We start from the raw sequence: 113,612 nt of genomic DNA on the forward strand, positions 1-113,612 counted from the left end.
GTGAGAGTTGGACTGTGAAGAAGGCTGACCGCCAAAGAATTGATGCTTTTGAACTGTTGGTGTTGGAGAAGACTCTTGAGAGTTCCTTGGACTGCAAGGAGATCCAACCAGTCCATTCTGAATGAGATCAGCCCTGGGGTTTCTTTGGAAGAAATGATGCTAAAGCTGAAACTCCAGTACTTTGGCCACCTCATGCGAAGAGTTGACTCATTGGAAAAGACTCTGATGCTGGGAGGGATTGGGGGCAGGAGGAGAAGGGGACGACAGAGCATGAGATGGCTGGATGGCATCACTGGCTCGATGGACCTGAGTCTGAGTGAACTCTGGGAGTTGGTGATGGACAGGGAGGCCTGGCGTGCTGCGATTCGTGGGGTCACAAGGAGTCGGACATGACTGAGCAACTGATCTGATCTGACTCTGCATATAAGTGACAAAATAAGCAGGGTGACCCACTCCACTATTCTGGGTTGGTCAAAAGGTTCATTCAGGTTTTTCTGCACAATGTTATGGAAAACCCCAATGAACTTTTGGCCAACCCAATGCTTTGTTACAGCAGTTGAACTGACTAATACCTCACCCTCGCAGCCTGAGTCTCCTCCTCTATGTAATGGCAATACTCACAAAATCCCTCTCACAGAAGTGTTGTGGGGGTTTTGGATAAAGCCATACACAGATGGAAGCAGTTATTCTCTGAGACAGTAAAAACCGCTTCTCACCCAGAATCTTGAAAAACAGTTTTCGGTTTGGAACATCCATTTGCCTTTCCTCCCTCCAAAAAAATCTCTGCTATTTTGGAGCTGCCACCAGACGTGATCCTGACGGTGGGAGATAAGTCTGCAATCCTTCTACACAGTTCTTTGAAGTAAAGCATCATCTGACCTGACTTCCAAATCACAAAGTTCATTCCTAAGCAATGAGCATGGGCTGGAAGAACAACTGAGAGAATCCAGAGCTTTGGGAAGATCTTGGGCTGTTGGCAAGGGTTGTGCCAGCAAGGGTCATCTGTGGTGCAGCATGCCCACCGCAGTCACCATCAAGCCGTCTTCTCTGGGGACACCTTTTCCTCTTTTTCTGGGAGGCAGCAGACCTGATGCTGGTGGACTGTTTCCTTGATCTCACCATCCAGGATGGCTCTGCTGCTCCAGGAGGGCACAGGGCATCTGCTTTCCCAAAGGCTTCCAACACTTCCTTCCAGTAAAGAAAAACCCAAAGCCCCTCAGTGACCCACTGCCGAGGCACAAGAAATATTCTTGGACTTCTCCACATTTTCCTGGGTTTGCTCTAGAGCCGCTTTGTCATCACAGGCCTGAAGCCATAAAGCTGAGCTGGCGTGTGGGCAGAGGCTCTTTCCAAAGTCTGGACCACACTCGTGTGGCCATTGCTTGAATAGCAGCTCAGAATTTAAGGGCTGGAAAGTTCATCTGTGAGGTATGGAAATCAGGAGTGCAGTCAGGTCTGAACTTACTGCCATGGGACGGAGAAGTGGGGTGGAAAGTAACGCCCAATTCAAGGTGCTAAGATCACAAGAGACACAAGAATCCTGGGTATGGGCTGGGGGGTCATTGCCATCAGCAGAATCTAGTAGGCCTCCACTTCTGGGGACTTCTCCCCCAGCCTTCACCCTGCAGCCCCTCAGAGACCCATCCCCTAGCCCGTCCTCTGGTCAGAAAGGCAGTTGTCTACATGGTCCCAGACCAGCACTCACTGCTCCAGCAAGCCCTGGGGCTTAACCCAGGCCTCACCCATCCTTCTAAGCAGAAAATGAGGCCAAGGCTCCAGCATCTGTGAGTTATGAAGTCCTCCAGAGGGTCCCAATGCCCGTGCTCTGTTAGATGTGTTTGGGTTTATTGCTGTCTATTGCTACTGCCGCAACACACCTGGATGCCAAGGTACTGACAAGTCAGGAGGACCCCCTGCAGACTCCCCAGGATGTTTCATGTTGAGGCAGTCCTGTCTTCTCACTCACTGCTGGGGCTGGGTTCCCCCAGAAGCAACCCCGACAATCATTCCAGTGTGAGCAGAGCCCTGGGGAGGTGATCCCAGGACACATGTGCTGGGCATGGGGAGGAGTCAGCACACGGGGTGTGGTGAGCAGGCCAGCACTGGGGGTGTTGGAGATGGTTCAGGCAGCCTCAGAGATGTCCCTCCCAGGGCTCGGGAGCTGGGCCATCAGTCCTCCAGCCCCCATCTGTTATAGTTGAGGGCAGCTCTGGGGTGTTGACCCCCCAGTGTCCTGCTGTCCCCTGGATGAGGCTGGAGTCTGTGGCCAGAGGACCTGTATCCAGAAAGGACAGCGTGGAAGCCCCCACTGTCAGCTCCACCAAGCTTCCGCAGGCTGCCAGGGAGAAGGAAGGTTCAGAGACTCTGGTTCCTTATTCAGTTTCCCCACGTTGGCTGAGGCGTCTCGAGTCCCCTCTTCCCTGGACACTTTGTCATCTCCCGGTGGGGCACTGCTGCTTCAGACACGCATCTCTGCTGATTCTGGGCCCTGCTGATTCTTGGACCAGAAGGGTCCCTCCACAGGTGACCAGATGCTGTACAGAAACACCTTAGAGGGAGTGAAGTGGGGCCCCAGGGACAGGCAGTTTTACCAGACCACCTCTCCCTGAGGACCTCACACAGATGGTCAGCTCATAGAGGGCGGGAACCAGGAAGCACTCCACTCTTCCCGGGGTGGTCGGCTCAGAGCAGCTATGGCTTAAGGAAGGACCCAGCCAACCTACCCAGCTGGGTATCTAGGAGTGGTAACACTGGCACCAGTCACCTTACAGGCCCACCACCAAGGGGTGGCCTGTGAAGGACATTGAATATGAGGGTCACCACACTCTTACAATGCCTGTCTCCTCAACTCCACTGTCCCCACCACAGCCAGGGGTCCCCCAAGCCAGAGGCTCCAACTAACTTCCAAGTGCCCAAGGGCTTTTCCAGAACTTGGTGCCAGGAAACGACACCCTCCCACAGCCCGGGATCCCCAGAAGTTGGATGCAGATACCCCAGCTCTGTCCCCTCTCTGGCCTCCAAGGTGGGACTGTTGCCTGAAAAACTGGGTCCTCCTCTTTGAGGGTGTCGGGCCAAAAGACACAGTCAAGCCAAAGAGCAGGAGAAGGACAAATGTATTATTTGCAGGAAATAAAGAGAACCCTGGGGATCTTCCCCAAAAGAGTGTTTGCCTGGCAGAGTGTTTGACTGGGTACATGTGTGTTCGTGAAGGGGCTCAGGCAGGAGAATTCAGCACAGCATCAGGGCAAAGGTCGACAGAACCCAAGCTTTAGTCGACTGCAGTCTCAAGAGTCAGAAAAGTCAACATCACCATCCTTGAGGTTCACTGGAGTGGGAGTCTTCACAACTGGTGTCCAACAACTCCACACAATTCTTTCTACCAGGAGATGGTGTCAGGCTAAGGGCTCAGTCAGGCAAAATTCCCCAGATGCCAGACACAAGTCCAGGTGGTCACCTGTGCTTCTGACCAATTGGTTGTAGATTAGAGGTTCCTCCGACCCCACTCCTCCACGCCCTTAGGCTGACTTGCTGGAGTGACTCACAGAAATCAGTCCTTACTAGACCACTGCTTTATGAAAGAATGTAACTGTCCCCACATCCTGAGTTACATTCTTTCATAATACATTGCAGGGGCCAGAAAGGGGACAATGAATTATAAAAGAATGTAACTCAGGAAGTCAGCTGGAAGAGATGTTCAGGGCAGGGTGTGGAGAAACGGTGGAGCTTCCCTGCCCCCTCCAAGCTCACCAGCCTCCTTCTTCTGGGCGTTCATCAACCCAGAAGCTCTCAGGACCCCATCCTTTTAGGTTCTTCAGTTCAGTTCAGTTGCTCACTCGTATCCAACTCTTTGCAACCCCATGGACTGCAGCATGCCAAGCTTCTCTGTCCATCACCAAGTCCCGAAGTTTACTCAAACTCATGTCCATTGAGTCGGTGATGCCATCCAACCATCTCATCCTCTGTTGTCCCCTTCTCCTCCAGCCTTCAATCTTTCCCAGCATCAGGGTCTTTTCTAATGAGTCAGTTCTTTGCATCAGGTGGCCAAAGGATTGAAGCTTCAGCTTCAGCATCAGTCAAAGTTTTCTCAATGTTGAGCTTGAAACCAGCTTTTTCACTTTCACTTTCACTTTCATCAAGAGGCTCTTTAGTTCTTCTTCACTTTCTGCCATAGGGTGGTGTCATCTGCATATCTGAGGTTATTGATATTTCTCCTGGAAATCTTGATTCCAGCTTGTGCTTAGTCCAGTCCAGCATTTCAAATGATGTACTCTGCATATAAGTTAAATAAGCAGGGTGACAATATACAACCTTGATGTACTCCTTTTCCTATTTGGAACCAGTCTGTTATTATGCACATAGGCATGATTGGTTCAATCTTTGGTCATTGGTGATTGAACTCAACCTCCAAGCTTCTCCCCTCCTCAGAGGTCCAGACCTGGGGCTGAAAGTTCTACCTTCTAATCCTCTCATCACTGGGTTGGTTCTTCTGGAAATCAGCTCCACCCTTAGGTCAGTTGGTTCAGTTGCTCAGTTGTGCCCGACTCTTTGTGACCCCATGAATCACAGCACGCCAGGCCTCCCTGTCCATCACCAACTCCCAGAGTTCACTCAAACCCATGTCCATCGAGTTGGTGATGCCATCCAGCCATCTCATCCTCTGTCATCCCCTTCTCCTCCTGCCCCCAATCCCTCCCAGCATCAGAGTCTTTTCCAATGAGTCAACTCTTCGCATGAGGTGGCCAAAGTACTGGAGTTTCAGCTTTAGCATCATTTCTTCCAAAGAAACCCCAGGGCTGATCTCATTCAGAATGGACTGGTTGGATCTCCTTGCAGTCCAAGGGACTCTCAAGAGTCTTCTCCAACACCACAGTTCAAAAGCATCAATTCTTTGGTGCTCAGCTTTCTTCACAGTCCAACTGTCATATCCAGACATGATCACTGGAAAAACCATAGCCTTGACTAGATGGACCTTTGTTGGCAAAGTAATGTCTCTGCTTTTTAATATGTTATCTAGGTTGGTCATAACTTTTCTTCCAAGGAGTAAGTGTCTTTTAATTTCATGGCTGCAGTCACCATCTGCAGTGATTTGGGAGCCCAAAAAAATAAACTCTGACACTGTTTCCCCATCTATTTCCCATGAAGTGATGGGACCAGATGCCATGATCTTCGTTTTCTGAATGTTGAGCTTTAAGCCAACTTTTTCACTCTCCTCTTTCACTTTCATCAAGAGGCTCTTTAGTTCTTCTTCACTTTCTGCCATAAGGGTGGTGTCATCTGCATATCTGAGGTTATTGATATTTCTCCCAGCAATCTTGATTCCAGCTTGTGCTTCTTCCAGCCCAGTGTTTCTCATGATGTACTCTGCATATAAGTTAAATAAGCAGGATGATGTACTCCTTTCCGTCTTTGGAACCAGTCTGTTGTTCCATGTCCAGTTCTAACTGTTGCTTCCTGACCTGCATACAAATTTCTCAAGAGGCAGGTGAGGTGACTTGGTATTCCCATCTCTTTAAGAATTTTCCACCTTGTGATCCACACAGTCAAAGGCTTTGGCATAGTCATAAAGCAGAAATAGATGTTTTTCTGGAACTCTCTTGCTTTTTCAATGATCCAGCAGATGTTGGCAATTTGATCTCTGGTTCCTCTGCCTTTTCTAAAACCAGCTTGAACATCTGGAAGTTCACAGTTCACATACTGTGAAGCCTGGCTTGGAGAATTTTGAGCATTACTTTACTAGCATGTGAGATGAGTGCAATTGTGTGGTAGTTTGAGCATTCTTTGGCATTGCCTTTCTTTGGGATTGGAATGAAAACTGACCTTTTCCAGTCCTGTGGCCACTGCTGAGTTTTCCAAATTTGCTGGCATATTGAGTGCAGCACTTTCACAGCATCATCTTTTAGGATTTGAAATAGCTCAACTGGAATTCCATCACCTCCACTAGCTTTGTTCATAGTGATGCTTCCTAAGCCCACTTGACTTCACATTCCAGGATGTCTGGCTCTAGGTTGGTGATCACACCATCGTGATTATCTGGGCCATGAAGATCTTTTTGTATAGTTCTTCTGTGTATTCTTGCCACTTCTTATTATCTTCTGCTTCTGTGAGGTCCATACCATTTTTATCCTTTCTTGTGCGCATCTTTGTATGAAATGTTCCCTTGGTAGCTCTGATTTTCTTGAAGAGATCTCTAGACTTTCCCTTTCTATTGTTTTCCTCTATTTCTTTGCATGGATCGCTGAGGAAGGCTTTCTTATCTCTCCTTGATATTCTTTCGAACTCTGCATTCAAATGGGTATATCTTTTCTTTTTTTCTTTGCCTTTCACTTCTCTTCTATTCACAGCTATTTGTAAGGCCTCCTCAGATAACCATTTTGCCTTTTTGCATTTCTTTTCCTTGGGGATGGTCTTGATCCCTGCCTCCTGTACAATGTCATCCATAAGAAAAAGGAAGCTCCAGGCCAGTCTGGCTATGATCCAGCAGCCCAGTGGGAGATACCGAAGCAGGTGGAAAGCTTATGGGACAAACATGGGCTGTGCTGCTGGAGGGAGCTGTGCTCAACGGACCATGTCTGGTCCCCTCTAGTGACATTTTCTCTCCTGGGAAAGCAGACCCTTCAGATCACATCATCCACCATCACCCCTGGTCCTGGTCGCGGCCCCATCCATGCTGCCATGGCCTCCACCTCCCCTGCTCCCTCAGACCCCGTGCTGGTCTCACGGGGTGCTCTAGTCCCCAGGACACAGGTTCGGGCTGCAAATGAACAAACTTCCGTCTGGGTGCAATTTCAGAGATGAGGAGGGAGCCAATTCGGACCATGGGCAGCTCTTGAGGCGGTGTCACTCTGGAAGGCCTGGAGGGGCCCTGTCTTCAGGGTCCCTTTAGTGGCAAGTGGCCCACCAGGTCATACAGTTGTGAGGTGCTATTCCGGAGGCTTTCCTTGGGCCTCAGGATGGGGCTTCAGTGAGCCTCCGAGAGTGCTGCATAATGGACCACATGATCCTCGGTGCATCACAGGGGACCAGCCGTTTATTTGTTCAGGAGTCTGCCACCTATCAGGGCAGGGCTTGGCAGGGAGGCACATGTCTGCCCTGAGCCACACCAGCCCAGCAGCCCGACCAGAACTGGAGGGTCCATTTCAAAGGCAGCCCACTCCCAGGACTGCTTCCTCTGTAGTTCTGCTGCTTCCTCTCTGGTGTGTGTGTGTGTGTGTGTGTGTAGATGTGTGCACACACACTTGCTCCCCTTCTCCGTCCCTACCTCTCTCTTGTTCATACGTCCCCTCTGGGCTCCTGGCCACAGCTCAGCTCCTAAACTAATGGACTTCTTTTATCCCTGCCTTCCTAGGACCTCCAGAAAAGACATGTCCCAAGTGACCTTCCAGAAAGGCAGTCTCAGCTCACTCTGGTCCAGCAGCAATTTGGATGATTCCTCCAGTGGTGGGGGTGGGGGGAGGGTGGGAGAAGGGGATAGCTGCCCACTCCAGTATTTTTGCCTGAAGAATTCCATGGACAGAGGAGCCTGGTGGGCTACAGTCCATGGGGTCGCAAAGAGTAAGACATGACTGAACAACTAACATTATGTTTGTTTATGCTCAATTTTTAATAGTTCCTCTAGTGGGGGGTGGTGAGGGGGTAGGGGTGGTAGTAGCAGGGAGAGAACAGCACACAATGGTGCTGGTCATCCTGTTTTGCAGGCCCAACTGCCCAGCCATCGCCATAGACCACCAGGAGATCAGCTCCAAGTCACGCAGCCTTATCAAGCAAATGCCATCAGATACTGCAGCAGAGAACTATGTGGATAAGGGGAGAAGCTCGGTACCAGGTTTACAGACCCAAGGATACCAGCCTGTCTTCAGAGCTGCCAGCAGCTCGGCACATCTGACCAGCTGTGTCCTTCCTCCCTGGACAGACTCCATGAGGCAAATAGGCCACTGGCTCCACGGCTGCTCAAGCCAGGCTCATCTTCCAGAAGGCGCCCATGTGGTTTGGTGACAAATCCCACCAATTTGTTGGTACACTTGTTCCAAGTTTAAAAGCCAGTTGTTGGAAGGATCATTGGCAAATAAGCAAGCTGTTATCAATGCAAAACGTCAAAGCATACCAATGATTCCTGGATGCTTGCTTTGCGCCTGGCCCTGGGCTAAGCACTGATCACACCCTCTTCCAGTCACTCCTGACCCAAGGAAATGAGGGCATTACTGTCCCTCTTCTACACATGAGGCACTGAACCTCAAGAAGGTTAACTTACTTGCACAATCACTCTGCTAGTGCAGGAAGCCACACTAATTAACCTACAAGTAGGTTTGTTTATAGGCTTCTCTGATAGCTTAGTTGCTAAAGAATTCACCTGCAATGCAGGAGACCCAGATTCGATCCCTGGATTGGGAAAATTGCCTGGAGAAGGGAATGGCTACCTACTCCAGTATTCTTGCCTGAAGAATTCCATGGACAGAGGAACCTGGTGGGCTACAGTACATGGGGTTGCAAAGAGTAAGACACGACTGAACAACTAACACTGTTTGTTTATGCCCAATTTTTAGTAGTACTGATAATAAGGGGAATTTACTGACTCTTGAAACTAGAAAGTCTAAACTTCAGGGTTGATTTGGTTCCCAACAGTCATCAAAGTCTGCTTTCTCCCCCTCGTTCCTGTCTGCCTCATGGCACAAGGTGCCCGCCTCAGCATAGCAAGATGGCTGGAGCAGCACCACCACACATCACATGCCCAGAAGGAAAAAGAGAAATAGCATCTTTTCCAAAATCCCCTGGCAAACTCCTTCTCTAGGTTCAGCGGCCCTAATTAGGCAGCCCACCACCCCAGAATTGCTGCCTTAGAGCCAGCAGTGTGTCTAACTTTCTAAACTCAAGGAGCACTGGAAAGTATAAAATAGGCTTGCTTGCAAGCCTATTAGAATGTTGTGAAGCAATGATTTGAACCCTGTCTGCTCATTCAAACAGTATTTGCCGATCCCTTGCTGTGGATCAGGCACACTTTAGATGGTAGAGACTAATCTGAAAGTTCCTGACCTCCCATCTTCCTGTTGCTGGCTGGGCTGCCTCTCAGGGTTAAACTCTTGTTTTCATCAGAACCTAGTGCTGGTTAAATATCCTCCCGACCAGTGTTTCTAGGATTGAAGAGGCTCTGTGACTCCAGACTGTTACTTAATTTCTGTCTCTCGACCTCCTAGTCTATAAAATCGGAAATAATGATGCCTCCCTGAAGTTATGAGAATGAAACGGGTTTACATGGGAAACATACGGAAACTTAAAAGCGACAATCCAACCCAGTGGGCATGCACGAGGTCAACTCTCGTTTTCATGCTAGTGATGCTGGGATTCGGAGTTTTGTAGATTAAATTCCAATTTCACTGGATCGGGCTTTGTAAAGACATTGTCTTGTGCATACGGTTCCAAAGACGCTAGTTCAATTCAAACGTTCTACTCAACCTACAACTTATTTGTTTATAAACCACATTTTTCATGGGGGGCGGGGGGCGGTAGCCTATATTGAAGAGCCCATCATTTTCTAAACTGGTCCTGAACTCTGAGAGCAAGCGTTCCCTTAGGAAAGCAGGCAAAGAACCGCCCTGGCATTGCCAAGGTGAACACACCCAGAACAGGCGGCAGCATCAGTTAACCCTTGCCTGGAGGCTTCCGCTCAGCCGCGAGACGGCACCAAAGCGCCTCCAGAGCCGGGGACCTGCGAGACTTCGTCCAATCAGAGACCTCACCTAACCTCGGGCCGGCGTCTATAGACCAATGAAGACTCGAGCGCGCGGTCTTCTGGGAACATGCCTCTCACGGAAGCTGCCCTACCCCCTGCCACACTTAGGCGGGGCTAGCCTTACGGTTGGCCGCCCCACTGGCTGAAACGGCTGTCCGTCACGGGGCGGGAAGGGGCCGGGCGCTCGAGTCTGCGCGTTGCTCGCTGGCCGCGCGCGGGAACCCGCAGAGGCGCTGGCTGGACCCGGCAGGTCCTCGGAGGTAGCGGTGCGACGGAGGCGGCTCTTCCCGGGCCCCCTTGGGCAGGCGGCCGAGGACCGCGGAGCCTCGGCTGGCCCTGCCTACGGTCACGGGGGGCTCCGCGTAGCCGCGTGAAAAGAGCCGCCCACGCCGACCCGTGCGGTGCTTCCCCTGCACCTGCCCACCCAACTGAGCCCCCCGCTGACCCGGTCATCTCCCGCACTGAGCAGGGCGGTCACTCTCGCGCAGGTAGGTGCCCCTGCGCAGATCTGCGCTCCCCGGTCTGGTAGATGACCCTCGCGTACGTAGGGCCCCCCCCCCCCCCGTCAGTGGCCCCCGCGTGGCGAGGATGCCGCCTGGTCTCGCCGCGAGTATGGGGCGGTCGCAGTCCCGCAGAAACGACCGCTCCCTAAGGACCCTCGGGCGGGCAGCTGGTTGAGCTGCGGAGGCCCAAGATGCCGGTGATCGGCGTGGACGCTAGCTGATGGGGGCTCGGCTGGGTGCGGGGGGTGGTGTCCAGCGAGGGCGACGGGCCCGGAGGGGGAGGTTACAAACTGGCCATCCTGGAACCCTGCGTCCCCAGACTGGACCCAGAGAGGCAGGAGCCGGTGAGACAACCGCGCCGTCCCGGCAGGCAGCGTATTCTAGTAGAGGACAGATCAGGGGCGTGTCCACCCTCGACCTCGTCCACACCTGGGTTTTCTTTCCTCGTTGCGAAGTTGTTACCGTAACGCCTCATCAGTTCGCGGTGACTATTGAAGGACTGGGTGTATATAAAGCGTTGGGAAGTAGAGTTTGGAGCGAGTGTTTGCGCGGCGGGACTTGAGGCCCCACCCCCGCCCCACCCCCGCCCCGAGGGTGTGGCAGGACCCGCGTCGGAGCCTGGCCTTCAGCGCTCTCTTCAAGGCCGGAGCTCTCCCCGCCTACCCCCCCTCCCCCTGGCCAGTTCTCTCCTGGAGGCTCTGACCTCCTCCACCTTCCTCTCCCTGACTCCCTCCTAACCTTGCGTGGGATCTTTTATCTCTTTCAAAAGCTGATTTTTTTTTTTTTTTTTTAAGTTAGACTCTCCCCATGGCTCATCCCCGTAAAGAATCCGCCTGCAGTACAGGAAATAAGAGAGGCGGGTTCGATCTGGACTATCCCCTAGAGAAGGAGATGGCAACCCACTCCAATATTCTTGCCTGGAGAATCCCATGGACAGAGGAGCCTGGCGGGCTACAGTCCATGGGGTCGCAAAGAGTCAAAGGAACACTGCTGAGCATGCATGCACAACGTTGAAATGAAAAAAATACTCAGTATTTAAGTTTGTAAATCTAAATGCATCCAATATTTTAGTAATGTTGTCTTCTGTTGGATTTTTGTGTAGTGAAATATTTTAATCAAGCAAAAAAGAATAGAACTACAGTAGTTATTGTATACCCTGAAAAAAAAAAGCAAATAATTTTTCCTTATACTTTTGGACTTTTTTTTTTTTTTTAAGGAAATGTTTCATTTTGGCTACAGCTAAAATTCTTCCTTGCTGTCACCACCTCCTCACCCCATAGAATTTCTTCTGTCTGGCCTGTCCTTTCTTGGCTCACAGGACTCCCCTGTGCTCCCTGGAGCTCTTGAGTCCTCACTCATTCCAGTCAGCTCCAGCCTTGCTCCTTAAGTAGAGCCCATAGTGAGATCTGTGGCCACCATTATTGGTGCTGTCCTGTTCTCTCGACATTTGTTCTTTTGCTCTCTTAGGAAGCCTGCCTTCTCTTCACCCTCCCAGGCCCAGTAGATGAGCTCATGATAGACGGATCAGCCTTCGTTAGGCCACTATTCCCTTCTCCAGATGTGGTGTCTGCACCAGACAGTCACCAGCAGTTCCATGCTTCCAGGAAAAAGCAGCCTCCCACAGTCCGTTGTACTGCAGCTTATAAAATAAGGTTGTTAAAATTCATAGTAATAGCTGTCATTGCTGACCGTGTGGGTCTCAGGCTTTTTAACTGAGTGTGTGGTGTCCCCTGCTTCCTTTTATCCTTCACTGCAGTCATAGTCATGCACGGGTAGGGATGTTCCTGTCTCAAATGAGCAAACTGGAGCCCAGCCGGACCAGGCGTCAGCAGCAGGGGGCGCCCAGAATTTCGCCTTAGTGGGAGGACTGGTCCTTTGTGGGCCATGACGGTCATCAGCATTCACACAGGGTCTCTTCCACCTTCCAGCCGCCTTGGGTACAGGAGGCACCTGGGCCACGGCCTCCCTTGGCGGGGCCAGTGATGGCTTCCGTGGACTTCAAGACCTATGTGGACCAGGCGTGCCGCGCAGCTGAGGAGTTCGTGAATGTGTACTACAGCACCATGGACAAGCGGCGGCGGCTGCTGTCCCGCCTGTACATGGGCACAGCCACCCTAGTGTGGAACGGCAACGCCGTCTCCGGGCAAGAGTCCCTGAGTGAGTTTTTTGAGATGCTGCCTTCCAGCGAGTTCCAGATCAACGTGGTAGACTGCCAGCCTGTCCATGACGAAGCCACCCCGAGCCAGACCACAGTCCTTGTGGTGATCTGTGGGACAGTGAAGTTTGAGGGCAACAAACAGCGGGACTTCAACCAGAACTTCATCCTGACGGCCCAGGCCTCACCCAGCAACACAGTGTGGAAGATCGCCAGCGACTGCTTCCGGTTCCAGGACTGGGCCTGCTAGTGGGGTGGCGGGACACCCCCAGCCTGAACCCTGGGCTCGCTCAACTCTGAGGGGCCCCTGTCTGGGCATATACTTGTTTGTCACAGCTGCCTTTTTGAAGTAGTAAAATTCTCTATTTTTCTATTTGCCCAGGAGAGACTCTGGTTCTGGAAATTCTGATGAATAAAATGTTGCTTCTTTTCTCCTTGCTGGATGTGTTTGGGCGATACTGGGGAGAGGGGCCCAGGAGAAGGAGGGTTAAAGCTGCAAGGCCAGGAGAAGGCACTGCAGAGACTGAGATCCAGGGCTGAGCACCTGCCCCAGGCACAGGTGTGTGCACAGGTGTACCAGAGCCGGACTCAGCCGCACACACAGAGGACACCCTTGGGACTCTTCAAAAACAGCAGGCACATATCCTGGTCGAACTCCTGAATCTCAGAGGGTGGGCCTGAGCGTTTTTGGCATTTTACAAAAGCCCCCTAGCTGTCTATTAAAACATTTTAGAGAACCCCCTGACTAGGTGGTTAGACCCGCACTGGGACTTTGCACCTGTGCTGGGAGTTACATGGATGAAAACAGGTAAGATACCTGGAGTTAGCTAATAACTGCTTGTAAACAGGAAGCTCTGTTGACTACTCCCTTACAAAGAGGAGACCTGCTTTTAAGAGGAGGGAGTACTGAGGTGGGGCCGGAGGGCATCAGAATTAAATGCTGGTTTTACTGACCCTGAGGACCAACTCACCGCATTTCGCCAAAGTAAAGAAAAAATGAGCTGTTGCCATCATCCTTTGATTAATAGATGAGCTCTTGTGGACACACAGTTTCCCCAGGTAAATCTGTGATCAAAGGTCGGGCTGGGGGGTGTGGGTTAGGATTAGGAATGGGGGACTTGTGTAGGCTGCACAGATGGTAGGGACCTCTAGCCCTGGGCTATGGCGTCCACTGGGGATGGCTAGGCAAGGTGGGTATAAGGATCTCACTCCCCTCTGATAGAGGAAAAGGGGCCTGACCTTGGGGACTGGACTGGGAGCTGGCAGGACAGAGGGACAGGGCAGGAGGCTGGACGGTGGCTGTTGCACAGAAGGTGGGGGGCAGCGGCAGCCTGTACTTCAGGGCAAGCCCTGGTCAGTGTCCCAGGCTGGCATGCAGGCCTGAACACAGAGCCCGGTGTGTGTTGTGGGGCTGGTGGGGTGGGGGGTGGTGGGGGGGTGTCTCAGATGCCGGATCACTGGGCCTCTGGGAGAAGCCAAGCAGAGAGTGGACAGGGTCCTCAGGGCTCAGAGTTGCTAGGGGAGCAAGAACCCCCCACGGCAGGAGGTCTGTTTTCTAAGGCCAGATCTAAGCAGTCTTGGGCTCCCCGGGTGGCGCTAGTGGTAAAGAACCCACCTGCCAATGCAGTAGATGTAGGAAAGGTGGTTTGATTCCTGGGTTGGGAAGATTCCCCGGAGGAGAGCATGACAACCCATTCCAGTATTCTTGCCTGGAGAATCCCATGAAAGAGGAGCCTGGAGGGCTACAACCCATAGGGTCGCAAAGAGTCAGACACGACTGAAGCGACTTAGCACACACGAACTAAGCAGTGCTGAGGCCTCAGAAAACCCACTCCAGTGCCCCAAGAGAAAAAAGATCCAGGTTCAGAGATAGCCAACTCCTCTTACAGAATGCTCCCCTCCAAAAGCTCATGACTGAGAAACTCAGTGATGACAGAGGTTGGTTCAGGGGGCTAGAGGTACACCAGCTTGGCTGAGGAAGAGTCCAGACACAGAGCCTTCTAATCCTCGAGGCTTTGAGGGGCTTTAGGTGAATGCAGGACTGTCTCATCTACAAGTGAGTGCCACATGTCATCAGGGTGCCCCACTGAAGGGCATCAGCTGCTGTCTGACCACTGAGAGTCCACTGAGAGCTAGGTCAGACATCACTTGCTCTGTGGGTCTTCGCTAGTGCAGCTAGCATGCAGGCCTGCACTTCAGAGTAGCAGGGGCTCACAGCCCCTCTGAAGGCGGCTTGAAGACGCAAACCTGTCTGTGATACAAATATGAAAAATCTTTGAGAGTCTCTGAAGTTCAAATACTTGGTAGAATATTAACAACAGTTGTTACAGGCAGCAAGAACAACATCCCCAAAACAGCTCAAGATACTTTGCACCATTTTAAGCCCCGTTTTACAAAATGAGGAAACTTGCTTTGTGTTTAAAAAAAAAAAAAAAATTCCATATAGGCTTGCCCTATATGCACGGACCGCTGGGAGGATTGGCAAAAATGTTAAGTACGGCTGTCCTTAGGGACTGGGTTCTAGCGTTTTAACACGGAGACAAGGCACTTGATGCCGAATGTCCTCGTAGATTTTCATACAGTGTGCGCATCATGTTTTTTAAATTAAAATCTCATTTAATAATCAAGGCTGTTTTCATAGCCAGAAATAGGGGCATTCAAGTTGCTGTGAACACCTCGAAGAGTGGCTTCCCGCCCCAGAGCGTCCCCACCTGAGCCTGACCCTACCAGTGAAGTATCCAAGTAGATAACGCTTTGAAACATCCTGGGTTCGCGGAGGAAAAGAAAAAAAGGGGCGGGAGGGTGTTTTATTAAAGATCACCACCTGGCCCTGTGAGAAGTTAAAGTCTGGAAACGCTGCCCAAATTTAAGGCAGGTGAAGACGTGTCTGATCTCATTGATATAGCCCCAGCTGACCCAATACGGCTTGGCCTGGCCCACTTGAACCGGCTCTCGCAGTGAACCGTACAGCCGGACCGCGCTAGAAAACCCCTGCCCTGCCCCGCCTCCCCGAGGGTGGGACAAAGGGCCGGGTCCCCACCCTGATCCCAAACCGCGAGGCCACCGGCCCCAGGCACAGACGCCCGACCCGCCTCCGCCCACTCAAAGGCCACTAAGCCGCGCATCCCGGCGCACGCAGGGAGGCCAATAGCATCACCGGCGACGTCCGGGGACCCATCGGAAACCGAGGCTCCAGCCCCGCCTCTCGTCAGCGCTCGGTGGGCGGAGGGGGCGGCCTCCGGAGAGGGCGGCCTCCTGTGGACGGGGCGGGCAGCTCCGGCTACCCTCCCTGGGCAGTTTAGAATTTGATGTGGGGAGTTGCTTACGGTCTGGTTCCAAAGATTCGCTTTTAAATCAGATCATTTCCTGGGTACAACAGCATACCTTCTTTATTCATTACAGTATAGTGAAGGTTTCCTCAAACATTTTTCCAGCTTTAAGTATAATTGACAAATTGTCTTTAAAGTGTACATGATGATTTGATAAACATAAACATTGTGGAATGATTACCACGAGTTCCATTTAACACTTTTTAAAACGTTTTAATGACTGCATAATAAACCAGTGCATGGGTATATTCAGTTGTCTCCTTCTGGGCAAGTAGGTTGTTTCCAAATTTTCACTAACATAATTACCTGAAAGCTGTTCACTCCATTTCCTCAGGATGACACAGGGCGTTACATGGAGATAAATATCTATTCCCCTGAGATTGCATTTCCCATGCAACTTCTCCTGCATCACAGGTTATGTTTAACTTCGGGTCAGTTTGTCCTATTCATTGTCATTGCTTTTTATAGTGATGTCTCTGCCATGCGTACATGTATGTGAGTTGTCCATTTGTATTCTTTGTTTTGTATTAGGCTGTTGGTGTTTCTTCATTTTCTAAAGCTTCTTTGAATAGCCTGCTGTAATTTCTACCTTGGAACCTGATCAGGTAGCATTTCTAAAGGGAACTGAATATAAAACTTATAATAATCACATCCAGTTTCTTCACTTTAATCATTAAAACTATAATGACCCTGAATAAAGAAGTCCTTTCAGCACTGAACACTAACCAACTTAGGTAGAACACAGAATTTGGGCTGCTTTTTCCACATATCCTGGTTCTATGTCTACTTGGACTTTTAGCAATTCTAAATACTTAATGTGCTCTTTTAAACACTTAGGCTCTTTGTTAGTGACAAAGTAAGATTGCAGTGGTGTTACATTTTATATGCAATTGTCCTATAAAGAATGGTGGGTCTATTTTGACATCTTGTGTTGAAGCAGATTAAATTGTGTGGCCAGATTAAATTTATCCAAATGTGGTGCTCATGATAAGAGGATATATGTATTTTTAAAACATACATGGCTTAATGGAATCTGAACTCTTTCCACAAATAAGGTGCTATTTGTTCGTATGTTTCCTATCTTCTATCATTAGCATATACACTTTTCTTGGAAACATTTTATTTGGGCACACATCTTGAAGACTGAGGACTATTTTTTGAAACTATTGAGAGTTTTGATAAACAGAACATCATGTTGAAGACACTGTATGTGTAAAAATCCCTTGCTTAAAGTTGTTTCCATCCGTCAGTGAGCATGTGAACTTGGACCCCGGGCACTGCTGGTGGGAATGGAAAATGGTGTGGTTGTCATGGAAAACAAGTTGGGGGTTCCTCAAAAAGTTAAACACAGAATTACCATATGGTCTAGCAATTCTACTTCTAGATACATACCCCAAAGAAATGAAAGCATGGACTCAGATTCTTGTACACCAGTGTTCATAGCAGTCACTGGCAGACCGATACCAGGAGAGTGCAGAGGTGAGAGATGGTAGCCATGTGCCCAGGCAGTAGGGCTGGATTGCTGGACTTTAATGGGCAGCACCCCCCACTATGTCCCCCCAGCACCTTAGAAACCACACTTCTCAGTATTCACTTTTGGATTCACACAAAACAGACATGGAACATCTAGGATGCTATTGATACTGAATCATACCCTCCCTAGTTCCCATTTGATGTTTACCTGATCTGACAAGAGACAGCTCTGTTGTGTAGCGGCAGAGGCGTGTGGCCAGCACAGAGCTGAGTTATGGAGATTCAATCCTAGCTGTCTTGTTCTCCCTGTGTGATCTTGGGTAAGTTGGCCAACCTCCCTCTGCCTCAGTCTCCTCGTTCATATAATAGGGGCAATAATACTATCCCCTCAGAGTTTTGTGAGCAGTGACTAACATCAGTAATGGGGGAATGGTGTAGTAGCGGCCCACCTTCTGTAACCATGAAGCACGCTCTGTTATTATCCTGAGACTTGAGACCAGTTTGGGTGAAGTTGCTGGGAGGAGATCTGTTTGCAGGAGGAAGTCAGGCCCTCCCTGGTGAGGGAGGGAAGGAGACTCCAGTCTGGAGAGAGACTAAACTCTCAGGGCATGCACCTGGGCCTGAGGCCAACCTCCAGAAACTGGGATGACTTCTGGAAATCCTCCTGAGAAGGAGCACTGTGGGATACACTTCCTAGTGCACCTGGAGGGAGGAAGAGCCCACGAGTGTGTAAGGAGGGCAGGAAACCGGCAGAGTCATCATGTTTTTTTAGCTGCAGCAGAAAACAGAGATTGTGCAGTAGCTACAAATCAGAAGCTAGAAAGTAGGGCGGAACAGATGGTGGAACTGCTTATCTTGTTTGGGCTTCACTGTGAATAGCGGCTGACCCATTTCCCCAAGGTCACGGGCTTCTGCCCTGACTGCACCCAGGGAGGGCAGGTGGGCACAGTGCCAGGTGGCAGGGAGGGCGTGTGACATGTGCCCTGTGTGGAGGAAGAGTCGGGCCATGGCAAGCTGAGCTCAGTCTTCTGCCACACGGCCTCCAGGCTCTCTGGTCCTGGGCTTCTTCCACTAGTGACACTGCGATCCTCAGGGCGAGGCCTCCCACTCTGGGATGGACTTGAGCGCTTATAGTCCTAAACATGGAAACTAAAGGATGATAAATAGTTATTTTCAATGGCTTCCATTCCTCCTGCCCTGACAACATGGAAAAGAAGCTGCTGCCTAAGGCGCCGTTGCCTGGACCCTGGCATCCGGGCCCTGCTACCCGGGTCCACACTACGTCCCAGCCGCTTCAGGCAGATGTTTTCCAGACTGGTACAGAGACAGTAAGAGAGGGCTTGTTCTAGACGAGGACCGTGCAGAGGATCTGCCTCGTTTCTGGACGTTGTCTACACTATGCAAACTGAACCAGAAGACACAGGATGAGAGGTCGGCCCAGGATATGCTGGGCCTCTGGGACAAATGAAGACAAAGGGAGGTTCGGAGCGGCGACGTGAAGCCTCCAGAATGGGGCGGGGTTGCGGGGGACTGCCCAGGCTCCGGGATCGCCTGCGGACAGCCGAAGGCGCGCACACCCCGGGGAGCGGTGGCCCGAGCGCGAAGCTCGCGGCTTTCAGAGCACAGGCGGCTCCGGCTCACCTCACGGCCGCCCGCGCGCCTCGCTTGCGGCCCGCGCGCCCACAGCGACCCCAGCCCCGACTCCGCTAGGTGCTGCCGGGCTAGACCTACAGATTCCTGCGGCACGTGGCGGCGCCCCGCCCCCTCCAGGTGCCACGCCCTCCTGGCTCCTCCCACCGCCACGCCCTCTTCCTGCACCACGCCCCCCGGCTCCTCCCACCGCCCCGCCCCTATGACCCCGCCCACCAGACGCTCCGCCCCATCGGGTGCCCCGCCCTCCTACCGTCCCGCCCATCCGGCTGGGGCCCCGGGGGAGAGACCTGTGCGTGAGGCGCGGGTCTCCCCCACGGGTCACGTGACTTTCCCGGCCCTGACCCCTCCCCGCTACCGCGTCGCGAGAAGCTCAGAGCCGCCGGCACAGTGTTCTGCGCAGGCGCAGATCCTACTTCGCGGCGGGTGACGCAATTCTGCGCAGCCTGCGGGGCGTGCGGCGGCAGCGTGCGTCGGATCACGTAACTTTTCCGAACGGCTTCCGCTGCCTCCAGTGCTTGCGCAGGCCCGCCCCTCTACCAGCTGGAGGCGGGGCCGGGCCGGACACGGCCAATCGGTGTCGCCCTCGCCGACGCCCCCTCCCCACGCGCCCCGCCCCCCGTCCGTCCGGCCGCCTGTCTGTCCGTCTGTCCGTCCCCAGGCCTAGTCCTCGGAAGCGTGTCTGCGGCGGCGGCGGCGGCGGGGTGGCGGGTACGCGGCCAGCGGGGCGGTGGGCGGCAGGCCTGGACCCCGCCTCGCGCTCAGTGGCCACCCGCGGGCTGCGAAGCCGCCGAGGAGTCGGGGTCGGTTCAGCGGGCGGCGGGCTAGGGGAAAGGAGGCCACGGCCTCTGCGTCCGGAGGGCGCTGAGGGGCTGGACCGGGACCGGTGAGGCCGACCTAGGGACCCGACCGCACCGGGGGGACGGAGGCCGGGTCTGGGAGGACGGGCCCGACTGGAAGGCGGTGTGCTCTGGGGGAGGCCCAAGTCAGGCCCGGCCGCTCCGTGACCGTGTCAGGGCCCCCCCAACCCCGCGAAGCCTGCCCCGGGGTCGCCGGGCGGCCGGCGTGGCTGCCACCCCCACGGCGGCCTGGCCAGCCTCCAGCCCAGGAGCCGCTGTGGCCGGAGGAGCTGAGGGCCCTGCTCCAGGTAGCGCAGCTGGACCCCAGCGCTGTGCCCCCGATCGCTCCAGTGCAGTAGGACGGGCGTCCGGGGGTGGAAATGCCGTGGATCGTCCGCTACTTTCCAGGAAATTTTCTTCGTAGAAAGTAGATATTTTCTTCAGTCGGTTGTTTACAAAGTCAGACAGGGTTTGCTCTCCTAACGGTGGTGGCCATGTATTTTATCTGGTTTCCAGATCAAAGTGTTTGTGTTTTGGTCGCTAAGTCGTGTGTCCGACTCTTTTGCAACCCCGGGGACTCTAGCCGGCCAGGCTCCCCAGTCCATGAGATTTCCCAGGCGAGAATACTGGAGTGAGTTGCCATTTCCTCCTCCTGATCAAAGCAGCACACCTAATTTATTGTTGCTTTAAATTCTGTTTAGGGGGTCTGGGTCTGCAGGCAAATAACAGAATCACCTCGAGAAGCAAATTGTTGCTTTAACATATTTCATTAATAATAACTTTAGGACAGCCTTAGTCATTTTTCATACAAATGTCTCTGGAGGTACATTGGGACTTCAGAAAAAAATGCTAAGATGTGATGTGTGACTTGAAAGTGTACGGGAGAAAAGTTAGGTTTTTTAGGTCGTTAATCAGTTTATACCCTCTAAAGAACTGATATATAATCCTCACAGTTCTTATTCCTTCTGCTTCGGAGGTTGCTGTGCATAAATAATTCTTGGTTTCTGTTCAAAGGTGTTTCTGGGAAGAAGCAACATGGAGAGTGGTGCGGTCCTGCTGGAATCCAAGTCCTCCCCAATCAACCTCCTGCATGAGATGCACCAGCTCCGCCTGCTGGGTCACCTGTGTGACGTGACCGTCAGCGTGGAATACCAGGGCGTCCGGGAGGAATTCATGGCCCACAAGGCAGTGCTGGCAGCCACCAGCAAGTTTTTTAAGGAAGTGTTCCTTAACGAGAAGACTGTGGATGGTGCCAGGACTAACGTCTACTTAGACGAAGTGCAGGTAGCCGACTTCGCTTCCTTTCTTGAGTTTGTCTACACCGCCAAGGTACAGGTTGAGGAAGACCGGGTACAGCGCATGCTGGAAATGGCAGAAAAGCTGAAGTGTTTGGACTTATCCGAAACTTGTTTTCAGCTGAAGAAGCAGATGTTAGAGTCGGTACTTTTGGAGTTGCAGAATTTCTCAGAGTCTCAGGAGGCAGAAGGGAGCAGCGGCGCCCAGGTTACGGCTGCTGTCGCCCCTGAGGCCTGGGCAGGGATGGCCCCTGATGGCCCTCTGGCCAATGGGGTTGCCAGTTCTTTGGATCCCCCAGCAGAGAGAATCGGCAATGGCCTATTGCCAGATCTGCCCCCGAGGAAGTCCAGGGAGAAGCCAGACAAGAGGAAAGAGGTGGCTAAGCCCCCCTACCCCAAGCTCAGAAGGGCTAGTGGGCGGCTGGCCGGGAGGAAGGTGTTCGTGGAAATCCCTAAAAAGAAGTACACGCGCCGACTCCGGGAGCAGCAGAAGAGTGTTCAGCAGGACATGGGGGGCTGCGGGGGCCCCCGGGAGCCCAGCCCAGAAGCCCTGGAAAACGAGAAAGAAGCAGTCACGAAGGACGAGGAGGACAGCGGGGCTGGGGCAGGGGTAGAGGCCGCGCCGCCCAAAGTGGGACGAGGTGAGGAGGGGGACGAGGAGGAGGAGGAGGGAGAGGAGGGCCCGGGTCGGCGGAGGAGCAACTTCCAGTGCACGCGCTGCGAGAAGGCCTTCCTGTACGAGAAGAGCTTCCTGAAGCACGTGCGGCTCCACCACGGCGTGGCCACCGAGGTGGTGCACCGCTGCGACACCTGCGGCCAGACCTTTGCCAACCGCTGCAACCTGAAGGGCCACCAGCGGCACGTGCACAGCAGCGAGCGCCACTTCCCGTGCGAGCTGTGCGGCAAGAAGTTCAAGAGGAAGAAGGACGTGAAGCGGCACGTGGTGCAGGTGCACGAGGGCGGCGGAGAGCGGCACCAGTGCCAGCAGTGCGGCAAGGGCCTGAGCTCCAAGACGGCGCTGCGGCTGCACGAGCGCACGCACACCGGCCACAAGCCCTACGGCTGCTCCGAGTGCCCGGCCACCTTCTCGCAGCCCTCAGCCCTCAAGACCCACCTGAGGTAGGCCTCGGGTGGGCGTGGAGGCGTGGGCGGCTGGCGTGGTCCCCTCTCCCCGGAGGGGTCACTGTTCGGTTGCTCCTTCTCGAAGTCGGGGGGTGCTTCCATTGTCTGGGTTCTCCCTGGAGACAGATGCGGGGATGGCGCTTTCTGGGTGGGGCCTGGGCTGATGGGGACCCCAGCCTCCCGTTCAGGCTCAGGGGCCTCTCTCCACCCCTTACAGACCCCCATCACCCCTGCTGAGTCGGGCCAGAGACCCCAGACCCCCTTACTTTGGGACCCCGGCCTGAGACCAGCCGGGTGGTGCGGTCTCCCTGGAGACTTCAGCAGAGGGACACTTCTCTGGGCTTGGAGAGTGCCTGCCACCTGTCAGTCTGATAAGCTCCAGGGTTAGGACAGATAGGAATAACGTGTATTGATTCTGAAGTACAGGGAGGTGACATTCAGTTTTTAAACAAATTCCCTTCTGATGCTCAGTACTTATACTAGAAATTCAGACAAAGCAGTTTTCCACTCTCCCCGAGATCTGCCCTCACCCTGGGCCAGTCTGGGGGTGGTAGGTGGGCGTTCATTGTCCTTTCCCTGCCCCAGCCTGGCTCAGGAAACATGGTGATGGTCACTCTGTCCTTGCCCTGACATGCAGGGCTGACGTGTGCGCCCTGGGGACCAGCTGGCTTCACGTGTTAACAGTTCTTTCTAGACTGTTACACTGAACTGGAAAAGGACAGTAAAGGTTTTGACCACGTGGTTCTTTGTCAGTCTAGGTGACTGTTCTTAATGAGGCAGTTTTATAAATACCATGCAGTGCTATTGAGTGTTTTAATCTGTGGAGGTGCAGCCTCTGCCTGCATGTGGGGCAGCACTAACCACACGGCATATTTGGGGGGCTGTGTGTCCAGCGGGACTTGGCGGTCTTGCCTCAGGCAGAGACTGACTTGGGGCTGAGAGTCCTGGGCCTCACTACCTTTCAGTCCTTCACATTCGGGCTCGTGGAGCAAAGGGTTTCTGCAGGTGAGGGAGGAGCTTGGTGATGGAGTGAGCTTTGGAACACAATCTGAATTATTCTGTTATGCTTTCAGAATTCACACAGGGGAAAAACCTTTTGTCTGTGATGAATGTGGTGCAAGATTCACTCAGAACCACATGCTGATTTATCATAAAAGGTGTCACACAGGTAAATATGCTGTTGTGATTGAATATCTTTCCTGGCTGTAGAGGGAAACTGCAGTTTATTAGTTTAGATGCTGCTGTCTGCCTGGGGTTCAGGTTAAAGCCCGGACTTGCTTCCTCATCTAGTAAGTGAGCACAAGTAAATGAATAAAATATGCCCACTGCCTCCATGGCCATGACCTTTGTGTACTGCTGGTCCTGTGTCCTAGGCATCCAGAGGTACCCTGGTGTTTCAGCCCCATGTTCCCTTTCCAGGAATCTTTCTCAAAGAAATTGCTCAGAATGTGGGGAAAGCCATATGCTGTTATCTCCATTCTTGCTGTTTCTAATAACACAGAATCAGGAACAAATGGACTGTCCAGCCCCAAGAAAGTGATTCAATAATCGGGTAAATCCACCCCATTCCACCCAGGACCAAGCGTTTGGGCCTAAGGTCTCTAAATATTATGAAAAATGCCTGTGCTTGGTTGTCAGCTTGAGAGATGCGCAATGAAGCATACAGTGAATCCCAGCTTTACTGAAAACCTGCAGACTTAAGAGTTACGAGGTGTTGAAGTGGTGGAATTATGGGGTTCTCAGAAGTTTTATGGTATAATTTCACTGGGCTAGGGAGAACGTTTAAGCTCACCATTCTGATTCTGTGCAGTGCTCCTGGGGTCAGAGCCCCGGGGAGTCCAGCTGTTGGGTACTGTGCTTATCACACAAGCCCAGTTCTTCCCTGCCTGCATTTAAAAGGTTTACTTCTCTGCACTGTCCTGTGAGCCTCAAGTTCAGATGGTGAGACAGGTGAGCCACTTAATGATGTGAACTCTAGACTGAAAAAGCAGAAGTGGTGTCTGATGAGAGTGGAGGAGGGGAGGTCAGGTCACACTGAAGCATTCAGTTAGAACTGGTCATTTGATGGACTTGCTAATATGTTCAGATTTTATTGAAGCCAGTTTTGGCATTTGAGAAATCAGGGCAAACCTAACAGAGAAGTCTAGGGCGCAGACTGCACAGCATGGAGGGTGGACGCCCTCCTGGTCCTCACCTGCCCAGGTGAGTGGTCGCTGCTCCAGGACAGCCACGTGTGTTCACCACAGACTCTGCTACCTTCCAGAAGGGCTTCTGCTAGAGACCCACCGCAGCCCTGTGGAAAAGTCCAACTTTTCCAGCAGGCTGTTCTTGTTTGGGAATGACTGCATTTCCAAAATGTGAGCTGGCTGGACATGCTCTTTCATCATAATCTACTGGAATCTTTCTGGGGATTTCAGGGGGCAGTTCCACCAACTTTGAGTGGGTAGCAAGTGCTGTACCTGAGTAGATGTTTCTGGGTAGTTTTCACAAGAGAAGGTAGCCCGCAGCCTGTTGGGGCACTTGGGAGGGTGGACCCGGTCCTCCCGCCTGTGTCACATCTAACTCCCTGTCTCCTCTCTCTGTGTAGGTGAGAGGCCTTTCATGTGTGAAACGTGTGGCAAGAGTTTTGCTTCCAAGGAGTATTTAAAACATCACAATAGGATCCATACTGGGTCCAAACCCTTTAAATGTGAAGTTTGTTTCAGGACTTTTGCTCAGCGGAATTCACTTTACCAGCATATCAAAGTCCACACAGGTATGGCTGGAGTGTCGCCAGAGATGGGAGGTCACTGTGCAAGAAAACATCCTGAAGGTTTTATTGAAAAATTATTTGGAATTTAACTTTACATTGTATGTCTTAATAGCATTTCCTGAGTTTCTAGTTTCTCTGACGAACTGGAACGGTCTGAACATGTGTACACAGATGTGGACATGTAACTTTTTCAAACCTTCAGATTAGAACTAGGGGTGACGGTGTGCATGTCCTTTTGGGACACCACACGTGTGCATGGTCAGGTGTGACTAGAAAGTAGGTGAGCTGCCCACAGCCATTGCACCAGCTGTGGGTGAGGCCACGGCCCCCAGGGCCCCTTGTGGCCTGGGCGGGGGGAGCGGGGGGGCACGTGTGCTCCTGCAGCCCTGCTATGGCTGGGGGGGGGGTGTTGGGGGGTGCTACCGTGTGGCCACAGAGCAATAGGCAACCCCTTCCCCTCCTATCCCCCTCCTTCCATCCCTTCCCCTCAGGGGAGCGGCCATACTGCTGTGACCAGTGCGGCAAGCAGTTCACGCAGCTCAACGCCCTCCAGCGCCACCACCGGATCCACACAGGAGAGAAGCCGTTCATGTGCAACGCATGCGGGCGGGCGTTCACCGATAAGTCCACGTTGCGGCGGCACACTTCGGTAAGCCAGGCTGGCCCTGGGGGTGCTGCTTCCAGCTGTGTGGCCCTGGATGGCAGAGTGCCCGTCCTCCTGCCCTGGGGCTTTCCATCCGGGATGGGGGCCTGGTGCTGGCCGAGTCCGTTCTGACGGGGACCATGGTGAAGACAGGGGTCTGATGGGTGGAGAAGGCTGTCGGGCCCAATGACAAGTGGCTGTGAACCGGGGGTCTGCAGACCCTGGACAGGGACATGTGGGTGAGCGCTGTTGTGTACTTACTCCACAGATCCATGACAAGACGACTCCGTGGAAGTCCTTCCTGGTCATCGTGGACGGCTCTCCGAAGAACGGCGACGGCCACAAGACTGAGCAGCCTGACGACGAGTACGCGCCGTCCAAACTTTCCGATAAATTGCTATCTTTTGCAGAAAATGGCCATTTTCACAACCTGGCCACCGTCCAGGGCAGCATGCCTGCCATGCATGAGGACAGCCCCGCAGACCCAGCCTGCAAGTCCGACGGCCCTGTGGGGTCCCAGGACACGCTGCTGGCCACTGCCATCAGTGAGCTTAGCGAGCTGACACCACAGACAGAGCCAGGCCCACATAGCTCCGCTCTCTGACCCACGTGGACTGGAGCGGGGTCACCTGCCTGGAGGGTTCCAGCCTGCACTTGAGCACGGGAGGGCTGGATGTGAGCTTTCGTCAGGGGACAAGAACTGCAGGCAAAGAAGCGGGCAGGGATGGCTTCCACAGTTTCCTGAACTGCTACCTGCACGTCGCTATCAAGTCATTTCTCAAGCTTTCCCTTAGAAATCCTGATCCGCATGACCTCAGCCACACTTCATCAGCAAACAAGGCAGTTAGCGTCGCCTCACTGACCTCTGGTGGCAGCGCCCTGATGCCTGGCAACCCTGATGCTCGCAAGGCCACGGTTACTGCTCAGCTTAATCATGGAGCAGAGCACCAACCCTGCTCTTGGAGCTGTGCACCAGCTTGCTGCCTTAGGCTTTGTGTAGGTTTGTTTCTGACACTTTAAAGCTATTTTTCTAACAAGGTGAAAGAAAACTGGGACCATGTATTTATTTCAGCCGTTTCTTTCCTGTCAAACTGAAGCCCATCAGAGATACTCTGGGCTGAAGAGATGAATGACAGCACTTGCCCCCCCCACCCTGCTTGTAGGCCCCAAACCGAACACTTGTCAGGTAGCTGCTCGTAGCACACATGCAACTAGGAAGCTGGTCATTAAAATGACTTGAAGTGAAATGTGGCCATCAGGTTTCCTTCCTAAAAACCCAATTAGGTAAAAGCTGTCCTACCAAAGACTAGCAGAAAACAGTGGAGTAGTTTTTGCAAGGAGGTGTGAAAAAAGCCAGGGGCTGAGAACACTTGAAACATAGTGTAGTTATTTTATCCATAAGCAGCAATGCAGTGGTTGTGGCAAATCTAAGAACACAAGAGTATTGGTAGTTTTGCTAGACTTTTACTTCATTTCTGTGATTTTTCAGAAACCCAGTGTTTTTCATTACTGCGTGAGGAGCCTAACACAGGCAAGTCACTGACACACGTTCCCCTGGGAGCATGAGCAGATTGGGCGCGCTCCTTCCTCTCTGATTAGCCTTAAAAGTGGACCACGGAATGGCCAGCCTTGTCTTAAATGTGCCTGTCTCACGCTGGCCACTCTTGCTCAAGTGGCATTTGCATCCCGCCCCAGCCTGGTTCCTGACCTGCTGGCAAGGGCGGTTCACTGGGTGCACAGTGCTTTGACTCACAGGTGACCCAGATCAAAAGCAAAGAGTTCCTCTCACTAGTCGCTCTTTTTCTTACATTTTAATTTATTAAACTTGCTGTGAAAACACTCATTTTCTAAGAGAAAGGTACTTTATGTTTAAGTCTAAGATGGAGACAGAGGCGCGTGAAACGCCACAGGAAGACCCTAGGTGCTTTCTTCCCCGTGAGACGCTGACAGTGCTCCGGGGGCTGACACAGGCCACACGCCTGCTCCTGGGGTACTGAGTCCCACGTCTGTCTCCTGCTGTGACAGCAACACCCTCTTGTATTTACAGAACAGAAGTTATTTTCACACACGTTTTCTCTCAACAGAATGAATCTGCGTGCTGATAAACTGTTTTATGGGATAAAGTCATCTTAACGAGAAGGAATAATAGATTATTTTGTTACCTACTGGAATTAATTTTTGTCTTGAATTTGTTTTAGAGATTCTACAAAAGTTTTATGTGTTAATAAATGTTTGTTTTGTAAAAATAGTTTTGTAAGGCTAAGTTCATTTTCATGATTACAATTCACGTTCTGTAGAAATCAGATTCCTGACTGAAACCAGTATTTGCATTTTCTGGTCTGTGGAGAGTCTCGACAACTCTGTCTGCTGCACTCGTTCTGAGATGTGCCCGGCCCGGCCTGGCCCAGTGCACGGGCCTGGCCTCGTCACGGCCATGGTAAGTCTGCTCCACAGAGCCTCCTTGTCTACGGTCACTTTGTCTGCTTCTGGGGAGCGGAGGGGAGGGGAGAGCTGCTCCCTAAACTTTGCTGAAGGTGCATCTCAGGGATTTGGGGACATCTCCCGTTTCTCCCCATCTGGGTGCTGTGTTGCCAAGTCAGTGTCAGCCCCAGACCCTCTGGACATGCTACCCAAGGGGGCCATTTTGCACCTTCTAGCCTTCGTGTGGAAGACACAGTCAGCCCAAACTCCAGAGCTCCCCTGCCTCTGCTTTTACCCAAAATTTGTTGTACAGACTTTGCAAATAAATTTGGGCAGTTGGTAAGGGAAGACCTTTCTTAAAGATGACCTTCACAGAAATGTGGTTTTACCGAAGGCAGTCACCTAAAGTGACCAATTTGAGTGTGAGTTACAATTGAAACTAACCTGCATGTCGCGTGCCTTGCCACAGCAGGGACATCTTTTGAGACCAAAAGAGTGCCTGTCCCCTTAACTTGATGGTGTTCCTGTCGCTTAAGGTGAAAGGTGATTTGTCCACAGGCACCAAGGCAGGCAGGAGGACATAGGCACAGGGCCAGCTGGCACATCAGTCAGACCCAGCTGATGCCTAGGAACTGCCCACTTCCCTCTACCAGCAAGGGACTATGGGACCCTCCCCAAGGCTGGCCAAACCCACCACGAGGGCTTCTGTTAGGAAACAAAGATTCTGAGAGAGGCATCTGAATGAGAAACTAACCTTGAGGATCAACAACGGGGCAGAGCTCCTAAATGGGACCACCTGTTAGACCATGTATTGTGAGTTTGCCTCGAGTGATCTTGGAGGGATGTGAACAAGGCCCTGACAGCACCAAGTCAACGTGGCTCCGCCAAGATAGACCAACCGCTGGCCTCCACCACCAAGGGGCCGCTCCTCCCTGAACCTTGTCGTGAGCTCCCTGACCTGGCAGCAGCAAGCATGGGAATGCGGAGCCTGCAGAGCCCTCAGCAGACCAGCAGTGGCACCAACCGACAGGACTGGTCTTCACAGAGCCCGGATGGTCATGCCCACTGCCCGGGGACACCTTCCAGGATGAGAAGCCAGCCCTGACCTGTGCACATCAGCCAGGAAAGACGCACCACGCTGCTCATAACTGGGACTTTATTTACTGTACAGGTTCACACAAAATACACTGACTCTGCGAAGGTGGATTTATCATCCAGGGTGAATTTTCATAATACACCCTCCCCGACAGCCCTGGGGAAGAGAGGCCCAGAACCCCCACAGAAGCCATGGGGGTTGACTCTGGGCATCTGAAATACATGGTGTCAGAGGAAACAATAAACACACACGCTGTGGTTACAGGGGCACTGTCACACGCGGTCACGACTGCAAGGACACTGCTTCCAAATCATTCAATAAAAAAGAAGTTCACACTAGCTAGAAAAACATTGCCACAAAAAGCAAAGCTTTCCCATAAGAAATTTTAACTCTTGACAATGAACTAAACATGACTCACTAAAATACAAAGACTGCAACACAATCATACTTTGTTCATAAATAACGATTTATAAATACTGGAAGTCACAGCGCTGCCCACTCTGATGAAATGTTTCTAGGGAGGAAGCCTGTAGCTGTTCCTGGGACTTTTTTCTTCTCACTTTTATGTTCTAGTGGTCTGTTCTAGCCATTACAATTACTTTTTACTTTTTCATGTGAAATATTAAAAACAAAAGCATCTTAACTCAGGCACTGGTCCTAGTGTTCATTTCAACACAACAACTCTGATGTGACAAAAGTGAAAGTGAAAGTGGCTCAGTCGTGTCCCAGCTCTTTTGACCCCATGGACGATCCAATCCATGGAATTCTCCAGGCCAGAATACTGGAGTAGGCAGCTGTCCTTTCTCCAGGGGATCTGCCCATCCCAGGGACTGAAAATGGTGCCAATATTCTCAAAAATACAGGTCTTCAGACAGGTCTGTCAGGGGATCAGGATAAAAAGCTAATAAACGTCATTCGATTTTTCCTTTACATGGTCAGACCACAGGTTTCCTTAATAAGTGGAAGCAGACTTTCCAGACCAGCAACAAAAGTGCATGGCTGGCAGGGAGGGTTACTGTCCCCCAGGTAGGCAGGCCTGCAGCCGGAGGACACACGCTCATCTCACCCATGTGCTTCTGACAGGCTGGGCACTGAATCACATAGAGCAACAAAATCCCACTTCTCTAAGTGTTTTTTTCTTAAGAGGTTCCGATAGGAAGTGAAGAAGTACCAAGCAGGCTCTGTTCCAAAATGGACCATAACCAACAGCCAGCTTTCTTTTAAGGATCCCAGACCTTTGAAGGAAAGAAGGAATCCTCACTGGATGCCAGGGTCCAAGGTCAGAGTACCCCATGTCTCCTGGTCCATGACTGCCCCGTGGGCTGGGATAGAGCCACCACTGCCCCCACCTCTCCACCAGCCCAGGCCGCACAGATGACCCCGCAACTACAGCCACCGAATCCTCACGGCTGCCCACAGGGCTGCTCCACGATCAGGCCTCCGCTGGTCCTTCTCAGCCTCCTTTCTGCCACTTTCTGCTCCCTCCTAGTCGGACTTATTCCCCATCCCCAACCTTCCTCCCGACTCAGCCCTCAACCTGGACCCACTCTCTGTTTCTGCCCAACAGCACCTTTGAATCCCAGTTGCTGGCCATCCAAAAATGCAATACCTTTCAAATACCAGTTAACATCTGACAGGACATAGGAAATCCCATTTATCTGTCAATACTGCCATTACCTAGCAATAAATGCACATCAAACAAATCACTTAGAAGAGATTCAGGAAACAAGAGCACGTCTAAAGCACAAGGTTATTAGCACGTAACATAAAGTGCAGGGATTAAGTTCATAGGTCAATAGCGCACATATATAAGTCAAAACAATAGGACAGAATTCAAATACACCAGATAAAACAATCCATCAGCTAAGGGCAGGTCCCCTCAGCAGCTCACTGGGACTCTTTCCCGATGGTACAGTAAACTGTACTGTACTCAGGCCACCAAGCCCATCGTGTCCAATTAACAGATAAAATGAATGACGGACAATTAAAAATGAAAATGAATGACATACAAGCTTTGACTGATATAACCTCCCGGCTCTGGTAAGGATGTACACAAGGGGGCACACGGGGTGCCCTCTCAACGTGGGAAAGTGTGTGAACATGAAAGGGATATGCCAGTTCAAATACCTTTCTGTGAAGGTGAAGCAAGGGTCCTGCCCCAACTAGAAGTGGACACTCCCTCCAGGAAAGGAAGACACCTGTCTCTCCTAGATCTCACGCACAGTGCACTTATGAGCTCAGGTTCAGCTCCACACGGCCACACACGTCAGCGGGCCGTGTCAGGAAGCTCCCTCATCCCCACTGCAAGCAGCCAGCAGGCCCGGCTGACCTGAATTCTCACATGCACATCAGCTACAGAACAATGCACAAGAGCAGGGAAACGGGTCACTGGCACTGTCAAAAGAATCACGAAATAACAAAAAGGATAAATAATTCTAATGAAGAAAGCCATAAATGCATTCCAAACAACCATCCTACACTAAACACACACGTTTAGAGAATCCACCAAGGTGCAAGTTCACAGAGAACATGCAAAGCATCTATTACAACAACTGGGTTGGGCACACAAGTCCAGGAAAAGGGACATAAAAACATGTGTCAAAATGAAACACGAGCTCTGCACATACTGAAATAACAGGAGGAAGATTCTGAAGCAGTTCTTGGAAAACTCTGGGGACTCTGACAAGCGGGAGGCAGCCCATCACACACTCACAATATGCATAGGAGCGGCCCACCCGCCCACAGCACAGTGATACACGCAGTGGCTTAAACACACACACACACACCGTCAGGCTCACGTGCAACGAAATGAAGCCGTTGAATGGGCATCCCACAATGATCACTGGCCCTAACGCGAAATGAACAAGGATTCGGCGGCATGCCGCAGGGACACTGCGCCTCACTTGAGGTCTCCGTCCCCCTCCCCATCCCCCTGGATGGATTTCTTGATGCGCAGCAGCATGGTGGTGAGCCACTGGTCCAGGCGGGAGATGGAGTCAAACTCCTTCACCTGGTGAAGGGAAGAGAAGCAGAAAATGGTCCACGGAAACACAGTCAAACACAGAATTACACTGTACTAACTCTAAAATCATTCATTCTACTTTACAACTTTCTTCATTAAGAGCTTTTTACATTGCTCTTATGCTAACATGCCATGGCAAAAATCCACAGCAGCGTTTGTAACTGGACAAAGAGCACGTTTAACATGACAAAGGACATAAGACTTTGTATAAGGACAAAGGGACGTGGAAAATTAATGTGGCTCCAGGCTCCAATGAACACAAAACACAGCTGCAGAGAGGGAAACTCGCCCTCCCACCATGGCTTCAAAGCCAGGTTGAATGAATTACTGAAGGGCACTAAGAAATTCACTTTGATTCTAAACATAAGATGGAAAAATATGGGAAAACAGGGAATTGGTGAATGTAGAAAATTTTTTTCCATTTTATGCCAAGAATATAACAAACTCTCACTGCTTTATTTTTATGTTTTAAATTTAACTGATTTAACTGATATTACTTCACACTTATTTATGGATCAGATTATTTTCCATAGAAAATATCCAAATAAATCATAACTGTATGTGATATATATTTGCCTTACAGCTAAAGTCAGCAGAGCTCATAGACTGTCTTAATTTTGAAGGTTGGTGGAATCTAAAAACATTTCTTTTGGAAAACAACACAGGTATAAGCACAATGATGTCCAAATAGATGTTTAGCATTTATACAATGAAAAAGAGAAGTTGTATCTACAGTGTAAACTTTCAGAGAACGCATTAAATCCCAAAGGGGAACTTACTGCTTCTGTGTAAGCTTCACTGTTCTGTTCTTCATGAGCTTCTAGAAGTTTCTGGGAAAATAAATACAGAAAAATTATCTTGGTTGGCTTAAAAGTTCCATCTATGAGTGAATACTTTAAATAGAGAAACAGCCTTCTTACTACACTAACTGATGTTGCTAAATGACTTACAAAAATGGGGAAGTTTTCAAATACAAGAGGCACCCAGGTCAGGGATCCAGCCTTGTGCTAACATTTCTGATCCACCCAATTCAGAGCATGGTGTACACCCAACCCTAACGGCATCTGAGGCCTAGCGTGTGAGAGCAGCACTCACGGCTTCACAGGGTTAAAACGTTCCTAGATTTCAATCCCACTTACTCACTTTCAGTAATTTGCATTCTCTAGAGTCAGTGAATGCTGGAAACATTTCCTCGTATTTCTCAAGAGCAAGCTGGGGAAGAAAACCACTTGTTAACATCTGAGTCACTGAACCAGAAAATGAAGCTCTGACGTTCTATTAACCTCAATACAATTTATTTACATCCTGTTTAACTGTTACACTCAACATCAAAAGCAACCTGTACTGATCAAATCTATTTATTTTTAATTTCAATTTCAGTTAAGAATAAACTGCTAAACCAGTTTTTCTGAAAGAGGCTGCTGTGGAGAAAACCACACAAGACAGATGTCATCGTCAAAACTCCCAGGGCAGGCATCTGCTCTCGTGCACTGGACGGATGCTGTGCCCAGACGCCAGGGCCCGAACCCCAACCCTGTCCCCGCCTCTGCCTCCAGCCTTCACTCTGTTTTTCACTTCTCCCAATCCTCACTCCAACTCCAAGTTTTAAAAAAGATGTGATTCTACTTTTCCTGTCTCCTCTCAGCCCCCTGATTTCTTTAAACCAAACTACTGAATGAGGTGTGGCCCCTGGGTTGCTTTAACTTAAGACCCTTGACAGCTGGGATTCCAGTGGCCGCAGGATGGCCAGGATGGGGTCAGGGACTCATCCCTGTCTTGTTTTTCATGGATACAGCGCAGTTTTGCTCTGGACGACGGCTGAGCACCCGCGTTCAGGGTGAATGAAGCACATCAGAAGCTGTGCCTCAGGGCGCCTCACCTTGGCGTTCAGCTCATCCACTATGAAGTGGCAGAGGGCGGCTTTAAAGAAGTAATCCTTTGCACTGTACTTCAACAGAGGGTTATCCATGGTGTTGGCCCCAATCTAGGCAAGAAAGTGGGATCAGAGTAAAAAGGTTGGCTCTCCTACAAAAAGCATGCTGACCCTTACCTGCTCTTTAGCAAGTGCTCTCTCTGCGTCTCATGTTAGAGAATCTATGAAATCCATCCTTTTAACCCAAAGTCATGTACCAGAAATGTTACTGGACAAGAAACAGTATTTGAGACATAAAGTGCTGAACCTGTTAAAAGCGACTCAGAATTCCATGTCCAGGAGGGTAGAACAGACTCGCTGTCTTCCGTCCCTCCCACTAAGTACAACTAAAAGCCTTGATCCTTTTATAGAAAATTAACGTCAGGAGACTAAAACGTAGAGCGAAGAGCAGATCAGCATGGGGAACAGGGCAAATGGCAGGGAGGTGCCTGCTTTTTCTTGCATAAATCCTTGACTTGGAACAGAAAAAGCCAACAACCCATTAATGCCAGTGGGTGTGGCAAAGAAAAAAAATAAAAACAGTGAAGGAACAGACGGAAGTCTGCTTTCTCCAGCCAGAGGACCAGGAGGGGAGCAGTGCACAAGACAGGGAAGGCTCAGATGACACCTGCTCTGGCCCACCCCACCCACAGCAGCAAATGCCAGAGAGAGACGGGATGCCTGTCCTCCTGAGACTGGCCGGAGAGCTCAACTCTTCTGCCAAGGGAGCCAACTAGGAGCCAGCCTGCGCCCACACCACAGAGGCCTTTGGAGCCCATGTGGGGCTTGTTGCACCATTCCTCCTAAAGGGAATGAGGCATCCTTGCCTCCCAGTGCGCCTGGCTTTACCATCATCTGCTAGGAACCAGGAGGCCAGGTGGAGAGCCTGGTCCTACAACTCCACCTGGCAGGAACAAGTCATACCTCTTCAGTGTCAAAGAAGACCAGCAGAGAGAGGAAGTTTAAACAAGACCCTGCCCTATAACACAATGTAGAAATACCCAGTTTTCAGGTAAAACTCACTTGCAATTCCAAGAAAAGGGAACAACTCAGGTTGAATGAAAAAAAGAGTAACTAATAAACAATAGTTCTCACATAGACGAGATGTTAGAATTATCTAACAGGTGTTAAAGGACTCCTCCTAAAATGTTTCCACCGACCATTACTAAAGTGCTTGAGGCCAGAGGGAAAACCGAAGCATCAATGAAGAAAAGAAAAAAAATTCTCAGCAAAAAGCCCTAAAACATATAAAGAAGAAATGAGCAGAAACTTCAGAACTGAAATATGTAATACCTGACATAAAAAATGGATGGGTTCAACAGCAGAACCCATGGAAAAGAGGGAGAACTCAGAGAACTGATGGAAGAACATTAGAAATTACTCGGTCTGAACAGCAGAGAGAAGACAGATGAGAAAAGAGGAACAGAGCTCTGGGATGTGTGTGACGATAAAACAAGGCCTGGCATCTGGGCCGCCTGAGTCCCAGAAGGGGAGAGAAAGGAGTGGCTAAAAATCACTTGAAAATGTAGTAGCTGAAAATTTCCTAAACTTGGCAAGAAACGTAAACCTACAGATTCCGGAAGTTTAGTGACTCCAAACAAAATCAAAGCAAACACCCTTGCTAAGCCGTACAACCTTCTGAAAACTGAAGACAAACGAAAACATTTTGAAAGTGACAGAGAGAAACACCACCACACCTACAGGGAAAACAGCCTGGATGATAGTAAACCGCTCATCAGAAACTAAGCCAGCCATAAGGGCACATTTCTCAAGTGCTGAAAAAGAGCTGTCAACCCAGAATTGTATACCCAGGGAAACTGTATACCCAGCTTCAGGAACGAAGGGGAAATCAAAACATTCATAGGTGAAGAGACACCAGAAGAATGTGTCATCAGCAGACCTACCCTAAAAGAATGGCAAACATTGCCCTCCAAGTAGAACAAAATGCAGGAAGAGATCCTGAAACATCAAGAAGAAAGAACACAGTAAGCAAGATATGGGAAAATATGATGGGCCTTTCCTCTCCTCTTCAGTTTTGTAAATTAAATTGGGTGACTGAAGTAAAAATTGTAATAGTGACTGATGTGTTTCTAAAAGTGTGTAGAGGAAATACTAAAGACAATTATATACTGAATGGGAGAGGATAAAGGAACAGAAAGTAAGGTAAGGTTTCTATATTTCACTGGAACTGAAAAAAAATGACATCATTACCCTGTGATACAGTATGTAAATGTAACACCTAGAGCAAAACACTACAAAGGCTATTTAGAGAGAGATACTCAAAAATACTTTAGATAATCAAGCAACCCCCTATAAGGCAAGAAAAAACAAACAGAAAAACAAAAAACAAAGGATAAACAGAAAACAAACAAATAAAATGGCTGACTTCCGTTGTAATATGTCAATAATTACATTAAATGTGAATGGTCCAAATACACCAATTAAAAGAAACTAGCAGAGTAGACTTAAAAACAAGACCTAACTCTATGCTGTCTACAACAAACTCACTTCAACTGTCACAACATAGGCAGGGTGAAAGAAAAAGAATGCATAAATATATGTCATATACACATTAATCAAAAGAAAGCAGAAGAGTCTACATTTAGTATCAGATAAAGACTTCAAAGCAAAGAGAATTACCAGAGACAGAAGGGGGCATTATAAGATAAAAGGGCCAATGTAGCAAGACACAGCAACCCTAAATAAGCATGCAGCAGACAGAGCTGCAAAATAACGTGAAGCCAAGACTGACAGAAATGCAAGCTAGACAGATCCACAATGATAGAGACCGCAGCACTCCACTCTCAACGACAGAAACAGAAAATCGGCAAGTGTACAGAGGAACCCAACGCCATCAACCACGAGCAGCTTATCAACATTTGTAGAACGTGTCACCCAGCAACAGCAGCACCACAGAACATAAAACAAACTTATAAGGGCTGAGATCACACAGACTGCACTTTCCAGCCACAACAGGATCAAACCAGAAACCAAAAACAAAGATAACAGGGACATCTCCAAACACTTGGAAACTAAACAAAACACTTATTAAAAAACCAGGGAAATGAATAAATTATTTATTGCTGTTATAAAAATGAATAAAGATAAAACAATGTAACAGCATCATACAGACTAAGCAGCACTTAAGAGGGAAATTGAGAGCACTAAAAATCCCCACACAACAAAGAGGAAAATCAGTAAGTTAAGCGTCCACCATCAACGCCCTAAAAAAGAAGAGTAAAATAAATCCAAAGAAAGTAGAGGATAGAAATCAGGATAACAGAAGGAATCAATGAAAATAGAAAAACAGTACAGAAAACCACTGAATTCTACCAAATATCTAAAGAAATAACACCAATACTCTATACTCTTCTAAAAAATAGAAGAGGAGAGAACTCTTTCTAACTCATTCTGAGGCCAGTATTACCTTGCTACCGAAGTCAAAGACATCACAAGACAAAGTTAAAGCTCAACAGCCCATATGAATACATGATGCAAAACCCTGAACAAAATACTAGCATGCGAACTCTGGCAGGCCTTCTGCTCAAAGCTGCACAGACGGCAGCCTCACCTGCTCGAAGATCTCGATGGCCTTCTGGTACTGCTCCAACTGGGCGGCGTACGCGGCCACTTTCAGCAAACACTTGTTAGCCGAGCTGAAACCAAGAACCAGGCAGGGTGACAGTCCCAGAGAAAAACGACAAGCCACCTCAGAGAACCTTCACCAGGTCCAGTGCAAGAGACCCCCAGAGAAAAAGCGGAGGTGTGCCTTTCATCACACGTCACACAACTGTCAGAACCTTTCATCACACGTCACAAAACTATCAGAACCTTTCATCACATATCACAAAATTGTAAGAAAAACAATACTTGCCTGTTAGATTCCTCCCCCTTGTAATAATCGGCTGATTGTTCGTAATGGGCGATAGCCTGAAAACACACATGTTTTATTCAAACTACTTGTTTGAAGAGTTGCATTTACATTTGCACAGGTATTTTTTTCCTATAAAAACCCTTTTCAACAGCACAACTTTCATAATCCGGCTTGCTTTATTTTGGGAACACAAGAAAGCATGTGCTTCCAGAAATCTGGTGGCAGGTGGCTTGCCATCCACCAGACTTTCTTCTTCCTGACCCCCCCACCCAGACAAATGCCCACCACCCCATTTCCCCAGGTCTGTGACAGTAAGGGGCAGCCAGATGACCCATCCTCTCCAAGGGGATGTCAACAGACATGCTGTGGCCCACCTCCAGGCGTGGTCCATACAGCTGACTCTGCAGCCTTCTCCAGGCCTGTCCCCTTCCTATGAGCTGAAGGCAGCGACCACGTCTAGTGATGCTGGAAGCCATAAACTGAAGATGGCAGCCTTTCTGTCAGCCTGGTTCCCAAGTGGTGTCCCCACCACTGCCAAACCCTAAGTGGTGACAGAGTTGAGCTATTCCACTCAGCTCTATGGCTCGCTGCAGCAGCATAGACATTCCTACAAGACCTAGGGATCCTGTAGAATCAGGGTGTTGCCTTCCACCTAGATGGGGATGCTGTGAACTGTCAGGTGGAGAGGAAACAGGCTGCAGTCTGGAGAGCTAGAAGCCCTGCTCATGCTGTGGCATAAGACACAGTGAAATAAAGCACCCGATGACTCAAAGCAGAACCCGTGCTGCTGGAGCAGGAATTCTAAGGGAAGAGACAGACAACAGTGCCTGGTTTTCAGCAAGGCTTCGTAAGAGAGAAGAACTCTGGAAAGATCAGCTAGTTTGTAGGCAATTATACATGGACAGAACCTCATAAGATTGAAAACGCCAACATCTTCTATACCCCAACTGGCAAGAGAAGTCAGATGGTGTTTTCTATGGGGGAGGGCCAAGCGGGTCTGCAGCAGGCCTGAGGACACACACAATGCTTCGTGAGCCATTCCATCCGCTGCCCCCGTGGCTCTCCCACAGCAGCAGAGGCTGCCACCAAGGACACGGGCGTGAACGGGCAGGGCCATGCCTGGAGACCTGCCTGTGGATGGTGGAATTTCAACCCCACACACTTTATGTGCCATGCAATGTTCTTCCCACCAGTGATCACAAAATGTAAGGACTGTCCTTAGTTTGTGGGTGTAAACAGATAGTAGACGTGCACAGTCCTGCCTTAAACATCCAGGTTCACCCAAGGAGTGGAGACGAGGCAAGGCCTGACATGGACTCAGGCCAGCAGCTCAGTGTCTGCAGGGCAGCCCCAAGGATCTGAGACGGGGGTGTGGGGATGCAGGGGAACCCCATCAGAAGAGCCCTTGGACCAGGGTCACTGGGAAGCCCCCAGAGCTGACTGCATGGCCTTGGGCCCTCTCCCGTGGGCGCTGGCGGAATGACCAGGGAGCAGAGCCACCTCTGGAGCCACGTCAACCTCGACTGGACTGCAGGGCACCAGAGCCCATTTGTGAAGCAGACACTTCTGCGTGGAGTCACGATACGTGGGGTCTACGCATCAGCCATGCAGCCCTCCCTCACTAACACGCTCCCATACAAGCTTTCTGAGTATAACTGATAATAGGAGAAAAACTGGGAATAATTTAAGTGATTGAATATAATGGGCTACTGTGCTAAGAAGAAGAATAATGACAGGAAGTTCCAATATGAAAAGTTCTTTATGAAATAGCACATTTAGAAATAGCCATAAAAAAACATATACCTGAAAGATGCAGCTGGCATCGACTCCTTTGGAGCAGGGGCAGAGCCATGGCACACACACTGCCGAGGACTTCCCTCCCCCTCTACCCTGTGAGCGCCGAGGGTGAAGGCCCAGTGCGACGCCTGCCACAGCCAGTGCTCAGCTAACAGGTGCTGAGCGGACAAAGGCAGCTGCACTGCACAGGCAGTCCTGCTTACAATACCACCAGGTTTTCCGTGAATTTCTAACCAATCAAACATCATCTCTGAACTGTCCATATCCTCTAAAGTACTTGGCACTCCTTCCCATTGTAATGATGGGGTAAGTATGGGAAACAAGACCAAGTCACCGTGCAGGGAACCAGGCTGTGTGCCCTCTCTCCAAGGAGGGAGCAAACTACTCACCCTTCTGCTCTCACCACCCAAAATCTGAGGAGCGGGGCTGGCCTGGAGCAGTGGGACTGCTGTTCTGGAGGGTGTGCCTGTGTGTTCAGTCACTTTAGCCATGTCTGACTCTTTGCGACCCCATCGACTGTAGCCCGCCAAGCACTTCAGTCCATGGAATTCCCCAGGCAAGAATACTGGAATGGGTTGCCATGCCCTTCTCTAGGGGATCTTCCCGACTCAGGGATTGAACCCACCATCTCTTTTGTCTCCCGCATTGGAAGGAGGATTCTTTACCACTAGTACCACCTGAGAAGCCCTCAAGGATGACAATAAATATCAAAAGTAGAATACAACTATCAAGAACAACAGCATATGTAACAATGAATCTAGACAAAATTACTACCCTCTAATTTGGATAAAGCAATCACTATACTCCTCCCTGGGGAGCCTGATAAGCCACAGCATGCTGGAGAGCACTGGGCCCTGAAGGCAGAGACGGGGCTCCAGGACCACGGTCACCACCAGGGCCTTACAGACAACACAGTGGTTGAGAGTCAAGCTCTAGAGCCCACTGTGTAGGTAAAACAGCCTTCAGATGGATCATCCTTTTAGAACCTACACCCTGAGAAGCCTACCCTACCCTATAAATACCTACTCTATGCTAACACAGACAAGAGAAACCCCATTCTCCAGGGACCTGAACCAGGGCTCCTCTGGGTCACTGATGATCACAGACTGTTACCATATTAATGTTCTACTTGAAGTCAAAGGAGAAATAAGTTTACGGAACTTCACATACCCCTATTCGCCGGCTAAAATCCGAGTGAACCAGGGACACACTATGGCCACATTGACAGGGAAGAAACTCACTCATGAATGAATAAGACACAAGGTGCCTTAGTGTAACTGATTTTTCAAACAAATGTCACGCGCCACCGACCCAATCTGGAGAGTCCCACCAGGGAGGCGAGGACAAGGATGTTTCTAGATACAGGAGCCCAAAGGAGAGGCGAGCTGCTCCACAAGCCTTCACCCCACACCGTTGACACCCCTGACCCTGACACCCCTCACCCCTTCAGGGTCCGTGAGCAACTGGCAGAACAGCAGGAGCACTGGGAGTGACGTGACGGGCTGCAGAAACTCCCATGACAAACTGTCAACATTGTTTAACAAAAAGAAAACCAGGAATTCACCACAGATCGTTTTAGCCACCCTGAATCTCACAGAGATGCATGTGGTGAAGAGGCTGCCTGAGATCTTGCCCTTCAGACTGAAAACTGAACGCTGAGGTCAGGAGAGGACAGAGCAGCCTCGGCTGGCTGGACACTCTGCCTACCAGCACTCACCCTTCTCAGGACAGCTCAGACTCAGTAAAGACCAAGCCCGCTCCAGACACCCTGACCAGACAAGCGTCCCGGCCCCGCTACTCCTGCTCTGCCATCGACTCTGCAGACTCAGAGTCACAAAGACGGGCTCAGGGCTGGGGTTCAGCACCTGCTCCTGGGTCAGAGAAAACCTCCCCAGGAGACACGGCACACGGCCCTGATGTGGTCAAGGTCTGAGGGTGGCCTCAGAAGAGCAGGGCACAGCACGACAGGGATGGCCCAGAGACCGTCCATGACATAAGCCAGTGAGTTCTGAGCCGCCTGACCACCAGGGGCACCCCCGTGAAGCCAGAGGGGGAAGCCGCCCGTCCCATGGCAGTCCTGAGGGGCTGCCCCACCGGGGATCCCATCTGCTCTGGTGGGGAGGGCACCCTCGGCTCACTCAGCAGAGCCAGGGTCTCAGACACACTGGTATACCAGAGGCAGGCTTTGGCCGGTGTGGGGCACCCACTGCAGTGGAGGGAGAGAGCGAGACAGGGGTGGTGAGCGGGCCGTCAGAGCGCCTGTAAGGGGGCCCTGAGGTGGGGGGCAATGGGTGTGTCCTGGAGAGGGCGGAGGTCCCAGTTTTCGTGAGGCGGCTGGAACAGTTCCCATCACAGTATCAAACAGGCAAAGCTCTGCAGAACTGACGTGTGGTAGAAGAGCTCAGAGCAGAGGAAACAGCAGTCACAGGCCCTGAGGCAGAGCACTCCTGACACGTGAGAGGCTCCGGAGAGGTCAGGGTGGCCACCACATGAGGAACAGGGGAGCACGGCCCGGGGTGGGGGGAGAGGTGCTGGGTGAGGAGACAGGCCCCAAGGCTGTAAGTAGTGGAGAAACCACCTGATTCACTGCTGACGCGGACAAGCTGCTGCCAGACACAGAGCACACATGCCGTGAAGCTGTGTGAGCACCGAGGACCACGGGAGTGAGGGCAGGGAGGGCATGAGAGCCCAGCCCCCAGAGAAGAGGAGGAAGCAGCCACGGGCAGGGGTGAGAGCACCAGGAAGGACATGCTCCAGTGGCCAAGAGAGAGGTGAAACAGGAAGCGAGAGTGACAACAGTCCAGGGCGGAAGCAGGCATGGGATGAAGGTGATCTCTGAGCTCAGCATCCACCACCAACAAAACCAGCCATTCCTCCCTGATGCATGTCTGTTGCCCACAGTGCTCGGTTTTACACAAATGCTGTCCCAAATCTGAGCAAAGGCAGCCTGGGGCCCTGGTAAGGGGTTTTTCCCTCCCGCCACCACCCGAGGTCTCCAGGAGACCCCAACTACACATGCTTCCCTCTGCCCTCGCATCCCCACTGCAGGGGCGCCTGGGGTCCCCGCCCACCAGCTTCCCCCATCTGCGCACCTTCTCAATGTCCACTAGCTCTGTCTCGTAGATCTCTGCGATGGTGATGTGGTGCTTGGCCGCAATCGTGAACCTTCCCTGGGGAGGAAACAGAGCAGTCACATTCCGGTTAACCGTGAGCCGTCTCGAGGGCTCCACCCCACGGCCGCTCAAGCAAGGCAGGTCTTACCATGTCTGTGTAAATGTCGATGGCTGCATTTAAGCAGTTGATAGCCTCTGAAGCGAAGGCATTCAAGAGAAACAATGAAAAATCCATTCAGTCAGAGGGTTTGCTAAGCCTGTCTTCCTGGGGGCTTCTAGACCGCTAAGGGGGCCCCGCTGGGGCGAAGGGGAGGCAGGGTGGTTGGTAAGAAGCAAAAGTGCATCTGCACATGCCCAGCCCCTCCATGAGCCAGTACACAGAGGCTGCAGCATCAGAGAGGAGGGCAGGGTGGGGAGGGGAGGCTGGCTCAGTGACACCTACCCTGACCCTGAGGACCTCATGGGGAAGCCTGCATCAAGAAGACAGGACAATGGAGCCGGAGCCAGCATCAACACCCATCCATCTATCTGCTAAAACCTGAGGGCAGCTCCTTCCTCACTGACATCACGTGTATGCAGTGATTTTGGAAGACAATTACTTTTTGTACAGGGTTAGAAGATGCTAACTTTCGGTGTATTAACAAATATCAACAGGAAGAAAAAGTCTAATAAATGAGCTCATGAATAATACCGATTTCCCAGAACAGTGAGCTCACAGAGCAGAGGCATTTACAACTCGGGCACACGGGGCCAATGAGTGCCCACCTCACAGAGCAGAGACATTTACAACATGGGCACGCAGCTGGCAGCGCCCAGGGCACTGCTTCTGCTCTGGAGAGGCAGCAAAGCAAAAAGACCCAACGGAAGAATCAGGAAAGTAAGTAGATTAGTGACAATGAAAGTGATTTCCCCCAACCTGCATAAGAAACATGGATAGTCGTGCCTTTAAAAATACAGGAAAATTGAAGAGCTACCCACAAAATCCCACTCAATCCCCCAGCTAGGAATTTGATGCCCTTTTCCTCTGTTTTCTGGACGCATTTCCACGAGTACACACTTTTTGTGAACCTGAGATTTCGGCTCCCTGTGGTCCTTCAGTTGCCGTGCAAACGTCCTAGGTCACAGGGCGTCCCGGACGTCAGGGCCTGAGTGCCTGCACCACGTGAGTGTGGCACTACATGCTGATGTGCAATGACTCTACTGTGCACTTGGGCTGTGCCCAGCTTTTCCCTTTGGAAATAAGCTACAGCTAATCCTTATACCACAGCCCTTATTCCAATGTGAGATTGTCAGGAAACTCAGGATTTTTGTGTTAAAATGGGCTGCTGAAACCAGAGGGCAATCCCACAAACACAGTGCATGTGTGGAGAGAGGTCAGGCCTTCAATTGCAGGATGTACGTTTCTCCAGCTCAAAAACAAAGGACATCTGAAAAACTTCACCACTTCAAATAACCAAGATCATTCTTTCCTCAAAACCAACACTTGGAAAAATGCTTTTTAAAATAGTCAGATAGTACTTGCTTTGGCAGCACATATACTAAAAAAGTCAGATGAATGCTGTGTGTATAAACTGTTGTAATTACTGGATTTTACAACCTCCCGTACACTGCACCTCCACATAAACTATTCAGAAGTAAAGGAACGAACCTTTGTTTCCCTTAGTGGGCGAGGTACACATTCATGAAATTAACATTAAAGACTTACATAAAGTTAAAGCTAATTTCAAAAAAACTGTCCACAATGCAGCATAGATGGTGTTTAAGACGATGGTACTGACAACAGGATAAATTTAACAGATTTTCTCCACAGAAACTTCAGATGATCAGAGTTAAAAATCTTCAAATCTCCACCGTCCGGGAGTGCGTCTCCCTTCAGCAGCAGAACTCGTGGGAGGTCTGGGGGGTGCGAGGCTCACCTTGGGGGTCTGCCTTCTTGTAGGCATTCCCGGCGTCCACAAAGCTGGTGGCTGAGTCGTGTTTGCTCTGCAGCTGCATGTGGAGCTTGGCGGCTTGACAGAATGCATTTCCTGCAGCTGAAGACAACACATGAGTGAGTAAACACAGGAGCAGCCACCCCCAGGGCAGCCCCGCTCCAGCCCACGCCTGGGGAAGGCCCCGTCCTGACGGTGGCACACGTGCATGTGACCCAGTCACCTCCGGTGACCACAAAGACACCCGGGACGCCTGGGCCAGCAACAAGTGCTGCTCTCAGCCTCAGGCCTCCTTCCACACTGACTGCGCATTCAGCACTCAGCTCCGTCCCCAGTGCAGGCCCCACACTGATGGGCGTCTCCGAGGAGGCATGAGGCTGGGAGGGTCCATTTCCACTGACTCGGCCAGCATAGCCGGAGAAATGGCAACACAAGAAGAGGCAGCACAAGCCCCCAAATCAAACTGCCCAGCTTCAAGTCTTGCCCTGAATAAGAACAAAGACGAGAGGACTTCCGGGCACTTCTGAAGATATGGACCCACCAGTGCAGCCTAGGCCCTGCCAGTCTGAGCCAACACTGGCCCAAGATTGGAGGTGGGACCGGAGAAGCCTGCCCACCAGGCCTTGACCCCTACCTTTGTGGATCATGAACCTGGCAGCCCAGAGGAGGGTCCAAGCTGCTGCCAAGTGGTAGGCAGGAACCCAGGACCTCAGGGCAGCTGGAAACTTCCCACCATAGTTCATGAATGCGACCGCCGAAGAGCAGCTCTGATGAGTTGGGTCTCAGAAGTGTGTACCATCACTCAGACCTTCTAGGCAAAGTGCTCAGGACAGCGTGGCCCCAGAAACACACTCACGTGCTGGCCATTTTCATAATCACATGTATATCTGCCCTCAGAGCACACCTGTGCTTTGCCAGATTGAAATGTCAGCATTTCTTTTAGAACTTAATCCTCCTCCTCCCACCAGTAATTTCATTTTTTGGCATTTTATCTATGCTGGCCATTCCAGAACCAATGGTGTTCCATCCCTTCCTGACTGGGGGTAACAGCACAGCACACAGGCTCTCCCGGGCTGGCTCCACTTCCCCGGACAGTATTAAAAGCGCTGATTTGACAATTTCACGCTCCCACCTTCCAAAACAAGCTGCTGGCTCACCTTTTCAATCTGAGCACTCACTCCAAACACCACTAACCTCTATCTCTACCAATGTGGAAGTATCTTTAAAGGAGTGTATTATCAAAATAAAGTTACACACCTTCTCAGACCCAGTTTCCTCAACTGTAAACATCTAATTCCTGCCAGGATGATCTCTCAAGAGCACAGTAACAGACAAATCAGACGAATTCTTTTATTCTCATAAAATAACTTCTAAAACTATAAACAGATGAGATGCAGTGGTATCACGATCACCACCACGGCAACATGGCAACGATTTCAAAGAACCTAATTTTCAGTTTATTATTTCCTTTTTTAACCACTTTTAAAATTGAGGTATAGTAGATTCAATGTTGTGTTAGTTTCAGATGTACAGCAAACTGTTTCAGTTATACGTATGTGTGTGTATATATATATATATATATTCATTTTCAGACTCTTTTCCTTCATAGGCTATTACAAAATATCTAGTATAGTTCCTTGTGATATACGGTAGGTCCTTGTTGTTTATTTTATAAACAGTGGTATCTGTTAGTCCATTAGTCCCAAATTCAAGGAACCTAATACTCTGTAAAATACACTCAGCACCTGTCTACTGTGCTGCACATATGGGTCCAGGCCCTGCAGGCAGGGCAGAGAGGAAGCACAGAAACACGCTGGCCTTCCAAGGTTTATGTTCCGAGGAGGGACAGCACATAATAAAAGCACAGACAATACAAACGAACAAATGAACTTCACTTATTTTTGCTAGATGGTGCTAAGGGCATCGGGGAAGAGGAGAAGGGGCTTCCCAGAAGAGTGGACTGCCAGGGATGGCCAGGAGAGACCTCACTAAGAGGATGATGACATTTGTAGAAGGGCCTGGAGGAAAACAGGGACCAGCCACACCCTACTGTGGGGAAGACAGTGTCAGAAGGAGGGCACAGCACAGGCAAAGAGTCAGAGGAGGGTGCTGGGGAAGGAGTGGGCGGGTAGGAGAAGCGTCCAGAGTGAGGAGAGGATGGGAGACCAGCTCGGCTCTGAAGGCCACCTTGAAGGATTATAGCTCTGCTCTGAGATTACATGACCTGACTAGAGATTCAACAGGGCTACTTTGGTTTCTTTAAAACAAACAGGTAAAGTCAAGAAGCAGGGAGGTGTCAGCCCAGGCAAGAGATCACAAGGGTTGGGGTGAGGACACACATATATCCCCTTCAGTTATATAAACAGTAACACTCTGAAAGGAATTTTCAAAGGTTAGAACATCTGGTCCCCAGATAAAGGAAGGAAAAGGTCTTTTTAGATAAGATCACTTTTTACCCTGGTTTTTCCAACAGTCATGTATGGATGTGAAAGTTGGACCATAAAGGCGGCTGAGCCCTGAAGAATGGATGCTTTTGAACTGTGGTGTTGGAGAAGACTCTTGAGAGTCCCTTGGACTGCAAGGAGATCCAACTAGTCCATCGTAAAGGAAATCAAACCTGATTATTCACTGGAAAGACTGATGCTGAACCTGAAGCTTCAATACTTTAGGCGCCTGAAGCGAAGAGCCGACTCATTAGAAAAGACCCTGATGCTGGGAAAGATTGAGGACAGGAGGAGAAGGGGACAACAGAAGATGAGATGGCTGGATGGTATCACTGACTCAGTGGGCATGAGTTTGAGCAGGCTCCGGGAGATGGTGAAGGACAGGGAAGCCTGGTGTGCTGCAGTCCGTGGGGTCACAAGGAGTTAAGACACGACTGAGCAACTGAACAACAACACTAATAGGACCTGAACCAAAAAAAAGAGGTGACCACTAATCCTCTTTTCTCCTCTCTTTTAAAATACATTATAATTCAGGGGCAAAGGCACTTTGGAAACAGAACATGTCTTTCTTATCTAAATGTTTTAAAAAGAGTTTTACAGCCAGAAAGGACCTTTCAGGGCCATCTAAGCCAAAGCATCTACTTCACGGAACTGACTTGGAAGCGTCCACCTTAGAAACAAGTGGAGAGATCGCACACCTTACGTTCACATGACTCAGCGTGGCATGGACATCTCTGTCAAGCTCGGAGAGCCCCTGGGGAAACAAATGCACTTTGGGAGGGAAAGGCCCCCCACCTCAGGTCATCTGCAGGCTCAACGGGGCCAGAGACCCACAGAGACCAGGCAGGCCTGGTCAAAAGCCATGTCCACCTTCACTATAGAAAAACCCCTTCATGTAACCTCTTTTTTTCCAGGGGTAGAGGAAAGATTCTGCTTCTTGAATCAGTTTTGGAAAAGAGCCACCCCCTCTCGAAAAGAATTCTGATTTCATTTTGTGTACCTTCCCTGCGTAAAAGTATTATGTTATTTCTCCAAAGAAGACATACAGAGGGCTAACAAACACATGAAAAGATGCTCAACATCACTCATTATCAGAGAAATGCAAATCAAAACCACTATGAGGTACCATTTCACACCAGTCAGAATGGCTGCGATCCAAAAGTCTACAAATAATAAATGCTGGAGAGGGTGTGGAGAAAAGGGAACCCTCTTACACTGTTAGTGGGAATGCAAACTAGTACAGCCACTATGGAGAACAGTGTGGAGATTCCTTAAAAAACTGGAAATAGAACTGCCTTATGATCCAGCAATCCCACTGCTGGGCATACACACTGAGGAAACCAGAAGGGAAAGAGACACGTGTACCCCAATGTTCATCGCAGCACTGTTTATAATAGCCAGGACATGGAAGCAACTTAGATGTCCATCAGCAGATGAATGGATAAGAAAGCTATGGTACATATACACAATGAAGTATTACTCAGCCATTAAAAAGAATACATTTGAATCAGCTCTAATGAGGTGGATGAAACTGGAGCCTATTATACAGAGTGAAGTAAGCCAGAAGGAAAAAACACCAATACAGTATACTAACGCATATATATGGAATTTAGAAAGATGGTAACAATAACCCTGTGTACGAGACAGCAAAAGAGACACTGATGTATAGAACAGTCTTATGGACTCTGTGGGAGAGGGAGAGGGTGGGAAGATTTGGGAGAAGAGCATTGAAACATGTAAAATATCATGTATGAAACGAGTTGCCAGTCCAGGTTCGATGCACGATACTGGATGCTTGGGGCTGGTGCACTGGGACGACCCAGAGGGATGGTGTGGGGAGGGAGGAGGGAGGAGGGTTCAAGATGGGGAACACATGTATACCTGTGGTGGATTCATTTTGATATTTGGCAAAACTAATACAATTATGTAAAGTTTAAAAAAAAAAAAAGTATTATGTTAGAAAATGAGGAGTCTGTCAGGATTTAGAAGTAACACCCACAACTGCCTCATTTCTCAGGGCACCACAATCAGTTATCAGGGTAAGGTATGGTTAGAAAGTCTCCACCAAGGTTTAGGCAAAGAAAAGCAGGCATTTCTATGTATCTGACATCTTTTTCAGTAACTTTTACTTCAACTTTCACTCCTTGTACTAAATTTATTTAAGCACATGAGTAAACACCAAAGGTTACCCTTCTTAACTCCAAGTAATAGTAAGTCTTTTAAAACCACATGCCCACTGTAGTAAGTGCTTTGCAGACACTAAAGCAGACACGCCTTTATGCCTAAACTTCAATCAGTATTTCAAGCTTTGCTCCCTTGGATCAACAGCCCCTCTCCCCCACCCTGCCCACGCAGCCAGCAGTTTTTCTAAGGGGAAGGCGGAGAGTCATGTCCTCCTTCAAAGTGATTTTAAAGTTATTTGCCTGGAAAGCAAACAAACACCACCTTCATACATACCACTCCAGTTCTTGGCCATCTTGAACATGTTCGCAGCTCTGGTATACATTTCACAAGCCTCTTCTATTCTTGTGTTTCCTCTGAGAAAAATGTAAAGATGAGGTTAAGTTTTACAGTAACAACCATCCATGTCCCTAAATATCCCTCAAGTAATGGACATCTACCAAGCACTTACGACGTGCCAGACCAGTGCTAGAGAACCTTGCCAGCAGCTCGGACGGGACACTCTGATCACCCTTGCTGTCCCAGGTAAGGGAACCGAGGTCTAAGAGAGTAAACGCCACCCTGCGAGGATTCCAGAGCACCGAGACGCAAACACCGCTGTGGCGGGACCCAGGGCCTACACCCTCAAGAGCGTCCTTTCCATGCATGTGAACCGAAGTTTTACTTGTCCCAAGGAATGAGAAGTACGTTTTTCAAAGGAGGCTGAATTTTGAAGGATAAAGACATGCTGATGCTTTTAACGTCCGCTGTTTGTGTTCAGACTTAAAACCCGACGCAGGAGCAGCAATGCACCAGGCTGCTCAAGGGCTGCAATGCCTGGCGTGAAAGGGGCCGGGGGTGGAAATGCACTCTACAACATCCTGTAGGGGAACCCCACTGCTTTCAGAGTTTCCACTCCACCAAGCTGAGGCCTCTACGCCCACTGGTCCTCTGTCTCGTGTGTCTACTCTATAAACAAGAAAGAATGAGAGAGAGAACCAGAACAAGACGGGCTCTCCACAACACACACCACACGCCAAGGGGAACTCCCGGCAGAAAATGGATGTAAGGACTGAGAGAGGGCGAGGCCAAGGCTGACTGCAGTCCAGAGGAGGGGCACCCCATGCCACGAGGGCAGGCACAGATCACGTGTGACTCTACCTGGGTCAGTCACCACTGAGTGTCTGACTCCAGACTAGTACTTTAGTTTCTTTGGGTCTCCAATCTTGCATGTGTAAACTGAGGGTAATACACAGTCTATACCTCTGAGTTATTATGAAGATCAGAAGAAATAATCCATATGGAGTTGTGTAGGGCTGGACCCAGAGTCAGTCAGGATGATCATTGTAACTAGATTTGTGTACTGAAGGCATACAAACTCTGGAATATTTGTATACCTCGTACGTGATCTGTATCTAGAATATATAAAGATCCCTTACAACTCAATAACAAAAAGACTAATGATTCAAGTAAAAATGAGTGAAAGATCTGAATAGACACTTCCCCAAAGCTTAAAAAAAAAGACATAGCCAATAAGCCCTTGAAAAGATACTCAACATCATTAAGCATCAGAGAAATGCAAATCAAAACCACAAATAAGACAGCACTTTATTCCCACCAGGCTGGTTAGACTCAAAAGAGAGGACTAAGGAAATGTAGGGAGGATGCAGGAAACCAGCGCCCTCATTTACTGCCAGTACAAGTGGCAAACTGTATAAGAAGCTACCCTGGACGAGTCTGGCAGCTGCTTAAAAGGTTAAACATGGTTACTAAATGACCCCAAATTCTACATCAAGGCACATACCTAAGAGAGACGAAGACATCGGTCCACACAAAAACTTGTACACAAATGTTCACAGAAGCATAGCTCATGATAGACAGAAGTGGACACAACCAAAATGTCCATCAACTGAAAAATGATAAATGAAGGTGGTATACACACAGTGGAGCAGATCAGACAATAAAAAGGAATGATGTACGGAAGGACTCACTAATTGTGCTACAAAGCAGACGACCTTCACGACATCATGTGGAGTGAAGGGCCAGTCCCAGGGGAGCCCACCATGCACCAGCAAGGGCTGCAACAGGCTGGTCCTGGAGCTGGGAGTGCTGGAGAGAAATGGAGGGGGTGGGCAGAGTTTCTTTCTGGGGTGATGAAAACGTGCTAAAACCACTTGCTGTGGTAACCGCATCGTTTAGCGAATATGCTTAAAAACTACTCAACTGGACACTCTGGATGGGTGAATAGTATGGTATGTGAATTACACCTCAATAAAGCTATCTCCCTCTCCTCTAAAAAACTCCCCTTTGGGTGGGTATGTCATACAACCAGGGACAGGATGGCAACAAACCACACCAACAATAAAGCGGTAGAAGAGCAAAGACTTCTCGCTCACACCTTCACGCTCCTTTTCCTTCACTTCAAAGCTACATTTAAAAAAAGCTAATTATTGTGATGAACATTCCTAACTCAAGAAAGCTTTCAATCTTAGCCACAGCTCCTTGGAGATAACAAAAGGCTTGCCACTTTCTGTGTCTTATTTTTCTAAAGTGTACCAGGAATCTTGAACTGTAATTACAGTGCAATCATTCTTATTAAAGGTTTCTAAATAAAACTAGCTTAATTAAAATGTACTTTATCCTATTATTTTCAGAAGCAGGTTCAGCTAAGAATAATAGAACGCCTACAACATGCTGTCTTATGCTGCATGTTTCCATGTGCTTTCTGCCACCTTCAGAATTAAAACGACCACAAAAGATGACATCTCTGTGTTGTTGTCGTCCAGTCACAAAGTTGTGTCTGACTCTTTGTGACCCTATGGACTGCAGAATGCAGTCTCCATATTACAGAAGGGAAAACACTGTACCTGGAGGTCAATGGCTTGTCATCCAGCCAAAGTCAGTGGTGGAGCGGACACCTGATGTCAGGTTCAGCGATCTTTACAAAACTAATGAATGAACTCTGCGAGACTCAAGACCCTCACCTCTCACTTAACAGAATCACCAGAAAAATGCTGACGTTAACAGCACCAGAGAACTCACTTGTCATAAACAGACACAACTTAAAGAATTCATGAAAAAATTGTCACCCTGCTTATTTAACTTATATGCAGAGTACATCATGAGAAACGCTGGGCTGGAAGAAGCACAAGCTGGAATCAAGATTGCCAGGAGAAATATCAATAACCTCAGATATGCAGATGACATCACCCTTATGGCAGAAAGTGAAGAAGAACTAAAGAGCCTCTTGATGAAAGTGAAAGAGGAGAGTGAAAAAGAGGGCTTAAAGCTCAACATTCAGAAAACTAAGATCATGGCATCTGGCCCCATCACTTCATGGCAAATAGATGGGGAAACAGTGGAAACAGTCAGAGACTTTATTTTTTTTTACTCCATGCAGCCATGAAATTAAAAGACACTTACTCCTTGGAAGGAAAGTTATGACCAACCTAGACAGCATATTAAAAATCAGAGACATTACTTTGCCAACAAAGTTCCGTCTAGTTAAGGCTATCGTTTTTCCAGTAGTCATGTATGGATGTGAGAGTTGGACTCTAAAGAAACCTGAGCACCAAAGATTGATGCTTTTGAACTGTAGTGTTGGAGAAGAGTCTTGAGAGTCCCTTGGACTGCAAGAAGATCCAATCAATCCATCCTAAAGGAGATCAGTCCTGGGTGTTCACTGGAAGGACTGATGTTGAAGCTGAAACTCTAATACTTTGGCCACCTGATGCGAAGAGCTGACTCATTTGAAAAGACCCTGATGCTGGGAAAGATTGAGGGCAGGAGGAGAAGGGGACAGAAGAGGATGAGATGGTTGGATGGCATCAATGACACAATGGACATGAGTTTGGGTAGGCTCCGGGAGTTGGTGTTAGACAGGGAGGCCTGGCATGCTGCAGCTCATGGGGTTGCAAAGAGTCAAACATGACTGAGCAACTGAACTGAACTTGCACTGAAAAAATTTACTTTTAAGTCACTCCAAATGTCTACTGTGTTTTATACCTGTGAAAATTGATTTTTTTGAGTTTTAAAGAAAAATAGTTTTGACTGACTGTTATCCAAAGCCCTTAGAACTGAGGTAGAAGATTCATGAAAACAGAAACAAGTTTCAGTGAGGAGTCTACATTGTAAGTGATACAGTACAGCCCATGGCGGGCTTCCTGGGTGGCTCAGTGGTAAAGAATCTGTCTGCCAGTACAGGAGACACAGAAGATTCAGGTTCGATCTCTGGGTCAGGAAGATCGCCTGGAGAAGAAAATGACAACCCACTCCAGTATTCTTGCCTGGGAAGTCCCGTGGACAAAGGAGCCTAGTGGGCTATAGTTCGTAAGGTCACAGAAGAGGTGGACACGACTTAGCAACTAAACAGCAGCAGCACATGGCACTAACCTGCCAGAAAACACTGAGAAAATAACGTTCTTACCAAGGAGGTCAAAGTGCTGAGAAAAGAATAATTAACTGCAGGCTGGAAAAATCTGATTGCCTGACACCCCCACCCCAGGTTCCACAGAGGAGATGGGGTGAGAGCGACACGCACCCCCACCGCTCCCCAGGAGCCCAAAACAGCAGAGCCAGGTCCAAGCCCCTGACTCTCCTCCCTGCCCCTTCCTGTTTAGGAGGGAAAAACTCAGCCTGGGAAAATCACAGCCTAGTAGTCCAGAGAGCTCAGATGACATCTACACGCAGACAAGACTATTAACCCCTCACTCATTCAGAATCTTGCATTTTCCTTGTGATGAGTGAAAGCTATCTGGAAGCCCAGGAAACTGTAACTGAGCACATGGACAGTGAGGGTGGGGAGATAACAAGGCAAGAGCTGTGGGCACCAATGGCTCACGTGCCTGTAACTGCTTGACTCAAATCCTTTGCTTTTTCACAAACCAGAAACAAGAGGTGTGGCTGCAAGGAGGTAGGCTTTGGAGTCGGACTGCTAACAAACAAATGCAAGGATCCATCAGCTCCTGACCCTTTGCCCCAGATCCACAGCACTCCCAGAGTAACCAGCAGAAGCCGAGCAGGGAGTTCAGCCTCGACCACCATGTGCTCTGCCTTGGACCCTGGGATTCCACCTTCTGAGAACGTCTCACTTTATTTCTATTTAACAAAAAAGAATCACAGATTCTCAAATGCAGGAAACAATCTGAGACGTTTAAGGACTGTCTGACCAAAGTATTTGCATTTAAGCATAACTTCTTGAAATAAAGTTATAAGAATAGGTACAGCACATAAAGCTGGTGGGACTTTTATCTGGTAATAGCTCCAGATGAGGGGTCAAGTGTGACGAGGGGTCACGCCTCCTGTAGAGGGGAGATATGTATAGATTGGATCTTTTAGTAAAACAAACCAAGATACTTAAACATTACAAGGAAGCTAAGAATAGGAATTACTGGATAAACTCAGAAATGACTCACACACAACATGACTTGTCAAGAGAAACTTTGGTATTTAATTTCAATCTTCATAAAACTTTAATTTTTTTAAACAGAAACTTAATCATTGAGACCTGAGATTCCTATAGGACAATGGTAGCTGCCTAAATACAAAAACAGGTCCTTGTATTTTCTGGAACCACACAGATCAACAAGGAGTGGATGTAACCAATGGATTGGATCCACTCAACGAATTGGAGACCACTGAGTCAGAAGTCAACAAGATTTCATTTAAGAAAGCTGGGGCAGTAAAAACCCTGAACCAGCAGAGCTAGGGGCTTCCCAGGTGGCGCTAGTGGTAAAGAACTCCCCTGCTGATGCAGGAGACACAAGAGACATAGGTTCGATCCCTGGGTCAGGAAGATCCCCTGGAAGAGGGCGTGGCAACTCACTCCAGTATTCTTGCCTGAAAAATCTCATGGACAGAGGAGCCTGGCAGGCGAAAGTCCATAGGGTCGCACAGAATCAGACACAACTAAAGTGACTTAGCATGCACACAACAGAGCTAAGGAGAAGACAGCCCCTGCTAGCAATCAGGAGGGGATACCTGGACACAAGATGGGGTGCAGCAGGGTCCCACAAGCGCAGTTCACAGGCAGCAACACCCCTTCAGAGAGGGGCTGCAGTGTGGGGTCCAGGAGACAAGTATGAGACCTGGAGGGCATGGGGGCTTGGAAGGGGGGCCTGGCTAGAGGTGTCAGGCTCCAGAAGATGTGCTTCTGGGGGAGGGAAGGAGAGAGGAGGCTTGGCAGTTAGTGAAAGAAAGCAGAGCTGGAAATAAAACCCAGGGTTTTGGGAAACAGAGGTGGCAGAACTGGAATGGCAGCAAGCCCCAACCCACCCCCAAAATCCTAGTCATCAAGGAAACCACACCAACATGTGAACAGAAGGTGCTGTGAAGGTAATATGAATTTAGGAGAAAGCACACTCCCAATGTTGGCCCTTTCCCAGGTGAGTGGTCTGCAGTGACCCTCTCTCGTGACGGGCCTGGCAAGGGCACCATCTGAGTTCACAGTCAGGCATGTGCTCCTTGACACACTCACAATCATTCTGGACCAGACACCCACTCTGCCTTCATGTTCAGTACTGTATTCAATGAATTATATGAGACAGTCAACACTCTACTATAAAACAGGCTCTGTGCTAGATTGTTTCGCCCAACTGTAGGCTAATGGAAGTGCTCTGGTAGGCCAGGTAGGTGTGTTAAACACATTTTTGACTTACAATGGGTTTATGGGGACATAACCCTACTGTAAGCAGAAAGAGACCTATACAAATACCTGAATCCCCCTGACACACACACACCCTGAATAGAGGGGTAAGTAGAGCACATTCACTGACTGGCATACAGGTAGGTAATGCAGGCTTCCCAGGGCAGACAAAACACTAGATTCCCAAGTAAGGAAATCAGGCAAAGGGTACTAAAGAAGAGTCACGGGGTAATAGCATACTCCTCTGGTGACAGAAGCACAGACAACCCCTGCAGCTTCTGCTCCCACTCCCTCCCTCCAAGTCAGCCCTGGCCACTGTGCCCAGACTCGATGAGGGAGGGGAGCTGCCCTCTCCCTGGGGCCGGGCAGCCCAGGCCACATGGCCACAGGCATCAGATAATCCTCTTGACTAACACAGCCCTGAAACAGGCAATCACAAGTAACAAGAAAGCCAAGACTGCTACCCTGGCATCAGAGGAGGTGGAATTTGGGCTCAAAAGTATCCAATGAAATAGAGAAATTCACTTCATAATACTAAAGATACAATTCAAGTGAAAGTATACTGGTTGTGAACATCTAGGCACCCAAACATGGCGGCCATCTTTATAAAGCAAAAATCACAGGAACCCTGAAAGCCAAAATAATCTTGAAAAAGAACTGGAGGGCTCACACTTCCTGATTTCAAAAGTTACTGCAAAGCTATAGTAATCAAAACAATGTGGTACTGGCAATACAGACAGACATACAGACCAGGGGACTAGAAAGAAAGCCCATGAACAAATCTTTGCTTTTATGGTCAAATGATTTTCAACAAAGGTGTCAAATATTCAACAAGGAATAGACAGTCTTTTCAACAAACTGTGCTGGGAAAATCGAATACTGACTTGCCAAAGGATGAAGCTGGAGCCTTACATACGGTGGTGGTGGTGGATTAGTAGCTAAGTTGTGTCTGACTCTTGCCACCCCATGGACTGTATGCAGCCCACTAGGCACCTCTGTTCATGAGATTTCCCAGGCAAGAGTGCTGGAGTGGGTTACCATTTTTTTTCCCAGGGGAATTCCCCACCCAGGAATCGAACCCAGATCTCCCACTGTGCAGGCAGATTCTTTACTGACTGAGCTATGAGGGCTCCAGCCTTATGCATAGCCTTACACGAAAATTAACTCAAAATGGATCAAGGACCTAAATGTGACATTTAAAACAGCAAAAACTTTTAAAAGAAAACAGAGCAAAAGCTTCATGACACTACATTTGCCAATGGTATCTTGGATATGACACTAAAGGCACAGGTTAAAAAAAAAACAGACAAATTGAACTCCATGAAAATTAAAAAAAAAAAAAAAACTGTGCATCACAGACACTATTCAGAGAGTAGAAAGGCCTCATACAGAATGGGAGAAAATATCCTCAAATCACATACCCAATAAGGGATTAACATCAAGAATATACAGCAAACTCCTAAAACTCAATAACAACAACAAAAAAGTCAATTTAAAAATGGATAGCCAACAGGAATTTGCTGTATAGCTCAGTAAACTCAAACAGGGGCTCTGTATCAACCTAGAGGGGTTGGATGGGAAGGGAGATGGGAGGGAGTTTCAAAAGGGAGGGGTTATATGTATACCTATGGCTGATTCATGTTGAAGTTTGACAGAAAACAGCAAAATTCTATAAAGTAATTATCCTTCAATAAAAAATAAATTAATTAAAAAAAAAGGACAAAGGACTTGAATAGACATTTCTCCAAAGGACATATATGAATGGCCAATAGGCATATGAAAAGATGCTCAACATTATTAATAATTAGGGAAATGCAAATCAAAGCTACAATGAGATATAACCTCAGAACTGTTAGAATGCACATTATTTATAAAATACCAAGTGCTGGAAGGAAGCATGTAAAGAAATTAGAATCTGTGTGCATTGCTGATAGGAATGTAAAATGGTACAACCGCTGTGGGCAACAGTATGGCAGTTCCTCAAAAAATTAAAAATGGGATTACTACATAATCCAGCAATTTCATTTTGGGGCATATACATGAGAGAATGAAAAGCAGGCTCTCGAAGAGATACCTGTACAAGCATATTCATGGGTGAAACGAATGATCTCCTTAAAAATACAATTTACCAAAACTAACCTCAGTAGAGATAGGAAGTTTAAACATTTAAACATTTCCAGGGGAAAAAGAAAAGTATCAAGGAAATTAACACCAAAAAGCCCAACATGACTTCCCTTAAGAGGATTCGATTTAAAAATGCAGAGACCAGAGCATGGAGAAAAATAAAAAATAAAAACTTACAAATTGTTTTTATGAGGCCCCTGTGACATCAGTGCTTCAGCTGAAAAAGACTACACACATACACACACTGCAAATAAAAGAACTTGAAATAATTTAAAACAGTATCCAACGGCCCATTACAAAATTCATACATTATAATTCAGGGGGTTATTCAAGGGATGCCAGGACAGTTCAGTATGAGGATATCCCTTGGTTAATGTACTAATAACTAAAGGAAAAAAGTCATGCTTACCTCACAGTTATTGAAAAGGCCTTAAAATATAAGTCCTTCATTCAATCCATAATGAAAACACCCATTAAAACCAGAATTGGCAGATATCTCCTTACTGTGAAAAACATGTATTTTAATCCAATAAAGTACTGATCTATTAACTTGTTAGATTTTAATTAAATTAACATTCCTAAGATAAGTTCTATTAATATTCAAATACAGGCATGATTAACATTCTGAAATTCTGCTTACAAAATCTCCTTACTGTGAACTCCTACATATCACTTACCAAAAATTCTTAAGATACAAAAGTCTTGCTGATTTTATACAGTGATCAAATGAACTCAAAGTGAAAGCATAAAAATGAATTATAAAGTCTCCTGAGAACACTATATACATGGACATCACCAGATGGTCAACACCGAAATCAGATTGATTATATTCTCTGCAGCCAAAGATGGAGAAGCTCTATACAGTCAGCAAAAACAAGACCAGGAGCTGACTGTGGCTCAGATCATGAACTCCTTATTGCCAAATTCAGACTTAAATTGAAGAAAGTAGGGAAAACCACTAGACCATTCAGGTATGACCTAAATCAAATCCCTTATGATTATACAGTGGAAGTGAGAAATAGATTTAAGGGCCTAGATCTGATAGAGGGCCTGATGAACTATGGAATGAGGTTCGTGACATTGTACAGGAGACAGGAATCAAGACCATCCCCATGGAAAAGAAATGCAAAAAAGCAAAATGGCTGTCTGGGGAGGCCTTACAAATAGCTGTGAAAAGAAGAGAAGCGAAAAGTAAAGGAGAAAAGGAAAGATATAAACATCTGAATGCAGAGTTCCAAAGAATAGCAAGAAGAGATAAGAAAGCCTTCTTCAGTGATCAATGCAAAGAAATAGAGGAAAACAACAGAATGGGAAAGACTAGGGATCTCTTCAAGAAAATCAGAGATACCAAAAGAACATTTCATGCAAAGATGAGCTCGATAAAGGACAGAAATGGTATGGACCTAACAGAAGCAGAAGATATTAAGAAGAGATGGCAAGAATACACAGAAGAACTGTACAAAAAAGATCTTCACGACCCAGATAATCACGATGGTGTGATCACTCACCTAGAGCCAGACATCCTGGAATGTGAAGTCAAGTGGGCCTTAGAAAGCATCATTACGAACAAAGCTAGTGGAGGTGATGGAATTCCAGTTGAGCTATTCCACATCCTAAAAGATGATGCTCTGAAAGTGCTGCACTCAATATGCCAGCAAATTTGGAAAACTCAGCAGTGGCCACAGGCCTGGAAAAGGTCAGTTTTCATTCCAATCCCAAAGAAAGGCAATGCCAAAGAATGCTCAAACTACTGCACAATTGCACTCATCTCACACGCTAGTAAAGTAATCCTCAAAATTCTCCAAGCCAGGCTTCAGCAATATGTGAACTGTGAACTTCCTGATGTTCAAGCTGGTTTTAGAAAAGGCAGAGGAACCAGAGATCAAATTGCCAACATCCGCTGGATCATGGAAAAACCAAGAGAGTTCCAGAAAAACATCTATTTTTGCTTTATTGACTATGCCAAAGCCTTTGACTGTGTGGATCACAATCAACTGTGGAAAATTCTGAAAGAGATGGGAATACCAGACCACCTGATCTGCCTCTTGAGAAGTTTGTATGCAGGTCAGGAAGCAACAGTTAGAACTGGACATGGAACAACAGACTGGTTCCAAATAGGAAAAGGAGTTCGTCAAGGCTGTATATTGTCACCCTGCTTATTTAACTTATATGCAGAGTACATCATGAGAAACGCTGGACTGGAAGAAGCACAAGCTGGAATCAAGATTGCCGGGAGAAATATCAATAACCTCAGATATGCAGATGACACCACCCTTATGGCAGAAAGTGAAGAGGAACTAAAAAGCCTCTTGATGAAAGTGAAAGTGGAGAGTGAAAAAGTTGGCTTAAAGCTCAACATTCAGAAAACGAAGATCATGGCATCCGGTCCCACCACTTCATGGGAAATAGATGGGGAAACAGTGGAAACAGTGTCAGACTTTTTCTGGGCTTCAAAATCACTGCAGATGGTGATTACAGCCATGAAATTAAAAGACGCTTACTCCTTGGAAGGAAAGTTATGACCAACCTAGATAGCATATTCAGAAGCAGAGACGTTACTTTGCCAACAAAGGTTCGTCTAGTCAAGGCTATGGTTTTTCCTGTGGTCATGTATGGATGTGAGAGTTGGACTGTGAAGAAGGCTGAGCGCAGAAGAATTGATGCTTTTGAACTGTGGTGTTGGAGAAGACTCTTGAGAGTCCCCTGGACTGCAAGGATATCCAACCAGTCCATTCTGAAGGAGATCAGCCCTGGGATTTCTTTGGAAGGAATGATGCTAAAGCTGAAACTCCAGTACTTTGGCCATCTCATGTGAAGAGTTGACTCACTGGAAAAGACTCTGATGCTGGGAGGGATTGGGGGCAGGAGGAGAAGGGGATGACAGAGGATGAGACGGCTGGATGGCATCACTGACTCGATGGATGTGAGTCTGAGTGAACTCCGGGAGTTGGTGATGGACAGGGAGGCCTGGCGTGCTGTGATTCATGGGGTCGCAGAGTGGGACACGACTGAGCGACTGATCTGATCTGATAACTAGGATGATCCTCTGTCCTGGTTGCAGGGACACTCCCGGTTTATACCCATCTTCTTGGCATCTCAAAAATATCCCAGTTTGAACACTACCTTCACGGTCACTCTATAACTCAGAGATACAGGGAAATATCTGAAAAAAGTTTAAAGTAGAATTATATAAAGCTTAAATGCTATTTACATATAAAAGATCGTATTTAGAGATTGAGAAATCACAAAAATCAGGAGGTGAAGAAGATGCACTGTCACGTAAGCCATGCTACCTTCTTCATTTTCAGCAGAATCAACAAACATTATCTAAAATTAGTAAGGTAGCAAAAGTATTCTAAAATTATTTAGAATCATGGTAGCAACCATCAGAAGAATCAAAAGGAAAGTTAAAAACAGTTACCTCTGCTGAGTAAGATTGAGGAGCGTGAGGATTCAGGGAAAACTCTACTTTTCAACTAAAACCGTCCTGTACTCCTTGCCGTTTCCTACCATAGGTAGCTGCTATGTTTACAACGAACAAGTATCGAAGGAAACACAGAAGAAAGAAACATGGACTCCCCTTCACTTTGTTACCTTCGCTCTTCAAACTAAACGAAAGAGCACAAGAAAACAAATCAGCATCTGTAAGGCATTCACCGGAGACCCCTGAAGTCCCAGGGAGGTGCTGGGCCACAGCCACCAAACAAGGTAGACCCCCAGGACCTTACACCCTCGAGCCGCAGGGCAGCACAGTCCTGGTCCTCCCTACCACTGGTAAAGGACTCTGCACCTCACAGGGCTCACAGAAATGAGAGAATACGGTGAACACTGCAAAAACGCAAACAGAAAAAGGCCAATCGTGATTATCATTTCATATACGAAATAACTTGACACTGACACTAAAAATCAAAAAACCAAATGATTGTAATACAGCTCTGTGCAGCACCTATTCAATCCTTACAGCTCTGACAAGTAAATTCTTTCCCTCTGCCCATGTGAAAGCTAAAAAAAAAAAAAAAACAGAAGCTCTGAGTACGATTTGCTTGGCCAGGGTCACCAAGCCAGTAAACCAGAATCTGTATTTGGCCTTATATATATACATAAACACACACACACACACAGAGTGTGTGTACATATTACTACGGCTCACATATACATTACATAATACATAACAGGTTATTCTGTTATTACATAAAATTATAAGAAATATAACATACATACTTCTTACACTATACCACCTGTCTCTAAATCTAAGCTTAATAATAAATTTTTTTTTAAAGTTCAATCTGCATCTGAATATCTACTATAACTGAGGTGGACCTAAATGCTTTACAAATGCCATCATATGTCCCATCATAATTTGGCAAAATTTAAACACAGTCTTTGCCAAAATAAAGCTGAGTGAAAAATACTGATAATTAATGGCCCACAATGCTTAAGAAATACTCCCAATTTTCACAAGTAGCTAAGAAATATAGATTCAGTTATTTCTGAGCAAACCTATAAGAGGCTTCCCAGATGGCACAGTGGTAAACAATCTGCCTGCCAATGCATGAGACATGGGTCTGATCCTTGGGTGGGGAAGATCCCCTGGAGTAGGAAATGGCAACTCATTCCCATATTCTTGCCTGGAAAATTCCATGGAGCCTGGTGGGCCACAGTACAGGAGATCACAAAGAGTCAGACATGACTGAGCATGCACACAACCCTATAGGGCCTTTCATTAAATTTACTTTGACACTGCCAGATTTATAGCTCTTTAATGGCACTCCACTCCAGTACTCTTGCCTGGAAAATTCCATGGATGGAGGGGCCTGGTGGGCTGAAGTCCATGGGGTCGCTGAGGGTCGGACACGACTGAGCGACTTCACTTTCACTTTTCACTTTCATGCATTGGAGAAGGAAATGGCAACCCACTCCAGTTTTCTTGCCTGGAAAATCCCAGAGACGGAGGAGCCTGGTAGGAGGCCATCTATGGGGTCACAGAGAGTCGGACACGACTGAAGTGACTTAGCAAGTAGCACACGCTTTGAGCCTGGGGAACATTCAAGAGCATGGGAAGATAGGGTTAACCACCCAGAACCTGCTCCCACAGTCAGTCTTAAGCCACTCTCCTCCACAGGCAGTGTTCCCCACTGTGGTCTCCTATAACAGGATGGCACAGACAGTACAGGCTGTAGAAATGCAAAGCCATCTTGCTGTCAGACCTAGGTCGGCTGACCATCAGTTCATTAAGATGGTAAACTAAAATTTGACGTTAACTACAAAATTCAATAGCTCATCTTTGGAAACAAAATCAAAGCGCAGCCCCTTCAGTGGCAATTTTGCTACACTAAGCTAAGCCAGTGAAGGAGTTAAGTTTTAACTGAATTCCAGGACTCCAAGAACACATCACTGTTGATCTGTCAGTCAAGCAGAAAGACTGACCATCATGACAGTGGTTTCTTGTGATGGCTCAGCAGGTCCTTTCCTGCAGGGTACTGTGGGAAAGACCTGCGAGGAACACGGACATCTCGCAGGGGAGCCTGAACTTGTGCCTTACATACAGAAGAATGCGTGATTGACTTCTTCATATTTTTGGCTAATTTTACTGAAAGCAACAAAAAGGAACAGCCACAGAAGAGCAGTGAGAAGGCGGCATGGCCACAGAACTAGCACAGTGTGTGGATCGACACTGAGCAAAGGGGATCCACTCTTACACAGGTTTTAATCTGCAGTTGGGTTAAGCAGCCCCAGGCGTGAAACATTTGCAGTAAAGTAGGTTGAGCGCCTGTAACGGCCACCAGCACCCCAAACAGCATCACCTGTCCCCAGTAAAGTTCTGTCAGCTCTTACACAGGTGGGCTCAGTGACACCAATATGTGGGTATGTGCTGTTAACTTAGGAGTCTGACATGCAGATGGACTGCACTGTGGTTTAAATAAAGGGAAACAAGTAGAGGGGAAAATTCTCTGGCTAAAGGAGCTAGGGCAGGGAGGATTAACAAAGGTATCCTAGCCCAGAAAGCTGAAGACAGGTGTAAGTTATGCCCAACGTAAGGTAAGATTCTGAACGCCTAAAACTGACACAGAATCTGTCTTCCCATTGTCAGTGACAGAGAAACTAGATCTAGCTGTTGGCTTCAAAGAATTATGTAATGCTATTAAAGCTCAAAGAACTCTGAGTACCCTTCTTCCCCAAGCTTTTCCGGAGACAAGCATTACTACACAGTCCTCCACAGTATAAATAACACTTAGGTGGTGCAAAGCTCTTTCAAATATTGATATTTTACTTCATTAAAAGCCCAAGGATGCAGTCCAAAAAGTCTCTGACTCTGAAATCCTGGCAAAGTCAGCTTCATCTGCTTGGTTCTGTTTCCTTGATAAATAACCGGGCCTGATAATTCTGATGAAGATGCTAATTAATAATCCTCATCTTTAAGACTAAACATTTTACAAGCATATATTCATGGAACCTTCACTCACTTCTCTTACACTCGTCTTACAGCACAGGAAACTGAGGCACGGAGGGGCTAAGGAACTTGCCCCTGGTCCCAGAGCAAGGACAGTGCACCGACATGTTGGATCCGCATCAGTCCTAAGATGCAATGACTTCCGTGCAAACTGAGGCTGAATGCTGAGGATGAAGTCTTCCTACAATGCTCCACAACAAAACAGGTGATCAAGAAGGGAAAAAAAAAAAAAAAAGACGTTTCTCTAAAGACAAAATGCATTTCTAAAATCCTTTTAGGATTACTGGTTCAAGATGTGGTCAAATTTCACAAGAAGCACAACGCAACACCTCTTCATCAAAAGGAGCCAGCAGGAGCATCCCTCTGAGAATCATCAAGTGCTGTCAGGCGCTTTTTTCTCTGCCGATTACAGATTCTCTTCCAGGGATGCGAATCTGGACTGGAAATGCTGTGCCATTAAGATCACCTCCCAGCTCCAGGTGCTATGACATTAAATTTTACTGGAATAAACTGTAATTGTTTTGTGAACCAGAGAAAGGAGTTACCGCTTGGTGTTAAGGTTAGGTATAAGACAGGGTTCCTTATAGTACTGTCATAACTTTTAAAGGAGTACAAATTTGCAATTCATGGCTATACTCTAAACCATACATCACATGATAAATTTAGAAACCACCAGGGATAAATGCCTTGGAGAAGGCAATGGCAACCCACTCCAATACTCCTGCCTGGAAAATCCCCTGGATGGAGGAGCCTGGTAGGCTGCAGTCCATGGGGTCACTAAGAGTCGGGCAGAACTGAGTGACTTCACTTTCACTTTTCACTTTCATGCACTGGAGAAGGAAATGGCAACCCACTCCAGTATTCTTGCCTGGAGAATCCCAGGGATGGGGGAGCCTGGTGGGCTGCCGTCTGTGAGGTCGCTCAGAGTCGGACACGACTGAAACGACTTAGCAGCAGCAGCAGGGATAAACGCCTAGAGAGGTTCTTGAAGGCAGGAACCGTTACCTTTCTGCATCTTTGCGTCGTATATTACGCGCACTGCATGAAACCTGCATTTAAGCGTTTCCTGGAGATTATCAACACTGGTAAAATATCACAACTCAAACAACGAAGGTGGCAAAACAAGGAGATTCCAAGCTGAATTTGCAAATGCTCTGGGTGTTGGCCAAGGGCCTTTCGCTTTCATAAGAAAATACGGAAAACCACCAGGAATTTTCTGCTTCCTTCATCCTAAACAGCTGAATCATTCACCTACTCAACCAGCCAGAATTCTTCCAAGAAATGTCAGTGCAGGCTCTGCTTTTTGGGAAGTCCGAATTTAAGACCTTCCGTAGGAGGGGGCAGAAGAATTACAGGAAATGAACGGGATTTCCAAGAGACCCAGACTTCGAGGAGCTGCGTTATCCCTAAACCAACCGGAGACCCTGGTTATCACATCAATCTCTGGCGAAGCAATGGCACCGGGTTGAGAGCACGTCCTCACTCACCCCACGGCTATTACCGGTGTGCTTGGCGCAAGGCGCAAGGCGCGCAGGCACAGGGCGGCGGACTGCCGGCCTGGAGCCCGAGCAGAGGTCTGGGGCCCGCCTCTCCCCGGAGCCTCACGCCCACGCGGGACTCCCGAGAGGGGCGGGCCGAGTCCAGGCGAAACAGCAAACCGGTGTGGCCGCCGCGGCGTCACGCACACTGGTGCTCGGCCAGTGGGACCCGCCACCCGCGCGGGGTGTAGGTGGACCCCCTCCGAGGGTCATAGAAGATCTCGGAAGGGCATGTGGGGGGCCCTGGGGTCGTCCTGAAGGGTTCTAATGGGCGCGTGGGGCTCCGGAGATTCTAGGGGGTCCCTGGAGGCAAGGTGGGAGGTTCCGGGGATTCTAGGGGGTTCCTGGAAGCAAGGTGGGGGGCTCTGGGGATTCTAGGGGGTCCCTGAAGGCAAGATGGGGGGCTCCGAGGGCCCTCCGAGGGTCCTAGGGCCATCCCTGGAAGGGTGTGGGGGCTTCGGGGATCCTAGAAGATCCCTGGAGGGCGTGGGGGGTGCTCCGGGGATTCTAGGGAGTCCCTGGAGGCAAGGTGGGGGGCTTTTGGTATCCTAGGGGATCCCTGGAGGGCGTGGGGAGCCCTGCAGCGTCCTGGGGACCCCAGGGGGCTCCGGGGAGACTTAGGGGACTTTCTGGAGGGTGTGTAGGGATTAGAGGGCCCCCGGGGCGCTCTGGGGGCCGCCGGGCAGGGACGGAAACCCTCCCCGGGGCACGCGCAGTCCGGCGCTCACCCAAACAGCCCTCGGAGGAAGGAGTGGGAGGCCTTGACTCGCTTCTCGGCCTCGGCCATCAGCTGCACCGCCTCTCTCTCCTTCCCCGCGTTGTCCATGTTGCTGGCCTCACTCCCCGCCACAACCTCCTCAGCAGGCCGGACGCGCCGCCCGCACCTCCAAGTCCTCTCTCAGCGGCTTGGCGCAGAGGCGCGGCGCGCGACCTCTCGGGAGCTGTAGTCCAGGCAGTGCCACGGCCGTCCTCTCGCAGCGCCCGGGCGCAGAGGCGCGGCGCGCAGCCTATCGGGAGTTGTAGTCCGCGCTCGGCCCGCGGGAGCCTGCGAGACGTCCGCTCTCGTTTCCTGAAGGGCGCAGAGCCGGCGGGCAGCTGGATCCTGGAGACGGGTGCCTGAGAGCGTTTGGCCTTTAAAGGTGCGGGAGATGGAAAAGAGCCCGCGGCTTCCAGGGAAGACGGCCTGAAACGGCAGCATCCCGTTGCATCAGGAGTTCCTGCCCAGCACGACCGACCGTGGCCAGGGGTTGGTCCGGGGCGCGGGATAACGGAGCGGGTGAGGACACGGCGGGTGCCCGGGTGCCCGCAGGAAACCTCGACCGCACGCGAACTCCGCTAGCGATGCAGGGCGGCCACGGGAAACGGGCCCTAACCCTGCGAGGGTCACGCGACCACCGCTCAGCTCCAGAGAGGACCCAGTTTATCTGAAGAGCCAGGCAGTTAAGAAGGAAGCATTTGCCCCAAGACAAATTCAAAGTTGGTTTTCGGTCTCCATGTGAATGTCTGTTTTCTTCCTTGGTTACCGAAGACTTCCATATATAGGATCTGTGCATAGTCCTCTATTGACTGAATTCTTTTCAATGGACGCGAGCCATTGAGCTCTCTTATTCTTGACATAATGCTGGCCATAGTGTGAAATGGATTTCTTAGGACACAGTTCTGCCTGCCAGGACGACGTCTATTCTCCTAGGAGAAGTATTCATAGACAGACGCTCTCCTGTGTCAGTGATTTCCCGGCCTGTCCCAGAGGGAGTTATTCTGTAATGCAAAGTCTAGACCATTTATATTTGGGAATACTAAAGCAAAGGTAGTGATGCAATTATGAAAGTCACTACCAAAGGAGAACTTGTGACAGCTTCAAACTATTAATACATACACTGTGGGCTCTGGCACACAAAATACATCTAAGAAAATGAAGCCTGTCTTGACAGAGCAAGGCAAACGGGGTCAAACTCCTAGAAAGAAAGGTCACTAAAGCATACGTCACAGAGTTCCTACAGTGCAGGCACTTCAGAGGCAGAAGGAAGCCTTAGATTCTCAGGTGAAGTTTATTTATTTTCACTACATCCATTATTCTGACTTCAAAAAACTAATTTGGAGCAGAATTGGGAAAGGAGGAGGCAGGAAATTAGAGGCAGTACTCAATGTGGAGTAAAGAGAAAAACTGCAAAAAGTGGGCATGAGCATCTAAGAAGCAGAGCAGCCTCTGTGGATTTGGTGGCGGGACCAACCTAGAAGCTCCAAGGGCAGCATCAGCGTGTTGATTAAAGCAGTTCCCAAAGGATGTTCAAGAAATACCGATCCCTAACCCCCTAGCTCTCTGTGTTGGCATCTCCTGAAGCTGGAGTCTAAGAAGTGTATGTTTAAGAAACACGTAGGAAATGGATTGGAGAGGAGTGGGATGAACTGTGAGATTGGGATTGATGCATGTGCACTGCTGTGTGTAAAACAGATAGCAGGAAGCTGCTGTATAACACAAGGAGCTCAGCTTGGGGCTCTAAGACAGCCTAGATGGATGGGATGCAGAGGGTGGGAGGGAGGCCCAAGAGGGAGGGGATATATGTATACAGCTAGCTCATTCACTTTGTTGTACAGCAGAAACTGACACAACATTGTAGAACAACTGTATGCCTATAAAAAAAGAAAGAACATGACTATTCTAGAGCGTCCAATTCATGCCCCGAATGTAACATAGCAGTTCACCATTGTGGCATATTTGAGTTTTGTCACATTTGGCTGTTACCAAAATACTCAAGTCCATCCCAAGATGCAAGAAAGGCTTTCCCAGAAGCAATCACATGGACCTGGCTGCTCTAGGGTGTGAGGTCTCTTCCCCTCCACGCTCTGCACAGGTGACAGGATCAGGAAATGTGTGATGCTTGTTGCCCACGGATTCCATACTTGCTGCTGTGCCTACTCCCTAACATCTATTTGTAACCAAATCAATACCAGGGTACTTTTGCAGTCATTTGTGGACATGGGTAGAGCAGGAGACCTTGGCATGCCCGATGCTCACGAGGACTAGACCATGCTGCTCTCTTGTTACAAATCAATGTCCTTCTCGTCGTTTATTTAGTGCCATGTTTTCCCCACTTTGTACTTTCTGTTGGTGATTTCACTATTTAAACTGTCCCCCAAGCACCATGCTGAAGTGCTGTCTAATGTCTTCAAGGGAGAAGGCTGGACTGTGCCCTCCAGAGAAAACACGTGTGTTGGATGAGCTTCATTCAGGCATGAGTTGTGGGGCTGTGGGCTGTGAGTCCATGTTAACAAGTCACTAAGATGTCAAATCAAATGAAATATGTTGTGTGAAAGAAGGTTACATGCTGATGGGTGACCAACACGGGAAGCAAATCTGCATTTCCCTGGGGGTTGAAAGGTGGGGCAGGATGATGGTTCAATCTTTGTTAATTCAGGATCTCTACTGACTTTGCAGAACTACCTCTAAGGGTGAGAATCGACCACTTTGGGAGGGTGTCTGGTAGACAATGAAGTCAAATCAGGGAATCTCTCCTCCCATTCCCCAAAACAAATGGACAAAAAAATTTAAAAATCCAGCAACTCTTCCCAAGAATGAAAGTAGGGAAACCTCTCCATGTCAGACCACCTTACCCCCAGCCCCACTCACCAGCCGCCTCGTGGTGCTGTCTGCTCTGTGGTTCTGACCTGTACGGACTACATCCATGGGGCCATGACCTCTGACTTCCTGTTGTGTTTGGCCAAAAGATACCCAACCAGAGGTGGAGGGCAGAAGGTAAGAAACATCATGGCAGTTTTCCTTGGTCTCCTGGTCAGGTGACCATCTGAGGCTCCCTTCAGATCAGATCAAATCAGTCGTTCAGTCGTGTCCGACTCTTTGTGACCCCATGAATCGAAGCACGCCAGGCCTCCCTGTCCATCACCAACTCCCGGATTTCACTCAGACTCATGTCCATTGAGTCAGTGATGCCATCCAGCCATCTCATCCTCTGTCGTCCCCTTCTCCTCCTGCCCCCAATCCCTCCCAGCATCAGAGTCTTTTCCAATGAGTCAGCTCTTCGAATGAGGTGGCCAAAGCACTGGAGTTGGCTCCCTTCATCCTTCAGGAAATAATAGTCCTGTGCCCTGGGTTCCTTCGTCCACAGCATTGCAGGTACCCCCATAAGTAAGCCCTCCTTTTGCTAGTGTGTCCTGCAGGGATCCAGATAGACATGCTCCCCAGGTTGTTGTCTGAAACCTTGAAACCCAGAACAGAAAAGGTCAGTGTGAGAAAGTACAATTTAGAGCCAGTCTCACTTTATGAACATGGATACAAAAATTCTAAACAAACATTAGTAAAGACACCATGCAAAAAAAAAAAAAGAAAATCTTGATAGTTATGGACATAAATGGAGAAGGCAATGGCACCCCACTCCAGCACTCTTGCCTGGAAAATCCCATGGACAGAGGAGCCTGGTGGGCCGCAGTCCATGGCGTCACTAAGAGTCGGACAGGACTGAGCGGCTTCACTTTCACTTTTCACTTTCATGCATTGGAGAAGGAAATGGCAACCCACTCCAGTGTTCTTGCCTGGGGAATCCTAGGGACGGGGGAGCCTGGTGGGCTGCCGTCTATGGGGTCGCACAGAGTCGGACATGACTGAAGTGACTTAGCAGTAGCAGCATCGGCATGGACATAAATATGAAATGCTAAACTTTAAAACTTTAAGAAGTTTTAAGTGAAAATACAGGAAAATAGTTTTATGACCTTAATTTCCTAAATAGACATCAGAACTGCAAAATGTAAGAGAAAAAATTGATACATTCACTCCATTAAGGACTCCTCTATCGCTCAAACAGGAAAGAATCTGGCTGCAATGCAGGAGCCCAGGGTTCCATCCCTGGGTCGGGAAGACCCTCTGGAGAAGGGAATAGCAATCCATTCCAGTATTCTTTACTGGAGAATCCCATGGACAGAGAGAAGCGTGGCTGGCTACATTCCGTGGGGTCACAAAGAGTCGGACAAGACTGAGTGACTAACACACACACACACACACACACACACACATCATTAACAGTAAAGATGTATTTTTACCAACTTAGCATAGCTCAAACAGAAAGAGGAAACCACAACCCAGAAAAGGATATTTGCAGCACACCTACCCACAAATCATTAAGGATACCAAGAAATTCTACAGATCAGTGGAAGACCGACAACCAAATAGAAAACACGGGCAAAGGACTTGAAGACTTGAAGGTTACAGCAGCAAAGTCTGGATCCTCTTCAGCTTCTGCTGCTGTTTGCCTGGGGAGAATGGAGGTATGTTCACAGAAAACCAGGCGACGGCAGCCATTGGCCTTCAGGGCCTGGGTGCCCTTTGTTTTCAGGATGGGTCTTGACCACTATTTAAGTGACATAGCCTGCTTTGTTGGTGGTGTTCAGTCATTAAGTCATGTCCTACTCTTTGTGACCCCGTGAACTGCAGCACGCCAGGCTTCCTTATCCTTCGCTATAGCCTGCTTAGGAGCTGATAAACCAACATCACAGGATTATGGACACCATCTGTGGAAGGGTTGCATGAGGACAATGGCATGTGAAAAACCCACCACCCCAGGCCCACCACCCCAGAAGTCCCATGGAGACCTGGCCCTGTTACCTCTGACCTCCTGAGCCCCGTGGTTTCTTAGGTGTCTTAGTCTGGAAAGAGCAAATGTCCCCTGGGCCTTTTAGGGCGGTGCCTTGTCACGGCTGTCAGTCTGCTGCTGGCCTGCACGTGGGGGACCAGCAAGCCTCTGGCCAGGGTCAGCCACATCCTTCTGCCTCAGCCCAGGGACCAGGGCAGCCGCTGGCGGCCGGCAGTGCCTTCTATAGCCTCCATTGGGAGCGTTCTGGGCAGGCATTCATCCAGCCCGGGCTGCTCCTTGCTGGGCTTGCTTTGAAGGGCTTCTGGCAGGAGGACGAACCGCAAATTGATTGGCTTCCTGCCTGGGTTCTATCCAGGTCAGCAGCCAGGCCAGAGCAGGACTGTTTAGAGGACGAGGAGGAGCTTGTCAAACACAAACACAAACCAAACAAGAAGATGGTGGAAAGCAGAACCCAGAGGGGGCCAGCGTGTTGTTTGGAGGGGCTCATTTGTTCACCCAAAGTGAGGAGGGGAGGCTCGGGAGCAATGCAGGTGGCTAGGAGAGTGGAACACCGTGACCCATGTCCCAGCCCCAGGCCAGTCATTCCAGAGGGATGGAGGGGAGGAATGGCAGGCAGCCCAGGGCCGTTCGACCTGCCTCAGCTCCTTCTTGTGCAAACAGCCCCAGGCACTATGCCCGTACTTCTGTACGTTTTATGATTCAACATCCACAAGCTGTTTTACTATGACACTGACTTTACATACTAAGAAGGTGAAGCTCGGCCAAGCAATAGTGGCGAGGCCTCCCCACCTCGACGCTCGGCTCCTGCTGGGCAGTGTCCCCCTCACAGTGGCCCAGGCCCCACCATGAGACCAGACCAACCGCCGCCCCATGGGATGTCTGCACCCAGCCTGGCCAGGCAGGAGTGCCCTCTACGTGCCTGCCTGCTCCCGAACAGCCTGTCCTGGAACCTGCCGGGCACCCTAGGGCTTCGGCTCTCACCAGCCATGTGACTCCCCCTGCCCCAGGACCCGCTCCACTTCGGGGACCAAAGGCAGCCCCACTTCAGATGTCTAGTCAGACCATAGCGGGATGAGCAGTGGTTTTGCCCAGCGTGGTCTATTCAGGCTGTGTCGCTGGATGTGATCAGGCCCCTTCCTCTGAACTTGTGGACTTGTCCAGGCTTCAGATTCCCCCTTACTCCCCTGCCACGGCCGTATCTGTTTTCACCCAACTGTCCCATGACCACACACAGCAACTGGGCCTCAGGCTTTCCCTTTCTGTGGGTTTTATGAGTCTCTGTTTTTCTTCTAGTTGTACCACGTTTCATGGACACGATGAGCCCCCGTTTCCCCTTATTTTATGGACATTAAATTGTTGCTTTTCCCCACAGCGTGTTCCACCTTTCCCCCACAGCATGTTCCACCTTTCCCCCTATTCCATGGTCTTGACCAAGCCCTGGTTTCCCCTTCTACCATGGACAGGACCACCCCAGCTTCCCACTTATCACATGGACATGACTAAGCCCTCAACTTCTCCCTCAACTGTGGAAACAACCCATCTCAGCCCTCTGATTTGTGGATGGAACACTGCTGCCTGACTCGTCTTGCCCCAGGGATGTCGTCCAGTCCCTGTTCCTCACTTTCCGTGGACAGGACCGGGATGCTGTGTTCCCGTTGGTCCACGATCATGCCCTATCTCATCCTTACTCTTGGAAAGAACTAGAGCGCTGCTACTTCCTCATTTCACAGATGTGACCAAGGCTCTTGTTTTTCCCTTAGGCATAGACTTGATAAGGCCTCCTACTTCATCCCACTTCCTCCTTTTCCTCGGATATGTTCATTCTCCTTTTCCCTTTCCTGGCATTTGACCAGGGCCCCTGTTCTCCCCTTATTCCATGCATATAATCAGCCCACATTTCTTAAGCAGATCTATTTGGTATGTTTGTGGGTTTCCTAACACAGCCGGTGGATATCACCTTCCCCTCCCCAGGTCCACAGACTGGTGGTATATCCAGGGTGGCTGTACATCTAGACGTCCGGGGCGGGCCGAGCTGGTCCAGGCCCAAGCACTCCCACACATCACTCAGAATCCTTCTGTATCTGTTTCATGATTGCACACCTGCCATCCGGGCTCAAGTATTCTAAAGCTGCCGCCTCCCCGAGCTGGACAAATCATGAAGCCATGGGGTCTGGGAGGACACCCTACCAGGTATAGTAAGACTTTCACACTGGAGGGTAGCCTAGATTCCAGGACACTTGGAGTCCAACGGGCCATGGGTGTGTGTGTTCAGAGTAATGGAAGAATCATGGAAGAGGGTGTTCCTGCCTGGCTTGAGAACAGGTTCCTCCCTTCCTTGTCTCCACCCTAATCTGAGATGAGTCTTTTTCCCCGTTTTCATCTTATAGATGAAGAATCTGAAGCTGAGGAGATGAACCAGCTCCCCTAGAACCCAGCAAAGACCCCAGCAGAGCCAATTACAAACATGGGTCTCCCTCACCATATCAAGCTGCTTCTCAATGACTAAGAACCTATGTATTTATTTTCGAACATTTTAATCTTTATTTTGAAGTCAGTTCAGACTTACTAAAGGTTACAGCAATAGCATCAAGTTCTCCCATCCCTGCATGCTAACATCCTGTGTTAAATCTAGGACGACGGTAGAAACCAAAGAGTTAACATTTGTATTCACAGAAGAAATGTTCACATATTGAAGTAGGAGTTAGTCATTCGGGCTTATGTATGAAGTGAAGTGAAGTGAAGTCGCTCAGTCGTATCTGATTCTTTGCGACCCCATGGACTGTAGCCCACCAGGCCCCTCCATCAATGGAATTTTCTAGGCAAGAGTACTGGAATGGTTGCCATTTTCTTCTCCACGGGATCTTCCCAACCCAGGGGATCAAACCCAGGTCTCCCGCATTGTAGGCAGACGCTTTACTGTCTGAGCCACCAGGGAATCCCTAGGCTTATATATGAGTTGTGTTGAATTTTATGCTAATTAAAACAGCCTGTTTGTGACCCATCAGACATACACTGTATATTTGCTTTAATCACTAAAGAAAAGGGCAGACTGTCCAGAAGTTTATAACATCTGAAGATAAGAGATAAATGCCTCCCTTCCTAGGATGCCGATGCTCAGACTCCTTGATGATAAGACTCCTCTCCCAGGGCCACCGGTGAACTGACTCTGTATACTCGCTGATCCAGTTTTTCTGAAACCCTGCAGGCATGTTTCCCTGACTGGTTTGATGTTCTTTGTTCTAAAATGACATAAAACAGCTGACAGCCATGCTTCTTCCCAGAAGTTCCTCAGAGTCGTCTGAGTTATTGTGTCTCTGGCTATACTTCTCGGTTTGTCTCAAATAAAGCCCTTTTCTATCTCTGTTGCTGCTGCTGCTAAGTCACTTCATTCGTGTCTGACTCTGTGCGACCCCAGACGGCAGCCCATCAGGCTCCCCCGTCCCTGGGATTCTCCAGGCAAGGACACTGGAATGGGTTGCCATTTCCTTCTCCAATGCATGAAAGTGAAAAGTGAAAGTGAAGTCGCTATGGGTTATTGGTTATTCGTGTCAACAGTTTTACGCTATTAGTCTACAGACTTTACCCACATTTCATAATTGTCCCACTAGCGTTGTCTGGAGCAGAATGCCATTCAGGATCCCACTTCAATGAGTGTTTTAAGCACAGGGAGCTCTTATGGGCTTATTGGTGCAGGTGATGGGGTTCAGGACAAGCTATCCCCAAATATGGCACCTTGGCCCAAAGACGGTCTTAAGCCAGAGGAGTCTGAAAAAATGGCAGAAGCAGGAAGGTCACTCTGACCTCCCCACTAGTCCTTCCTTCCTGAAGCAGGAGATAAATGTACCAAGTGAAACCATCCCCTCCCTGCACATGAGGACAGAGGTTGTCCTTGTAACCGGAGACGGGAACACAGAGCCAAGGAGGCTACGTAAACTAACCTGTTACCCCTTCACCATGGGGTACCCTGAACTCAACCCCTTCGTCTTGGCTACTTCACAGTTTTACTGTGTGTACAAGTTATGAAAGCTCCCTGCTCCGGTCACTCCTCTGGGTCTTCACTTTCTTGTGGAGGCTCCCAGGTACTCGTGAAAGCCCAGAAAGTTGGTAGCCTTTCTCCTGTTAATCTGGCTTCTGTCAGTTTAATTCTTAGGCCCAGACAGAAACCCAAAGAGTGGAGAGGAAATTTCCCCTCCTGTACAGGTAACACCTAACCTCTGAGGGACTGCAGGATTTAATTTCTAAACAAAGCTCACAGCTCATTGCTCCCTCACAGAAAGGCCAGGGTTACCTCACAAAGCTCTCCTGGGGTCACACCAAGATGGTAAGCATGAGCGCTGGGGCCTGCAGGCACAGTTGGATCCAGCAGCAGAACTCTGTGGTCAGTGGATGGCAGAGAGCCAGTGCCAAAAGGGAAGCACGGGAAATAGTGGATCTCTGGCCTAGACAGCTGGAACCCACTGTAGGTAAATGGAATGTATCAGGCCTTCATCCCTTGGATCCCAGTTCAAGCATCACCTTCTCTGTAACCTTCCCCCAGTCCCACAGACAGCCTCTTTTCCGTCTGATGAAAGAAAGTGAAAGGAGCTGGTCACATCTGAGTCTTTGTGACCCCATGGACTATAGCCTGCCAGGCTCCTCTGTCCATGGAATTCTCTAGGCAAGAATACAGGAGTGAGTATTCCCTTCTCCAGGGGCTCTTCCCAAGCCAGGGATCCAACCCAGGTCTCCTGCATTGCAGGCGCATTCTTTACCATCTGAGCCACCAGGGAAACCCCTTCTCTGTCTGATACACCACCTCTTCTTGCCTGCGGGGTCTGTCCCGGGGGCTTTCCTACTCATAGGGTATGAAGGGGGAAAAAGACATTTAGAAATCATACTTGCCTCAGTTACTGAGAAAAGTGAATGACCCTCTGCAGGTCCGTCGCGGGTCCTCTGGTCAAATCACGGGCAAGCCCCGGAAAGAAGGGGTCAAGGTCTCCGTTCTCAGTTTCACGCAGGCAGGCATCTCCCATGGAAACCTGCATTGGCGAGGGCGGCAGGGAGAGCAAGTGAGCGGACGTGGCTGGCACTTTCCTACCTGGAAAGCCCTGTGAAGAGGAGACCACAGAGATGGGAGCTGGACGCTGGGGGAACCCTCTGCTGCTGCTGGCGGCCCTGGCGCTGGTGCTGGGTCGACATCAACAGTGGCCTGGCTTCCAGGATTCCGAGAGCCCAAGGAATGTGAACGCCACGCTCACCTTCTTATTGGAGAACTACAACAACAAAAGCAATGACTCCTACCTGTTCGGCATAGACAAGCTGCTCCGCAGCCAGGTGCAGGTGAGACAGCGGCACAGGTGTGGCTCCCAGACAGGGCTGGGGTGGGGGCGGCTTCCTGGGAGCTGGCCCCGCAGGGTCCCTCAGACCCCGAGCCCCCCTGAGTATCCCCTGAGCTTCTCAGCTGCTCTTCCAGGGGAAGAATTGCTTTCATTCAGAAATTTGCCAGAGGAACAGCAACCGAGGATAGTTTCATTGCCTTTATTATTCCTCTCTTTTGGCAAAATATAAGCGTTCATGCCCAGGGCTTGAAAATCTGGATCTGGAGATCGTAGCTGTGTCCTTGAGAAACCCAGAATGATACAGAGGGCCTCTAGTTGGGTCCTTTCAGAACCTGGAATTACCCATCCTCTCTCATTTTATTTAACGTATAAAGTTTCTCTGAAATACATCAGTTGAAGGATAATAGAGGAAAGCAAAGCTGTTTAAAAAACACTTTTGTTGCTCCAACCTGCCCTCAAGGTTAGACAGTAAACTCTATGAGTTAGGGCGGTGACAGTAATACACCTTGGTTCAATTTGCTGGATTTGGGAAAATGACTGACTTGGAGATCAAGGCTCTGGTTAGAGAGAGGGGAGGCAGGAATGGAGACCAGGGTGGGGCGGGCCCTCGGGCAGTGCTGGTGTGACCCGAAGGGCCTCACCGGGCGTGGACAGCAGCCGGTCCACCTGAGTCACTCCTGCTGCGTGACGCCAGCACACAGGCCCGAGGACACTGAGGTGACGTGGCCACAAGGTGGCGGCCCCTCACCACACTCTGCCCAAGTTGGCCTTTTCTTCCTGCTGTTGGTCCCTGGGATAGAGCTGGACCTCCAGGAGGCCAGTAACAGAGCTGCTGAAAGTGAAGTGAAAGTGCCAGTTGCTCAGTCATGTCCGACTCTCTGCGACCCCGTGGACTGTTGGTCCTCTATCACTAACAGCTAACTGAAGTAATTGTTCACAAGCGAACTTCTGATATCATTCAGCCAGATTAGTGCACAGAGAGAGTGCCCCTGAGGGGCTGGGTGACCTGGGGCTAGGCCCCTGGGCAGGCCTGTATGCTGCCCATTGACTATTTCCATCCGTACCTCTCAACGGGCAGGGAGGGGACACCATGGCCATCTTTGCTGGGCTCCCGGTGCCGCTTCTGGTTTTGACACCCAGCTCCTCCTAATTGTGGGGAGTTGGTCAAGCGCCATCCAGACTCTCCAGGCCTCAGCTTCCTGACCTTCGAAGTGGGCTGAATAAGAGTGAAGTAGCACCTGTGAAAACATTTATATCATCACAATCATTCCTATCATGATTTAACAAATAAGTCTAACAATGAATGAGAAAACATTGAGCACACTGAAGCTTCCCTGGTGGCCCAGATGGTAAAGAATCTGCTTGCATGCACAAAAAAATCTGCCTGCAATGCAGGAGACCTGGCTTCGATCCTTGGGTCGAGAAGTTTCCCTGGAGAAGGAAATGGCAACCCACTCCAGTATTCTTGCCTGGAGAATCCTGTGGCCAGAGGAGCCTGGGGGGGTTATAGTCCATGGGGTCGCAAAGAGTTGGACACGACTGAGCGACTAAACACGGGGGCACGAGCACACTAAAAGTTTAGTTAACTTTGCAGCTAGCGTTCTAGTTTCTTCACACGTGCAGGGTGTGCTGAGGGTCAGGGAGAAAACTCTTGGCACCAGTCTTGCTAGCTGGTTGGAGACATCCTTAGATGAAGAGCCAGGAGCCCTAAATCCTGATGTCGGACCAGGCCCACATCCTGACATCTTTCCAGGGGACGCCGGGATCAGGTTGGTGGTCCTATCCCAGTCCTCTTCCCCTGCTGCTCTGCCCTGAGGTTTTCTGGGGCCTCTCCTCCCAGGAGCCATCCCACAGAGTGCCCAGCCTTCTCACCGCTTTGACCACTAACTTTGAGACAAGGCAGCAGGGAGGGAAGATGAGGACAGAGGCAGAGCCCAGGAACTAAACTAGCCCAGACGGCTCCGTCCACGCATTCTGAGAACCACGGTGCAGACTTGGGTGCATGATGGGACTGCAGCCAGGTTGCCTCCCTGGTCCCAAGGATGAGAGGGAGACAGGTAAGAAGCCACCTGTGGCTGCAGCAATAGAGCAGGTACAGAGCAAGGACTGGGCATCACACATCCCAGGTGGTAATCAGGGGGCACTGGGCATCCTCCAGCAGGTAGGGAGGAGGCTGAGCCCCAGGAACTGATGAGGGACGGAGGCTCCTGAAGGTCTTCTCCTGTCCCAGCTCCTCCAGGAGAGCGTCAGCCATGCTGGGAGTCAAAGCTAACAGCCTTTGCTTCTTGGTAGCTGACGACGGGCGTGGAGTACCTGATTACCGTGAAGATTAGCAGGACCAAGTGCAAGAGGAACAGCACGAAAAACCGCTCGTGCCCCATTCAGACCAAGAAGAATCTGAAGAAGGTGTGTGCTGGCAAGCAGCTGACAAGGGGCTCCAGTCAAGGGGGCAGCAAACGTTGCACAAGGAAACGTGGATAGGTGTCAGGGGCCCTGTGGCTGGGGCAGAGCCAGGACTCAGCCACGGGGCTGCCTGATGCCATGGGTGGCACCCGGGGTGGGGAGGGGAAAAAGGAAGCACCGTAACTGGGCATCTCTGCACCCTGGGCTGGCACCGCCCCGGCCCCAGGTCTCTGGGCTGCCGGACCCCTTGCCCACCTGGTCCACTTCCTGGACCTCAGGTGGAAGCGGCTTTACTTTCCTTGGGGACCTTGTTCTGTCTTGGTCCGCATCCCTGGGTCCCTCTGGATTGTCCAGTCACCTCCTTGTCTCCCGACCTGTGCCCTCTTCCTGGTCCCTCCTGCAAGTTGGCAGGCCTGAGGGTCTCTCTTTCTGTGCCCGGGAAGGAAATACAGGAGGACCGGGTCGGGGAGCCCAGGATGACATTCCTGTGCTGACTCGGACATCCCCTTTGCCCCCAGCATGTGCCAGCGAGCAAAACCCACCTCGCTCATGTGGTCGGGCCTCAGCCTCAGGGCAGGGTCCAGACTCCCCAAGCAGGGGCGGGGGGCAGGGGCAGAAACTTCTTTTCGTCTTCAAGAACCAATTCCCCGAAAGCTGACTGTTTTCTTTCTTCTCCCACAGAGTTTCATTTGCGACTTTTTGGTGTACACTCTACCCTGGATGAACCATTACCAGCTCTGGAACAACTCGTGCCTGGATGTATAGATGCACGTGTGCAAAGATCCTTGATGGGACCTGGGGCCACTGTGCTGTGTGCTTTGTGCTGTAGAATCCGCCAGGCCCTCATATCCCTCATCGAAATCTCGTCCACACTCACATACACGTGTACACTCATGGCCGCCCAAAACTCTCCCACGTGCACTCACACTCAGGCACGGAGTTGATGGTCTTTAGGTGGCTGATGCCATTTGAGCAGAAGGCTGTTAGTTCTTTGGGGGAACCTCATAACTTAGTTCCCACCCTCAGTCACATCTGAGCTTTTCTTAGTTCAGGTACCTTCAGACTCTGGCCTGAGCTTGGAGGGCCCAGTTTCTGCCCCATGCATGGATAACTCTATGACTGACACCGGTCTCTGTGAGTACATCAGGGGTCCCAGTGCCCACCTCCAGGCTCAGGAATTCACTGGGAGGACTCTCAGGGTGCTCAGGGATGTGATTATTACAGTGATGGATACAGGACAAAATCAGCACAGGGAAGAGGCTCTGGAGGAGACATCACAGACATCAGGCACAGGATTCCAGCATCCCTTCTCGGGGCCACTACGTGGGACACCCCTCATTCCTCTAGGAATTCGATGGAATGTGTGCCAGGGAATCTCCCTGGGGACTTGGTGCTGTTCACATGGGCAGCCTCTGCCCAGCATGTACCGAAATCGCAGATTTGCGGAAAGAAAACAGGTGCTCAGCATAAACCCCATTGTTTGTATAAACATTGTAGACAAAGTGAGGCCCTCATCGCTGAGGGAAAGTTTTATATCAGCGTCGGAGTGGTTTATCATCCAAGTTCCCAGGCTCCAGCCAAGGCCAACTTTGCCAGCAGGCCTTTCCAAGGACCCTATCTTGGGCTGGCCATGGGAGCTTTTCTTGACAAAGGGTTCTTGAACCTCTCTCGGGCTCACGGCTGGGGGAGTGAGACCCAAGGTGTCTTCCCTCATGCGACTCACTGTTGAGCAGAAAAGATGTGCCCTTCACCACCAGTGGATCAGCTGTGGGCTGAGTGCTGCCCCCCGACCAGCTGGCCTCCTCCCTGGGGACCAGTCTCACCAGCAGTCATAATGGCAACTGGAGAGAGTGTTTTCAAAGGGGAAGAGTAAACACATGAGCAAAAACCTCCCATTTGCCGGAAAGTCCTGAGTCAGAAGAGAGAATGGAGGTAAAGGGTTAAAGGTGGGGAAATTGTTGTGCAAAAAAAGAGGGATGTCCAGTTTTGCAAATCTGATGTCCTAGAGGGCTGCCTGGGGACCTGGCACTGCCTTCTACCCTTGCTCGCTCATTATCAGAGTGAGAGTCCTGTGAAATGGCATCTTATCACCCTGCCACAGGCCAAGAGCCTCCAGGAAACCTCTGCGTCCAGATCCTAACATCCCAGCCGAGTTCGGCCTAGTGGCTGACTTCTAGAAATGGAATGTAAATGGAGATAAACTGTCTACATGTCTCTTAAACTGGTAGAATATTGATGCGAGTAGACCAAATTATATATACGTACTGTAATATCTAGAGTGACCACTAAAAAGTGTATGTAGAGACACATAGCAAAAACAGAATAAAAATACATGAAAAAAAAACAAAAACAGTATAGATACATACAAGTGGAATTCTTTTAAAAAATGTTCAAGAAACTCACAGGAAAAATAAAACAAATAAAATCAGAGAGAACAGAGAACAAATAGCAAAATAGACATAATCACTGACACATTAATAATTATATGCATGGTACATACAAGTCACGTGTAAATTGTCTCAATGAGGCAATCAAAAGACAGAGACTGATAGAGTGGATTTAGAAAATGACCCACCTGTAGGCTGTCTACAAGAAGCTTTCCTTAAACATAATGATATAGGTAGGTTGAAAATAAAAGGGTGAAAAAAATTTTATTATGCAGGCATTCATTGAAAGCAGGAGAGCCTACATTAGCATCAGATGAAGTTGACCTCAGAGCAAAGATTGTCACCAGAGATGATATTGCTATTTAGTCTCTAAGTTGTGTCTGACTCTTTTGCACCCCTATGGTCTGTAGCCCACCAGGCTCCTCTGCCCATGGGATTTCCCAGGCAAGAATACTGGAGTGGCTTGCCATTTCCTCCTCCAGGGGATCTTCTCAACCCAAGGATCAAATCCGCATCTCCTGTGTCTTCTGCATTGGCGGGGGAAATCTATACCACTGGGCCACCAGAGAAGCCCATCACCAGAGACAGAGGAACATTATAATGCATCCACTCTGGAAAAGCTTGGCAGTTTCTTTTTTTTTAAATCTTAAAATATGTTTTACCACATTACTCAGCAATTGCGCTCCTGGGCATTTAACTTAGAGAAATGAAAATTTAGTTCCACACGTAAATCTTATATTAACGGTCCCTAACCTCCAGGATCTAATGCCTGATGATCTGAGGTGGAGCTGATGTAATAAAATAATAATAAAGTGTACAATAACTGTAGTGCCCTTGAATCATCCTGAAACATCCCCCACCCCTCCTTAGCCCATGGAAAAATTGTTTTCCACGAAACTGGTCCCTGAAGCCAAAAAGGTTGGGGACCACTGCCTTACATGATTGTCCATAAAAACTTCTTTTTTTTTTCATTTTTTATTAGAAAAGTTTATTGAGGCTTAACATTCAGTGAAATACACAGATTTTAATACACTTTTGATCATTTTTGACAAGTGAACAAATACCTACCCCCCAATCAAGATACAGAACATTTTTTCACCCTAAAAAGTTTTATTTTTTGTGCTAGCAATCAGTCAATGGCCCTAGAAGCAGCCCCTTGATCTGGTATCTATTACTGTGGAAAAGACTTCGTACAAATGGAATAAATCAGTGTATACTCTTTAGTGTCTGACTCCTTTTATTAAGCTTAATATATTAAAGATTCATTCAGTTTGTTGCATGTATTGGTAATTTGTTACAGGCATACCTCATTTTACTGTGTTTCATTTTATTATGCTTTGGAAATACTGTTCTTTTTTTCCCCACAAATTAAAGATTTGTGGCAACCTTGTGTTGAGCAATCTATTGGCACCATTTACCATTTTTTCAACAGCATTTGCTTACTTCAGATCTCTGTGTCACATCTTGCTAATTCTCATAGTAGTTCAAACTTTTTCATTATTGTTATAGTTGATATGGTGATCTGTGATCAGTGATCTTTGATGTTACAATTGAAATTTTTTTGAGGCTCCATGAACCATGCTCATAAAAGACAGTGAACTTAATAGATAAATTCTGTATGTGTTCTGACTGTTCCATGGATCAGGCTGTTCCCTCATGTTTTTCCCTCTCCTTGGGCTTCCTTATTCCCTGAGATACAATATTGATATTAAGCCAATTAATAACCCTATTCTGTCAAAGGAAGATTCACATGTCTTTCAGTTTAAATCAAAAGCTAGAAATGATTAAGCTTAGTGAGGTGGGTGGTGGTGGTTCTCGCTAAGTCGTGTCCAACTCTTGTGACTCCATGGACTGTAGCCCACCATGTCCCTCTGTCCATGAAATTTCCCAGGCAATCTGGGGTGGGTTGCCATTTCCTTCTCCAAGTAAAAGCTTCTTTTGTAATAGCCCCAAACTTGAACAACTAACACACCTGCAACAAGTAAGTAGTTAACTCCGGTACTGAGTGCACCATGGAATGCCACTCAGGAGTTAGAAGGCGTTTACTGCTGATGCATGAAATGACTTGGATGGATCCCAAGGGCAATGTTGCTGCTGCTGCTGCTAAGTCGCTTCAGTTGTGTCCGACTCTGTGTGACCCCATAGACGGCAGCCCACCAGGCTCCCCTGTCCCTGGGATTCTCCAGGCAAGAACACTGGAGTGGGTTGCCATTTCCTTCTCCAATGCATGAACGTGAAAAGTGAAAGTGAAGTCGCTCAGTCGTGTCCAACTCCTAGGGACCCCATGGACTGCAGCCTTCCAGGCTCCTCCATCCACGGGGTTTTCCAGGCAAGAGTACTGGAGTGGGGTGCCATTGCCTTCTCCAGGGCAATGTTACCAGTCCCCAAAGAGGCCTGTATGATTCTATTTACACAATATGTGTTAATTGGTGCAGTAATAGAGATGAAGAAGAAGTTAGTGATTTCTGGAAGTATGAGAGGGTGAAGAAAGGGTGCGACTGCTGTGGAGTTCGGGCAGAAGGTCTTCGTGGAGGTGGCCACACAAAGCTACATGTGTGATGAAAGGACACACACTGTATGGTGTCAATTTCCTGCCTGTGATATTTTTCTATAATTACAAAAGATGTAACCATGGTGGGGGGGAGGAAACTAAATGAAGGGTAAAGGGATCATTCTGTATTCTTCGTAACTTCCTCTGAATCTACAGTGATTTCAAAATAAATTTCAAAAACCCACTGGGCTGGGAAGTCCAAGGTCAATGAGCACACATGTCCTGCCTTTCCTTTATTCTCCAACCCACCCCCCACCCCAGCCCCCAGCTCCAGACAAAGCAGTCAAAATGCCAGAAGAGAGTTGACAGCCGATTAATGTTAGATTATGCTGCTACTGCCGGTGTTCTTACAAGTGGCTAATGTTTGTTTGAATATTGGCTTTGTGTTAGGCATTGTGTTGATCGACTTAAACGCATTTATCATCATTAATCTTTACAACGATTTGAGAAGTAGGTACTGTCATTCTTGTCATTCTCCTTAGGGATAAGGAGACTGCAGGTTAGCATCTTCTCAGACGGTTGGTAGAGGGGACTCTCACCTGGGCCCCACCTGAAATGGAGTCCTGAGGACTCCAGAACTTTCGTTGGGAGAGTAGAAGTTGAAAAAAAAAATTGTTCTTCGCTAGCTGTTGGGGGCGCGGCGGCTGCTGCCAGCTCACAGATCACCCATGCCCTGTCCCCTCAGTGTCTGCCGTGTCTCTCACTTCTCATCCTTCTGTGCACACCGGCTCCAAATGCCAACACCTGTTCCCATCACCTCTGGCTGCTTGCTCTGCCCTTGAGCCACCATGAGCTAGAGGTTCCAGGGAATTAATGCCTGGCAGCCTGCAACAGGAGATAAACGCCCCAGCCACCTCTCTCTCTGCCAGCTGATGGCTGCTGTGTGGGCCTGTGAGTCTCCCACATAGTCTCTAGAATCCCCCGGAGACATTAAACCCCAAGGTTTTTGCTCCAACTCTTGGGGAGGCTCATCCTTTCCCTACCTTGTGTGAACCAGGGCGGATGTGACTCAGTGAACCACAGGTGCCATCTTGAGACCACACGGGGGAAGTCGAGTGGGAAGCTGAGCCTGGTGACATTACTTGACATCCTGAATCAAGCTGGTGGGTGGGGGTGCTTATTTCTCACTGGTAATGTGACATCCGTGAAAGGGCACCTCCTTTAATGCAGCATTCCTGGTTTCTCTCTGCCCTCAAACACTGCCTTCCCGGAGGAATTCATCTGATGGGTTTGTTGGGAAGAATAAATGGGGCATGATGGCCCATATCCTCCTCCTCCCACAGGAAGGAAAACAAGAAACCAAACATCATTGTGGTTGGTTTGCCAATTGTGGGAGAGAAATCCTTCCAAAAAGAGACCTGCTCTGGTCCAATGCTGCTGTTGCTGGGGTATGAGTCTAATTCTGAAGTCTGGTATCAGAAAGTGCTCATGCCTGCAAAAATAAGGCATGTGCCCTCCTCTTTTCAATTACTTGCATTGTTTGTCCTTGTTTCCTCCTTCACACTTTAGACAAGACTGGGCATCTCAGAGATGTCATCACAGGCATTCTTGCCAGTATCTTTTAGCTGTTCAGTTAAGTAATTAGAGCATCTTCCTTTGTTCTCCTTCCCCCTTTTCTCAACTTAGTTTAAAATCTAAACAATCCTACTTGATATAAAGATGAGGTTGAAGTTCTGCTATCCTGAAGGTGTATAGGCTATAAGGACAAGAATTATACATGTCATCTCCCTTAGACCCCCAAACTGCCCTAGCCCAGAAGAACTTCAGATCATTTTATTATAAGTTAAAGAATCTTGGGGGAAAAGAATGGAATCATAAACATTCAGAGCTTGAAGAGCACAGGTTGACCAACATTTATTTTCTTCACTGAGAGTTCCTGTTGGGTGCAGGGTATCTTGATGCACAGTATCTGTGGGCTGCACTCCGAGACACCTAGACATTTGTGCAGTTTTGGGCCAGAACTTTATACTTTTCAAACCAGGGAATAACAAATACTGAGAAGTAGCAATCGATTTTCTAAAATAAACACAAAACAAAATGTAGAAAAGATCAACACACAAGGTAAACATTTTAAAGGGGAAAGAAGAAGGCATTAGACATGTGGATGGGGAAATGACAGCCCCCACCCCCAATCCATCTCCAGGCAACTTGTGGGTCTGTCTTTATTTTGATTTTAAGGATTTGATAGTGTCCCTGCTGGAACCACCCCCACAGAACCGCCTTCCGCTCGTGGTTGGAATTGGAGACTAGAGATAAAGTGTCTCCCCACTCACATCACTGTGGAAACGACTGACTTTTTCTTCCTCTTCTTTTCTACTCATGCACTGTTCATGTCACACCTTACCCTCACTTGGTTCCCTCCCTCTCCCTCCACCTGCTCTCCTACCTCACCCCTTCACGCTTCCCTTCACCTTCCTCCCATGCGACCCATCCCCTTTCCTTCCCTCCTTCCTTCCTTCATCTGCCCATCCACCTGTCATCACACCTTCGCCTTCCCCTTCCTGGTTCTCTCCTAAGATCCCATTTCTTTTCCAACAATGAAAGCTCAATCAACAGATTTTGTACATTATTATCATTTCATACTGTGATTTTGCTTTCCTGCTCTTTCTTGGAAATCCCAGGGTGAGGACATGGTGGGGTGGGAGGCTTAAACATTGACATTTCTCCTAAGATAGAATTCAGAATACTGACTCCACAATTCAATCTCCCACAATGACAAGACTAAGTTTACTGTAATCATCAATTACTCTTTTCGTAGACTTCATGATCTTCTCCACCAACACGTCTAACTTGCTAGATTTTGAAGACTTTTCCATGGAAGGGGGAGCCTGTGGATGGACACGTTTATGTCCAGAACACGCAGGCCACTAGAATTGGGTGACCAAAAATCTAGGAACCAAACCAGGACACATTGTAAGCAAATGGGGATGGTATTAACAATGACACTAGGAAGTTGGACACCAAACAGGACTGTCCTAGGCAAGATCACTATGTGATCACCCTCATGTAGTCCCTTTGGGTAAAGAGCTGTGGTTTGCAGGGCCTGTAGGACTTGAGGTCTTCAAGGCCTCTGAGCACATGGGCCCTTCTGACGTGTGTGTGTGTGTGTGTGATGGTCCACCTCCTGAGTGATGATGGCCCAGCTGACCTTCCCAGTATGAGAATGCTGGGTGGGGATGAAGCCATTTTTAGGGAGGCGGCTCCTCACCAGGTCACGTGCCTGCAGGCTTCTCCCCTCCCTGACCCACTCCACCCCTGGTTGAACTATTCCTGACTCATTTTCCTATCACTTCCTCCTGTTTGCCTCAACATTGCTGGTGAAAGGAGCAGAGCATACAGCCCTGTGATTGTGTGTTCACAACAGGCTGACGTTCAGATATTCAGTGGGTGCACCAGCAAAGCCCCCCAGCTGCTAAAATATTATTATAACCAGCTATTTGCCTGGAGTCAGAGGGCTCTGCCCGACCCTGCAGTTCAGCCACTTCTGCTCCTCCATCTGGGCCCCCTGCCTCCCCATCGTTCTTCCAAAATCTGAGGAGCAGAGCCCCGGGAAGTGAGCCCTTTCTTGCTGACGTGCCCAGTACCTTGTAGAGCTTCCCTTCCTGGAAGGAGCAGTTGGTCAGCTCCGATTTGAGGCAGGTAGTCCGCCGCATCTCCAGGCTGACCTGATACTCCAGGTGGTCAGTCAGCTGTGGGAGGCAAGGACAAGGGATAAAGGACCCCTCTCCCATCTCTGTCACTTCCAGGGGTGGGAGCTCCTCACGGGCCACCCCAGGTTGAAGGCCCTCCTTGGACAGACCCACGGGTTCCCCTCTCCCCTTCTTGGTTGCCTCCCCTGGCCCCTCTGCCATTTGAGCAGAATTCCCCAGAAGCCACTCCATGGGCAAAGTCACCCTTGGTGATCCATGTGTTGCTGATGTCAAGGGCAGAGAGCAGCAGGCTAGACTCTGAGGGCCAGCCCGTCTCAGCTGTGGGTACTGGGTGCCGCTGCCGTCATGGAGACAGCCCCTGACGTGCACACATGGTCTCCCGGTGCCCAAGAGTCCCCTTCCTGCAGCTCAGGCCCTTGAACCAGGATGTGCGGCCCTGGTCTTGGGTATCATTTAAGCGACTCCACTTCATCCACTCCACGAGATTGCCTGGAAAATCCCATGGATGGAGGAGCCTGGTAGGCTGCAGTCCATGGGGTCGCTGAGAGTCGAACACGACCGAGCAACTTCACTTTCACTTTCACTTGAAACACCCACTTTGGACTAAACGAGACTGAGTTCACTTGCATGGCTGCCCTGAACCCACAGATCCCCAGAGAGGGGCACGAGGGGAGGGTGGGGGGCACTGACCCTCTTCACAGCCTTCAGGACACGCACGATCCTGAAGTTGTACAGGTCCTTGTTCTTCTTGTTGAAGTCCGTGGTCAAAAAGTCCGTGGTGGTCACCACCACGGGGTCTGACACAGGCACCTCGTAGACAAGAATGAAGGTCTTCCGCTTTGATTGATAGCTGAGGGCCACCAGAGCCCCCACAATAGCCAGCAGCAGCCGGGGCCCCTGCCAGGGTCTGGCCATCATGGCTCGCCCTGCCTGGGGCCGTTCTGCCCAGTGGATTCAAGGCAGCTGGGCGCCACCCACACCCACAGCTGTTCTCCTCCTCTTGATCTCGCAGGTGAGAGCCCTCTGGGAGAGCTGGGCAAACTTGCGTCCTCCTCCCAGGCCTGCTCGTCTTAAATACACATACCCACCAAACCCCCTCTCTCTCTGGGGGCTGCTCTCTGGGCAGGCTAGACCCTCCTGCTAGCCTAGTGTCTCTGAGTGGGAGCCAGCCTGGGGTTTCCATCCACTGAGTTCAGTCCAGCCAGGCCGTGGGAGGCCTGGAGGGGCAGGAAGCGACAGGGACACGGGGGCGCTGGGTCCCAGGGCAGTGGAGCGAGGTGGAGTCCCGAACACCATGTTCTCTCTATGTGATCATCCTCAGACTTTCTCCCGGTTGGTCCCCTCTCCACTTCCCGGGCTGGCCAGGATGCAAGTTTGCCCAAGAACCCAAACCTTGGCATCTTCCTCCTGCTATTTCTTAGCTATGAGAGGTGTCTGGGACTCCCTGGAAAAGCTAAGGTTCCCCAGAAAATGGAGGGTGTGCCTCGTAAGGAAACTTGCAGGTGTGGCCTCGACACAGCTCTGTGTTCACGTCCTGCTGTCCCTGTGGATGGACCAGTGGTGTTTCCTGTCCCTGTGACCCTCTGTGGCACTCATACAGTACACACATAGCCTCCATCCAGTACCACCATCTGGGCAGGGTCTTCAGATGCCCAAAGCTTAGAAGGTGTTTGGAGATGTGGTTCTCCAACCCAGAGGCCTGCTGCGGGAGGGAGAGATGTCTTCTTTCTCCTGTGACCCTCAGTCTGCCCTGCCTCCTGTCTCATCACACGTCCTAGACTTTCCTGGTCTGGAGGAAGAGAGTAAGGGGAGAGACCAAGAAGCCCCCGCTGCAGGGCTCCAGCCCCAGCAGGTCCCTTCAGGCTCTCCCCCAGTCTCCACGGCAGCGCCCTCTCCTCTCTGGGCAGCTGGCTAACTTCTGGAGGCTGCAGTGACAAGCTACCACCAACAATGGCTTAAGACAACGCACATTTATTATCTCACAGCTCTGGACATTGGAGGTGTGGGCTGGGCTGCTGTCCTTCCAGAAGCTCCTGCATCACTCATGTGGAACCCTTTCCTCCACCCTCCCAAACAAAAATACCAACATTCCCCATAGAGATAAGTAAGACAGAGTCTCATAACACAATTTTCATATGCCCAAAATGCAATCCAAGGTTACTCAGCCCATGAAGAACTCAGAAAATTTCTCCCCATTGAAGAATTCTTTTAGCCCTTCTTCCAGAGCATGTCTGCTGGCAATGAGATATCTTAAACCTGTCCTCAGCTGATAACATCTTCATATCATGATTATTCCTAAAATATATTTCCCCTGACTATGGGATTCTGGTTTGGCAGTTCTTATCTCTCAGAATTCAAAGTCTTATTCCACTTCCTTCTAGCTTCTCTGTTCCTGGTGAGAAATTTGCAGTTGTTTAAATCTTTGTTCTTCTGTAAATTATGTCTTTTGTCTAAAGGCTCTTGGTTTTTTTTTTTTCCTTTGTCTTTAGTTTTTAGCAGTACCTTGATGTGGATTTCTTAGAATTTACTTGTTTTGGGGTTCAATAAGTTTCATAAACCTGTGTCTTTGACAAATTTGGGAAAGTCTCAGCCATTATCTCTTCTTTTTCTTCCTTCGTCTCCCCCCTCTTCTTCTTTTTCTGTAACACTTTCTCATTTCCCTCTGAGAGTCCAACGACATGAAAGACTCCTTTAAATTTTCCCATAGACTGCTGAAGCTCTATTCACGCCTTTAAACATTTTATTCCTCTTGAGTGTTTGTAATGGATAATTTCTATTGATCTGTCCTCAAGTTAATAAGCCCTTTTTGCTGACATCTTCAGTCTGCTCTTGAGTTCACTAATGAGATTTTTATTTTGGTTTTTTTAATTTTCCAGGATATCAGTAAAATTCTCATTTGGTTTTTAAGGCTATCTTCTATTTCTTACTAATAGTTCCTACCTTTCCAATCTTTGAAGAGTGCTTACTCCCACTTGGAACTTTCATTTTTTCTTTTGGCCACACAGCATGTGGGATCTTAGTGTCCCAAACAGGGATCGAACCTGGTCCCCCTGCATTGGAAGCACGGAGTCTTAACCATTGGACTGCCAAGGAAGTCCCTGGAAGTTTTGGATAATACCTTCTTTAAAGTCTGTCAGATATTTCCAATACCTGAGTTATCTCAGCACTGGCATCTGTTGATTGGTTCCTCCCATCCCCCAGGAGAGCTGTAATTTTCTTGGTTCTCTGTATACTGAGTAATCTTGGGTCATATCCTGGATGTTCTGAAAATTGTATTAGGAGAGTCTGTATCTTATTTGTGCTTTCTGGGGAATGCTGGTATTTTTGTTTCAGTGGGCGATCCTCCCAGCTGTATTCAGGGCACAAATTCTGACCAGCGTTCTGTGGGTTGTGGTTTCAGGGTCAGGTCAGCTCTGTGTCCGTCCTGCAGGGCTGTGGTCTGTGCATGTGTGTTTTGCAGGAGCCAGGCTGGCTGGGTGGTGGTCTGTCCCTTCCTTCCGTTCACATCTTCCTTGTGCCATTAGGGTTAGAACCACACTCGTGCCATTCAGGTCCACTTTCTTGAGCTCCCATGATCCATCCAGTCCTTTCTGGTTCCCTGGATCTTCCCTTTCTTGCTCGACTTTGCAAACCCACATCTACACCCAATGCTGGGGCCACAGAGCAGGAGGACAGAGACAGGAAAAAGTAGTGGAGGTCTGTCTCACCACCTTAGACCCACAGTGGCTCTGATAGGAGAGAGACGCTCCACTCCCTCAATATTTATGTGGCTGAAGGTCAGCCTTCCCTTCTCTGCTGTCTATTCTGCTGCCATAGACCATCTGGGAGCTGGACCGGAAGAGGACCGAGGAGGGAAGAGACAGGATTTCTGCCCCCAACCCTCCCACTCCCCAGACCCCTGGCTTTCAAGCTCCCCGTTTTGCCCCTGGAGGGCTTCTCCCAGAGCTGTCAGTTCAGACCCAGCTACATACACAGGGATGGGCAGCTCTGCCCGGCTCCTGGCAGTGATGGGGGAGTGGGAGGTGTGTGCTGACAGCCCTCCCGAGAACCCTCCCAGAAAGCCCCCATCCTCCCCACTCTCTGCTCGCAGGGGCTGGAGCCAAGGCATGAGACCGGGCCAGTGCAGCCATCCTGCTCCAAGGCACTGCCAGGTGAGAGACAAGACCCAACCCCCGGGGGACAGAGCAGCAGAAGGGCTCGACCTGCTCCCCAGGCCTCCCACCATGGGACCCTAAGCTAGCCTGCACTTCCCTGGCCACAGGCATGTGTGCCCACCGGTGGGACAGGCTAAAGCAGTGGGGAGAGGGAGCAATTTCCACACAGGATAGATGGGAGCTGGGGACTTGATGCCCTGCTCAAGGGACCCCTCACCCCAAGGCACAAGCTCCACACTATCTTCCAGGCACCCCAGTGGAATGGAGCCCCATTGGCCGGTATCACCTGCTCACCAGCATCCCTGGACTGCCCACCATTCCCCACAGCACTGCATGTCCTGACACCACCAGCACTGTGGGGCCCCCTCTTATGGCCTGGGCACTTCGGCCAGAAATGCCCACATGGAGCTCTGCCCCTCTCTCCAGGTGGTGGTGCTAGGCTACATTTAAGGCATCTCCAGCCGCGACAACGTGCGGTTCCGTGTCACAACCACCAAGGCTTGTTCCTATTGCCGGATCGGGAGCGCTGGCCCAGGACTCCCAGGGCACATCCCACCCTCCCCCGGTACACTTGGGGTCCCCTGGTGCTGTGCCAGGCCTACTGTACTGGGCTCATCTCCCCTCTTCTGACCTGTCTTCATGTGCCAAGGCAACTGCTGTGCCCCAATCCTACTGTGTTTCCAAAAGTAGTTTTCATCTCAAAGAGTCTCCAATTTAGGGGAATGCTGTAATTACAATGCAAAGAAGTGTTTCCCCTGAGGCATTGGAGAGGAGTTTGCCAACGTGATGCCCATCACCCTCAGCGTGTGAGTGAGAGACACCCACACACAGGTGGGTCTTCCTCTCTAACCACAGTGCAACCAAGGAGTCCAGGGTAGAATGCAGAGGTGTCCCCTGTTGGTGCTCAGACCCATCAGCTGTCAGGGACAGGCAGACACCCTGCTTCGCCAGTAGCTGGGCACCAGGACATGGAAGTACCTGTCCTGCCAGGAGCTCCTGGAGAAAGGGGCATCTTCATCTCCTTCCTTCGGGGCCACTCCTCAGACTCTCACTGACCTCATGACTGTGACCTTTCTGCAGGGTCACTATTTTGTAGAGCTTCCTTAAATTTGTGTTTGCCTGATGTGCACAGCAGCCTGGCCGCCTGGCACGTGTCCTTCTGGGAGCAGAGGGCAGTCTGGGCATCTCTCCTGCCTGTGCCCCCGACCCCCAACATCACGGTAGGCCCCCCACCCCACCCCACTGCCCTGAGAAATGGCAACTCTGTTCTCCCAGCAGGTGCCAGGCCAGCCATCCCGGTCCCTCTCGACTTCTGAAATAGCAACAGTCAGACCTGCTAAAGGCTAAGGAGTAGTCATGTCCTGTAGTTGCATGTTTAGTTATGGATCTATTATCCCAGGGTCAAGGTCAGAGGTGTGGGGTGAGGAGGAGGCCTGCTGACCTTGGTCTGCTCCTTGGGCTTTCATATGGCCTTCACCAGCATCCCTGTCTTCTCCAGTCTCCAGGTTCCCCCCACAGTGGTATTTTTGCCAGATGCTGAGGAGAAATGCCCCTGAAGAAAAGGCATCTTCCCTGTCTCAATTCAGGGAACAAAACCTAGAGTGCGGTATCTGCCAAAGAGGACTGTGATGAATATCCCAGGATTTCAGTGGAGACCATGAAGAGCTGCATCCTAAGAGTGAAAGTCAACTGGAAATACATCGTTCTCAGAAGCCCTACTTTGAATGTGCATAGAGATCAAAAAGGAAACAACCTAGCATTCTACAGTCAGCAAAAATATTGCTCAAAAATGAAGACAAAATAAAAACATTTCAGCCAGCCAAAGAGAAAAGAAATCTCACAAATTTCAAAAGATTGACATGGTTCAGAGTATGTTTTCTGCTCACAGTAAACTGCAATAAAAACTTAATGTGATAACCTCTGTATTGTGCTGTGCTTAGTCACTCAGTCGTGTCCAACTCTTTGAGACTCCATGGACTGTAACCTGCCAGGCTCCTCTGTCCATGGAATTTTCCAGGCAAGAAGACTGGCGTGGGTTGCCATATCCTACTCTAGGGGATCTTCCCCACTGAAGGATCGAACCCATATCTCTTGTGTCTCCTGCACTGGGAGGCAGATTCTTTACCAGTAGCACCACCTGGGAAGTGATGATCATACAGTCAAGTGATACTCAACGTAAGTAACAGGAGTCATCACAAGTGGGATAAATCCTCTAAATAAAATAATGTTAGACTGATTTTAAAACCTACACGCTGTTTACCAAGACACATACTTAATTATTAAGGCACTATCTGCAAGTAAAAAGATGGATAAAGATACATCATGGAAACGCTAGTGAAAGCATTGCTGGAGTGGCTACTCTGATGTCAGACAAGGCTGACTCCACAGCGAGAGCATCACTGGGATGTAAAGGGATCACTGATGAGAATAAAATGGCCCCACAGCTCTGTTTGTACAAGCAGTTAATGACAGTGTCTCAAATGTACACAGTTATGAGAAAAGGAGACTAGATACATCCACAATTATCATCACAGTGAGAGATTTTTAACACCTCTCTCAGGAACGGGCAGAAAAACAGATCCAAACACAAACCTAAACCAAACAAAAAATAAAGTAAAGAGAGTCCATATGAGAAAAGTTGGGTCACACAGGTGACCTGAGATACATCAGTATCTGCTAGAGCCTGCTGGCGGTGAGATGCGTCAATACCTAACACTGTGCCTGAAGAATGCAGAGCATACAGTCTTCTCAAGAACCTGTGGCATATTGGTCATAAAACAAACCTCAGTAAGTTTCAAGAAGAGACATAATAGGAAAGATACTCTCTGACTGTAGTGGACATGAGCTGATAGTCAATAAGAGAGAAGATGGCTGGGAGATCAACTACGGTTAGAAGCTCCTATCAGGGCAGTGGGGAGGACAGCTTCACCTAGACACCCCCGCGGCTGGCTGCATACCCCATACTCCCCTGGGCTCGCCTGGGGGCTGTTGCTTCCAGCCAAGGCCACAGGCAGCCTTGGCCACTGCCCAGGAATGAGCTTCCTGGCGCTCCCAGGACTTCACGTGACTCCGGGAGTCCCTGCTTATACGGCCCTGAAGGCAAACGGGGGACTCAGGGCCCAGCAAGCGTGGGACACTCACAGGATGAAGCCCTGGAAATGAGGGGGACAGAGCCTGCTGGGTGCAAGTCCCTACCTTCGAGGTTTACGTGACCAAGGAGGGAATGCGACCCCCCACTTGGCCTCTGTTTGGTGTCCACAGGAGAGACTGGCCGGGGATGCTGCGGAACGGCTGGGCAGAGGCCCCCTCAAAGCAGGAGGCCAGCAGCGCAGGGCTGTAGGGGATATGGGCTGTGGAGGGCGCCCCTGCCCAGAGACCACTCCCACGCCCCTGTCAGCTGTCTTTCGGGCTGAGGTCGAGCAGCATGTTTCTGAAGGCAACTCTGCTTCTGGGGCTTGCTGTCCTGGGCATGCATGTCTGGGCCATTCAAATGGAATTCGTAGACATTAGTAAGGACCTCGATTATTTTGTGGTGTCTGTGGAGTTCGCCGTGGCTTGGTTCAACAGTGGCAATACCGAGGAGCAGGCCTACAAGCTGCTGGAGGTGAGGCGAGCCCAGCAAAAGGTGAGTGACAGTCATGGGCCGGGGCTGTGGAACGGCTCACCCCAAGCTGGCCTGGGTGAGCAGGGCTCTGATGGGAGGGTCCCCCGCCGCACACACTCCTGAAGGGACTGGAGGCGGCTGCCCTCTTGCACAGATGACCCTGGCTTCCTTCACATGCCCTCATTTCCTGACTGGCCGGCCCTTCCCTGGGTTGAGTCCAAGCCCTGGACTCGGGGAGGCCAAGGGCCCCTTGAGCATCACTGTGGCCACTCCAGGCCCTGATCTCTCCTAATCCTGTCCTCGCCTGGGGTCTAGCTGCAGTGCAAGGTGCTGGGCATGTGTGTGTGTTTGTGTGTATATGTTTGTGGCTGGTGGCTTCAGCTACGGGCATTTCTGAACCCTTAAGGAATCAGCTTTCTAGACAATTCCAGGTCAGTGCCCTGGAGGTGTGTTCCTCCCTGGTGAGATTGCTGGCCACATCCCTCTTTGTGTCTGAGTTCTTTCAAGTCCTCACCACCTCTCTGTAGGGGACAAGATTCTATCTCATGATGACTTCTTAGAGAAGGTGATGGACACACAGAGCAGCACCCAGGTCAAAAACACCCACCTGGATTAAGGTTTGCCCTTGGGTGCTGAGCCCCTGGGTGCCCCAGGAGAGATGGAGGGTCCAGCCCCCAGGCCTCTGTCCTGGTCTGGATGTTTCCCCCTGAGGGACAGCACAGCTCTGACAAAGGCTCAGTGGATGCGCATTTCCAGCCCCCTCCCTAGAAGGCGCCGTGCAATGCCCTCTGCGTGTCTGGCTAATACAACTGAGAGCTAGGGGACATCAAGTGTGCTGTGCGTGTACTGTCAGCCCCAGGTCCTCTGTCCCATGACACCCCCCACCCCCCGCCACTGCCGTGGACTGGTGATACGCCTCCCAGGTCCCAGTCATCAGGAGGAGCAAGACAGGGAAGTGTCCAGGGCTGCTGAAGCTGCACTCAGGGGCATCTTTTGGTTGGTATGTTCTTGTAGAGAAATTGCACATAGGTGCGTGTCCTATTTATATGCATAGTCTAGTCCTTCGCCCACTTTTCTACTGGATTCTCTACCCTTCTGTTTTCTAATTTCTCCTTGGCAGAGCTGGACAATGATATATTTAATGGAACTGGACCTGGGCCGCACAATTTGTAAGAAACACGACGAAGACATTGACAACTGCCCCCTGCAAGAAAGCCCAGGAGAGAGAAAGGTTTGAGAATGAAAACAACCTGAGATGGAAAAATCACTTCAAGGAGGGCGTGTTGCCAAAATCTTGGCTCTCTGTGTCCCAGTGCCAAGCAGAATTATGGAGAAAGAAAGAGTGGCTTTATTACCTTGCCAGGCAATGGGGGAACACAGAAGGCTAGTACCTCAAAAACTGTGCCCCCTCTCCCTGGTCAGTAGGGAAAGGTTATATAGTCAAGCAGGAGTGTGTGATAAGGATGAAGGAAGTGACAGTCCTGCATTATTTCTTCTGCAGTTTTCAAAGGGAGGGCTTGCTGTCAAGGTTAGGGTATATGCAGCGTCCCAGGCAGTCATCTCCTAATCTCTATGAGCCTCTGCCTCAGGTGGTTTCAGTGCTGCCTCTCCTTTAATTAGCAACAGTTCTGCCCTTTGGGCTTCCCCGGTGGCTCAGATGGTAAAGAATGTGCCTGCAATGCCAGAGACCTGGGTTTGATCCCTAGGACAGAAAGATCCCCTAGAGAAGGGAATAGCTACCCACTCCAGGATTCTTGCCTGGAGAATCCCACGGACAGGAGAGCCTGGTGGGCTACAGTCCATGGGGTAGCAGACTCAGACACGACTGAGCAGCTAACACTTTCACTGCCTTTTGGAACTCCTTATTCCCCACACAGAGCACCTTGCTACTGATCCTTCTAGTGACCAAGAAATCCTTCCAGGACACCAGCCACCTACCTGGAGGTGGCATCAGGTTTCACAGGTTAAAGGCTGAAGCCCCTGAGACACCTGTCCCTCATTCAGATGCCAGTTGCTCAGAATTTCTGTCCAATTTGACCACACATCAGGGGTTCCTATCTCCCCCTCTTCAGGCTTGATTAATTTGCTGGAGTGACCTACAGAACTCAGGGAATAATTAGCTTTCCTGTCTTATTAAAAGATATAGTGAAAGGACACAGGTGAGCAGCCAGACACAGAGATACCCAGGACGAGGTGAGGGAGGGTCCCGAGCACAGAAGCTTTGGTGATTGAGGTGCATCACCCCCCAGTACAAGAACGTGGTCACCCACATGGTGACCAGGTCAGGATTTGGGAGGAGACTTCCTCCGTTGGCATGACTATCTCCAATTCCATCGGTGGGTTTTTCTAGTAACCAGTCCCCATCCAGGAGCTCACTAGAATCACCTCAGTAGAACAGAACATGCTCCTGGAGTTCTTATCACTTAGAAACTTACAAGGGATTCAGATGCTGTGTGCCAGGAATCTGGGCAGAGACCTCTATGTCTATTTTCTTTACCTCACAGAAGGCTTCAAGGAAAGTCATCAGGGTTGACCCAGGGACAGAACGATGAGTCCAGACCCCTCCTCTCCTGGTCCCAGGGCTCGCCCAGCACAAAGATGCTGCCAGCTCAGCAGCAAACTGGGCCCTGTGCTCACAGCCCGGCTGGCTCACCAAAGACCCCCACAGACTGCCCGCTTTGGGCCCTCCCCTCCAGGGTAGAGGAGCCCCAGCCTCCAGCTTCCTATCAACTTGGGTCCAGGCAGAGGCAGTTCTCCCTGTGGGCCTCTCCTTCCTCTGCTCCGATTCTTCTGGACGGGAGGACTGATTAGTTTGCTGGTCGCTCCCACCCTCCTCCTGGTCTCCTGGGCAGCAAGGACAAGGCTCGGTCAATCAGTCCTCACGTCATCACCCTATGGGCTGACGTCTGGTCAATTGGACTGCGACCTTGGATATGGGCCTCAGTGGGGCTGGGGTCTCTCTGGACCCAGTCTTGGAGCTGCCTCCGCGGGGGTGGGTTTGCAGCTACTGAGGGGTGAGTGGGTATCACCTGAACCATCTTCTGGGCAGTCTCCAGGCTCCCCGGGAGCTCACTGGGCAGAGCCCTTCAGGCATCGCATGCCCTGGGGGAGAGGACCCTGAGGGGCAGGTCATGGTCCCGCCAGGCACCCTCTCAGGAGCTCCCAGCCTTGATCATGGAGAGCTGAGCTCAGAACCAAGCCCCAGGCTACTGTTTGATTCTGCTTTTCTTTTCTCTTTAGTGTTTAATGTCCCTTGAGCTCCTGTTACGCCCTTTCTACACCCTCATTGTTACACTGTTCTTATTTTATGTCTTACATAGAATTACTTTTTTTTTTTCAGGTGAACTGCACTTTCATTGTGGACTCACGGCCCTGGTTTACCCAGTTTACCCTCCTGAACAGCACCTGCCAGCAGATGTAGGGGAATGAGCTCCGGACTCCCGCGGCAGGCCCTCTTCCCCTGAAGAGTGAGGGTCTGGAGTCCTAGGTCTGCATGGCACCAGGGCAATTAAAGGCATCTCAGAGCACGTTCTGGGTCCCTGTCAGTTTTTCCTTCTCTCTGATGATTTATTTCCATGGATGTTGTTGCCAATGTCGAGCGATGGAGAATTTATCATTGGTCTCACCTTGGTTGCAGGAGCAGGTACTGAGTTAATCAAACTCCTCTGACCATGAGAGGTTGCCCTTCCTGGTTCCTCCAGGGCCCTCATGGTTACTGTGCATATCCATTCATTAATCTATATATTCCTCATTTCCCTATCATCTGTCCATCCATGTATCTATGCATCTATCCCTTCACTCATCCATATAGTCAGGCATCCATTCATCTTTCCATCATCCATGCATCCATCTATCCATCCATCCAGACATACATCCATCCTCCCATCATCCACTCTTCTGTCCATTCACCCTCCAATCCCTCCAGCTTCCATCCATTCTACTCAAAAGGAATCCAGACAGTTTTTCCAGGTGACAGCCACCTGTGTCTCTTCTATGTCCATTTCTGTGGCCAGACTCACAGTGGATAGTCCTTCTGGGGTGGGGTGGGGGAGAATGCCCAGGCACAGGAGTGGGAAGTGGGTGACTAAGATGACAGAAAGCTCTTAGTGGACCCCCATCAGGGCATCTGCCCTGGAGCTCATTGACAGATGAGAAAGTCTTCTCAGGGTCTCTGGGGACGGCTCAGAAGATGGCAGCTCCAGTACCCCCTCCCCTCCCGCTCCCTAACCCTTGTGTTCCCCCACTGGAACCCAGCCTGTCTTTCAAGCCTATCAACACAGAGTCACTAGCCCTGGGACAGGCCTGGAGGCTCTAAGGGATCGGAGTGTGGGGGCCCAACTGGGACAGACAGGCTGTGGGATGCCATATGGAGGAGGACTTCAGAGGAAGAGGCTTCAGGGGTCTTCCCTCTGCCTTTTGAGTTTGGGGAATCTGATTTGCATGTCCATGGTCATTGGTCCCTTTCCTGGCTGGCCAATACCCATGATGAGGCCGTAAGCACTGGTGAGACAGACCCCCCTCTGCCCTGTCCCCCAGCTCTGGGCAACTCCATGAGCACAGCTGGCCGGAGTCAGCTTTGGTCCTTTGGTACCTGTGTTTGGGATTTCTACATCTCCCCACAATTTGATAAGGGCAAGTACAAACTGATAGGAGTGGGGATGTGGTCATCTGAGCTTCCTTTGAGGGCACTTGAGCTCAGAGGAATGAAGCCATTTTTCGTGGGCCCTGGGCTGGACAAGTCTAGCCTCATCTCCTGTCTCCCATCAGAGGTTCTTTGTCCTCCTCTTTTCAGCTGTGCTGTGGTCTGAGCTCAGATACACCTGACTACACCGGAGGGCTTTGCACTTGTCCCTGTCTTTGTGTCATGGTGCTTAGCATTCAGACCCAGCTGCAAGGTGACTGTAAGCCCACCACGAGCTTCTGGGGGGACACCAGGGTTCAAGTGAAGGTGGCTAATGTCAACTGCAGCCTCCGTCTGCTGGTTGTAGCTCTAAACACGTATGGGATCAGAAACACAGTGTTTGGGAAACCGATGTAACAGCTTTGCTTAGTTAGGGAAGTTACAAGAGGTCTCTCTGATGTAGGGGTCATCCCTTCTCCCAGTCTCCGGAGAAGTAAAGCTACAAGGGACAGAACTAGAGGGAGAACAGCCAGATTCCTGGTCTGGGGAAGAGTGAAAGCACTGTCTCAACGGTTGACAGATAGTCCACCAGGTGAAAGCCAGATGATGTATACAAAAGTGTAAGAAATCATTCAACAAATTTGATTTGGAGTATTGTGGAGACTTGAGGCTACTCCATGGGACATCCAGTTTGTGTGGCCAGGTGGCCTGCAGGGACCTTACCCTGACATGAGCCCCCAGTACGAGCACAGGCCCGAGAGGACCAATGAAAGGCCCAGTGCAACTTCCCCCAGAGGCTTCCCTTCCCCTGTAGCTGCCTTAGATAAGACCCCTGCAGAGCTTTCCGGAACCTGCTCTATTGGTTTGAGTTGACCAATCTGGCCTTAGCCGGGAGTCCAGGGCCTCCAGTGAAGGCGTGCACATCTTGCTCTGTGTTTGGCCCCCAGTCATGACCCTCCCCACCTTCACCAACAGCATGGGCCCTGCTGGTACCTCGTCCAGAGCTTGAGAGCAGGAAACATCTGTTTCAATTTCTCTGTGGTCTCTTTGGAGCCATGGCTTGCTGCCAAGCACCCAAGGCTGCACCTCAGTGTTGATTTGACAAATAAACAACAGTTGCAGACTATCCACCAGTGGCCGCAGAGCACACACTCTTTTTGAGCTGATAAGACATTTATCCAAATTCAGCGTATTCTAATCCTGATGTTTCGCAGCCCTTGACCCCCTCCTGGCTGCCATTCACATCCTTTCCAGCAGGGCCCCTGCCTTGGCTGGCTTCCCCCTTGCTCACAGACATTAGAAGCCCCCTTCCCAGTGCCCAGGACAGCTAGGCCCCAGGGCAAGGAGGTCCGCAGATGTGGGAGGTGGAGAGGACACTATCCCAGCCCACACACTGCCCATCACTGTACATTCCAGACGATTCCTGAGGTCATGGGCTGCAGCCAAGATCCAGTTTGACCCTCAGCTGCCCAGGACTCAGGACCCACCAATATCCCTAAGCGTTCCTATGACTCTGCCCATTCTGGGGTGCACTACCATGAGGGGAATTCCAGAGGGCTCGAGACCCTCACCCAGACCCTACTGAGGCTGGTCTGAAGCTGCTCTAGAGATGAGGGGGAACAGAGCCTGCGGGTCCCTGGTGCCCAAGGCTTATTTGACAAGGGGTGGAAACTGGGACATCCCCCCGCCCCACCCCCAGCTCAATTTCCCATCTGGTGATAATGGGAGGATCAGAGAGGAGGAACTGGGCAGAGGGCCCGGTGGGCAGCAGAGCGCTGTGCGGGGCAGGGCGGTGCTGGGTGGGGAGCTGAGGAGACGGCCTCCCAAGCACTTAGCCTCCAGGACGACGCTGGACAACATGTTCTGGAAGCTGCCTCTGCTCCTGGGGCTTCTTGCTCTGGGGCCTCATGTCTGCAGCTGGATGTTTGAGGACATCGGGAAGACAGGGCAAGAGTTCAGCATGTGTGTGGAGTTTGCCATCCACCACTTCAATGAGCACCAACCAGACGAGAATGCATACAAGCTGCTGTGGGTCGGGAGGAGTCAGCACAAGGTGAGGGTGAGGGAAGTAGGGAAGGTATGGAGGTGGGAGGGGAGGAGGCTTGGGGAGGGGGAGAGACCCTCCCTGTGGCCCCACCTTTTCCCTGAAGTCAGGCCCCAGGGTTGGGGTGGCGGGTCCGTGGTCTGCATGAAAGGGTAAGAGACCCTTCATTTGGTCAGTGTTAGTCACTCAGCTGTGTCCGACTCTTTGTGATCCCATGGAGTGTAGCCCACCAGGGTCTCCTGTCCAGGGGACTCTCCAGGCAAGAATACTGGAGTGGGTTGCCATGCCCTCCTCCAGGGGATCTTCCTGACCCAGGTCTCCCATGTTGCAGGCAGATTCTTTACTGTCTGAGCCGCCAGGGAAGCCCTCATTTGGTCAAGGATGTTTAAAAATACAAACTTCCATTAGAAGGGCTCCAAGGTTCCAATATATTTGCTGAATGCTTGGAGCAGGGGAGAGAAGGAGAGGGAAGCAGAAGGCTAAGCGAGGAGGGAGATGAACCGGGGGGCAGCACCCCAACTTCAAAGTCCAGGAAGGAGCAGCATCGCAGAGTCGACAGCGGGCCTAGGCCGCTGGGCTCATGGCCCAGCTGGTGAGCTGAGGCACCTCGTGGAGCAGACCACCATTGGTCCTGAGTTGGGAAGATCCCCTGGAGGAAGGCATGGTGACCCACTCCAGTACTCTTGCCTGGAGAATCCCATGGACAGAGGAGCCTGGCGGGCTATAGTCCATGGGGTCGCAAAGAGTCGGGCACAAGTGAGCCACTAACACTGACAAGGATCTCTTGTCCTTTCGTCCAGACCACAGATCCGACACCCTCACCCCAGGGCCTGACTTCGGGGTAAAGGTGGGGCCATGGGGAGTCTCTCCCCCTCCCTAAGCCCCCTCCAGGCCTGAAGGAGGCAGTGGAGATAGCAGGGCCTGCTCTCCTGGGGCTGTTACCCTGGTGATGAGAGCAATCAAGCCCCAAGTTCTCGGATGAGACAGTTGAAAAGGCGGACAAGAGCAGTCAGTGCAGGACTGCAGGGCTGTGGGGAGGGTGGTGTGGGGGGCAGAAGAGCCTTTTTAAAGACTGGCACTCCTGGGAGGACCCACATGAAGGTTTGGGGATAAGAAGGATGGGGAAGCCCAGAGAGGGCCTTGGACCAGAAGGAGTCATGAGTGTCTGCAGGGCCAGGCTGCAGTCTGTAGGTCTGTGTTGCAGAGAAGGGGGTGTGGGGGTGGGGGGCGGGAGGCGATAGCACGCAGGGTGTGGGTGTGTTGGTGGCCGGTCAGGATATTCCCCTCAGAGTATCAGGGACTCAGAAGAAGAGGTTGCTCAGCTTTGTCCAGCGTCTCTCTGGACACTGTGAGAGAAATGGGTGTCTCAGCCTGGGTGCAAGCTGAGACCAGGGTGCAGGAGCCCTGCCCTGGTCTCCGGGTGGCAGAGGAGAGCTGGCTTCTGAGTCTGCTTGGAAATCGATGTGGGGTACGGGTGGGGTGTCAGACGTGGACCCCAGGTCATTGTGCTGAGCAGATGGGCAGACGGCACAGAGAGGGGTGGGGGAGACAGGAAGAAGGTCGGGTATCCCCGAGGCAGCCTGGGAAGGTCAGGAAGACTGTGGTTACAGAGCATCAGGGTGGGGAAGAGGGGAGCATGGTGTCCTGAGCGCTCGGCCGGGCGGCACTTTCCCACTGATGTGCATTGCTCCCCCGCCTGTACATTTCGTCTGGATTAACTGTTGTCCAGCTGTTCTGAGCCCAGACCCAAGCCTGACACTGGATGGCCAGCCCCAAGTCAACCTGAGTCAGCAGGGCTCTGATGGGAGGGTCTTCTCCTACACAGACAGCCCCGGCTTCCCTCACATGCCCTCATTTCCTGACCAGCTGGTCCTTCCCTGGCTTGAGTCCCAGCCCCGGACTTGGCAAGGCCAAGAGCGCCTCAAGCATCCGTGTGGCCACTGCTGCCCCCGATCCATCCTAAACCTGTCCTTGCCCAGGGTCCAGCCGCAGTGCAAGAGACTGGGCGTGTGTGTGTGTGTGTGTTGGGGGGGGGGATGGGCTGAATCAGCTGCAGGCATTCCTGTACCCCTAAGGAAGCCAGTTTTCTAGAAATTTCTAGGTCAGTGCCCCAGAGGCATTTTCCTCCCTGGGGAGATTTCTGGCTACGTCCCTCTCCATGTTTGAGTTCTTCCGAGTTCTCACTGCCTCTCCATAAGAGATGAGATTCTATCTCATGATGACTTCTTAGAGAAGCTGATGAATACACAGAGCAGCACCCGGGTCACAAACATCCACCTGGATGAAGGTTTGCCAGATGAGCCCTTGGGTGTCACAGCTGCCCCAGGAGAGAGGGAACATCCAGCCCCCGGGCTCCCATCCTGGTCTGGATGTTGCCCCCTAAAGGGACAGCATGGCTTTGACAGAGGCTCAGCGGATGAGCATTTTTGACCCCCTCCCTAGAAGGAGCCGTGTGATGCCCTCCGGGTGTCTGGATAATGTGATTGAGAGCTGGGTGATGCCAGGTGTGCTGTGCGTGTACTGTCAATGCCAGGGCCCTTCGTCCTGGAACACCCCCCCCCCCGCCCCGCCAATGCCATGTGCTGGTGATGCAGCTCCTGGGTGCCAACCATCAGGAGGAGTGAGGCAGGGGAAATTCCAGGGCTGCGGGAGCTGCACTCAGGGGCATCTTTTTGTAAGAAAATAGAGATTTAGGATGAAAAAGAAAAATATAAACTGATAATAAAAAAATAAGAATATGCACCTAGGTTTGTCCCAGTTGATTCACACATGCGCATTCACACCATTTGCCCATTTTCTATCCGAATCTCCATGTTTTTCTCATTACTGCAAAGTATATACTCACAGAAGTTTCTACAATCTCCCTTTGACAGAAGTTCTCTTTGACGTATTTAATGGACCTGCACCTGGGCCGCACAATCTGTAAAAAACACGATGAAGACATCGACAACTGCCCCTTGCAAGAAGGCCCTGAAGGGAAAAAGGTTCGAGAGTAAAATCAACCCAAAGCATCACAAATCTTCAGAGAATGAAAAAGAATGTCAAGGAGGGTGTGTGAGGAGGCTGAGAAGGCATCAGTGTTGACCCTGGAACAGAATGCAGGGTCCAGGCCCTTCCCCGCCAGGTCCCAGGGCTCCCCCTGCACAGAGATGCTCCCAGCTCAGCAGCAAGCTGGGCCCTGTGCTCACAGCCTGGCTGGCCCACCAGAGACTCCTACAGACCCCCCTGGGCCCTTCCCTCCAGGATGGAGGCTCCCCAGCCTCCAGCTTCCTACGAACTTGGGTCCAGGCAGAGGCAGTTCTCCCTGTGGGCCTCTCCTTCCTCTGCTCCGATTCTTCTGGACGGGAGGACTGATTAGTTTGCTGGTCGCTCCCACCCTCCTCCTGGTCTCCTGGCCAGCAAGGACAAGGCTCGGTCAATCAGTTCTCATGTCATCACCCTATGGGCTGACGTCTGGTCGGTTAGACTGAGATCTTGAAGATGGGTCCCAGTCAGAGAGATGCCCTCAGTGGGGCTGGGGTCTCTCTGGACCCAGCCTTGGAGCTGCCTCCTCAGGGGTGGGTTTGCAGCCACTGTTGGGTGGCGGGGGGGTGTCACCTGAACCATCTCCTGGGCAGGCTGTGGGCTCCCCGGGAGCTCACTGGGCAGAGCCCTTCAGGCATCGCATGCCCTGGGGGAGAGGACCCTGAGGGGCAGGTCATGGTTCCGCCAGGCACCCTCTCAGGAACTCCCAGCCTTGATCATGGAGAGCTGAGCTCCAGAACCAAGCCCCAGGCTACTGTTTGATTCTGCTTTTCTTTCTTCTTAGTTTTTAATGTCCCTTGAGCTCCTGTTAAGTCCTTTCTGCACCCTCATTGTTACATTGTTCTTATTTTATGTCTTACATAGAATTACTTTTTTTTAATTTTCAGGTGAACTGCACTTTCATTGTGGACTCACGGCCCTTATATACCAAGTTTACCCTCCTGAACAGCACCTGCCAGCAGATATAGGAGAATGAGCTCCGGACTCCCGCGGCAGGCCCTCTTCCCCTGAAGAGTGAGGGTCTGGAGTCCTAGGTCTGCATGGCACCAGGGCAATTAAAGGCATCTTAGAGCACGTTCTGGGTCCCTGTCAGTTTTTCCTTCTCTCTGATGATTTATTTCCATGGATGTTGTTGCCAATGTCGAGCGATGGAGAATTTATCATTGGTCTCACCTTGGTTGCAGGAGCAGGTCCTGAGTTAATCAAACTCCTCTGCTCACGGAAGTTTGTCCTTCATGGGTCCTACAGGGCCCTTGGGATTGGTGTTGTATATTCATTCATCCATATATTCTCCATTTGTCTATCACCTGTCCATTCACGCACACTTCCATCCATCCATTTATTTGTCCTTCCATTCATCTCCCCACACATCTATTCACTCATCCAGCCATCCTTCCATGCATCTATCCAGCCATGCATGCATCCATCCTTGCATCACCCGTGTTTTCATCCATCCATCCTTCCTTCCATTATCCATTCTTCCATTCTTTTTTCTATTTATGTTCCAATGTCGCCACCCTCCATCCATTCCACTCAAAAAGAATCCAGACAGTTTTGCAGGTGACAGCCACTTGTGTCCTTTCCACGTCCATCTCTGAAGCCAGACTCACAGTGGATGGTCCTTCTGGGTTGTGGTGGGGGGGAGGATGCCCAGGCACAGGGGTGGGAAGTGGGTGACTAAGATGATGGAAGGCTCTGTCCTCTGTGGAGCCCCATAGGGCAACTGCCCTGGAGCTCAATGATGGATGAGAATGTCTTCTCAGAGTTTCTGGGGACGGCTCAGAAGATGGCAGCTCCAGTCCCCCCATCCCCTCCCACTCCCTGACCCTTGTGTTTCCCGTTTGGAGCCCAGCCTGTCTTCCAAGGCTGTCAACATAGATTACTAGCCCTAGGACGGGCCCTGGGGTGACAGAACTCCTTACAAGCATGTCTCTCTCCCTGGGTCCTGGTAGGGGCTGCCCTGGAGTGTCCAAGGGTGTGGGGGCCCAACTGGGACAGAGAGGTCATGGGACACTGTCTGGAGGAGGAGTTTGGGAGGGGCTGAAGGGTCTTTCCTCTGCCTTTTGAGCTTGGGGATCTGATTTTCTTGTCCGTGGTCATTAGCTTGTCTCTTTCCTGGCCAATTGGTTCCCCTGAAGGGGTCACCAGCCCTGATGAGACTGCTTTTCCCAAGACTACCGAGGACAACTCTACCAGCCACATCACAAAGACAGTGGCCTGCTCCGCTTTGGCTCCTTGTCCAGCCTGTGTGTAGATCCTGTAACATCCTTACAGTCTGGCAGGGGCATGTACACATTGACACATTGACAGGGTAAGTCTGTGGTCAGCTAAGCCAGCCTATTGCCCACCCTTGGCTCAGAGCTCCTGGTTCTGAGGGCTGTGTCTCTGGGCCCCACACTGGCCTGGGACAAGCAGGCCCTCCCTGAGGGTCGGCTGGCTCTGCCCCAGGTGAGCATCTTCACCTGAACCCTCACGCCCCTGGGGAAGGCCTGACATCTGCTCTGTTTCATTATATGACGGTAGTTTTCTGTCTTGGAAACCCCTCTGGCTTCATTTCTCTCATCTCCTCTCCTCTCCCACTCATGCCCATCTCTGTGACCTGACATCAGAGAGACACAAGGTCCCCAGGTGGTTGGTGCTTGTGCCCAAGATCTGGGAAATGGTTCCAAGGAAGCCCGATCTTTAGAGATGTGTGAATCCCATGAAGGTATCTTGTCTGTGGCTTGTGTTCTGCATTTGGATCCTGCTCTCTGGAGCAGATTTATCAGAGTAAAACCATGGCCCATCCACTGAGCTGAAGCTCACGGTCACAGGCTCTGAGAGGGCCTGCGGAGGGGACTGGTAAATTTCACGCCCACTGCTGTTGTCATCAGTGAAACCACATTAGCAGGTTGTGGGTGATGACTTACTTCCTTGTGTCAGTCACAACCGTGGCCTGTCCCATGTCCCTGTCCTGGAGGGACCTCTCCAGATTCAGCCTAGTCTGAAATCAATAGGGAGGGAAAATATACAGAGAGTACAAGCACACAGTAGAAAAATGGATGCATTGGTTTTAAAAATCCTTGATTTCCATGAAACCCAGAATGTTTTCTCGGATTACCTGGTTTGGAGAAGCAGGGCCCTTTGGGATATATGTGCTGAGCTCCTTGTTAATCCATCTCATCATGGGGGAAGGTATGTGGAGGCAGCCGGAAAGGATGAAGAGAGAAGCTTGGATGCTTTAAGGACAGAGTCCAAGTATCTGTAGAACTGCAAACCTACAAACCCTAGAAGAGAAAAGTAAAAAGATAGAAATATTATAAGAAATAATGAAGATACATTTTTCAGAATTAAAGGAAGACACAATGAAAAGATTTTGTATCAGTTAGTTCTAACTGCATAAGAAGCACCCTCAAAATATCACACATAGTAGGAAGCATTCATCCTTCCTGACAAGTATGTCAAATAGGGGGACCGTCTCTGATTACATTCAGGGCCACCCAGGATTAAACTTTCCTGTGTCCTATTCTTTGCAACCCCATGAACTGTAGCCCACCAGGCTCCCCTGTCCATGGGATTTCCCAGGTAAAAATATTGGAGTAAAATAAAAGAAAGAATACTAAAATAGGTTGCCATTTCCTTCCCCAGGGATTCCCGACCCAGGGATCAAACTTATGTCTCCTGCTTGGCAGGTGGATTCTTTATCACTGAGCCACTTGGGAAGCAAACTCTTCTAGGTAATATTAACATGCTGATGGTGCATGTGTGTATAAGCACGTGCTTGTGAAATTCAAAGGATTATGAGAGTGTTAGGGGGCATAGGATTTGGTTCTTTTACAAAGTCAACAACAGTAATCACTTCTTTCCACAGAATGTCCAAACTCTGGAAACATTGCTTCAGTTGGGTGAATTTTAGTGTGCTAGTCAGCTCTTTGGAGAAGGAACTGGCAACCCACTCCAGTGTTCTTGCCTGGAGAATCCCAGGGACGGGGGAGCCTGGTGGGCTACCATCTATGGGGTCGCACAGAGTCGGACACGACTGAAGCAACTTAGCAGCAGCAGCAGCAGCAGCAGCAAAGCTGCTCTTGGCACAGGAATACTGCCTGACAACCTGCCCCTTCCCCTCACCTTGACATCACCGTGACCTCAGCACTGAGTTGTAGCAGGAGTCCATAATCAGGTCAGGGTCTGAGACTGGCCGAGAGTCATGGCTGTGTGGCTTTCCTTTAGGTCAGCACAGCTGGGCTCACCCTGGGGTGGGGTCTATATATTCTGGGGTCCAGACCAGGTGCCTGACCCTAGAAGCTCCCATATCACATGTTCTCAGACTAGGGTCTCCCAGGGCCCCCTCACCTTGGGAGACCACCAGAGAGAGGAGGAATCTTCACATCTCATCCTGATGCTGTCAACCCTGCCTCCACTGCATAGGCAGACAGCAGCCACATGCCAGCCCACCACTGCAGGAGGCTGGGCGGTCAGGGCAAAGGGTGCAAATGAGCTGTTCTTAATCTTAGGGAAGGGACAAGGACCACAGTGATGCTTCTCTGTGAAAGTCTTGGTACCATAACCTGGAGCGGACAACCCAGGTCCCAGGGTTGCATGTGTGGTGATGGACATCTGTTCTTCCCCAAAGTAGGAAATCCAGCAGAACTGGGCATGGCAGGGGCACAGACACTAGTGACTAAGTGCTAAGGAAAGGCAAAGATGAGAAACACAGCATCCAGGGTGGGGTCACAGGACAGCTGAGGAGCACATGTGAGAGACCTATGACACTCCGGCTCCTGGTCTGGGTGATGGATGCTTGGGTGTCCAGCGTGTTGTACCAATGCCAGGAGTGCTGCGAACCAAGACAGATGACATTTCACCTGGCTCTGGGCAACTAGGGTTCATAAGAAAAGACAAGCCAAGAGAAACCTCAAATGCACCCTGGTGTCAGAGAAAAGTCCAGCATGTGCTTAGAACTTGGTAGTTGATTGGACAAGGGCTGAGGGTTGGGGTTACTCTGTCAGCCCAGCCTCTGAGCACCTAGGGGTGGGGGGACTCCACCCCCATCCACTGAATACCTTTGATGTGGGCTCCACATTTGCTGGGCTGGGTCTTGGGTTTTGCCCTTTATGACCCCCGCGGCCTGAGGGGCTCAGTAGGGCCTTGGGTGCCTCCCAACCTGCTTGGGCTTCCCTCCCAAAGGCCCTTGCTCACCGTTGTGCGTAGGAGAAGACCTGTCTCCAGTATACTCTTGGCCATGACAGAACTGGGAGGGGGCCCAGGTGTCCCAGGAGGGAGGGACGTGGAGGCCCGAGGAAGAGGCTCTCTGGTCTCTGGTGCTTAATCTGCCCCCAGAGTGGGGTCTCCCCTGGCTCAGACCTTGAGCTATGGTGCCTGAGGCCTCCTGAGCCCAGGGGCGGAGGGGCAGGTGTGGCTGACTCCCTCGGGGTGACAGACTGTCAGCCCTCAGGTCCCGTTCCTCCTTGGTCTTCTGCTGTGAGCACAGGAATTGCACTCTGGTCTAACCCATTTCCATTTATTTACCATCATACCCCTGCTGAGCTTATCTACTCTCTTTTTCTTCCTAATTATTGAAGAATATATTCTTCAACAATTATAATTATTGAATTATAATTCAATATAATTATAATGTATAATTATATATAATGTTATATATTATATTATATAAATTATATGTATATTTACATAACTATATTTATTATAATATGTAATTATATTTCTGTTTATATATTTATTATAATTATATATTTATATTATATAATATATAAATATAATATAATTATATAATATATAGTATATAATTAATTCATCTATAATGTAGAACACTTGAAACATTATAAAGAAAAATCAGAAATGAGTGCTTTTCCACCAAAGCAAAAGCATTGCTCATCAACTCCTCAAATAGTCACACATTCTCCATGCCTGGCCTGGCTCTGGTGGAGACGTGTTGGGTGGCAGGAAGGATTCCCTGCTCTTAGAAAGTCCATTTTGTTTCTCATGGGGAAAGACGGGCCATCAAGATACTCACGGGTAACTAACTGTAGGTTACGATGGATGACATGGAAGAACAAAGAGGGTGGTGAAAACAGGAGCCTGGAGAGGCACATGAGACTTGGGGGGAGTCTGTATGGAGATTGGCAGGGGGATAAGCCGGGATGAGGGGCTAGTGGAGGTGGGGGAGGGACCCCCGGACCCCGAGAGGAGGCTGTGCCCTGTGGGGCAGGCGAGGTGCTGGCCTTGGGCTCGGTGTGTTGTGAGGGCCTCCCAGGGCCAAGTGTGAAGAGGCGGCACCCGCAGCTGAAGGGTGATCAAGACTCTCCTACAAGGTTAATAACAAGATTCTCTGCTTTTTCCTAACAACACACTTTTTATTTATGAAGAAGTGAATCATATTTAGTGTTCTGCATCTTGTGCACAACTTTTTCAATAAGCATTTTCCAGCACTGTTGACAATTCTTTAAATACAATTTTTTTTGTTTTATTGCATTTTGCTTTATTGCCCTGTGAAGATACTATGCCTTTTTTTAAAATTTTATTTTATTTTTAAACTTTACAATATTGTATTAGTTTTGCCAAATATCAATTTTTAAATCACCATAACAGGGTGAAAAAGTTGGCTTAAAACTCAGTATTCAGAAAACTAAGATCATGGCATCCGATCTCATCACTTCATGGCAAATAGATGGGGAAACAATGGAAACAGTGACAGACTTTATTTTGAGGGGCTCCAAACTCACTGCAGATGGTGACTGCAGCCATGAAATTAAAAGACGCTTGCTCCTTGGAAGAAAAGCTATGACCAACCTAGATAGCATATTAAAAAGCAGAGACATTACTTTGCCAACAAAGTTCCATCTAGTCAAAACTATGGTTTTTCCAGTAGTCATGTATGTGAGAGTTGGACTAAAAAGAAATCTGAGCAACCAAGAATTGATGCTTTTGAACTGTGGTGTTGGAGAAGACTCTTGAGAGTCCCTTGGACTGCAAGGGGATTCAACCAGTCCATCCTAAAGAAAATCAGTGTTGAATATTCATTGGAAGGACTGATGCTGAAGCTGAAACTCCAATACTTTGGCCACCTAATGCAAAGAACTGATTCATTTGAAAAGACCCTGATGCTGGGAAAGATTGAGGGCAGGAGGAAAAGGGGACAACAGAGGATGAGATGGTAGGATGGCATCACCGACTCGATGCACATGAATTTGAGTAAGCTCTGGAAGTTGGTGAAGGACAGGGAAGCCTGGGATGCTGCAGTCCACGGGGCTGCAGTCAGACACGACTGAGCGACTGAACTGAACTGAACTTCTAAGGTCATAGGAAGCACAGAAGCCAGATGGAGAATAACAATCAATTGGCCCACACACTTTGTACAGTACACACTCACACATGCACGCACATCACATGCTCACATAGTTGGTGAAGGACAGGGAAGCCTGGCATGCTGCAATCCATGGGGTCACAAAGAGTTGGACATGACTGAGAGACTGAACTGAACTGAAGAGGCTCCTTTTATTCAAATCATAATGCATTTGTATCCCTGGTGGCTCAGATGGTAAAGAATCTGCCTGCAATGAAGGAGACCCGAGTTCAGTCCCTATGTTGGGAAGACCCCCTGGAGAAAGAAATGGCAACCCATTCCAGTATTCTTGCCTGGAGAATCCTATGGACAGAGGAGCCTCTTGGGCTACAGTTCATGGGCTCAAAAAGTTGGACACAACTGAGCAACTAACACATGTATTTACTAAAGGTAGGAAACTCTTAAAATACCCCTGGTGCTTTTAATATGTAGCAAAATTTAAAAATCATGAATGCATTAGAGCTGACCTCAGAACAACACTGGCTTAAAGTAGGTAGGTACACTTATAAATGGATATTTTTTTTTAAATGCATATGTGGACTGTAAACAAATTTCAACCATAGGCTATTAGTAGTTAAGTTTTGGGGGAATCAGATGGTCTATGTGGATTTTTGACTGTACTGGGGGTAGGTGCCCCTCACCCCTGCATTGCTCAAGAGTCAACTGTACCAATAGGTGACTAGCAATAGGCCATTCCCTGGTGACTCAGCTGGTAAAGAATCCGCCTGCAATGTGGGAGACCTGGGTCCAATCCCTGGGTTGGGAAAACCCCCTGGAGAAGATAATGGCTACCCATTCCAGTATTCTGGCCTGGAGAATTCCATGGACCTGTATAGTCCATGGGTTTGCAAAGAGTCGGACATGACTGAGTATCTTTCACTTTCTTTCACTAAATTTAAA

The 113,612-nt window shown here is 49.7% G+C and overlaps 7 protein-coding genes across 15 annotated transcripts; 5 read left to right on the forward strand and 2 right to left on the reverse strand.

Moving 5' to 3' along the window:
• Positions 1-9,768: 9,768 nt before the first annotated feature.
• On the forward strand, positions 9,769-12,816 carry NXT1 (nuclear transport factor 2 like export factor 1). Of its 3 annotated transcripts, none has more exons than XM_061436411.1 (2): positions 9,769-10,212; positions 11,984-12,816. In XM_061436411.1, the coding sequence occupies exon 2, from the start codon at positions 12,210-12,212 to the stop codon at positions 12,630-12,632; it is 423 nt and encodes a 140-aa protein (XP_061292395.1). In that variant the 5' UTR covers positions 9,769-10,212; positions 11,984-12,209; the 3' UTR covers positions 12,633-12,816. The 3 variants fall into 3 exon arrangements, with proteins under 3 accessions (XP_061292395.1, XP_061292393.1, XP_061292394.1); XM_061436409.1 differs by having other exon boundaries at positions 9,905-10,212; positions 12,156-12,816; XM_061436410.1 differs by lacking the exon at positions 9,769-10,212 and adding an exon at positions 10,295-10,571 and having other exon boundaries at positions 12,156-12,816.
• Positions 12,817-19,293: 6,477 nt separating this feature from the next.
• On the forward strand, positions 19,294-27,733 carry GZF1 (GDNF inducible zinc finger protein 1). 5 transcript variants are annotated; one of them, XM_061436402.1, is made up of 6 exons: positions 19,294-19,545; positions 20,688-22,087; positions 23,164-23,258; positions 24,678-24,845; positions 25,334-25,491; positions 25,754-27,733. In XM_061436402.1, the coding sequence occupies exons 2-6, from the start codon at positions 20,709-20,711 to the stop codon at positions 26,087-26,089; spliced, it is 2,136 nt and encodes a 711-aa protein (XP_061292386.1). In that variant the 5' UTR covers positions 19,294-19,545; positions 20,688-20,708; the 3' UTR covers positions 26,090-27,733. The 5 variants fall into 5 exon arrangements, with proteins under 5 accessions (XP_061292386.1, XP_061292387.1, XP_061292389.1 ...); XM_061436403.1 differs by lacking the exon at positions 19,294-19,545 and adding an exon at positions 19,552-19,981; XM_061436405.1 differs by lacking the exon at positions 19,294-19,545 and adding an exon at positions 19,552-19,637.
• A 1,311-nt stretch (positions 27,734-29,044) lies between these two features.
• Positions 29,045-66,965, reverse strand: NAPB (NSF attachment protein beta). 2 transcript variants are annotated; one of them, XM_061436407.1, is made up of 11 exons: positions 66,740-66,965; positions 49,553-49,632; positions 44,637-44,753; positions 42,869-42,915; positions 42,700-42,777; positions 37,811-37,866; positions 37,508-37,592; positions 33,904-34,008; positions 33,168-33,236; positions 32,804-32,854; positions 29,045-32,012 (listed from the first exon to the last, which is right to left on the reverse strand). In XM_061436407.1, exons 1-11 carry the CDS (start codon positions 66,835-66,837, stop codon positions 31,902-31,904), a joined length of 897 nt encoding a protein of 298 aa, XP_061292391.1. In that variant the 5' UTR covers positions 66,838-66,965; the 3' UTR covers positions 29,045-31,901. The 2 variants fall into 2 exon arrangements, with proteins under 2 accessions (XP_061292391.1, XP_061292392.1); XM_061436408.1 differs by lacking the exons at positions 42,869-42,915; positions 66,740-66,965.
• Positions 66,966-75,963: 8,998 nt separating this feature from the next.
• Positions 75,964-80,135, forward strand: CSTL1 (cystatin like 1). Of its 2 annotated transcripts, none has more exons than XM_061436414.1 (4): positions 75,964-76,285; positions 76,612-76,933; positions 79,225-79,338; positions 80,017-80,135. In XM_061436414.1, the coding sequence occupies exons 2-4, from the start codon at positions 76,724-76,726 to the stop codon at positions 80,098-80,100; spliced, it is 408 nt and encodes a 135-aa protein (XP_061292398.1). In that variant the 5' UTR covers positions 75,964-76,285; positions 76,612-76,723; the 3' UTR covers positions 80,101-80,135. The 2 variants fall into 2 exon arrangements, with proteins under 2 accessions (XP_061292398.1, XP_061292396.1); XM_061436412.1 differs by having other exon boundaries at positions 75,964-76,077.
• A 5,976-nt stretch (positions 80,136-86,111) lies between these two features.
• Positions 86,112-91,586, reverse strand: CST11 (cystatin 11). Its single transcript, XM_061436415.1, has 3 exons — positions 88,614-91,586; positions 87,858-87,962; positions 86,112-86,289 (listed from the first exon to the last, which is right to left on the reverse strand). The coding sequence occupies exons 1-3, from the start codon at positions 88,839-88,841 to the stop codon at positions 86,206-86,208; spliced, it is 417 nt and encodes a 138-aa protein (XP_061292399.1). The 5' UTR covers positions 88,842-91,586; the 3' UTR covers positions 86,112-86,205.
• Positions 91,587-95,136: 3,550 nt separating this feature from the next.
• LOC133259208 (probable cystatin-16) lies at positions 95,137-99,209 on the forward strand. The gene is made up of 3 exons (XM_061436416.1): positions 95,137-95,702; positions 96,802-96,912; positions 99,022-99,209. The coding sequence occupies exons 1-3, from the start codon at positions 95,502-95,504 to the stop codon at positions 99,100-99,102; spliced, it is 393 nt and encodes a 130-aa protein (XP_061292400.1). The 5' UTR covers positions 95,137-95,501; the 3' UTR covers positions 99,103-99,209.
• Positions 99,210-101,796: 2,587 nt separating this feature from the next.
• LOC133259209 (probable cystatin-15) lies at positions 101,797-106,444 on the forward strand. Its single transcript, XM_061436417.1, has 3 exons — positions 101,797-102,355; positions 105,220-105,330; positions 106,258-106,444. The coding sequence occupies exons 1-3, from the start codon at positions 101,912-101,914 to the stop codon at positions 106,336-106,338; spliced, it is 636 nt and encodes a 211-aa protein (XP_061292401.1). The 5' UTR covers positions 101,797-101,911; the 3' UTR covers positions 106,339-106,444.
• The last annotated feature ends 7,168 nt before the right edge of the window (positions 106,445-113,612 follow it).

Source organism: Bos javanicus, chromosome 13 (genome assembly GCF_032452875.1).
Source record: "Bos javanicus breed banteng chromosome 13, ARS-OSU_banteng_1.0, whole genome shotgun sequence".
In the NCBI taxonomy this organism is placed as follows: Eukaryota; Metazoa; Chordata; class Mammalia; order Artiodactyla; family Bovidae; genus Bos; species Bos javanicus.

Excerpts from the sequence above, each read along its gene's own strand:
- NXT1 (XM_061436411.1), top strand. The coding sequence starts at position 12,210 with ATGGCTTCCGTGGACTTCAAGACCTATGTGGACCAGGCGTGCCGCGCA.
- GZF1 (XM_061436402.1), top strand. The coding sequence starts at position 20,709 with ATGGAGAGTGGTGCGGTCCTGCTGGAATCCAAGTCCTCCCCAATCAAC. Across the intron at positions 22,088-23,163 it reads GCCCTCAAGACCCACCTGAG|AATTCACACAGGGGAAAAAC; the intron begins GTAGGCCTCGGG and ends TTATGCTTTCAG. Across the intron at positions 25,492-25,753 it reads CGTTGCGGCGGCACACTTCG|ATCCATGACAAGACGACTCC; the intron begins GTAAGCCAGGCT and ends CTTACTCCACAG.
- NAPB (XM_061436407.1), bottom strand. The coding sequence starts at position 66,837 with ATGGACAACGCGGGGAAGGAGAGAGAGGCGGTGCAGCTGATGGCCGAG. Across the intron at positions 34,009-37,507 it reads CCATCGAGATCTTCGAGCAG|ATTGGGGCCAACACCATGGA; the intron begins GTGAGGCTGCCG and ends TTTCTTGCCTAG. Across the intron at positions 32,013-32,803 it reads GTGAAGCTTACACAGAAGCA|GTGAAGGAGTTTGACTCCAT; the intron begins GTAAGTTCCCCT and ends TCCCTTCACCAG.
- CSTL1 (XM_061436414.1), top strand. The coding sequence starts at position 76,724 with ATGGGAGCTGGACGCTGGGGGAACCCTCTGCTGCTGCTGGCGGCCCTG. Across the intron at positions 76,934-79,224 it reads TGCTCCGCAGCCAGGTGCAG|CTGACGACGGGCGTGGAGTA; the intron begins GTGAGACAGCGG and ends GCTTCTTGGTAG. Across the intron at positions 79,339-80,016 it reads CCAAGAAGAATCTGAAGAAG|AGTTTCATTTGCGACTTTTT; the intron begins GTGTGTGCTGGC and ends CTTCTCCCACAG.
- CST11 (XM_061436415.1), bottom strand. The coding sequence starts at position 88,841 with ATGATGGCCAGACCCTGGCAGGGGCCCCGGCTGCTGCTGGCTATTGTG. Across the intron at positions 87,963-88,613 it reads TCCTGAAGGCTGTGAAGAGG|CTGACTGACCACCTGGAGTA; the intron begins GTCAGTGCCCCC and ends TGCCTCCCACAG. Across the intron at positions 86,290-87,857 it reads AGGAAGGGAAGCTCTACAAG|AAAATCGATTGCTACTTCTC; the intron begins GTACTGGGCACG and ends TGTTTATTTTAG.
- LOC133259208 (XM_061436416.1), top strand. The coding sequence starts at position 95,502 with ATGTTTCTGAAGGCAACTCTGCTTCTGGGGCTTGCTGTCCTGGGCATG. Across the intron at positions 95,703-96,801 it reads TGAGGCGAGCCCAGCAAAAG|AGCTGGACAATGATATATTT; the intron begins GTGAGTGACAGT and ends TCTCCTTGGCAG. Across the intron at positions 96,913-99,021 it reads AAAGCCCAGGAGAGAGAAAG|GTGAACTGCACTTTCATTGT; the intron begins GTTTGAGAATGA and ends TTTTTTTTTCAG.
- LOC133259209 (XM_061436417.1), top strand. The coding sequence starts at position 101,912 with ATGAGGGGGAACAGAGCCTGCGGGTCCCTGGTGCCCAAGGCTTATTTG. Across the intron at positions 102,356-105,219 it reads TCGGGAGGAGTCAGCACAAG|AAGTTCTCTTTGACGTATTT; the intron begins GTGAGGGTGAGG and ends TCCCTTTGACAG. Across the intron at positions 105,331-106,257 it reads AAGGCCCTGAAGGGAAAAAG|GTGAACTGCACTTTCATTGT; the intron begins GTTCGAGAGTAA and ends TTTAATTTTCAG.